The sequence below is a fragment of the Cenococcum geophilum genome (assembly GCF_001692895.1).
Source record: "Cenococcum geophilum 1.58 unplaced genomic scaffold K441scaffold_26, whole genome shotgun sequence".
Lineage (NCBI taxonomy): Eukaryota > Fungi > Ascomycota > Dothideomycetes > Gloniales > Gloniaceae > Cenococcum > Cenococcum geophilum.
In genome coordinates, this window is record NW_027137584.1 from 1,016,198 (window position 1) to 1,155,987 (window position 139,790).

Genomic DNA, 139,790 nt, shown 5'->3' on the forward strand with positions numbered 1-139,790 from the left:
GAAGAAAAGAACTATCTAGGTAGGGACTGTAGTCCTTTAAATATATAATACTATGCCTAAGAAATATACTAAGTATATTAGTACGCTAGTATGTTAGCATGTCGCGTCCCTACGTTCTAAACTTATAACGTAACTAGCTATGTAACTCGGCTACCCCTTATCCTATAGCTTAATCGGCTCCAGCGCCTCCTATATTATCTTAAATAACCCATTTATATATCTTTTTAGTAGTGCTACTACTGCTAATATAAGGTCCGTAATAACTAGTAGTAATAGGTAACGGTTTTTAATTATAATCTTATTAAGATCGTAATAGTCTATATATAGCCTTACAGTTCTATTTGGTTTTAAAATAAAAAGGATTAGCATACCTATTAGCGATTTATTAGGCTAGATTTACTACTTTTCTAATAACCTATTAAAGTACTCTTATAGAATCTTAAGCTCTTTATAGGAGAGGTTATAAATAAAAAGGTTTAGCGGTTATTATCTTCTTTTAGATTAATTATATAATTGTATTCCAAGTTCTTTAGTAAGACTTTAGCTTATCTACCTAACAATACCCTTAATAAGCCCCGTAGGCCTAATAGAATATTTAATAAATTAGGGTTGCGTTTATTTTCTATATTATTATTAAGTAGGTCCTAAAGCTCCCTTAAAATACTTATAGGCAACGTCGTGCGCTATAGTGGTTACTTATATATAGTAGCTAATAAAGGGTAGAGAATTCTTTAACGCATTATTTAAGGTGCTATAGTATACTCTCTACGTATTACTTAAGCTAGAGTAACCCATAATAGTTAAAGTATCTTATAAGATTCTTAAAATCGCTGCCTCCTTATAATATCTCCGTAACCTATCTAGTAGTTCCCTATAGGGTATCCGTTATAAAAGGGTTATTACCTATATTAGGCTCTATACCTATCTTACTATAAAATAGGAGTTAGATTTAATACTCCTTTAGGTATAAAGTGTATACAATTTTACTTAGACCTATATCTTTTAGAATATCTTTTAAGCTTATTAGTAATATAAAAAGTCTCTCCTTCTATATCTTACCCTAGTTATAGCTAAAAAGAGGTCTATAACTAGGGCTTTTCTTTTTTTAGATTATTAGTATAGTTATTACCCTACTTATTTTTCTAATAGGATTTACCTCTAAAGTTTTCTAATAGGATTTACCTCTAAAGTTTTCTTTTAACTTTTTAGAGTATTTCTATAAAGGTGCTAGATAGGTATTAGGTTGGCCCTAAAAGTCTTTCCTATTACTTAAGGCCTTTAACTTTAACCCTTTTAATATTCTTTTTAAAAACGGCTTCTTTAAAGATTAAGTCTGCCTTATATTACTATTAGAGTACCCACGCTTTTAGTAACCCCTTAGTTTCCTACTAAAAGAGGTCTAGTTCCCTACTATATCCTTAGCGTTTAAAACTGCTCGTTTAAAATCTATATATATAGTAATCCGCAATAGGGCTCCTACGCGCTTTATTTTATTATAAATTACTAGCTTAAGTATAGCCTGGATAAATCTAATTTTCTCCTTTTTATAGATGCTACTGTTTTTATTTTTAAAGGGGTTTAAATCTATCTATTAAGTATAAGTTTCTATAAAGTTTATAACTAGCGGAAGTTATAATAGTTAAGCTATATCCTATTCTAAAATAGCTTTATGTTATTATATTATATAATATATAAATCTTAAGTCCATTTCTTTAGAAAGGTTTACAGCTATAACTATATAGTAATTTACTCTTTATTAAGTTAATTAAGTGCAATCTAGTTTAGCAATCGGTTCTTAATCTTACTAATAATCTAGCATATATATTCTTTAGTATTATCTTATATTATTAGTATCTTAAAGAAGTTGTCTACCTTATAAACCTAATTATCTAACTATTAAGCGTTAGGTCTATAACAGAGTTCTAAACTACTAAAGGCCTTAGCTAATTAGTTTATATCTGTTGGTTATATAAGGGGATATTACGTAGCTACGGTTCGTAGATAGTATAATGGTTGTTGTTCTTAATTTGACTTTATTGTTAAAGAAAGGGGTAAGGAACTTAAGGTTCCTCACCACGCTAGTGCCACGGCAGCACGTGACGGCAATATGCCTTATATGCCTTTATTCCCAATACTAGCAACTCTTCTTTTATGGTTGCCATCTATATATATATATACCGCTTAACTAGCGGAACAAAAATTAATCCTTCTTACTTACTATTGCTATTATAATATAAGTCTTACTGTCTTAAAATTTGCCTCTTAGCATATGGTGCTTTCTTAATTATAAGTTATAGGTAGGTATCTTGTTAGTAGGGCTACTAAGGCGCTAGCGGTAAGCGAGCTAATAGCGATTTTCTATCCCAGGGATAGAAAATCCTAATTAGCTAGTTTAAGTTAGGGTCTATAGAATCTAACTAATTAGATAACTTTAACCGCCGGTTAAAGTTCCTAAATATCTTAAGACCTTATATAACTAAGAAATTTCTAGGGACTCCCTTTTAACCTAACCTTTAACTTATACACGTAGAGTATTTATATTAATAAACGTCTCTAGTGCCTTATTTAGGTTTGCCTTTATTATTACATCTACTAGGTTATCTTAGCCATTAATCTATTAAATCTTAAAGAGTTTTTAACGCTTATAGGATTACTAAAGTACTATAATATCGATTATAAGGCGCTTCTCCTTTATAGTACTAAGCTTAACTAAATACTTATAGAGGGAATATAAGTTAGTGCACACGATTATAGGGATAATAGGAAATTCGAGTTAATCTATAATTATCTTTAGGGTAGTTTTAATTGCAATTGCTATGTTAACTCCGCTAACTATTCTATATATCTCTAACACTAGAACGCTTTAAGTAACGCGCTTACTCTTAGTTAAGCTTTAATAGATAAGATTGCCGTAAATTATAAAGTTATTCTCTCTAGTAGATTCGTTCGCGATAATAATCTTATATCCTAGCTAGGAGCTAAAATCTTTATTATTTACGAATAATCTATTAATAAATACAAAGAGCTTAGCGGTAGGAAGGTTAATAGGCACGTAGAGTAGTCCCCAATTAAGATGGTTTATTTACTAAAAAAGACGCTTATTTAGGGTAAGGATATCATCCTTAGTTGGTTCCTAGTATTAAGCCGTAATAGAGAGATTAAATAAAGCCTTAGGTTAATAGATAGAAGCAATATAAGCTCCGCAAGCACGTTGCTCCACATATCCTTACTTTAGAGAATTAACGTTAATAACATTAATTTTCTTGCCTTGGCCCTTCTGGCGTAAAGCAATAAAATCCTTATTTAGGGAGAGGATATATCCATTAAAGAGTAATAGTGTTATTAAGTTAAGCTTTTCCTTTAGCTTTACTATAAGTTACCTTTACTAGCTTATCCTTTTTAAGAGCTAAGAATTAGTTGTCTCCTAAGATAATTATATTATTAGTTTATATACTAATAATTCTGAATAGAGTTCCTGTGGTTATAATAAGGAAGCAAGGATCAAATGTAGAAGTAGTTATTAAAAGCTTCTCTTTATAGTGCTTGCTATAGGTAGCCTATTAGTAAGTTCTTACCTCTGCGATTCTATATAATGGCTTAAGTATAACCATAATTATATCTTTAGGATACTAGTAACGAATTTACTCTGGAAGGTATGCTAATATTAAGCGCTAAAGGTGCGTCTCTAATTAGGTGTAGGCTTAAGTAATATCTTATAAATAAACCGCTATTCTATTCTTTATTAAGGAGGGAGCTAATATAATAATAACTCGCTAACTAGCTCGTTAAATTATAGGAGATTATATAAGAATTATCTCTTTGCTATTATCGTTATAACCTTAAATAATAAGCCTTAATTTCTTAAATGGGGCTTAATAGCCTTACCCTTAATCTCATTAACTATCCTTAACTTAAAGATACGAACTTTATTAAACTTAATAGGGTTATACTTCTCGAATTTAAAGACTCCTTTTATAATAAGACTGTCGATCTTCTACTTATTGGATACTTAGAAAGGAGCTCCTAGGGTTATAATATAACCTTTCTTTTAGAGCTATTTTGCGAGCTTAAAGTTAGCCTTCTCTTTAGCTGTTATAAAGGCTATTAATAACTTAACTCTATTCTTAATAGCGGCAACAAATTGTTCTTTAAAATTAATAAGATATTAGTAATTTTGTAATCCCTTTAGGTGACCTTTACCATGTTATGGTTATAGCGTATCTACTACAATTATATTAGGATTGTAGTTGCCTTCTAGAGTATATTAATTATAGTTCTCTTTTAAGGCATCTTCTAGGGCATCCTATAAAGGCTTAGAATTATTATCTTTATAGTAAGGCTTAATAACAGTTAAATAGAATTAAGTAGGTCTGTAAGGCATCTAAATAGTATAAGTTTAACTATTAATTATAATAAGTTGGTATAGGCCTAACTATTCTCCCTTTTTACGCTATATACGTACTTTAGACTAGAGTGGCAGATTAAGCGTAGTTAAGGTATTTAGGCTATTTATTATTCCTAGTGCGTTATTAACCTAGCGTGTAGCGTAAAGACATTATACCTTCTTTGTTGCCTTATAAATAGCCTTAGCTCGTTATATAATGGAGGGAGATAGTAGAGAATTGTTAGTTATTTAAGGGTAGGCGCTAAAGACTAGTAATATAGGTACGAGTCTATCCGGGCCAGCGGAATTGTTAACAGCTTTAACAGCTATTTATAAGGTAAGTTCTTTGCTAGTGTTCTTTAGTTCTAAAGAGATAATCTTATATACGCGGCGTAATAGTATATAGTATCGCTCTACTTTTCTAATACTATTATATGCCTTAATAGGGACTTCCTTAACCTTAATTGCTATTACCTTTGTCTGTTATCGGAACTCTATAGATAAGAAGTTCTTTNCTNCNTTATAGANNATTTAATTAGGGGGTCCTAAATAGATATTAATCTAGTATAACTAAAGGGTATCCTATGCATTTCTGGCTGATATATCTTTTAAGAAACGCGCAGCTTAAAAGGAGGTTAAGAAGTTGATAACTTAGAGCACTGGTTTGCCGCTAAGATATATAACGTTAATAATAATACAGAAGTTAAAGTTGTAGTTATTCTTAAGGGTAAACTTAAATCGGCCAGGGGACTTCTAGTTTATTTAGTAGTAATAGCAATACTTTATAAGATGCTTAATTGCCTTAACCTTAACTTTATAGCCCGCTTACTAAAGAACCCTAAGTAATTAATAAACGGATGGGTGGCTAAAATAATGGTATAGTTAACGTAACTCCAACTTAGTTAAATGGCTCTAAGTAATACTCTTTTCTGGTTATTAAAGGAGTAGCTAAGGGTAACTCTATTTGCGTATAATAGGCACCTAATTATCTCCCTATACGAGTATATTCTTAAGGTGGTTAAGCTTAACGCCTAATTTGTTTATATCCCTAATGCAGAATAGAAACGGAGTGTTTGCGGAAATAATGTGGAAGGTGATATATCCTAAGGGGGTTTAGACCCTAATTATGCCGAGAAAGATTGCGGTACCCTTGCTAAAATATATTGTATATTAGCCTACCGTTAATTAGTTAATTTAAATAGAAGTATTAAGTTATTAAAGAGCTTAAACTTAAGGTTCTCCTACTATAGATACTCCTACGGCTCTAGTATCTGGCATAATACTATAGAAGATATTCGCCGAGTATTTGTCGTTAAAGAAGAACGCAAAGCTCTCCTTTAGCTCGTTAAAGATATCTAACTTTATAATAGAATGGAGCGTAGATTAGTTATTAAAAATAGCGACGGTTTATATACCATCTACCTTACTATACTTAGTAAAGTATTGGTTAGGTAAGTAGTTCTTAATTTCTATATCTATAAGGAGCTATTTAGTCTTATTAACCTTACCCTTAAGATCTTTTACGCCTTTATATTAAACTAGGAAGCTTTAGAAGTAGGCTATAGTAACCTTATAATTTCTAATGTTTCTTATACTCTAACGAAACTTATTATATGCCTCCTTTCACTTATTAAGGGAGTGTTTAGTTAACTAGTAATTTAGCTTCTTATAAACGTAGCACTTCTTTTAGTAATTACTTCGAAATAAACCTCCACGAGAACCTCTATAATTACCTTATAGTTAATATTAATTATACCCTCTTCCGTATTCCCTACTACGGCCACTATATATTTAATTAGTCTAGTTATAATCGTGTTAGTTAGGAATACTTAGTTGGGTAGGGTTTTCGGTATAGAACTATTAAGATTCTTATATTCGCATTGCAGTACCTATAGCGGAGCGTAGCTTAGTATATACTCCTTTAAACGTATCTATAGGTTTATATAGCGCTAAGTTACACTTAGAAATACTATAGCATGCTAAAATAACCTAGTCCCTTAGGCTGTTCTTATTTTAGTAAATTTTAGTAAGTCCGCGTTAGATTCTCTAGAGTTTATTAAAGAGTAGTTAAAGGCACTCTAAACGAGTCTTTATTAGGTTAGAAGTAATAACTCTTTAAAATATAGTCTCTCGCTATTCGGATATATAGAGTTGGCAATTCTTATTAGTCTTAAAGTGGGCTCTAGTAAGCTAAAGCATCGTATTAAAGCTATAGTTTTTACCCGCGATATAGTTATAATAGAATATTACTACTTATCCCTTTAATATAATGGAGAAAGCGTAGTAGTACTGGTGTTATTAAATTCTAACCTTATTATAATAGTTATAAAAGACCTATAGTTTTACTCCGAGTATATTATACAGTTCTTTTCTAAACTTCTTTTCTTCGTCCAAATATACCTTTATTAGATTCGTGACTTCTTATAGTAGAGGCTTACCGGTTAGCTAGAGTAGAGGAGTTAAAGACGGCGGAGGTAGAGGAAGAGTACCTCTAGGTAGGAGAGCACCTCTAGGTGGGAGAGCACCTCTAGGTAGAAGAGTAGCGTTCTAGGGTTTTTATTCTAAATTAAAGTTACCTTCTAAAGAATATAGGTTAGTTCTAGGTTTCCGTAGTTAACGTATAATCTTAGCTTTTATCTATACTGGTTCTTCTATATTAGTAATAACAGCCTAAATATTACTAGCAATTAGGTTACCGTTCTTAGTAATATATACCCCATTTCTACGGAGGAAGTCTTAAAAATCCCAAATAATATTAATATTACTAAGTGCCTAGGTATTGGCGGTCTATCTTATAAAATCCTCCCTAAAATATTCCCATAGCTATAAATCGGCATAGTATCTACTTTGGTAGAATATAATACGGTATAGAAGAAAGCTATTAACTTATTTTGCCGTATAAGTTATTATATTAATAGTAAATTTATCCTAATCTTTATTAATAAGTTTCGCGTATAAAGCTACCCCTAGTAGTAAAGAGTCTTCCCAGTCGTTTAAGGTAGGCGTAGCTATATTTTTAGAGGGAGGGAAGTGTTATTAGTATAGGGATTGTTATTTAGTACGCGTTTATTATTTAGTACACATTCGTGACGTATATTTGCAATTATAGGGCTTAGGACCAGTTCTAGCCTTAAATCGCGAAGACTTATAACGCGTGTTATTCTGCGTAATAGACGTAAGAATCCATAATCTTAGAAAGGCTTAGGACCAGTTCTGGCCTTTAGATCCTTAAATTTATAAAAGAGTTCTATTTAAGGTTTAGGACCAGTTCTAATCTTAAAAGACAGCTCCCTTTAGTATAAGTAGCACTAGTATAGTAGCTCATCTCTTCTTAGTGGAATACCTAGCTGCTCTATGGTATAACAGTGAAGTTAACCACTAATTAGTGTTGGTTATATAAGGGGATATCACGTAGCTACGGTTCGTAGATAGTATAATGGTTGTTGTTCTTAATTCAACTTTGTTGTTAAAGAAAGGGGTAAGGAACTTAAGGTTCCTCACCACGCTAGTGCCGCGGCGGCACGTGACGGCAATATGCCTTATATGCCTTTATTCCCAATAATATCCTTTTTCTATTTATTATATAAATACCTCTCTAAGTCTTTTATACTTTTTTAGATAAGTATTAGGTAGTATAATAGCTTTCTAATATTTATTTTAAAAAAAATATTAATATAAAGCTCCTAATTTTCTAAACTTAGGCCTAGAGAAGCTCCAGCTATAAAGATAGTATTAGTACTAATAGCTAGTATAGGCTTTCTAACAAGGCTTAGGTTCTAAGTTAATAGTTAGGTTAAATTACTTAAAAGGGTAGGCCTGTTTAGCTTATAGGTAGTTTATATACTGCTACTATACTAATTATAGGCTGGTAGTTATCTAGGAGGGTTCTAGTTAGATCCCTAGTTAAATATATAAATATATTTCTTTAGCATTTCTAGCTTAAGGGAAGATTTTAAAGTTACCTCTAGCGCTTAATCTCTTAATTAGCCTAGGTAGAGCTAAAAGGGTTTTAGTTACTTTTTAATAGCATTATAACTATTATAGAGGGTATCTACGTTTTTTAGATAGTAACTATAGGTATATAAGAGTCTTTAAGCTCCTAGTATATCTAGGTATTAGGGCTTGTTTAGCTATCTTACCTAAAAGTTTATATTATCGCAATCTCTTGCTATTAAAGGGACCTTTCTATTTTAGCGCGACGGCTTTTTATAAGGTGTCCGTAGAGTTTCCATTTAAGTTATTATAGGATTTTTAAGGAAAAATAGTAGATATAAATAAAAGATATAAATTAATAATTTAGTTTTTAAAGCCGACTACCCTTTTAAAAAGGAGTAAAAATAATTTAAATATAAGGGGACTTTATAGATAGGGGGCTATAAGGCACGATTATAGAATAGGATAGATTATAGGGAGATAAATCCTTAAGGAGGTAAGGCCTTTAAGATTGTAAAGACTATATACTATGGGTACGTGCCTTTAATACGTAACTGGCGACTATCTAAGGGGCGTCTGGGGGTTGTCCTAAGGGTAACCTAAGGTAACTGCAATAATATCCCTTATAGGAATTGCCTATATACTTATATATTGGTATTCCTTTTTTTTAAGCCGCTATTTTATCTATTTTAAGGTATATAAAGGAGCGTTATCTTACTAAAAGGAGAAGGGAATAATATTGTACTTAAACTCGTTAGGTTTATATATCTGTAAAGAGAGCCAGCCTCTATAAGTTAAATCCTATGTGACGGCTCGAACCATCGAACAAATGTCTCGACAGAGACTTGAACGAATGCTTGCAAGATCAAGCGAACGAATGCTGTATTACGAAGATATTAAGCTAAGGAGCAAGAGAAGGTGGTGAGGCGACGTCTATATACACATGCCAAGTCTTACGCGAACCCCTGACTAGGTGACGCGCTCCAGCGCCGTCACATCCTAGTCTCTACGGCCTAGCCCTTAATATTTATAGCTGTTTTTTAATAGATTCTAAACTTATGCGCAGCGTTAGCTATATATACGTATTATAAATAAGTTAAAAAGATAGCATAATTAAGATCACTGGTTTGTGGAGCCATTTAGGCAAGGGATACATTTTTTATTATTGCTAAAGAGAGGAGTTTTTAGTGGGGTTTGCTAAGAAAATTCCTTACTTCGGCAATAAATAAAAATGGACCATTTTCAATGCCGCGTGCCTTCGTAGGCAAGTCATAAGATGCAGCCTTATTGATGGTGTCCAATGAAAATTTACTAGATTTAGAAATTCGATAGCCTTGAAACATTAAGAAATAGGGTTGCCAATATTTTAAGAAATTCATTAGCACCACTTGGAGTAATATTTAATGTTTAATACTAAAAGATATTGAATATTGAATATTTTTAAAGTTAAGGTGGTAAAAATAAGGTAGATATATCGGTAAATAACTCTCGGGCCTCCTTATAATACGTACGCATTTTAAATTTATTAGGTAAACCTATAGAAAGCAAATATTAAATTAGATCTTATAACGTAATCGGTAAGTATATTGGCCACGCAAGTAAGCTGGCCACCTTAAAAATTAGAAAATTTATCTTTAATATCTTAATAACCACTTAATAATAAATTCTAATAATTTAAATTTGGACTTTTATATACGCTTTGCAGCTTCTATTAAAGTTGCATAGTAATTAGTTTAGTGGTTTTTAAGATATAGCAATTTGGCTTTATTTTGGCCCCCAAATTATAATATTTTAAACCTCACTGAACCAATTACTATGTAACTTTAATAGGAGCTATAAAGCGTATATAAAAGTCCAAATCTAAATTATTAGAATTTATTATTAAGTAGTTGTTAAGATATTAAAGTGTGAATTTTCTAATTTTTGGTAAGTTTTAAGGTGGCTAGCTTACTTACGTGGCCAACATACTTACCAATTACGTTAAGTCATTTATTATTTATAAAATGCATTAGAATCCTTAGCACGCGGATCCTAAAAATTTACACCTAAACTTATGTGTAAAACTGTAAGATACCCTATTTTAACGTTAAACGCGCCTTATTATTAATATAACTCCCTACTATTAGTTAGTAAGTTAAAGCTGACGTCTCCCTACTATTTGCCCTATCTTAACGCATTTTCTAGTATTATAGTGCCTCCTATTAACCCTGCTCGTTGCGCGGATATAGTCTATCTACTTAAATTAGGCTAGCGGCTAGATACTATTACAGAATAGCTACACGTTAGTTAAGCTATAATATATAATACTAAACGTTACCTTATATAATATAGCTAGCCTATTAGGCCTTATATACAGAAGGCTAGCTAGCTAGCGGCGTTAATAAGAGCTAATAAAGAGGCTCTTCTTAAACTCCTACTTTATAATAGTTGGAAATATCTAAATAAAATTTAGTACTGGCTTTATTACGAACGTAATCTTAATATTACTTATACTACAATTCACCGTATCTTAAAAAAGGAAGAGTAGTTAAGGAAGGTAATTAGGTATATAGTATAGGGCTATAACTTATAGTTAAGGGAGCTCTATTATAATAATATAAGATAGTTTCTAGTAGATATTATAGTATTCCTTAATAAAACTATTTTTAATAAAAAGACTAGCTAGTGGACTAGAGGGCGAGCTCTAGTTAGTAAGAAGGCGTGCTATTAGGGTAATCTTTAAAGGGGCGATACTTGGAGTATCTGCGCGGCTATAATAATTAACAGCTAGGTTTGCTATTAAGCCTATAAGGGCTACTTTAAGATTAATAACTTTATTAAGTAGCTATACGGCTATCTATTTCCTACGCTTTATAAATAATATCTAAATTAGACTATAGTAATTGTAATAGATAACCTAAAGGTTTACGTTAACGCGTAGATTCTAGCTGCTATTAAAAAGGAGAGCTATATTATTCGCTATCTACCGCTATACGTACTAGACTTTAATCTAATTAAGCTTATATAGGCTGTCTTAAAGGTATAGATCTATCGCTAGTACCTATATATTTAAGAACTCCACTATAATTATAGTAAGTTTCTTAAGCGAGCTATCTATAAGAGTAGGTATAACTTCTTTACCTAATAGTAGTTTTAATACGCTATAGGAGGAATATATATAGAATAGGCTAAGCTAGAGCGTTTACGGCGTTAATTAGAGTAATTTAAGCATAGTATTAAAGTTTAAGGGCTAGAGGAATTAACTGCCGCCTTTAATATCGCTATAGGCACTTAGGAAGTCGTCTAATATTAAATTACTATTAAAAACACCCCCTTCTACCTAGTTTATATATCCTTTACCTATATATAAAGCCTCCTACTAAGTCCATAAGGGCGTTTACCGCTATAGCGGCCTTTTACTACCTATAGTATACTTTAAATTTATGGAGCTAGCTAGCTATATTACTAACAAAGCTATTAGCGGCACTTAACTCTAAAGCCCTATAAAATTTGCGTAAATTTTTGTTTTTTATAACACGTAGATTATTTAAACTCTACTACTATTCTAATATAATATCCCTAAACTACTTTAGTTTCTTTTATATTATAGCGTTATATATCCTCTTTAGCTTCTATATAAATAAACGCTAAATAGTATCCGTATCCTCTTTATTAACTAATATAGGACTTAAGCGTGTGTGATTGTTAACATTATATATAGGGGTAGGAGGAGGCGGCAGTAGTAGAGGGTTAACGGCAGGAGTAGTAGCTTAGATTTAAGGTTAAATAGGCAGTTAAGTAGGCGGCGGTATAGGTAGTTAAAGCTACTACCGTAGCAGATAATAAGGCGCTTAATTCTATAAATACTATATATAGGAAGAGCTAGCGTGGTATTAAAAATATATACGTAGCTGCTGATTAAAGCTATATGGAAACATTGTTATCTACTACTACTACTTCTGCATGGCAATTAGACGGCGATGTTCCTCTTATTCCTTACATTATTCTTTATAGCATTCTTTCCTTTCTTCCTCTCTATTCTCTAATTAACGTCTATAGGCCTCTATCTACAATTTCTAAAGCTTAGCTATATGGTTAGTTGCTATATAAAGCTTAGCTATAGCCAAAGGTTTATAAAATTATTAACCTAGGTAGTTAACTAGACTATCTACTATAAGAGCACAGAAAACCTTTATAGGGGGCTCCTTATACTAGGTGTCGCTAGAGGCAATAGTATTTACCTAGGCCTTATACTAAGCAGCGTTAGTAGTATAGTGTTAACTATTAAATATATAGCAAAAGTTCTAATAGTTACCACAGTTTATATTTATATACTTAATCTATTTCCCTAGGCGAGCTTAGAAGTTAGTAATATCCTTATATACTACTTAACGGCTTAGATTCTGCTATAATAATAGCTCTAGGCGTAATTTTATAGGCGCGCCTTTACTTAGTATAAGAGTAGGACTTTTAGACTATAAGGCAACTAGTAAAAAAATAGGATCTTAACGGACTCCTTAATAACCTTCCTCTTCCTTCCTAATTTTATTAACGCCTTATAGTTAATTTTAACTTTAAAAGTTAATTAAATATCGCTATTAAGGTTATGCGCCCACTAGATATTAATAACTTTAAGTATATAATCGCTCTGTTTAATAGAGAAGTTATTAATAGAGCAGTTAGCTCGTCTGCCGTGGCTAGAAATATACTATATAACTATAAGATATTTAACCTAGGTATAGATCTTACCACTAAGTTAACGGTTAATCTTACTTATAATAGCGTCCTTAATAAGGCTTAGGTTATATAACTGCTGTTTTTACTTAACTAGGTAGTCTATAGTAATCTTAGAACTATTAATATAGAGCCTAAACTAACTGTAGATAGAATAGTTAACGGTTACCTATTTAGTCTAACGCTTAAGACGGACACCTTAATCTTAAATTTAACGCCTTTAATATAGATCTTCCGCTTGCCCTTCTAATGCGTCTTTAATATTAAAGTCCTTATTATCCTAATTAACAAGATCTAAGCTAAAAGGGCTTAAATTAAGCCTCTTTAGATCTAACGAAACCTTTAAATTTAGGCCTTTAAGTCTCTTAATATCGTGCTCCTATCTAGCATAAAGCTTATCCCTTCTACGCTCCTTCCTCGCCTTAACCTCCTTAGTTTTATTAAAATAGTGCCTACGATAACTATAGCCCTCTAACGCCTGATTTGGTGTAGCCTCCTTAACTTTATTAATACCCTTATTCTAAAACCGTATACGCTAACTATAGTCTATAGGCGGCTCTATGCGAGTTATCCGGGTTACCTTTATCGGCTTAGCGCGCTGGCTAGACTTAGGTGGCCCTAAAGGAGGAGCAGATGGCTTCCTACGTTTATTTACAGTAGGAGCCTTAGGAGCCTTAGGAGCGACACTAGCAGTACGTAAATAAGCGCAGGCATTGCTAATAGAGCGAGTACTGCCAGCTAGAGGAGCTGCTAATAGCGTTAACGTTACTAGCGTTAACTTTAAGGCCTGCTTTGCGGGCTTCTTTGCGGGCTTCTTTGCGGGTACTACAACACCAGGAAACGCGTTAAGATAGGGCAAATAGCAGGGAGACGTCGGCTTCAACTTACTGACTAACGGTAGGGAGTTATATCGACAATAAGGCGCGTTTAACGTTGAAATGGGGTATCTCACGGTTTTATACGTAAGTTCGGGTGCAAATTTTTGGGATCCGCGTGCCAAGGATTCTAATGCATTTCGTAAACGACTAATCGCGCTCAACATTGTCAAATTTGCACCCCCCGACACTCTACATTTGGTCAACGCCATACCTCCCAGGGAGGACCAATATTAAATATACGGAGTGCTTGAAGAGCTGGCTATTAAGTGATATCACCGCCAGAAGGAGGCTTATGGCGATGGATGAGGTACAAGAGGCTTCGGAGGCCTTGGCAGAATCTGGAGAGCAGCCGACATCTAACTACACCACGCCAAGGATCACGAAGGTGACGGTAGTGGTGAGAGAGCAGTCGCAAGAGAGCAGCTATTTTAAAGCTCTACTAGACCCCGGGAGAGGAGCCTACTTTCAATTAAAACATCATGCTTACTATGTACTATATTCAATATGAATATTAATACGGCCTCACACTGATATTGAATATTGATAAGAACACTGTCAATATCAGCACAAGGCCGTACTAATACTGGGATGGCACAGGCATTCTATATTAATTGCATATTGAATGCTTCTCAGTTTTGTCAAGCCTCCGTATATGTATTAGGTTGCAATCGTGCGCGATTGGCAGTAGAATAAGTGACTTTTATGTTGTCGTGGCTGAGACAAGCCAAGGACTCCCTAAATCATCTAGGGAAACGATTCCTCTTAATAAAAGATTGAATATAGACTAAAGTACAGTTCATCAACATTAGCGCAGCTCTGCATAACTGCATAATCTTCACTCATGAATTTTTCAAGTAATGAAGTATAGTACAAACTCCTCCCCTCCCTTTCCTTACTCACAAAAGAATAAAAGGTCTCCCCGCCTCCCAAGAAAAATAGCCCACTAGACACAACACTGATATAAAGCGAGGTTTTGAGACACAAGCGTAAAGGAAACCCACCACGCTCCCTTCAGCACAACCTACAGTACCAGAAATTTGCCGTACCTTACCCCCAAAACAAGAATCCTTGCTTCGCTACCCCCGCCTCCGCTTTCCCTTCCACCCTTTCAACACAAAACTCATACTACCTCCATATCTATGCCCTCGATACTCCGACCCTAGACCACCGGCGTCTATTTCGCAAAGTGCAAATCATAGTTCAGCCACTTCCTCGCATTGACCTGGTCAACGTCCAACCCAGGTTTGCCATACGTGAGCGGGGTAAAGAACAAAAAGGACCAGAAAACCGCCGCCAAAATCACCACCGTAGCCGCCCAGCTGGCCATTAAACTCTGCTGTCCAAGCCTCTCTCTGACAGGGCGGCTCCTCTGGCCCGAAGCGCCCTTCTTCTTGCCATCGGTCGTCAGCACACCCTCGTCCAGGTTCGCGGGCTCGATATTGAAGATAAACTCGACGAGCGCGCCGGTGACGAGCGCGGACGCAAGGTGCGCGGGAAGGTAGTGGTGCAAGAAGAGCTGGCGTCCCATGATGAAGAAGGGGACGTAGTGGGCGGCCCAGGTGAGGAAGAAGAAGCCGGTCGAGTTGTAGAGGCGAGAGCGGGTGCCTGGGCCCCAGACTGGGGTTAGATTATACTGTCAAAATAGAGAGAACGGAGGAAATGTGGAAGGGATGACTCACGATCGTCTAGGGCGTCCATGCCCCTTCGTAGAGCGAGCTGGTCGGCGCCAACGATGCCCGCGAATACGGCGAGCAAACTGCTGGCGAGCCACCAGCCGACGGGGTTGCCAAGGAAATAAATTTGCTGGCGAGTGTCATTCTCCGTCCAGAAACTGACGCCGCGGAGAAGGAAGGGCCATGAGATAGGGAAACTGGAATAAGGATGGCTGCTTGTCAAAGCGTTGTTATGGAAGAACATTGCTCGCTGGAGCTCGAAATATTTCTTCAAGAATGGGACGTGCTTCGTTTTGCGCGGTTCATGCTTGAGGCGCTCGCTGTCGGCAGGAAGAGACGGAATCTCATCAACGTACCAAATGTTGCTGGATTGCTGCACGTTCTTGTTACCATTAATTTCGGCTTGTTTGTACGCCCAGTCCGGAAGAGGGGTTGTGTGGGTCCACATAGCGACTTTTGTGGGATAATGAATTAGTTTGAAGTGGGACGACATAGTCTTGAAGTCCTGCCCGGTCTTGCCATTTTCGATCTTTACTTCGAACAAAGTGTCGTTGTAACGATCCGCGTTACCCTCCTCCTGGCCAACAGTGGTGAATTCTTGGTTCGTGGGGTAGTAAGGAGAAGCAACATCGTGGGTCATTAGAAGGGTATCCGTAACCAAGTGTCGTAACCTGATAATGTCTCCATTCTTTACGCGCTGACCAACGGTACCTTGTAATGGCTTGGAGGGAAGAATCTGCCAATGGTTGTTGGTATCGTTGTGAGGGTAACCGGTGACTTGTTGACCTTGGCTTGAGATTCTGCCATCCTCATATCGGAGAGGATACCTGTCGGGATGGCTATGAAGATAAACCTTGGTTTCCTTGTGGCGCATCGTAATGGAATCAAAATAGTCAATGCTGACAGATTGCATGGTCATAATATTATCACTTAATGTTTCCTGGAACTCGGGGCTCATGAAATCATCTCCGGGTCCGGACCTTGAAAGAATGGAGAAATGCACTTGGAACCAGAACAGGTAAAGGAAAAATGGAATGATGATGAGACCAACGGCACGAGCAGCAAAATGCTTGCCAAACTCAGGAAGAGACAAGGCTCCTTGTCGGCGATTGATATCCATGAGATCCCAAAGGTCGAAGAGAACCGGAACCCCGATGGAGAAGAAGGTGAAGACACCGACGTATTTTGTTGAGATGACACAGCTTAGACAGACTCCGGTCAGAAGTAGCCATTTCCACCACTTCCTGCTGAATGGTGCGTGTCTTAGTTTGTAGAAACGAATGTAGCAAAGTACGCTCAAAGCCATGAAAAAGATAAGCGTTGCGTCCAGAAGGATAAGTCGGGTCTGTCCAATATGGCCGTTGTCGAAGAGGAGCAATCCAGCCGCAGTTACACAAGCCGGCAACGAGTATCCGGATTCCCACATAATTAAAAAAACTGTCGGGACCGTGAGTGCACCCATCATGGCAGGCATGGACCGGTATGCAACATAAGGAACCCTATTTGAGATGTAGGAGTCGCCAATGTTATCGAACATGAAATCACCCTTGTATCCCACCAGCCAGCCGGCGAACGCGAAGAGAAGCTTTCCAAAGGGAGGGTGGACATCGAAAAAGTAGGTTCGTTGAAGATAGTAAGAAGCGAACTGTTCAAGAACTTGTTAGCCAGAGCAATGAGTACCATTCGTCGAGCAGTAAGCAGTGCCGAAGTGAAAGAAGATTCAATCATCTAGGACTGAGGATATCCTCATACCTTTCCAAAATGCACCTCATCGAAGACGACCTGATTCGGGTGACTTATCCCGTAAAATCTTGTAGCAAAAGCCAAAATCGTGATTATTGTAATTGCAATCTTGTAGTCCCACTCAAAGCCTTGTGAAGGTCGGAGCTCTTTCTTCACCTTTGCAACCGCATCTATATCCTTGTCTGATGAGACCTCTGGATTCGGGGTTATGGGACGCTTCTTGGCATTCTGGCCGCCTCGATGCCGTACTGTAGAAGGAGAAGACATGGCGTGCGAATAGCTCCAGAGAAGCTGACTAGAAGAATCAATTACGTTAGTTTTACAGTGTAGAGGATAGACGTTATGGCTCCAAGGTGATCACTTACCAACACAGAAATGGAAATTATGATAGAAGGTGGAAGAAGGAGAGCGGGAATTATTAAAAGGGTACGATATCGGTTTAGGTGGTCAATTCGACGACTGGGGCGATGCGCGCCCCCCCTTGAGCCACCAGCCGAATTTTAGCGTGCCTATGGCGACAACCCCTGATTGCTCGTTGTTGCCCCTCCAAACTCTCCCCGGGCAGGCTCTACATACTAAACCGGTAGTACAAGTATTGGAACGGACCTGCAAATTCCGTTTATATTGGTTGAAAAACCGTTTTATATAAACTTAAGGCCACACTAGTGTAGCCGGCTCCAGAAAATTCGGTAGGAATGNCATGCGCTGTGGATTTTTCACAGCCTGATTGTTTCACTTTATCACTTCTGGGAAAGACACGTCTCTGGTGAAGTGTCCACGTTGAAAAGACTTAGTTGTTCTACGAGGCATACAAATAGACACCTTTGACATTCATTCAGAGACTCATACACCACATACCAGCTCGATACCGCTGTTCCGTTGTCGTTGATACGCCTTCTATTTCTCTTTCTCACTCTGCAGCTTTCCATTCATCTGTTGCTCCTGGGCCTTGCGTCTATTGGGAATCCTACTGGTAGTTTCCCACCCATATAAAGCACCAGCCCCAAACACGATAGCTGCCCCAAGCTTCATCAACCCGCCCATAGGATTTCCGAACAACCAAACGCTAATTAAGAAACTCACCAGCTTCCGGATGTTCAGTACAATTGTCACCGTGACTGCTGAAGTGTTCGCACTAAGCATGTTCACCCCAGTAATACACAATAACTGCGTGACTGCGTTTGCTGTGAGGTAAACGACTGCCTCAGAAGTTGATGCGAGGGCGTTTGACACAGTCGAGGGGAATGCGGTGGCGACAGCCGGTGGAACGGAGAATGGATGTGAAGCACTTAGGCGTAAAAACTGGGAGTGAAGAGTGGGATAAAGTTGCAGAAAGAGCGGCAGGCTGAAGAAGTGCGAGTAAAAGAGATTCGCTTTCCAATGGTTGCCGTACTCGGCGTAAATATCCTGCACATAGATACCCATGTATGCCGAAAGCATTTGGGCAACAAGGAGAACTACCAGGCCGGTTTCGAGTGAGGCATCAGTAAAGTCAATGCTAGCTGTATTCATGGATTTGCCCTGTCCGCCAGTCTTAGGCATCAGCTATTGTTCGCAAAATGATTTGCCAAGACCCAAAGAAACTATCATACCTTGGAAGCAGCGTCTGCCCAGGCTGATATTACTACCCCAATTGAAAGCAACGCTACGGAAATGACTTGTATCTGAGAATACTTTTTCCCTCGAAGCCACCCCGCGCTCATGGTCGTAACACTCCCAAAGCTACGGAGGATGATATGCACTGGGACAGATATATTGAATGCAAAAGCCCAATTATTTAGCATATTGACGGTGAAAAACATCGCAGCGCTTAGAGCCCATTTGCGCAATGGGACCGGAGTGTCTTTGAGAAGAAATCGACCGTTGAGATCAACCTGAGAGGGCCAAGCAAAGATGCACGTGAAAGCGAATTGGAAAAGGGTGATGAGAAGACCACTGTCGGGTTCATGTCTGAAAACATTGAATTAGTGGTTGTAGTGAAGTGACTCTTTAGACTCACTTAACGATAGCCTCTAGACAGTAGACCTGTGGTTGGTTAGATTCTTTGCAGCAAATATTCTGTACGATATTCTTACGTTTGAACAGCAGCCTCCAAAAATCAGCGCAAAGCTGCCAGCTAGAGGTGCAAGAGCGGAAATCATATCGATAATTATTTAACAAAACAAACTTAATAAACCAGTGATGGAAACGAATGGAGGGTTTGAGCCGTGCAATGGAATCCGGGAGAAGAAGCTACTAAGGAAAAATACTGTCAGCCCGAATTGGGAGTGTAGAGGGATCTCTATCCCCAGCTTATTTAACTAAAGGGGTTCCCGAAGCATAGACAAAGGTATCAAAAGGACTCCAACGCTCCGAGTATAGATATCGCAACTAGGGTCGAGAATGATAGCTGTGATAGGACTGCAGCGATAGGATTAGAAAACGTGAGACTTACCACAAGACGCCTTTTTATGAGATTCGAGTATAATTGCTCAGTATCATAATCTATAAAGAAGAGGAAAATCTGATACAATGCACTTATGGGACAAAGTTGACGTGGAACAATCCAGGACGTGTCATTTTGGGGCTGCGCTCATCGTAGATGGGAACGAGCCATGTCACCAAGGAACAAAGAGCCAACCCTTCGACAGTGATTCGGTGCGTCAGCAACCAGGACCCGAAACAATACATTTTATCATGAATTTCGTTTTTGCATTCTATATAATTTGCTATTCGTTCCCGTCAGGCCATCCAGTGCTCCGAGTACAAGGTCATCACCTTTACTCATAATACTACGATATGATTGACATTCGCCCCATTGAACCTCCATCTGCATTCGATATGCATTGCTTAAACGGATCGAATTGAATCGTCATAACAGTCTTTGCGCATGCTCGCCATGAGAAGATCCATCTACCAGAGCTAGTGCCGCCGAACGGACTACCGGAAATACAAACGGAATGGATTCAGTGAAGAGGAGGAAGAGCGTATGGATTAAAAAATTAGCACGCGGGAGGGCATCTCAGATCGCGAAAGCCCTTCCAGATATGACCCCTCCAAGACCCTGCTCCCCCTACAATGCCGAGAAGACAAAAAGCTAGATAAAACAATCAGCGCTCACATTCTTCCTCAGGGCCTTGTAGAGTGAGAATACTCACGTTATTTGTCGCTGCGATTGCAATGCTGTCCTCGAATGGATGCCAACTCATATGCAAAATCTTCTTGTTGAAGTCAATCTGGTCCGCGTCTGTCTCCTTCCTCATGCGCTGGCCCTGGCCAACGGCACCTGCTGCAGGGCTACCTGCTCTTGATCCTCCCTTCTTGTTCCCTGCGGCTGTTGGGCTCGTTGAAGAGTTCATAGGTGTCGGTATGCCAACTTTCTTTGCCTTAAATGCTGACTTGTCCGCCTGTAATACCACTTCTGTATCCTTCTCTGGGTCTGATGGGTAAATCATGAAGTTGTTGTTGTAACTGCCCGTCATCACATTCTTCGCGTCGCCTGAAAATACCACCTCGAACTTATCGAATATGCTGTCGTTCTCATAAGTGTCGCAGAGGCGGGGTCGGAGATGTTCGTGGATAGGAATAGTCTTGATAGGTGTTCGCTCCATGTTCACGTCCCATATTTTCACCGTAAGGTAGTCTCGGGATAGTATGTAGCGGCCATCGTGTGAGAAACGAACATCTGATATTGATGAGATGATCTCGGAGAAAAAAGATCGGGAAGATGGGTCTTCTTCTTGTTCGAATTCTGTGAGATAGGTTAGCGTTTGCTTATTTCTCCATTTCAGCCTAGGAATGGGTTGAATTTAAAGAACGTACGCTTAGCATGCTGATCGCACAGCGCGCTTTCCCTCATATCCGCCAACTTGATAGTTCCTTTCGAGCTAGCATACATGAACCAATTACAACTCATCGGATGGAATTCCGCAGCTGTGATAACCTCCGTCAGCTCCTCCATGTTTGCCGGCTTGATATCGACGATGTTGAAACTCTGGTCCTGGATATTGAGGTTCCATAGGTTGATCCGGAGATCATCGCTGCTAATGAATGTTTCGCCATCGCTGTTGACTGATATGCTGTTGATGTGGTAGGCATGAGCATTTGCGTAGGTCTTCCGTGGTACAGCTGCTACGACGTTATCGTGATGGGTGAGACGGGGAAGTTTCAGATCGGCAGCGGTGCGGAAGTGTGCATTTGGGTTCCGAACAGGTCCACCAGCTCCAGCAACGCCACCACCAGGTGTCAGCTCATGTGATAGATTATTCTCCGCTACAACCTTCAGCGATTTCTCAAACACCTTCCAAAGCTTTATCGTCTTGTCGTTTGTGGAGAGGAGGTAGTGTGAGGCATTTTGTCGTCGGCACCACTTGATTTTGTTTATCTTCTCCTCTATTTCTAATGATTTGAGGTAGTCAAACTCGGGCTCATGGGACTGGAATTCGGTATGGAACTTGTATTCACAAGTTTTTTTCTAGTAGAGTTAGATTTATCCCACAAAGCCATACTTTGGCAACAGGATGATACAGCAGGGAAACTGGGCTGAAGCAAGGGATACGTACTGTTTCGTTTCGTTCGAACAACACTACCCGCCCTCCCTTGTCACCAGTAGCTAGGTAGTTGCCGGTCTGGTCAAATTCAACAGTGGATATGATATCCGCTGTTTATAAGCGTTAGTATAAACATGTACAAATTTTATTCGGAATGAGAGAAGGATCAATAGGTAGAAGAGCCGGGATCCTATTAAAACATATTAAAACATACCTTCCGTGATATCTTCTACATCGCCTTTGTCGCCGAAGCATCTAAGATCGAGATCAGTGTACGCTGTCACCGCTTAAGTAATTTGCAAGAAAGCCGGCGCCAGAGCCCGCTGCATGAAAGACATTATTGTTGACAGTGCGTGATTTCGGTCAAGTATCAAAGTCTGTGCACACAGGGAGTACTGACTGTGTGAACTTCCACGTCGTCGGATTGCCTTCTCCTTCTACCATGATTCTCGCAGCGGGGCCAGCACAAGCTTAAGCCAGAATCCAGCAATAACGGTCACGGTACTGGTAGAGAAATGACGAGGGTATTTCGTCGAGTAGCCTGGTAGAGAGGTATGTGTTGGAGAACGTCTTCCCGGTTTTGGCGCCGCCGACGTCGAGGCTGCGTGGATACGACGGATGGCAGGAGGGTCTGAAAGGGCTGGCGAGAGCTATACAGGGCAGTGAAGTGTGTGGTCGCTGGGGCCAGCTCGGCGACAAGATATGGGTACGAGAAAAAGTCAGGAAGAGAGATATAAATTTATCAAGACAAAGCCGTGGTTGTGATCGGTACCTACGAATATGCCCTTGCGGCTGGGCTTGAAGTGAATCGGTGGGGTTTCCGGTGCATTTCTGGAATGAGTGGACAGCCGTAGCGCGCAACCCGGCCGCCGTAGCTCGCTTCCCACACAAACGAAATTCAGAAATTCCATCCCACCTCGAAACGACGTCGTCGACAAAGCAACAACTAACCCAACAGCATCTCGAACTGTCGCATCAACATGTCGCACCGAAAGTTCGAGGCTCCCCGCCATGGGTCATTGGCCTTCCTTCCCCGGAAGAGAGCTGCCAGACACCGAGGCAAGGTCAAGAGGTTCGCCGCAGAGCATCTTCATATAAATTTCTCTAGCTAACTTCAATCGCGACAGCTTCCCCAAAGATGACCCAAAGAAGCCCGTCCACCTAACTGCTGCTATGGGCTACAAGGCCGGTATGACCACCATTGTGCGTGACTTGGACCGACCTGGTGCCAAGCTCCACAAGAAGGAAATCGTCGAGGCCGTCAGCGTCATTGAGACTCCTCCTGTATGCATATAACTTATAATTGGTGCTTGCAGACCCAATTACTTACAATATTCCGCAGATGATCGTTGTTGGTATCGTTGGCTACATTGAGACCCCCCGTGGCCTGCGTTCTCTCACCACCGTCTGGGCTGAGCATTTGAGCGATGAGGTCAAACGGAGGTTTTACAAGAACTGGTATAAGAGCAAGAAGAAGGCCTTCACCAAGTACGCCAAGAAGCACTCGGAGAACAGCGGCCAGTCTATCACTCGTGAACTCGAGAGGATCAAGAAGTACTGCACCGTCGTTCGCGTCCTCGCCCACACTCAGATTAGCAAGACTCCCCTCAAGCAGAAGAAGGCACACTTGATGGAGGTCCAGGTCAACGGAGGAAGCATCCCCGACAAGGTTGCTTTCGCGCACGGTCTCTTTGAGAAGCCAGTCGAGATTAGCTCCATCTTCGAGCAAGACGAGATGATCGACTGTATCGCGGTCACCAAGGGTCACGGTTTCAACGGCGTCACTGCTAGATGGGGTACAAAGAAGCTGCCGCGTAAGACTCACAAGGGTCTGCGGAAGGTTGCTTGTATTGGTGCGTGGCATCCGTCCCACGTGCAGTGGACTGTTGCCCGCGCTGGTCAAATGGGTTACCACCATCGTACCTCTGTCAACCACAAAATCTACCGCATTGGCAAGGGCACTGATGAAGGCAATGCTTCAACCGAGTTCGACGTCTCCAAGAAGACCATCACCCCGTAAGTCCATTGATCATTGCATAAGTATGATGAAAGCTAATTAAATGCAGCATGGGTGGTTTCGTTAGATATGGTGAGGTCAAGAATGACTTTGTCCTACTTAAGGGCGCAGTTCCTGGTGTGAAGAAGCGAGTTATGACTCTCCGCAAATCCATGTTCACGCACACAAGCAGGAGAGCATTGGAGAAGGTCGACCTCAAATGGATCGACACCTCGTCCAAGTTCGGTCATGGTGCTTATCAGACACCAGCAGAGAAGAGGCAGTACTTGGGTACGCTCAAGAAGGATCTTGCCCCTGCTTCGTAAATTGGTGGTGTGAGTTCTTGCATGCATTTCATGGCTCGGTGAGGACCGGTAATCCAGGCGTTCTCCTGTTAGTCTAGCTTTTCGATGGAGAGGATAGCTCAATGAAAAATTAGTCAACTTTTTTTTTTGCGGGAGGTGTTAGTGAATTGATAACGAAACGTGACCTTGGTGGGTATGTCAAAACCATAGCCTTGCACCGATACTATGTGTTCAGAGCTGTGGCCCGTGCGCATCCAGCCAGGAACACCAACTTGAAAGCCGTGAACTCTGGTAGATTTTGGTGTTGCTATGCACGGGCCACAACTCCGAACACATAATTATCGGTGCAAGGGATAAGTAAGGCCACCCAAATAAAAGTCATGCCATGGCACTTTCTCTGCTCCAGAGTCCATGACGATGTGATTTAGGAACCGAATAATGGCATGAAAAAGTTGATGATCAGGACAACGACAAAGCGTCTTCGCAATTGCCACCCCAAGATATCCCCTTCTATCTCTCTTTGAGCATCTTTGTTGCGGTATTTTGGAGTAGAAACTAGCGTTCACATTCCGCTGATCCTTTCGGTAGGCGGATTTCTTCCGAGGTCAAATCGTGAGTGAATCACTAGCGAATCACATCTGCCGCAGTTCGCTCTTGGCGTTGCCGACGTTCAAGTTGATGGGATCATCAGACACGCATCCTTGGAGTTCTGCCCTCAATTCTACTCCCCATCGCCGACATCATGAGTTGCCTCAGGATGCGGCGTCTCCAGTTCGCAAGCCAGGTGAGACACTTCTACCCTCGAGCATTAGCTTTGCCAATCGAGCCACCCACATTTCTCCGCAGACCCCGCGAAGAAGGCTGCTGGGGGCAATTGACTATGCCATGATTCGACCCATTTTATGGTCTGTTCCGCAGGCACGGGTTATTATACACGTAATTGCTCTTGAAGTTTGTAATACTATGCATGGCTGACATATGACGTTCTTCAGCAGTTCTCCAAATGTCTCAAGACACCCTCACGAGCCTTCTCGTCGACAAAACCAGCATCTCGTATCTTCACAACTGAACCGTTGAGAGCAAAGGAGGCTTCTGGCTATATTAACCGTAAATACCCCGTAATAGACCACGAATATGATGCCATTGTTGTTGGTGCTGGTGGCTCTGGCCTGCGCGCCGCCTTTGGTCTCGCTGAAGCTGGCTTCAACACCGCATGCATATCTAAGCTCTTCCCCACAAGATCACATACGGTAGCTGCGCAAGGAGGTATCAATGCTGCGCTGGGGAAGTAAGTTTTTCAAGCTTATTCATATGCGGGAGAGCTCCTCCAAAGCTTACGCGTGCCTCTATAGTATGCACGAGGACGACTGGCGATGGCATATGTATGACACTGTAAAAGGTTCAGATTGGCTCGGTGACCAAGATGCTATCCACTACATGACGCGAGAGGCGCCGCAGAGTGTCATTGAGCTCGAGAACTATGGTTGCCCATTTTCAAGAACAGACGATGGCAAAATGTAAGTTTTCTTGCCGGCAGACCGAATACATAAGTTAAGTGAGAATTACTGCAGATATCAACGAGCCTTCGGTGGCCAATCCCAGAAGTATGGCAAGGGAGGTCAAGCATATAGGTGCTGCGCTGCTGCTGACCGAACTGGTCATGCTCTTCTTCACACTCTCTACGGCCAGTCGCTACGGCACAACACTAAGTATTTCATTGAGTTCTTCGCCACTGATCTGATCATGGAAGATGGCATTTGCAAGGGTGTTGTTGCTTACAATCAAGAAGATGGCACTCTACACAGGTTCATGGCTAAGAACACTGTCTTGGCCACCGGAGGTTATGGCCGAGCATACTTCAGCTGCACATCCGCACACACATGTACTGGCGATGGTATGGCTATGGTTGCCCGTGCTGGCCTTCCTAACCAGGATCCGGAATTCGTGCAGTTCCATCCCACTGGTATCTACGGTGCTGGTTGCCTGATCACTGAAGGTTCGCGAGGTGAGGGCGGTTATCTCCTCAACTCTGAGGGCGAACGGTTTATGGAGAGATACGCACCTACTGCGAAGGATTTGGCCTCTCGAGACGTTGTCTCACGGTCCATGACTCTGGAGATCCGTGAAGGCCGTGGTGTCGGCCCCGAGAAGGATCACATCTACCTACAGCTCAGCCATCTTCCCGCGGACGTCCTCCACGACCGTCTTCCAGGTATCTCTGAGACAGCTGCTATTTTCGCCGGTGTCGATGTCACCAAGCAACCCATCCCCGTGCTCCCCACCGTTCACTACAACATGGGCGGCATTCCTACCAAGTACACCGGCGAGGTATTAACAGTAGACGAGAGTGGCAACGACAAGGTTGTCCCTGGTCTTTTCGCATGCGGTGAAGCTGCCTGCGTCTCTGTCCACGGTGCCAACCGTCTTGGCGCGAACTCCCTCCTCGACCTGATCGTTTTCGGCCGCGCCGTCAGCCACACAATCCGCGACAACTTCACACCAGGCCAAAAGCACGAGCCCATCTCCGCCGATGCGGGCGCTGACTCCATTTCAGTCGTGGACCAGATTCGCACAGCCGACGGGCCGAAAAGCACGGCCGAGATCCGTAACGCGATGCAAAAAGTTATGCAAACCGACGTGTCCGTCTTCCGCACGCAGGAGTCGCTCGACGAGGGCGTGCGCAAGATCCACAACGTCGACGCCATGTTCTCCGACGTTGGCACCAAGGACCGCAGCATGATTTGGAACTCGGACCTCGTCGAGACGTTCGAGCTGCGTAACCTGCTCACCTGCGCCGTGCAGACGGCTGAGGCCGCCGCCAACCGTAAGGAGTCCCGTGGTGCCCATGCCCGTGAGGACTACCCTGACCGTGACGATGAGAACTGGATGAAGCACACGCTGTCATGGCAGAAGAAGCCGCATGGTGAGGTTAAGTTGGGGTATAGGGCTGTTACGGGCACGACGCTCGATGAGAATGAGTGCAAGGCTGTACCGCCATTCAAACGGACGTATTAAACTTCATGGATTGAGGGATTGGTATATGTATAAAGAATCTGTTGTGCAGAGCGGAGCTTGTACACGTAACTAGGGAAAGAGGCAAGGAGATCGATCGTTTTAGCTGCATGTTGTGGAATGGGAACGTTCTTGATTTATCAAATCGTTCCCTGCGGTTGCTCGTGGTCAAACTACTAGATACGTAAATGATTCAAGTGGAGTAGGGGTTTGTGAAGTCTCAAGATCGTGAAAGTTGGGATAGTGATGTCTAAGTCGACTGCATTGGCTATACTGTGCCTGGATAAGACCTTCTAAGATGCCTCGAATGCAGCCACAGCCTTTTTATCGTACAGAATGCCAAGAAGCTGACTCTCATGCCTCAAAAATACAATTCACTTCCCCTCTCCTCTCCCTTCCAGCTCCCATTCTAATTGTATTGCATGTACGTTGCCGTCGAATTAAACTTCAGATTACCCTTGATGACCTTATCTACGGCCGCCAAGAAGTCCTTCTCCGTCGCAACCTTCCTCCGAGCCCTGATCGCGAACATCCCCGCCTCAGTCGCCACGCTCCTCAACTCGGCACCAGTACTGTTCGGGCACAACCGACTAATCAACTCCCAACGAATGTCGCGCTCAACGCTCATACTCTTAGCGTGGATGCGCAGGATATTAGCACGGCCCTCCATATCCGGCAGAGAGAACTCGATCTTACGGTCGATACGACCGGGTCGCATAAGCGCGGGATCGAGGGTTGAGGGCCGGTTGGTTGCGAACATAACCTTGATGTTGCCGCGCGAGTCGAAGCCGTCGAGCTGTGTGATCAGCTCCAACATGGTCCGTTGCACCTCATTGTCACCGCCGGCGCCGTCATCGAACCGCGCACCGCCGATGGCGTCGACTTCGTCGAAGAAGATGATGCAGGCTTTCTTTGTCCGTGCCATCTCGAAGAGCTCGCGCACCATGCGGGCGCCTTCGCCGACGTATTTCTGCACCAGCTCAGAACCGATAACGCGGATGAAGGTGGCGTCGGTTCGGTTGGCGACTGCTCGCGCGCAGAGTGTCTTGCCAGTTCCTGGGGGGCCGTAGAGAAGAGCACCTTTTGGTGGGTCGATACCGAGGTTGACGAAGCGTTCGGGAGACAGGAGGGGCATTTCGACGACTTCTCGGAGCTTTTCTATCTGCTCCTTGCAACCGCCAACATCGCCGTATGTTACATCAGGCTTGTCTTCTACGGTCATCATCGTAACGCTGGGGTCGATTTTGGGGGGTAGAGGCAGGAGGATTTGATACTTATTCCGATCGACGCTATTGACAGGATTCCATTAGTTATGTTCTCCCATAGAGTGAAATACAGAGGTTGCAGAGAGACTGATACGTACCCAACTCGCATGCCCTCCTCGATATCAGTCGGGCTGACCCGGTCTCCCAGGTTAACGACGAACTTGGCAATCTGTTTGACGTTGATGACATATTTGCTCTTCTCCGGGTCCTTCTCGTCCTGTATGATCTTCGTACACCTGGCTACCTGGAGAGGCTGGTCTTCCTGCATCCGCTGCCGATCCGCTGCAATATCCCATAGGTGTGGTGGTGCAAGGCCGGTATCTGACTCCTGCGGAATTATTAGAATTATAAATGCTGAAGCTATTGGCTATTTGGGCTGAAAGCTACCTTCACACCTATTTGATGGATTAGTACGGACTTTCATGGAATGCGAAGATGCGGAAACTTACCTATCTTCTCATTTACACTTTGCTGCTTGTCCTTGATCTCCTTCTCAAGCTTCTTCAGTTCCGCAGCATAGGGAGCGGCCCCGTATGTCTTCAGCACCTGAATATCCCTGCGTGCTAGCTTAGCCCGGCTGTAACAAAATATCCACGAGGTTCATCAGAGCCGTACTCATCTGTTAGAGGTGTTATCTTCTTCTCTTCTACCTCATCATCTGCGAAGGTCTTCTGGTACTTTTCCCAGTTCTGGCCGGTGGCACTGGGCATGGTGGCTACGGCGACTGCGTGTCGCGTGAACGAATGAGTCTCGGGATGATCTAAAGCTTTCTGGAGATACTAGAGAAGTCCAAGGATTTGGAGTGGATAAGGTAAATAGAATCAGAGGTAGCGAAGAGAGAGAGCAATGATGTGGTGGATGCGAATAGCTCGGTGCTCCAGTCCTCTGTAATCAACATGGCAAGCTGAGGCTCTGCGGAGAATCGGCGCTTAACCTCCGATGCGCGACCTCGAATTTCATCGCGTCGCCAAAAGTTGAGGGCAGCGAAGGAGGGGACATACACACCACACCCATACTCAAATACCTTTAATAACTCTTCCTTGACACCATGGCGACTCAAATCGCAAGTGGAAATGCATTCAATACAGCGTTTCGGGTACAGCCTTAATTAAGAATCTTCAGTAAACATGCAAACTAACAAGCTTGAAGGATAAGGAAAAGCCTAGGGCAGTGCGGACGGCAAACATAGTAGCAGCAAGAGGTATTTAGTTTCTAAGATTTCTAACGATTCCCCAGCTAACAGAGAATAATAGCTGTTGCTGATGCTATACGAACCGTAAGCTCCGCGAAAAATAACTAAGGTGGGGAAGCTAATGTTTAGGTAGTCACTTGGGCCAAAGGGAATGGACAAAATGGCGAGATATTTAACTCTGGGTATGCTTTTTCGTCTTATTAACCCATTGTTAGATTCAAACTGGCAAAGGCGAAACTATAATCGTAAGACTCCTGTCAACCTTCGCGCTAAAAATTCAGAATGCTCAAATCCAATCAGACAAATGACGGTAGCACCATGCTCAGCCAGATGAGTGTCATGCATCCAGCAGCGAAAATGCTTGTAGACCTTGCTCACGCTCAGGATATCGAAGCTGGAGACGGAACAACGTCAGTAGTAGTGATCGCTGGTAGCCTACTAGGTGCCGCGGAGCGGCTATTGATGAAAGGAATCCACCCAACGGTCATTTCAGAGTCCTTCCAGCGCGCTGCTGCCGCATCTATACAGATTCTCAGTGACATGTCCATTCCCATCTCTCTATCCGATCGATCAACCCTCCTCAAAGCTGCTTCCACGTCGCTGTCTTCCAAAATTGTTGCGCAGGAGCCAAAACTAGCACCGATGGCGGTAGACTCTGTCCTCAAGGTCATTGATCCAAAGACGGCGGATAACGTAGATTTGAAGAACATAAGAATATTGAAAAAACCTGGAGGGACGATAGAAGACAGTGAGATGGTGGATGGATTGGTGCTAAATCAGCAGGTAGTCAAGAGTGGCGGTGGGCCCACACGCATGGAAAAGGCCAGGATAGGTCTGATACAGTTCCAGCTCAGTCCACCGAAGCCGGACATGGAGAACCAGATCGTCGTGAATGACTATCGCCAAATGGACAAGATTCTAAAGGAGGAGCGAACATACCTCCTCAACATGGTCAAGAAAATCAAGAAGGCGAAATGCAATGTTCTTTTTATCCAAAAATCAATTCTCAGAGACGCCGTCAACGATCTAAGTCTACACTTCCTCGCAAAACTCAATATCCTAGCCGTCAAGGATATCGAGCGCGATGAGATTGAGTTCATCTGCAAGGCAAGGATCGTAATGCTATCCTCCAATTCATTATAACTAACCCAAAACAGAGCACTGGTTGCAAACCTATTGCCGACATCGACTCTTTCACCGAAGACAAACTCGGTTCAGCAGATCTCATCGAAGAAGTTCAGGCTTCGGGGGCACGGATAGTCAAAGTCACAGGTGTGAAGGCTTCAGCACAGACCGTATCGATTGTGTGCAGAGGCGCCAACTCACTTATTTTGGACGAAACGGAACGAAGTCTGCACGACGCACACTGCGCTATTCGATCCTTAGTGAAGAAGAAGGCTCTCTTGGCAGGAGGTGGTGCTCCAGAAATTGAAATCGCACATTCACTCTCTGCCCAGGCCCGTGAACTCACGGGTACTGAATCCATCTGCTGGAAAGCTTTCGCAGAGGCAATGGAGGTCATCCCGACAACCCTGGCAGAGAACGCCGGTCTTAACTCGATCAGGGTCGTCACTGACCTCAGGCATCGACATGCTCAAGGTCAGCGAAACGCCGGTGTAAGCATTAAGAGCGGAGGCGTCAAGAACGACATCGCGGAGGAGAACGTGCTGCAGCCACTTTTAGTCAGCACTAGCGCTATTGAATTGGCGGCAGAGACAGTGAAAATGATTCTACGTATCGACGATATCGCTCTATCGCGGTAGTTGGACTGCGCTTGTAGGGTATGGGCATGCAAAGTCTTGTGTATCTGTGCGTAGGTAGAATAACATATCTGTCCAGCAAGAACATGAATGACGAAAACTTGACTAACCTCTTGTTTTCCGTTTGGACGGATATTAGATATACCAGCCTACCCGAGTAAGCTAGTCTTTCAAAAGCAACCCTATGATATTGACATGAAATCCTCTACCCTCTCCCCCCCCGATACAATGTTAATCTATACGGCAGGGACTACAGAAATTATATACTGACTAAAGACACAACTTGGGAGCCAATACCCCACGTTAGAACTTATATTTTAAAGAAAATGCCTATCTCCTCAACCAGTAGATCAAGTTCTAGCTTAACTGCCTTTACACGATTGTTATTCTGGTCGAGTTTCTATTCAAACCCTCATCACAGAGCCATGCCGCTACAATGACACATTGTGTTTTTGTAAACACTGCTCACACTACACATGGGGAGGCGACTTGTCTACATATTTCTAGCTCAGCAATTTTAACGGTTGCTGAAACCAGCACTATATCTAGTTCTAAGCTCTGTACTTGTTCTATAATTAGCGTTGCATTTAGGGCATTCTTCTGCATTCTGATATTAATTGCTCTAACAAGGCTGAAATTGAGGCTGGGAGCAAGCCAATCCACGAACTTCACGTACGTGACGAATCTAGATACTTAATACCTATTCGTCTTGATGGCGATGAATGAATAATCTTCGCATAGACTAAAAGGTCTATTAGAGTCACCACTATAAAATTAGCTGTAGAGAGCCAATATTAACCCTCTAATTATGGCTCTAATATCCCTTTTTAAGCAAAAAGGGCTGTAAGAGCCCTAATCGTGGGCTACTGTGGCCGATCCGTGCTCGTAGGGTCTCCCTCCGTAGAATCGTAGAGCGAACGTCCAGGCCCGATGTAATAGTCTGAGATTCTGGAACATATAGAAGCAATAGGTTAAAGATGCCGAAATATACCCTAATGGTAACAGTTTTGATAAAAGTAGTTTGCATTTGTCAGTCGTTGAAAAATCTGTAGAAGTTGCAACGGCTTCCCCGTGTCTGCTTGTTTTGTGGAAGTGAAACGCGCTAAATAAACTCGCTCAGCACAACCATCATAAAAACTGAGGAGATATACTTCTGCTGTATTGAGTTCCTGCATGAGATGCAGGCTCGTCTCGTGGAATTACTTGGCCACCTTAGTAGTGCTTTCATTTGAGAGGTGCACGCGATCTTCATTGCAAACGTAGGCATCATCAGGACTTTCACCGCCTACTCTTGTGTGGCTGAGTGTGGTCTCGAGCGTGTGATAGACTATTGGCAGTGACGAATAAGCGTCTTACAGTAGATGAACATCAAGGGTGCAGAAGAGTGCATAAAAATGGGCCCGACCCAAGAGCCGAGCCGCTGTTCTGCGCCTAGGCTGGCTAACCCGTTTTCGGGGAAAGCCGTTCTAACAAATACTATGTTTCTACGAGGACCGTCCGAACGGGAACTTGATGCTAGACATTAGGTTGTGCTGCGGGGGTGTTTAATTGGTTGGACGATCGCCGATGCACCGTAACGTGCCCCGGTGGCGAACGCCGTTCTGTAGGCTAGATGCGGACGCGGGATTCTTGAATTATTGAATGCTCAAGGTGGTTAGATGTTTCTCTTGTTAGAAGTTTGGATAATCGTGCACATATTTTGTATTTTAATTATATCGTCTAGCTAACCGGGTGGTCTTTGGCCATAACATACAGTCCTGGCTTTAAGGTTAGCAATTGTCATATGAGAGTTCTTCAGTTTCCCGGGCTCAAACTGAAACTTGCATTTCTTGATAACCGTGAATAGTACTATCACGGAGTTCCTTTCTGATGCCAGCAATCAAAACCTGGATTTCCTCGGTACGCCACTATTGTCGGATTTAGCCGCATGCATTGACAGACAACGGGAAAAAGAAATGTCAGAATCAGGCCACCACCCCACTTACCCCAAGATACTTCGTGAACAAATACATGGCCCAGCCTTCAATGCCATCCTCCCAGCCCAGGCGATTGAATGAGCCAATCTCCTTCAGCTTCGGATCCTTCGGCCACGGACCAATCGGCCATTTAAACCTCCGATAGGTAACATTGACAAACCCAGCCTGTTCTATCAGAGCCTTCGAGTCCTCGGCGATCCGGAAGCTCTTCCCGAATTTCTCACCCGCCTCTAGCGCCAGGGGGCCCCATTGCTCCATGTGAGTCCCCGCGATAGAGCCGTCCTCCGACTTTGGGACGACGCTGATCTCAGCCTGTTGGAAATACGCACCGGGCTTAAGCGCATTGTAAACCTCAGCGTACAGGGCGGGGTAATCGGCCACGCAGCCGTAGATGGAGCGTGCGTGGATGAAGTCGAAACTTTCCGGCTCAAACGTCCATGGCGCGGTGAAATCGTCGATCTGGATCTCAAGGTTTGACGGGACGAAGTCGGGTTGGATTGGGGAGAGGTCGGTCGCGATGACCGAGGCGGAGGGGTGGTCGTCGGCGAAGTCCATGGCCCAGATGCCAGTGCCCGTGCCTGCCTGCATATTGAGCTTTGCACGCCAGATGAAGTCTGCATCGCGCGGAGTCTGTGTCATACCTAGGTCGAGCACCCGTTGCGGCTTCGGACTGATGGGAGCCAGGAAGAGCTTCCCGTCTAGAGAAAGGGTGAAGATGTGGTGGAAGAGGTCGAGATTATCCTCTATATGGAGCTCATCAGTAGGTATATTGAGGAATTACAGCCTCAACCTACGGGCTTTTTCATCGTTGGGGCCCCTGTGATGAAACTGTCAGGACCTTAAATTGGCTAGAGAAGGAGGTGCATCACTACCAGTATGTCCCGGCTCGAAAGCTGTGATATCTCCTCCCGTTCTCGTATACGAATTTGAAAATACTCGAGCGTAGGGAAGAGGTTTCCGATGCTGCATCGCTGTCATTGTAAGAAGAGTCACGGTCGGAATCGTCGATCTGTATGGGACTGTCTGCTTCAGTCATTGCAACTGATGGAGTAGCAGGACGGCTACATACGTTGGACAAGAAATGCTGAGAGTAGCCTAGAGATAAAGCTTGACGAGCGGCTAGAGTATCTCTGGAGGTCGCACTAACAAGGTATCTCTGCCGCGTGGAAGAAGCTCATTATACCCTGGCTTCTTCCTTGGCTGTGCGTCTGAGCGGGATCCAAACGCAGCATGGAGCTGCAACTCGTTGTTCTCTCGGGACGGTTAGCGTAAGCGGTTTAATACACGGACGCAAGGATTCTTTCTTTATTTTTAGCTGCGGCTTCAATCCCGAGAACCTGCTGCTTTTACCTGAGCTGTCGGTGGGCAGCTTCGGGTGTCTTTTACAGCTCCCTTAAAATTACTGAAGATTCTGCCAATCAAAAGATTGAAATATATACCGCGCAGGGCTCATTCGAAACTTGCAACGGAAATATGTATGCTATAGGTAAAAGAATAGACATGCGTGGTTGATGCGCGTGAAGATCCTTACATACTCACCTTGAGTGTGCACGTAGGGCCAGGGGCTTACTGCAATGAGCAGAACTAAAGCAGAAAGGGAACGCAACAACTGACCGCAATAAATTTCTATAACACTGTGGTTTCTTATCGTCTCCCACATCAAAATATCGTCTTTGTATCCCTTCCCCTGGTGCATTTCGTCCTACTGTTATCGATAAGGGCTGGCCAATAGAATCAATAGGGTCAAGGCTCTGTGACCATACGCGTGCTTTTGATTTTGGTGTTCGCGCACGGTCCAACTCTCGTGATACGAATTCGAATATCCCTTAACCCGTTGCTTCTGGCACTGCGTTATCGATAGGGATCCAGCCAATAAGAGGCTCTCGTTCGAGCCTTTGTGATGAGAACTGTACATCTCATACCAGTGTTCATGCACGAGCCAGCTTGGCGCTGCGCCTCAACGGTTAGGGATAAATCGAATATATCGTATGCGCAACTTTCTTAAGTCTATTTCTTTGCTATGCCCAAGGCTTTCTCTTACCGTGTTTGGCAGATCTGCGTCGCCTTACACTACGGCCAGGCAAGGTGTGGTTGGTAAGGGGTGTAGGGGGAAGTTCGTCGGATGATTGAGCACCCTTTGCCTGTCGCGCCCTGATCGCGCCGTCCTTTTGGCTCAATAAGATCACAATTCGAGCAGGTGATACCTGCCGAGACTTGGTGATAGAGAAGCTAGTAAGGAATGGAGCTTTATATATCTTTGAGTAAAAAAAAGTACTGCGCATACAATTATATTCGATTTGCATGAGAATTTATATACAAGACAATATTTGATGTGGGAGGCTCTTATCTAGAAGCGAGTTACAGTCGATAAGAAAACCATAATATTCCAGTGAGGTACAGGGTCAGGGAGGTTCGGTGTCGCCCCCCCCGTGCGCGCAGCAGCGGTGGCATCCAATTTCGCTTGAGCTTCGCCTAAATTAGTATGTAGAGCTAGCAGAATTAGATGTAGTGGCCGCCCCATTTAAAGCTATTCGCAATATCTCTTCCTTACTAATATCGTGATCTTTATTCTAGATTATAGTATAACTCTCGTCGCCTCCGTCGAATATGGCGTTAAGATAGGTAGTTAAGGAGTAGATAAGGACAGTATTGGCGAAAGTCGAGGCCTTTGAAGGGGTGGACGAGAAGAACCTCCAACGGCGGCAGCGGCAGTACGTTTGGAGGTCATATTGACGAGAGGAAGGCTCTATTACACTAAGATCTAGAGCAAATATCATGATATTAGTAAGGAAGAGATATTGCGAATAGCTTCAAATGGGGCGGCCACTACATCTAATTCTGCTAGCTCTACATACTAATTTAGGCGAAGCTCAAGCGAAATTGGATGCCACCGCTGCTGCGCGCACGGGGGGGGCGACACCGAACCTCCCTGACCCTGTACTTGTTGTTTGATGCGGTTTAATTGCATAGCCTCCCCGCTTTGTATAACTTAACCTGCCAGCAACTTTGACCTCATTTCTAGACGCTGAAGACTACCCAGCACTGCATTCTTACCGCCATGCAAGTTAACGAACATTTTCCCCTTCGTGGGATAGACTATAGCGCACTGGCTGCGACGGCAGATAGAGTGGTGTACATACGGGAGAAGGACACACCCATATTTCCACCACCGTGTGAATGCGCCGATTGCCAGGATCAATTCTATTTCAGCAGTGAACAGAATATGCCCCAGTTTGCCTATACGAGAAAAATCTCCGACGCTGAGGCCAAGAAAATATTGGGAGGTTTCGTTGCCGGAATCTGCAGCGACCGCCAAATTTTGCAGAAGCAGTGTCACTTGCATGGAGATATCATCATGAATCGCTGGAAGAAGAAAAGTAGGGATAAACGAGCGGCATTGCTGATCCAGGTGCAACCAGACTTATATCCGCATCAATGGTTCCTTCCACGGTACATAAACACAAGACCTCCTTGGAAGGATGCTCGGAAGCTTCGAAATGCCTTTCTTCTTCCCAACTTAAATATCCCGGTTCTGAAAAGCAATCCATCAATATTTCTCTCTCTGCTACATAATAGAACCTTCTACTCCCCACAGGACTGGGCTCCATACGATAACAGACAGTTGATATTCGGCTGGGCATGCGGTTGTTTTGACTCGGAGTACTGTGGGAGTAGCGTCGTCATGTATGGCCCACGAATATGGCCAACTGTCGCCATGGGTAGCAGATTTGGCGCATCGGTCAGACACCATAGGATTCCCACGGGCCAGACTTATCCTTGAGGCACAGGCTCGCCTAATGCAATTCCTACGCAGGGTGGTAGAACAGATCCTGCAAGGAATCGTGTAAGCTTTGCAGTGCGAAGAATTGAATGAACGACTTGATTGTAAATGTAGCTCTAAAGCGTCTATATATACACGAAGTGGATGATGCACAATTGCCGAGGTAGACAGCGCTTACAGTCGGCAATAGGTAATGGAAATAGGTAGTGAGACATAGGTAGTGAGACATACGATGTCAAGAAACGGGTGGTGAGTCATAAGGTAATGCGAGCCTCGGTAGTCGGTTACAAATCGACTTGGAGGCCAGGGTCTTCTACGAAGGGCTCGAGACGACAAGACTGGGCTTTAGAAAAACCGGCGACGTTGCGTTCTGGTCGCCGTATCCCTTGCATTGATAGTGTACTTAGAGATGTGGCCCGTGCACGCGATCAAAGAACATCAACATCCTCGCGTCGCGTAGAGAATAGATAACTTCATCAATTAATTACACCACCACAATGGTTCGTAACTACACTTCTAATGATATAGATCTTGTACAGCCTACTCAATATCCTACTTCCAAAAGTCGGGCCGCGAAAAAGCCACCGCCAGCCCCCAGACCACTACCTTCCTTCGAACCTCTCCCCATGTTCAACGATTGCGAGTATGGCAAGCCAAATCTTCCAGAATATATCGACAATAAGGATCCTTGGCAGCTTTTTAAGCTATTTTGGAATGACGAATTAGTTGATCGACTTGTGGAGTATACAAATGAGAATACAAAGCTACACCCACCTCCGGAGGATAAGGACTTCCCACGCGGGTGGAAGCCTACATCTAGGCAGGAGCTGCATGCATATTTGGCAGTACTCATTCATATAGGGTTACACATAGAAAATACCATCACGGACTATTGGCACAAGGACTTCTCGTATGGTACAATGCATAATATTCGGAATTACATTGGAGCAAATCGATGGCAGCAAATTGATCGCTACTTCTACTGTACTAAGCCAAGACGCGAGGAGGACGAAGGCTTCCAGAATACTTTTGAAAGAATTGAGGAGCTTAGTGAGGAGCTTCGCCTTGCTTCAATGAAGTTATATACGCCCGGAATACACCTCACCGTTAATGAAACTATTGAGCGCTTTACTGGCCGTGCATCTGAAATTGTCAATATACCAACCAAGCCTACGCCCGAAGGCTTTAAGATCTGGCTACTGGGTAATCAGGGTTATGTTCTTGATTGGATGTTTCATGCAAAAGGCGACAACAAAGGCCCGGTAGATTTGGATAAGTACTGGGTGGAGGAGGAAGGCTTTTTAAAGACGCAGGCAGTAGTACTAGATTTCTTAACCCAGGAAGATCCTACTACTGGCCGCCGTCTCTACCAGCCAAATAAGCACACCGTTTGGCTAGATAACCTCTTCACATCTGTTAAACTACTTCGTCGACTCCGGCAGCTTGGAATTGGGGGTGCAGGAACAGTCCGTACAACAAAGACAAGGCGTGAGGAACTTAATGGCAAAAAAGGGCAGAGGGAAGGGCAGGAAAACAGCCAAACTACATCACCAATTGAGCAGATTGATCAAACGCTTGCAGACCTCAAACTCCTCCACCAAAGCCAAATTGAATGGGGTACACTATATGGGAAGCTTTCAGAAGACGGAACAGTGATGGAGTTCGCTTGGAAGGACGCCAATATGGTCCTATTTATGAGTACTATTAGCAACGGTTTGTGACTTAGTTCAACACCAAAGGCTCTGCAGCTAATGACGTCATCTATCGCAGGTTTAAACTTTGTCGAACGCGAGCGACGACGGCCTGCTACTACCTCCTCAAGCTCTCGGCAAACTCGTAAGGTGTTTGGCAACGCCGCTAGGAAGTGGCTACCTATACCAGAGTTTATTGATATGTATAATCGCTTTATGAAAGGCGTCGACACCGCCGACCAAATGAGATCCTATTACACCTCCCTTAAGATCCATCGCCGCACTTAGAAGCCTCTCTTTCACTTCCTTCTTGATACTACAGTCACCAACGCCTATAAGTTATCGTCCTACGCAACTCGCGGCTGGCTTAATCACGCTGGCCACAAGGCCTTTCGCGAAGATCTTGTCAACGCCTTATTTAAGCACTCCGCCCGAGTTCCTCAGCAGTACAAATCAAGGGTCTCTATGGACAAGATAATATGGTGCCCGGTAGTAGAGCACGGGTACAAGCCCGAAAAGATCAACGAGACGGCAGTTGCTTGTGCAGCTTGCCTACAAGCAGGAAGGAAGACTCAAGTTCAAAGAATTGGTCGCCGAAAGCCTCTTTGTGAGCTATCACCAAATACTATAAAGAAGCCTCGAAACAGTGAAGCCTGGAAGAGGCCTCAAAGGTTTCCACGAACCAAATTTGGGTGTAGATTATGTCGCATACCCCTCTGCAAGAAGGGACCGTGCTGGCAAGAGCACATAGATCAACTCAACACTAAAGAATGAAGCTCTATATATAATATATATACGAAATTTGACATATTTATAGCCTCATCTACGAGGCCTTGGTTTTCTGGCAGAACGATTGACCGCCTGCGTATGCAGCTTCCTGATTGGTGCGCACGGAGCACAGCTCTAAGGACGCGTTTATCAATGCAAGGGATACATACCAGCCCTTTTCTGCGCCTCCAATTTTTAACGTCGATGCTATGCTATCCCTTGCTAAGGCGAGAATGGACGCAACAGGAGATCATCTTCTGCTCTTGCAGACTGATATCCCTTACATGCGACGTCAGATTAAACTAGTTAATGAGTGCCAGGTCATCAAGGGAGCCCCACGCGAGATGGCACACATTTTGATTATGCAAGATTTCCTTAGGGATATCGAAGTCCATTTGTATTGGAAAAGGGTATTTGATGAATTTGAGCACTTGAAGCGATGCTATATCCGTTTCAGGGATCATATTCACCCTGGCGAACGGCTGCCTAAGAAGTACGACAAAGCCTTGGGCGCCCTAGAGCTTCTCCTGGTTAATGCAATGCATTCATTTTCAGCACACCCACAAGCCATCATCCCTCAGCGTCCAGGCTTTCGTCGTCATTGGAATTTCAAAGAGGATCCGGAAAATGAACAAATGAAAATATCACGTAAAGGCGATACTCTTACCGATCTGTTCCAAAAAGACCTCCTCGAGTGGTGCCTTATGCAACTGCAGGGTCCGCCGGATGATCAAAAGCGGTTCGACCACGCCCTGCTGTTTGCCTTTCTAGACGAGCACATCTCGACATGCAAGGCCTCTGATCGCGCCCGTCTCGACGAGACGCTCTACGAGAAACTGTCCGACTACGCTGCCATTCATGAGCTTCTTGTAGCAGCTCGCTTACATCGGCCGCAAAATACAAACCGCGACACTGATGATGTATATCAAAATGACGATCGAAAGGCTTGGAGGTATGAGCAGAAAAACAATTAGCTTACAGAACAGGACCAGTTGGAATTAGCCACAGCTCTTAAGGCGTTTTGCGAAGTGCCACTGCCCGCTGGCAGAAAGGACCATGCCTGGCTTCAGCGCTCGGACGGGGTTAGAAAAGCGCTGGAGGCGTTCTGGACCAATATGAGCCGGTGTTGGCACAGGTCCTTGGAGGAAGCTGGATACAGCGCGGACGAGATTCGATCCGAGCTGGACTTCTTCTCTGTGTATGACAGCTCTGGCTATCTACAAGATGTTCAAGCCGCACGAGCAGAAATCCTAGCCAGCATCGGAAGTGTAATGGGTACAGAGATCAAAATGTCCAGGCTGCAGTCGTGGCAGGCTGAAGAATTGGCAAAGACCTACACTCAAGAAGTCAAAGCTAAGGTGAAAACTCGGCCAGATCAAGCCGTCACCGCGTTACAGCTTGAAGGAGACGTGGATGCTATGACAGCAGAGGAGCCAGAGCCCAAGATAGCAGTGAGTCGACGCGCGTTTGATGTTTTCTCTCACACGTTTCCTGCTTCTGGCGCGGAGGCCGCCGCGGGCGTCGAATGGGATTTGTTTGTGCACGCCATGGCAGATGTAGGATTCTCTGCTAGAAATAGTGGCGGGTCAGCCGTGGTTTTTGAAAAGAAGAATGACGCAGATGTCAGCCAAACCGGCAAGATCGTATTCCATCGGCCTCACCCAGTGTCGAAAACTGATCCGGTAATGTTGCATTCAATGGGAAAGAGGATGAGGAAGTGGTTTGGATGGCATAGAGGCCTTTTCGCTCTCTAGTAACGGGAAAGCAACCCATTCATGTAAGTTCGGCCCGTATGGAATTTGGAAAATAATTGCGGCTTCAAAATTGGGAATGTTGTAAGTCGCAACCAGAATTAATAAAGAAGGCAAGAACACAGAAGTTCAATACAGAACTAGCAGAATTGATTTAGATATCAGCAAGGATCGGCTAATGGAAATTACATAATATAATATTGATACTATTCTTTCAATCATCCAATGCTTTCCTTTAACCCTCATATTTAGTACGTAGTCGCGGGCAAGTGGGCCATGGCATGTGGGCCACCCCATTAAAATATCGTGAAAAACGCGACGCGTTACTTAACTATTACCTCAATGGCTACACCACAACAACAAAATCCTCTTTTTTAAGAGGGTAGACTTATTCTAGCTATTAATGCCTATAAGCAAGGCCAATTTCAAAGCTTCCGAGCTGCTACTAGCACGTACAATATGCCCCGAACTATAGCCCAGCGACGCGATAAAGGCATTAAAGCAAAACGCAGTTCTATTGCCTTAAATCGCCGTCTTATACCAGCACAAGAAGAGAGCCTTAAGCAGTGGATCCTATTAATGGATTAACGCGGTATGCCACCTAGGGCTACTACCGTGCGAGAGATGGCTAGCCTTTTAGCTACCTAGCACGTCGGATCACAACTAGTTGGCGAGCAATGGGATATAAATTTATCAAGCGCCACAACGACCTTTAATCTAAATAGAATCGCAAGTATGACTACCAGCGTGCTAAATGTAAGGATCCTATACTTATTTGGGGCTGGTTTAAACGCGTTTAAGATATAAAAATATAATATAGGATTCTTAATAAAGATACCTGGAATTTTAATAAGACTAGCTTCTAAATGGGTGTTATTGCAACTGCGAAAGTTATTACTGGAACTAATAGGGCTGGCCGGCCTAGATTAGTACAGCCAGGCAATTAAGAATGGGTTACAATTATTAAAGCTATTAATGCCCTAGGGGTTGTAATTCCACCGCTTGTTATCTTTAAGGTAGTAATACACCAGGCAGCCTAGTATAAGGACAATATTATACCACATAACTAGTTAATCAGTGTTAGTAATAATGACTGGATAATAAATAAGATTGGCCTAGCCTGGCTAAATCTATTCCACGAGTATATAAAGGATCGTACTATTAGCACGCATCGGCTGCTAGTACTAGATGGCTATAATAGCCACGTATCACCTAAATTTGATCGGTTCTGTCTGGATCATCAGATAGTCGTCCTTTGTATACTAGCGCATTCGTTATATTTACTGCAGCCACTAGATATAGGCTGTTTCTCGGTCCTTAAGTAATTATACGGAAACCTTATTAAACAGATTATATAACCCTTAGCACGTCAGGGTCCAACGAGTAAGTGGTCCGTGCGGGAACACCGTTTTCAAAAACGCACATCTATATGATTTTAGCAATCAAATACCTACCGCAATGCCTTCTAATCGTGCTAGAATTTCTGCAGAAAGGATAAGTGCTAGTAACCTCATATTGAGCGACTCAACTTCAAAGAATAAGCTTATATATTAAAATACTATGGAGTTTGGCCTCTATCAAAAGCTTCGTATTCCTGAGTACGGGCGTTAAATGCAGCTCAACTGATTGGCTGGATCTTATCGATAACAATTGGACCCGAATTGACGTGCTAAGGGATAGCCCGCGGTATTAACCATATTGATAAATACAAATTCCTACTACTATATAGGCAGGCTAGACAGGTAGCACTGCATCGGAATAATATACAGGCAGGATTCGCAGCTACTGGCTTGGTCCCATACGATCCAGATTGCGTGCTATCGCTACTACATGCCGAATATTAGACACCACCACCGCAACGTCGGCCATTAAATGCCTCTTGGGCAGCTAAAACGCCTCATAATATCACTGGCCTACAACAGCAGACAGCCCTAATTAGGCGTTATCTTAAACGGCGTACATATAGCCCACTAAGTCCAATAGAATAAGCTCTTAGCCAGCTTGTTAAGGGATGTGAAATGGCAATGTTAAGCGCTGTGCTACTTATAAGCGAAAATAAGAAGCTACGCATGGAAAATCAGCGCCAGAAAAGGAAGAGGGTAAAGAAGTGCACGTATATAGCTAGGGGGGGTATTTTATTAGGAGCAGAAGGGGCCTCTCGTGCACAAGCTGTCCAGGAAGGTGCAGCGGGGGGGGGGGGAGCAGAGGCAGCGGCTGAGCGACCGCAACGAGCACCACGCAAGTGCAGCATGTGCAAATCATTAGAACACACGGCACGTACATGTCCTAGACGTCAGACAACTAGCCAGTAGATAGCTATACCGAATACAATTGTTCGTGGTTGATTAATTCGCTATATTGCCCTCGGTAGCTTGGTGGGGTGGCCCACATGCCCGCATGGCCCACTTGCCCGCAGACTACGTTAACAGAAAGGGTCAATTATTTACTCTTTGAAAAGTAGAAGTCGTTCAATAGGCTTGATTTTATTAAGTTAAAAAGTATCATTCCGCTTGAAGCGGAAAGGATACGCAGCTCGGGAACTACATGATTGGCCTATGAGCGAACGTCGAAGACCGGGTGAAGGCGACTAGGGTGCCTCGGATATTTAGCTACTAACGTGGTTAACGGGGTTTTGACCTCTCCCGTAGTTTTGACCGAAAGGAACATCAAAACTTTACCTACGTTACATCTATCACGCCTAGGTAAGCCTTAGCACGACAACATATATTTTGGCAGAACAACAAAACTTTACTTGAAGTAGTAGGCGGTACGCTAGCGCGGTCAAAACTAAGGGAGCGGTCAAAACCCCGTTAACCACGTTACGCGGGAGCACTTCGTTAGATCCTGGCTCCTCAAACGGCTGCGTAATGTGGCTGCAATCCGTCCCTCGGCACAGCTAGCGTTGATAAAGCTCACATGGAATGGAGCAAATTGCCGTGCTGCAGATGCAGCTGCTTGCCGAAACCGAGGGTCTCGACCCCCCGTCGACCAGGCTGCCACGCTGCCAAAGAACTGTTATCTCCTCACGTTACTGAACTTGCGTTTGCCTTTAAAATCCTATTCTGCCTCTTCTCCATCTTCCACTAATCGTATTTAGTTCCGCATTATGGATGCTAGAGTCTCCCTACTGTGGCTGTGGTTTCCAGCCAACCTTGCACTCATCGTTTATCTGGCTAGCCTGTACCTGTACCGTCTCTTTTTCCATCCTTTGGCAAAATTTCCCGGGCCCAAGCTCGCTGCTTTAAGTAACTGGTACGAGTTCTACTACGATGTGCTCCTGCAAGGCAAATTCACGACCCACCTTCAGGAGCTGCATAAGCAATATGGTCTGCATGCCTCTAATTTTCCCATTCCTACAAGTTCCTACCTCAGTAACGTAGCTACTGGGCTGGCTGTACTAAAATGGATTTGCTTTTGCCCCAATGGCTGACACAGCGACCTGAGCCGTTTGCAGGACCGATCATCCGAATAACACCAACTGAACTTCATATAAACGATCCAGAGTTCTATGATCAAATCTATTCCCGCAATGGCCGCCGTGATAAGTATTCTTATTTCTCAGGGAGATTTGGCTACGCGAGTGATAGTTTCTCAACCATCGACCATGATGTCCACCGGTTGAGGCGGAAGCCGCTAAATCCCATGTTTTCTGCTAAACGAATTGGAGAATTCCAGCCTGTTATTCGTGAAAACTTGGAGAAACTCTGCCAGAAGATTGCCCAATATCAAAAGGATGGGCAGGTTGTGCCATTGAATCGTGCTTGGATGGCCGTGACGACCGACATTATCACCGAATACGCCTTCGCAAAATCGTACAACCAGGTTGACTCACCAAATTTCCAGGATACACTTCATGAAGCATTGGTAGCCGTTTATACCACGGGACAGTTTGCACTGCATTTCCCAATCGTGTTCCCGATCCTGGATAGATTGCCTGACTGGTTCGTTTTATTAGCTCAGCCAGCGCTCCAACCGGTTGTGGGCCTTCGCAAGGTAAGCCATTTCGGTTCTTGCTCCCTCAATCTATCAGAATCTAAGAAGATGGTGGTAATCATGAATCCCATTTTCAGGACTTGGGCCGTAAAGTCGGAGACATTAGAAAGGGGATTAACGAGGGCCACAAGATGGTCTCTCACCCAACCATCTTCCACGAACTCCTCAACAGTGACCTACCAGCCTCGGAGAAAACTGACGCTCGTTTGGGTGATGAGGCTCAGCTGATCGTCGCGGCCGGGCTCATCACCACCTCGTGGGCACTCACTGTCGGTAGCTTCCACATCACAGCTAATAAGACTATCTACGCGAAGATGCACGAGGAACTCCGGACTGCGGGTGTCAAGGCTGGTGCTGTGCCGGACTGGCACAAGCTCGAAGTGCTCCCGTATCTGAACGGCTGTGTTCACGAAGCCGTACGCCTGGCCCATGGCGTCTCTACACGGAACCCGAGATTGGCACCAGAAACGGAACTTCGGTACGGGCAGTGGGCCATCCCCAAGAATACACCTGTGTCCATGACGACTGTCGACGTTTTGATGAACGAGACGATTTTCCCGAGTCCGAGGGAGTTTAGACCAGAGAGGTGGATTAAGAACCCAGGACTGGAGAGGTCCTTTGTTCCGTTCAGCAGGGGTAGTAGGCAATGTTTAGGAATCAAGTAAGTTCTCGTTGTATCGACCCCGAGAAACCCTCCCTGAGCCTCTTCACACACGCTCTCTCTATACAACTCAGTTCGCATGGAAAAGAATTCAACTGACCCTTACTTCCCTTTTTTTTTCTTCAATAGTCTCGCACTAGCAGAGCTTTATATCGCTTTTGCCACCGTTTTCAGCCGATTCGAATTCGAGCTCTTCGAGACGGATGTGTCCGATGTCGAGATGGCACATGCGTACCTTGTCCCCTACTCAAAGTGGGATACGAAAGGTGTCAGGGTTAAGGTAAAGCAGACATAAGAATTAAATGTAGTAGTACGGTCCTTTCGTCGGTCGAAGATACAGCGGTCTTAAGAATGAGAAGCAGGGGCCGGCCGCAGATTTCCTCCTAGGTACCAGTATCGTTTAACTGCACCAAGTTTTTTTCCCTAATCACAGACTCGATTGAGAAAAGAGTGTAGAGTGAATAGAGAATGTGATCTCTGAGAGCCTTGTTGTGATGATATGGAAATGCGAAACTAATTTCAACACTTTCGAAAACGTCATCGCGAATAATTCAGATATACGTCCTTAGACTGAAACTCGGTAGCATATTACCGGACAATAATACGGAGCACCCTGTCGAACGACGCGCTAATTGCGATCGTCGTCCTGTTTCCTATGTGGGTATAGATTAGGGGTGTCTCGGCTACTTCACTTGACTGACTTAACAGCCTACATCAATTCGACAGAGTTCTCCTTCTTGACGTGTCCGTTCGACAGTAACTTATAGGTAGTGATACATCCTACGTGCGACGAGAACCCAATAACGCATACTATATTTAATTTCAGAATGAACACAAGATGTAGAATAATTGTCAGCCGCACGAAGGAGTGCGCTTGCCACGCTGCCTCAGTGGTCCACGACCTAGAAGGCTGACTTTCAGCCTTGCGTCATTTTCGAAACCGGAGACCCGGTGAGATACACATTTGGATCAAAGCGGCACAACAAATCACTAATTATACCCTTCTCTCCGCATCCGGCAGCTCTGCTTCAGCCCAGCTGAACGATGGTACACCCATCAGTCGACTGCGGAGCCTCATGGGCTGGCTTATAAGGCTTCTGAGCGCCTTAAAGTTTGCCTGGATCCAACCCCTCGCAACTTGGTACTTGAGCTGTCTCGTTACCTTTGAGCCTCGCTATGGTATCGGCAAGTTCCCTCTGGTCGGTCCGGGTCAACAACCTCCCACCTGGGACGACGTCTGATAACGTTAGAACCTGGTTCAACAACCGGGCAAAGCAAAACCCGAACTACCGCGTCGAGAATCCCGGCAATCCTTGCACATATGCTGGCCGACAAAGCAAGACGACCGTGGTCAGTTTCGCCTCTGAGGATGGCGCTAAGCAGGCTTTGTCTCTGTCTGGTCAAGAGTTCCTTGTCAATAGATTCGAGAAAAGTATCCTGAATATCGATACCAACTTTCTGGGTCTTACCACCGTCTATTCTTCGCCTAAAGGGCCGAACATTGAGTGAGTTCAAACCTCTACTTTCCTCAAATGCCCCTCTAATAAGTGCAGCATCGTTGCCGTTCACGGCCTCGGCGGACATGCATGGGCCTCATTCACTCGCATTGCTGATGGAAAGCGTGAAGTCCAGTGGCTCCGCGACTTTCTACCAGATATCCTGGAGCAGCAAGGCATACATCCACGTATCATGGTCTATGGATACAATTCCAACCTCTTTGTGAAAAGGGCCATGGTCGATGTAACTGATCCAGCTGGGAACCTGCTGGTTGATTTGAAATCAGAGCGTGGTGATGTAGGTAGAGGTTTGCCCTAATACAAGACGTCGTTCTAATCTATACACATAGTGCCCCGACCGACCTCTCGCGTTCATCGCCCACAGTCTTGGCGGCATAGTGGTCAAACAGGTACATTAAATCCTGGAACTTTGATGGAATTATGTCTCATGTGTGCTAGATGATATGCGAACTGATTGATGAGAGGCTCAGAGCCATTAAAGGGAACACAAAAGCAAAGATTGAAGGCGACACCTCATTCATCAACCCAATCAGAGGCTGCTTATTCTTTGGTGTTCCTCACGAAGGCTCAGCAAGTGCGGCTTCCTTTTATCCCCTGCTTAAACTTCTTGATGGAATTATCCCCTTTGGAGGTGGTCCATCTACGAGGATTGTCAAAGACCTTCGCCCGCAGAGCGATAAACTACCAGAAATTCAAGATCGGTTTGGAGGATACCGTGGCGAGTTTGCCATAGAGGTAATGAGTTGCTGGGAGACACAACAGCTTTCTGGACGTACAGTAGGTCAAACAAAATTGCAATGCATTGCCAAAGCTCACCACCTTGCAGATTGTCACGAAACAGTCGGCGATCTTGGAATATCCCTATCGGCCCCAAGATTATGCCGTCAACGCGACCCATACGGATATGGTTCGTGTCGCTAATGAAATGCAGCCGGGATTCATGCCAATCATGAATGCGTTTGCGGATATCATCAAGAGGGCTATGTCTTCTTCGGTCGCCCTGGATTTGGGCGTCTCCGATCTTGCTGAACTTGCTTCCAATCTTACAGTAGCTAACGATGAAGCTCAAGTTCAGTCCATCTTGGATGCGGACTTGCTAACCCCTTGGGAACCACCACAGCCCTCATCGGGAGATGAGGATGTGTATGCTCTTCTTAGAGACTATGACACTGTTATACTTGTTGATGACTCTGGGTCCATGGCTGGTGGTCTATGGAATATGGCATCCAAAGCACTGGCTCAATTGGCCCGACGTGCGGTTTATTACGACAAAGACGGCATTGATATTCACTTCTTTAATGCCACCGAGAAAAATAGAGAAAATGTCCAGTCTGCCAGAGAAGTCGTGCAGCTATTCCAACAAGTACGACCTAATGGGACCACGCCAACATACAGCCGTCTTCATGCTCATCTGATGTCATACTTGCGACGTTTTCAAAAAGACCCTAATATAAAGAAGTATAACATCATCATCCTCACAGATGGTCCCCCGGACGATAATGTAGGACACATCCAGAAACTCATCGTCCAGGTCGCGAAGAAATTGGAGAATGAACTCGCAGAGGTCCACCAGGTCGGGATCCAATTTGTACAGCTTGGTAATGACCCCGAAGCCGAGCAGTTTTTCTCGTACATCGACGACCACATCATGAAGGATAACAAACTAGATCGTGACGTAAGATGACTTTCGCATTCCTCACTCATTTCATATGCATGCTGACCTAAATCTTGCCATACAGATGGTTGATACCACTCGATTTAACCCGAATCTTGCTGGAGAGGACATGTTCAAGAAGATCTTATTGGGAGCTATACGGGAGAAGTATGATAATATGCCCTTCGATACATTAACAGAATCAACTACCCAACCTTTGCCCTTGGCGGAACTAAGATCGAGGTCGACTTTTACGAGTTGATGTTGGTTCCTACCCTTTTCGAATTATGGTTTTTCTCTTAATGATTTTATCTTGCAAATGTATTGATAATTATATTATTTTTGACAACCGTTGCTTTATGTATTAAATGAATGCTAGTCGTGCCAATAACCGCAGTACCAATACTATTCATTCTCGGTGATCTCGTTGATGTCATCCAAAGCGTTACTCTCTGTTTCAAATATCTGTAGTCTTATAGTTATACCGAAGATGGCAGATATGTAGAAGAGGCGAGGACAGAGGGGTGGCAGTATCTTAGGGGATATACATCCTTGTTTGGGGGTTTGGGTATTGATTCAATTGGAAACAGCGGGCGAACAATGAGAAGTGGAGTTGAAATAAGGACACGAGATACTCGTGTCCTTTTGAAGTAAAGGGTTCTGTAGATTGAGTTTAGAACCATTGGAGCTAACTTAATGCTGATTCATATTATAAATCTGCGGTGAATGTGTGGGGAGATAAATCCCCACTACACCTCATATACATATCCATACTGGTCTACTCTTAGTAATACCGCTAACTGCATGTAAATCCAGCTGTATTGTAGATACGATCACAGTGATAGCTCACTGCAATCGCATTTATCGCGGAACTAGTCACGTTCATATTCTCAATGGAAACCCTTTGGCAACCTCCAGATGCAGCACAGCAGTCCATATATGTCGACCAAGATTGGATTTGCCTACCACCCTGTTTCTATTACCCATCACCCTGTCTCTGTTGCCTACCACCCTCCTTTGTTGCCTGCGCCTATCTCATGTATATATAATCTCTTTTTCCTTCATAGATTAATCGACACACGAGTTCCTGACCTATTATTTTCCGGCCAACAATATACGCTGCATAGCTCGATGCGCCAGTTCCGTGGAAATTCTCAAGGATTACATCCAATATTTCGAAAAGACTATTGTCGCAGTCTCCGGCTACACCACTGAAGGTTATACATTGCGTAATGTGGAATGGATAACCGACGATATTTACGAGGTTGAAGTCTTTCCACACTAGACGAAGCGTCAGCTACAGCAAAGACGTGATAGCATTTATGAAATCATACCGATGTTTTCAATGCCTAATAATATTTAGAACATATCAACCAACAACCATATGGAATTGGAAATGTGATAGACTTATGTTCTAGGCCGCTACCTCCCCCATTTGGAGGATAACCAACCTGCTGACCGGTCCATGTCTTAATATATGCGGCTTATCTCGTTAAAAGATCAGGGTTGCAAATCAATTAACTCAACTCGATTGAGGCCTTGAATCTGTTAGATTGAAAGCTTTATAAGCAGAGAGTCCAATTAATTAAATTGATTGAATTAATATTAAAGTTTTGGCACCTGTCGCAACTAAATTTAACTAGTGTAGTAGTTAGTAACTATCACGAGTCTTGGTAGAGAGTTAATATAGGAAAACCTACCTAACGACGCCTAAATTATTCCCTACTGTTCTTCCTATTGCCCTGCCCTTAATATAGGTCTATTGTAAGTCTTAGCGTGGTATTAACTTACCTTCATACTATATTAATACCGTTTATTTCTTTACCGGCCGCTTTGACTACCTATCTATTATATTAATAATACCTTTTCTATCTTATAATCCACTGCTATTAAAGCTCTAGTTATATTAGACTAGGTGGTACAGATTTGCTTCGCAAATCCTATACCTCTATCGTGCCGCGCGGCTCCCTGCTCCGCAGAAGATACAAACAAATCTACTGCTTTGAAGTCTTCCTAAATATAAAGGTTTATGTAGAGCCTCATGCAGAGCTTTAAGTAGGCCTCGTGTAGAGCCTGATGTAGAGCTTCGAGCAGAGCCTCGTGCGGAGCCTCGAGCAGAGCTTCAAGGGGGAAACCTCCTTAGACCCTACATACTCTATTCACTGCGTAGGCAGAGCTCTCGCAGAGCCTTTGGTAGAGCCTTCAGTAGAGCTTTTGGTAGAGCTTTTGCAAAAATTTGTGTAGAGCTTCGTGTAGAGCTTCGTGTAGAGCTTCTATAGAGCTTCTATAGAGCCACGTGCAGGCGTGCAGGCGTGCAGGCGTGCAGACGTTCGTACGGGCGAGGGATAGGGTAAGTTTTTTCCATCCATTATACTCAATGCAAGTATGCCTCAATCCAGAAATAGCTGACAGTGAATGATGGACTAGTATAAAGTTCCGCTGTCTGGCTTGTGCATTACAGATTCTTTCTTGTCGTGCTGCGCATATATCTAATGTGGGAAAATGGATATCGAGACCGGACAGCGAGCCTTTTCGATTAAAACGGCGGAGTTGATGAGTAGAAGATGTTGGCGGAAATGCTAGCAATGTCACTGACTGGAAGAAATCTAGGTCTCATTATATCTACTGAAAAAATATTGTAATAACCTTGTGCAATCATAACCGTCTTTTCTGGGAAGACGTGCTGTTGTGGTGTTAATTGATTCATTGTGCGGGAAAAGAAGGTCTTGTCCGGACCAACGAAGGTGCGGTTCTGTTTAGGAATCCACATTAAACACGGTTATTTCGGATAAGTTTCTCTGTAAAAACACGACTTTTTGTACGATGTGTTGATTTCATACGCTTTGGAAGCTGGTGTGGCTTTTTTAAGTTCAGATTGTCTTATTGGGTCTTTACTCCTACGCCTAGAAGTAGGTCCATAATATAGACCAGAGTAAATTCGTAACTAAGACCAAAAGTTCGAAAATGGCTAGGTTATAAATCTCAAAATCCAAATAAAGAAGTATGATGGCAGAGCATATATGAATCTCAAGTGGAATATGCACCCATTGAATTCGCGGTGATGTGTAACAAAAGCGGTAATTCGCGCGATGTTGGAGCAGAGTCGTACCATTACTCCAGTCCACCAGGCCAAAGCTAGATCCACATGCGAGTCCTCGGCTTAGGGCAACGATCAGAGCTGAGATGAACTCCCCTCGTGTTTCACCCGAAAAAGATATGCCATGATATGCCGAGACGGATGTCAGTGACGGAGCTGTCTAGAAATGGACACGATGGCCGCATTGTCGTCTGTGCTCCGTTAACCGATAAGAGGTAGCTCGCGCTTCAGACTTTGCCTAGGCATCTCATGAACCGCGGGCAGCTGCTGCTAGGTNCATGTGAAGTCCACAGTCTGGGGAACCTGCAATTGCCTGAATAGGCCCTCCTGCACACTACTTAACCGTCTCATCTGCAGCCTTGCTTACCTGCCCCGCGTACTCTGCCTACTATCAGAGCTTACCCCACCTCAATTGACCCTACACTCACCTTAACAAAACCTAATAGCAAACTCAATATAGCAAACATGGCTGCCCCCGAATCCGTAAAGATTGGAGATCTCACTGGCAACTGGGTCATGGTGCCTCTCCCTTCCCCCCGTCACCCCCTCCGCCACACCCCACTAACCCTCCTCCAGAATAAGTCCCTCTCAGGCGATACCGACTCCGTCCTCGCTCTACAAGGCGTCAGCTGGTTCCTCCGCAAAGCGATCGGTCTCGCCACCGTGACGCAGCACCTGAAACAGTACTTCGACGAAAAGGACCCCTCCATCACCCACATCGACTTTACGCAGACCATCACCGGCGGCATCAAAGGCACCACCGAGCTGCGCACCCTCGACTACCAGTGGCGCCCACACTCGGACTACCTCTTCGGCGACCTCAAGGGCCGTAGCCGCTGGATTAAGCTAGCGGACCTCAACGGGGCGGACGAGGATCAGAAGTTCCTGCGCCAGGACTGGTTGCCAGAGTCTGCGGAGGGCGAGATGGTTGAGAGCTATGTCGAGAATGATGATAAGGGTTGGACGGGGCACCAGGTTTGGGGTTTCCAGGAAATCGAGGTCGCAGAGAAGAAGGAGAGGCGGCATGTCAGGAATGTGGTTGTGAGGAAGGGAGACGACGTTCAAAGGGTCAAGTTGGTGTTTGATTGGGCGGGGAAGGATGAGTAAATGGGTATGCATCTTATGGAAAGGGTTGATGAATTATTGACTGGGAGGGAAAGGCATAAGGGTATGAATGTGAAGGGTCGATAGACTTACCGTATGACTGGTAGTGGTGGAATTTCTTAAATACCCTCAGGCTGGGATATCGGGAGGGTATGGCTATACAACACAGTACTGCTTATCGGGATACAATTCTCTGAACTTATCATTTGTTTTTATACTCTTTAATTGCACGGTAACAGGCTTTTATTGGGCTAAGTTCATCAACTACATCCCCTCCACTTTAGACAATAAAGGCCTATAAAAGTAGTTTTCAGAATACTAAGTTCAGATATACTGGTCAAACGTGTGTATAGCTGTATGTCTTTTACTTGCCTATATGCCAAGAAGTCAATTGGCAAGAATATGCGTTAGAATAGGCCTAGGCATTTCTCGTCTTAGTCAAGTACTGTTAACAGTTTGAAATTGCGTAGACTATTTGGTGAATGTTTATCTTCATATGGATGAGGTGTTGATAAGTTTCGTAGCTGCTGACAACTCTCTATACTTAAGATCAAGGCGTGAGCTGCTTCTAGGTAGTTCTCTGTATGCATGGAACCTGCTGCGGCGTCTTCTCAATGACTATTGTCATTTCCATGAATCCATTTACTCCTTACGCCGTATACTCCATAGAGCCAATTCTCAAATCAAAACTGTTCAGCGATCCCCAGCAAAGCTCCCGCTCACCCGTCTGCCAACACACCTGCAATCCTCAACGCCAAATCAAGGATCGCCAAATGCTCATCCGCACCATCCACAAGCCTCTTATCCACCTCCGAAAATGCCATTGCAATCTTGCTCTTCTGCAGATCTCCAACCCTTTCATCGTAAAGGACTCGATCATACAGCTGCGCAACAGTTTGCGCCGCGCTCCACCCATCCGCAACCATATCCTCAACCACCTCCGATATTTTATCATACTGCACTTTCCCTGGAATCCGAGGATGTATGGCGTCAAGCAGCCCTTCTAGGACATCGATCGGAATTACGCCAGCGATTTCCTGAATACTTCTTACAGACACTGCGCGTGTGTCATCATCATCTACGTCCATCTCATCCTCATTAGCCCCCTTCTTAGTCTCCATCGACCCGACTAGCCTCGCCGCCGATTGCAGAAACGTAATCGCCTTCCTCAGATCACCCTCCGCCACCTGGACCAACGCATCACTAACCCCCTTTTGCAATCTGACGCCCTCGACCTGCGCAATATGCTCCAACCTCGAAACCGCACTCCCCGCATCGAGACTCTTAAACCGAAACTTGCTGCACCGACTAGCGAGCGGATCGATAATCCTAGTGACATAATTACAGACCAAGCAAAACCTTGTCATCCTCGAATACGTCTCCATGGTGCGCCGCAGCGCCGCCTGCGCATCCTGCGTCATGCTGTCCGCCTCGTCCAGAATCACAATCTTGAACGGCGGGCACGGGTACTTGTCGCGATACCGCACCTGCTTGCCGCCCTCCCCGTCCGGCCCGTCCACCATGACGCTCACGTTCGGCGCATTGCTGAGCTGCTGCCGCGCGAAGTCCTTGACTTTGGCGCGCACTATCGAAATCCCGCGCTCGTCCGAGGCGTTGAGTTCGAGCACGCGCGAGCGGATGAGGTCGGGCCCGTACAGCTGCTTGGCGAGCGCGAGGATCGTCGAGGTCTTGCCGGTGCCGGGCGGCCCGTAGAAGAGCATGTGTGGGAGGTTGGTCGACTGCAGCGTGCGGCTGAGGATCTGGATGGTGTTGTCTTGCGCTGTGACTTCGGTGAGGGTTTTGGGCCGGCTGTTGAGGGCGGACGGATGGGCCAGTTAGCATGCGTGCCTTGAGTAACTGAGTAAACTTGAATGGAAGCGGCGAAGGGAGGTTCCGGGAATGCTTGAGGTATTCTGCGCGGGTTTTTCTAGACTCCTAGTATTTGAAGAAAACTCACTATTTCTCAACCCATGGCTGCAATCGGTTCGTCTCTTGTTTTACAGTAGGTGCTTTAGATGAGCTTGCTGCTGCAGCTGCAGCTTGTCGTGCCTTGATATCAAAAAAATTGGCCATTGTGTTTTTCGAATTGTTGCGGGTTGATGATGCGGTCGTGGTATTGAAAGAAGACGCGACGCGAAATTTAAGCTTTCGAAGTCCAATTATCTTTCTAATTATGGATTAGCGTGGATTAAGCATTAATTCACGGAATATCACTACCAAAGAATTCAATCGAGGAAACCGGCACCATTATTGCGCTATTCTAAGGCTGACCGGAATCTATTTAGACATTTTTCGTCCCATCAAGCCTCGCGCATCCAACGCAGGATGACAAACCAGCTATTGAGCGCCCCTTTCCCTAATATGCAGCTTGAGACCCAACCATCCCCTTCCATCCCAGCCTTCCTACACAAATGCCCCGCTAGAAAGGTGAATAGAGATATACCGTGAGATGAGCGCGCGTCGCGTAGCCTATTTGATCGAACCTGCAAGAAAAATAAGAGTATAGCGACGAGAAGACGGTGGATATCAGAGCTCAAAGGCACCCGGCACCCATTATCACCTCAGGCTAACCCCCTTGACTCTCTTAGCAAGCTGTTCGGTGTCGGAACCGTATGAAGCGTCGCGAGATGAAAGTAATGACGAGATAGAACGCTTAGGGGGTCGCTCACCACTTTCTTTTAGGATCGCAAGTAACGTCGCCCAACCAGAACTGTGCTGCAATTGGTAACCGTCTGATAGATCGTGTTGACTTGCAACGCGGCAGAGAAGAGATTCTTCTTCCTATTAAGAAGTACATTATTTAGTTATAACATTTATATGCAATAGCGTAAAATATGGGAGTAATACCTTGCTTAGGATTCCCAGTCCGTGTAGGAAGCAGAGCAGATGGAAATCAGACACAGCGTTGAGGCCACTGGTAGTATTGAGTGCCAAACCGTTTGCTCTCGCATTAAGTTGTTTAGAGAGCATGGTAAGCTCCTGGCTCTGTCCCAGTACCTCTCGGTTTTCTATCGGGAATTTGGGTCCCACAAACTGCGGATTTGCTTCATTCGGGAAGCCATGGGTAAGAGTAACAAGAAGATAATCCACGGGGAAGGTCGGTTTTGCGTTTTCTTGAACGTTGGCACCATACTCGTTTACTTTCCTATAAAAAACCTCTGGAATGTATTGTGCTTTGTTAAGGGCCTCATTGTCGTCTTCACTCTGAACGAGCATCACAGAAGGATCCGCAGAAGGCTCTATAATGTCTGCTTTGACCATCTCCACTGCAGCATTTGAGACCTGGTACGAAGATATTGCAATACCACCATCCTCATCCCCGCTTATGACACAGGTGACAAAATTGGAACCAAATTTGCCGGTATCGCTCCATTTCGTTGGCCTTGGGTATTTCGATTGATATCTGGCAGAGAATACGATCTCCAATGATGATAGGAAATACGAGTCGATGTGACGCTTGCAGATCACAGAGCCGTCCCCTGCTTCAGCATCTAAGAGGTCAGTAAAGATAACACCAACCTTCTGCATGCCGCATAACCTCGCAATTTCGTCCACTTCTTTCTCGTTCTCCCAATCCCCGAGCGATATACCGTCAACTTCATCAACTTGAGGAGGCTCGTAAATGGCTTCCACAACAGCTTTCGTTCCCAATGGCACTTCAGCATACTCTTCGTACCGCCCATACAAAAAACCTAATCTCTGGCAGCCCGAGTTCCTCCAGAAATCTAGCAATGAATTGATAAGATCCGGTGACGCGAATTCCACGTGGTCTACCATCCTAAACTCCTGCGGCTGGAGTGAAATCGCACTAGGCTGGCATTTTGTGCAGATTCCCTCTGGGAATGGTTTATGCCCGGATGGACAATCTGGGCGTACTCGATAGTACGGCTCACTTAACGGTGGCATATATGAGCTTCCCGACTCCGGTTTGTTCTTCGACGAATTGATCTTCCGTAAATACGAATGGAAGGAAAGATGTTTGATCTTTTTATCCAAAAGATATTCCGGTGAGTACGGTTCCAGTGGCATGCAGTAATCACACATACCCTTGGGCCCATGCCTGCACATCTTCTGGTCGCGCGACCTGGGTATCTTGCCATCGAGCTTGTCTAATTTATCATCTAGTGGAGACTGCTTCACAACCTCCCACGGATTTTTTATATGCTGTGTAGGTGATCCTAGTGGAACGCGTACCACTGGCTCTTCTGAAGGCGACACCGCTCTGCCGTTCAACCGGTTGGACGTAGTTGTGGATATCGGAGAATTGTTGGAATGGCCATTCGATAGTAATTCTTGTTCTTGGAAGTCAAGGAATAGCTGCGCTCCATTTCTGCGTGGCGCAAAGTGATTAGCTACACTTTGACTGTAGGGGACTCATCCTACCTCAGGCCGACCTGATCAAATGTAACGCCTTTGAGAATGCTAAGTTTTCGAGAGTCGCCGCCTTGCCGCTTGTTGCTGACAGTTATAGAATCTATGTCGATATTTTTAGGGAGCTTCTCAGCTACCTGTGGAATAATATCTGTGAAGGTGGTGTTGGGCTCGACTGTGAGACGAAACTGGCCGTCCCGGCTCACAAATCTGAGGATCATAATGCGAGCTTCGGGTCGGATAGGAAATTAAAAGGTTCAGAGTAAAAAGAGTACAAATATGAAGGAAAATAGAGCGAGAAGGAACTAGGCAGAGCAAAACGCGTGGCCCTCCAGGTAGAGGGTGTGTAAGTCGTGGAAGGTTGTCGAATTAGGGTGGTAGGTGCTCGCAGACGTCAATCCGAGGCTTGGCCCAAATTCTGCCACCGCCGGAGCTCGACCTTCTCCGCGATTGAAACTCTGGCCTTTAATATTTCGACAAAGGCCAACATCAGCCCCAGCGCACTTTATATTTTAGAATCCCTATTCGCAGGCGCAAACAACTCTTCCATGCAAGCGCGCTTCGCCGCAAATGCTTCAGCCGGTTGCATAAATCTCGTCGTGCATTCTCCCCTCCTCTGCCAGTGCATCCTCTAAAATCAAGCAACACACGCCGCGAGGTACTAACCACACAAAATGGTGGACTGGCTCGCCCTCAGCATTCCCTTCGCCTACCTTGGTATCCTTGTTGGCTCTCTCGCTGTCTTCAGCAATCTCTACCGTAAAAACAAAGCCGCAAGAACTGCCTCGCTTGCTCCATGGTTCCCGCCTAACCTTCAACGTAACATCTACCTTACCCTATTACATCTCGAGCCCGAAGCTGGGTCCCCGAAAGTTCCCGACAGTGTTTTGAAAGCGGCGCTATTAAGAAGGGCGACTGAAGATATCCACAGGCTTGTTCAAATTCGAAATGCGAAGCAGGCGCTGAGTACGCTTTTACAAAGGGGTAGCGTGGGAGACGATTTATGGCAGAGATTCCAGAGAGCTGAGAAGGAGATTGAGGAAGAATTAAGGGATGTTGTTAATGAGGTACGCTGCTCCTCCTGCTCCCCGTTCCTTATACCCTACTACACTCCCTTCATAGTGCAACAAATCAGAGTACTGATTCTCCCAGGCTAACGCATTCTCTCCCAACTGGGGTGCCACCATCTTTCAATCTGCCTCCGAAATGGCCCAAAACGCCCACATGCGCACCCGAATTGACGAAATCCAAGCGCAAGCAGCACCGGAGAAAGAATGGTGGGAACGCAGGAAAGCTGATATCCAATCTTCCTTCATGAAAGAGCTCGACGATGATGAAGCAGCAAAGCCAGCTCTCACTGGAAGTAGCAGCACCAACAATGTTAAGCAAGTCCCAGCAAAGGGCGGTAGTGACGATGATGCAGTGCTGGTTGAGGCAGGTGGACCAGCAGCACCAACCCAGGGTGGAGGAAAGGGGAAAAAGAAGAAGGGAAAGAACTGAGCGGTGAGACCTTAAGTAGTCTCTAACTGAGTGCGTTGATCCTGGCGAGCGGGTATAGTGGGGTTGCATTGCTGGTGTTTGGGCGTTCAGAGGGGTATCCCAAGCTTTTTCACTTTTACGTTTGACGGCACATTGGAGCGAATGATGAATAGCTTGCTCCAGGAGTCCTGTATATAAAACTCATGATCGGCTTGTGTTGTATTACTTGTTGCTTCAGCCGCAATATATCCAAACTGAATCATTGCCATTGGTAATGTGGACAGTTTTATTATTGAAAATGCCATTTCCGTCTTTGATCGGAATACGAGCAATATACGCCATCAAACCGAGTAACGAGGAACAAACAAGTCGTGATGATACAGGCATGGCGCTCACACAGATCCTGAAGCAAGTGTCCAAATATACAACTCAACCCACATCCTAGGCTTACTTTCGTGTTGGTCCACTCACTCCCGCACCGATTACACTCGGTAGTTCTTCGCTTCCCATGCTATACAACATCCCAATCCCGCTGCTGACAAGAAAGACCAGCACGACTGTTGACCCCGCGAACAACCAAAACGGCGCCACAACATCCTTCTTCTGACACGCTGGCCCGCCATAATGCGTCGTTTTAACCGTGCCGTCACCATTATTGACGACGGTAGGTTTACAGGCGCAGCTGTAGCAATCGTTGTACTTACCTTTACCGCCAGCTCTCTGTTCACCTTTGCGTGCAAGTTGGCATTGGCCATGACTGCTGCAGTTATGGGTACTGATTTGGCAGGCCGATAGAGAGTCAAAACAGGAAGGAAGAATACCAAGGACAGGTTTGGCGTAGACATGAGGAGAATTAGTGTCTAAGCTAGTGGAGAAGTTCACGTTGGAGGAAGCTTCTGGTGCAGCTGGTGACGAGAGAATTGCTTCGGGATTCTGGCGGCGGGGCTGATTTTGTGCACGACTAGGGAGAGGGTAGACGTCATAGGAGTTTGCGGAGCGCTTTGTGTTGATGGAAGTAGAAGGAGGCATGATCACTATAGTGAGGGAGAAGCCGACACGTTCGGCCTGCTGGAGGAGTGCTTGAAAAGTCGTTTGGAGGACAGAAGTCGCTTGTCCATACGTCTTAGCAACAGTCTGAATATGTTGTTAATAGTCGTATAAGTAAAGCATAAGGGTAATACAAACCTCTAAGGACTCAATATGTAGGAACGTTATATGATTGTGAGTACTGATCGAACTAGGCTGTCCTGCTACCCTCAACTCCTCTCCAATAACAAGATCAGAGTTATAGTTTGTTAACAGCGGATCTGGGACTTCGGGAAGACTATCTGCCTGAAGCATGAAGTCCTCGAGCAAGCGGGCGTTGGAGGAAGCCGGAGGCGGGTTGGTAATAGAAAACTCAGAATAGCCGCTGGACACGGGTATGATCTCTTTGGGATGCCTTTTTAGCAAGGACATTATGGCAGGCCTAAGTAGTGCTCACCTTCAGCGTTCTCTACTCCTTCGACTATTATTATAGCATGCGCATTGTTGCTCTCCCGAGCTCCACCAAAAAGCTGCTGTGGCGCTCCTCCATATTGATTTAGTTGGTGAATAACCTCTTCATTCGCATTTTTTAAATTATGAAACTGCGATAACCCCAGCCTCTGGGCAAATATTAATCGAGCTGTCTCCGGATTGACTGATGAAGGTAGCTGTTTGCCCGCGGCTTTCGTTGTAGAATCCCAGACATAAACGCGACCGATATCTGAAGATGATGCCGCCGAAGCTGCACAGTATAGCAATGAGAGAATGAAGCCCCAGGACGGCTTCATCTTGACGAATGGTGGTGGTGATGCAGATAGAGCTGGGGGCTTCAGATAACGAACGTCAGTCAAAGGAAGCCTCGATCTGCGCAACCACGGGACTTTCCGCTCCGCAACGCCGCCGCTGCTTTCACTGCCTTTCGAGATTCTCTGCTATTTCGTAGTTTCATTTCACCACCACATCCACCCACTTGGTTCTATTCTTTTAATTTCAAGATATATCTTTTTTTTCCAGCGTCTCATTCTCATTAGCCTCAATTCCATGTCCTTACTCTCTCTTTATACCCTTGCATAGAGCCATAGTCTCATTGTGGAGCAATCCTTCACATGTTCAGGCCATCAACAGTACGGACCGCCTTCTCGCTTGCTAGCCGGACGCCTGTTATAGTTTTGAGGCAGGCAGCCCGACATCAAAGCAATGTAGTAAAAGTCCAACGCGTGCGCTTCCAGCAGCGCATTTTCACAAGAAGGTCCGTAAATGCCGCCTGTGCATTGTCCCGAAAACTAACTTGATAATCTCGATAGACGAGTAACTTCTGCAATGATTTATAGCGGTGCCTTCCTCGCATACTGGCATTTTGTATTACCACCAGTGGATGACGAGGATGATCAAGTGGCAAATAATGGGCGCAGCGACGCTGAGGATTATGATGTTGAAGATGAAGAGGAACTTGAACCCATATTTATACCCCTAGGCTGGACGAAAGCAAGGCCAAGGACTTATTACAAAGGTTCTGACCCTGAGTGGCAGGAATTTAGGAGAATTGCACCAGACCATAAACGCCATGCGAGAATGAGAGGTACGGCATGCTATCACCCCGCAGATAAATTCTCATATTAACAAGCTTCTTCAGATCAACTCGTCTCTATAGTCCGCACAACAATAGCAAATGATCCGCGCTTCACCAGACGTATGGGTGACATAAATATCACCATTGGCGCTCACTGGCTCGACATAACCTTTCCCGATGGTCCCCCAATAGAGTACGAGCGGTCTGGTATTGAAATCGGCGATGATCACATAGCATGGACTACCCGTCCGGTCACCCAATTAAACTACCACCGCCTCAATCGCGCTCTCTACCCCACGGCTGTCTTCTCTTCTATCTACGCCAGCACCAGCTACCTTTTTACACAACACACGCGCCAGATTAAGCAATATCTTGGCTTATCAACAGCAGAGAGTGCCCAACATCCACGCATCCACTCAGGCAAAGCTAGAACAGCAAAATCGCCTACAAGCTCAACGGATGCAGATGCGGACGCGGCCCAGCGCACGGCAACGCCCTCAAACGTGCCACCTGTTCCGCCCCCTCAGAAAGAAACTTCCGCCACACCAGCACCTGGCTCTAATCCGAAAGAAAAGAAGGTCTCTCTTCCAGAGTTCACAACAGCACCTACACAATCAGCCGCGCTCCACATATTTGCCCACACTTTATCTCGAAATTGGAAGCCTCCACCACTAGAGGCACCACGGGGCACGATCGTCGTTTCAGGGCTGGTTGAAGTAAAAGGAACCAAGGCACGCATGACCATGGATGTTTCCGGCGCGTATGATCCAAAACAGGATAAGTACGTGCTACTTAGAGGGGCCGTCAGAAGGATTCAAGATATGAGTCAGGCGCCTAGGGGAGGCCACTGAGTTGGCTGTGGTGTAATAAAATGAACTTTCAAGGTTTTCAGGAATTAAGGAGGCCTTTTGAAATGCATGGCTGGCGCGATTTGAAAAATTTAGCTCTGTTCACTGGGACTAGGTGGCATTTTTGACTTTTCACATTTCCGAATCTTCTGTGTTGGAGGTAAATGGGTTCTTCAAGGGTGCATAGTTATTGGCGCTGGCATTTTTAATGATTAAAGAATACCCTACTCTCGTAGGTGTTAATGGAGTAAAGCAAGGCCTGTTGCAGCATCACCTTAAACTACTCTTTCGGGTTTTGTGTTTATTGAAGATAGAAGAAGAAACGAAAACTGCGGGCCTGAAGCTTTTGCTTAAGAAGCAATGATATTATTTGTGTTTACTTAGAGCCAGTCGAGCGTTTTGATTTTATCAATAGAGTGAACCCTCTAGGTTTTCATCGAAAAACAAGCAGGATGATACTGGCAACCAATTGGAAGAGAAGACTCAATTCCTGTAGCCTTTTGCCACTGAGCGGTGAAGTGAAGGTCTTGGATGGAGGTGAAAGCAGAGTTTAGGTTCGCCAAATCCCGCCGTTCCGGGTAACAAATCGCGTAATTTTCGTCTGCGGCTACCCGCCGATCCTAAGCAACCCAAGGTTGTTTCTCTTGCTTACAGTCACTACCTTTTGCTCCAACAGAGAATTTGTATGTGAATCCTCATTGGCATTTCTTTGTTATTGCCTCGATATTTCGTTTTTGCATCTACTCTACTTGCAACCTCTTCAACAGACTCGCTCTCCTGCTACCGCGCCGGCCGAAGTTGCCCCTCCATCAACAAATCGCCCAAACCCCACAATAGTAGCACACGAGCATTCACAACATTCTCCCAATATGACCTCCATGGACATCGACTTCACAAGACGCAACAAAAAACCCCGACCGCTTTCTGAAGGGGAGAAAGAAAAGTTGGACGAGTTTGTTGACGCGATCCACTACTCAGCACGGTACGTTGTTTACAATGGTCCTAGTTCAGTAACTAACTCCTCTTTTCGCGTTAGATATTCTGACAATGAATACGAATACCGCCATGNGCAACTTCCAAAGCAGATGTTGAAAGCCATACCAAAAGAATACTTTGACGGATCGCGAGGTACACTGAAATTGCTGTGGGAGGAGGAGTGGAGAGCGCTAGGCATCACTCAGGTATAGCATAAGAACACCCGAACAGGTTATCATACGGACATTAGAGAGACTGACCGCTCCTTAACAGAGTCTAGGCTGGGAACACTATGAGGTTCATGAACCGGAACCCCACATCCTTCTGTTTAAGTATGTTAGCCCTTTGACCAAACGATCAACCACCACTTCCTTCCACAAACAGGGCCTAAAGATGGACGGTGTCTAATAAGTCTCAGGAGGCCTATCAACTACCAACCACCCATGCAACATTAGATTCGCCGTTCCATCAACTTTTCCACTGCTCACCAGGGAAGGCGTTCCCTTTACATACCAGCGCGGACAGTGCGTACCTCCGCTGGCTACATGTGCCTCTGAAACACGATATCAGCATAATGCATTTGATACACGTGTATTGCGGGTAACGTTTTTGGTAGACTATCTCCATTCTCTGTCCATCTTGAGCAAACCATGCGGCTAGATTTTTCTCACGACGGTATGTTCGGACGAAGGTTATGGCGGGGCGAATATTGATTTTTACCGGCCTTTGGGGCTTTCCGGATGGAGTTCTCTCCCCTTGACGAGGGGTACCCACCTGTACATATCTGGAGTGAATCTAATGGGAAGAAGAGTGACGTGAGTGGACCTGTAAGCTCCAGTGAAAAGTTTTGTTTTTCTAAGTGGGTGGTATGTGTAAATTGGCGAACGAGAATGGACATTCACCAAGTCAGTAAGTCGTCACTCTAATAGCACAGGTTGGGGTGGAAAATGCGATTCACAGCGCTTAAATTCACCCCGTGGCCACTACAAATAGCTTACCAACATTTCTATTTCCTTTGACAAGTCTCCATCCTGCCACCGTTTACCAAGATGACTTACCAAAGTCCACCACAGCAATAGTCGGCCTCACTGAAATAGCACGGAACCAGGTTTTGCGCATGTCCGAACTTCCGAAGCATATTCTTCTAAGTCTACCAGTGCTGGATGTTCTCTATTCAGCGAATATGCTAGTAGAAAACGGAAGACTGCTATTGATGGCTCCATTTCTCTCCAGCAGCCCCCGCCGCTAGCGGACCCATTCGCGATCCACCGGACCCCAACGCCCCAAATCTACTGGTGCGCAACCACCATAACGCCGCTGTTGCAGTAATAATGCAAGGCAGCCACTTTAGAATATCTGCACTCCACGAACATCGAATTCTGCCCTACAATTAATTCGACACTTGAGGTCGTACATGCTGGACTTCCTTTGTCAAAGTTTGCTAAGAATGAGCCATTTCTAGATATGTATCTTACGCAGCCTCCCGTTACCACAATTGCGATGATATCTAACAGCGGGGATTCTTCTGGGTATTATGGGTACACCGCACACATCATATGCAATCACGATGGTGTGACTTTTGGTGATATCGCTTCGGCGTTGGGGAGACACAGTCTTCATGCATCTCGCAGCGATTCTGTGGGAAGCTTTTGGTATCACAAATTCCCTTTGACCTAGATGATGTAACCCTTTGATTCAGCCTCACCGTTTTCTTTAATCTGGAGCTGACTTTCATTAGTATATTGGTAGTATAAAAAGCCACCTGCATTCCTGAAACGCACGTGCTTTCGAGAACTATTCTCTGAGTTTCCAATTGGTCTAAGTCGCATGGTTATAAAGATGGTTATGAACGTGTCCAATGTCATATTTAAGGTTTCTCAGCAAAAAGCTGGTAATGGATCGAGATTGATGCCAAGCAACTTAGCAGACGTCCTTAATTGGGATGTAATGCGATGGATTATATACCCGGGCCAGTAATGGAATAATGGTGTGCACATGGTCTTATATCTCTTTTCCTATCAATTTCACTGTCTGCATGTCAATCTTTAGGTCACTTTATTCCATCCTTCCTGACTTCCTTCAATCTCAACGCATTGTCTTACACTTCACATCTAGCTCGGACTCTGCTGTCAGGTACTTCTCCGAACGGTTCGTCCTTTTTAATTTGAGATTTGTAATTAATTGAAACCCCGCATCTCATAATCATGATTTGATTATCTGTGATCTTTGTTTCGTATTAGCCCATCAGCTTATTTTAGAGCGAAAATACGAAAATACAGTCACGAGGAATAATTCTACTCATGTCCCTCTCAAGACTTTCACGTTCTTTCATATGCTAATTAGAAGCATCCTAATCAAGATCTTACCCTAGTTCTAGTTTCGGAACGTACACAAATGAAACATGTGCCATTCGTGGGAATCTGCACATAAAAAAGACAGGTGTAATGGAAATGTATCATGAATATACAACGTAAGGGCTTGTTACATTGACCACAATCAAACAATCCAAAAGGAGACCATGATCCTGTTTAGTTCTACCCCGTTCGTATTGACAATACCTTCTACCAGGAATATCGGGTCTTATGGTGCTGAGATGTGGGATAAAGTTATTAAATACGGTTGTGTCCTGATAAGTTTGTAAGAGCTNCATGCCATCCAAAGTGGCTAATTAGATGGTGCCTCCGCGAGATTCCTGAAACCTATACATAGCTTGACGAGCCGGTCCCAGAATAGATAGCGGTACTACTACCCACACCATTGAGATAACGCATTTAGGGCTGCTAATAGGTTTTACTGCGGAACAAGATAGCGAATTATAATTGATAAAATCTTTTCAGTGTTAATCTGAAGAAATAATTCTTATCGAACTTAATTTAGAAGGCCTAATGGAATATACCTGACTTTTTGTTAAAATAGAGTGCTTCTCGCTATATAAACCAAGGAAGGGTCTATTCAATTTATTTGGAAATGTGAAATTCATTGCTTTTGAAAGTGAAGAAGGTTGTGGCGCAATCTGCCAGGGGCGAGAGCGAGGCTAAGGATCACGAGACCAAAAAGGCTAGTTCAGTCTTGGCAGCGACTTCTTCTCACCGTCGCCTCCCCTCCAGCCCATCAACCTCACACCTGTGAATCCACATGCGTTGATCGCACATCTTGTCAGTTCCAATCTGACTGCACGCCTTGCCACAGCTAAAAGCTTTCATTGACTTCGTTCAACAATGTCTGACGGTATGTTCCTAAGTCCTTCGCGTCTTGATTCTCCGCTAACAATCCCTACCTCAGCCGACTTCGACACTATCCGGCGCCTCCAGCAAGAGCGCAACGCAGCAAACGCAGGGAAGAAAGGTTCTAAAACTTTCGACCCAGCTAACCAGCGCACTGACAATTCCACCAAGGCTTCCCTGACTGAGACGTTCGATACCGAACTCTACGAGCGCAATGGCGTCGACAAGTATGCCGGCTACAACATGTCCATCGCTGTCAACGATGAAGACGAGGACATGGATGATTCAGATGAGCTAAATGGGAGGCGCTTGGTTGGACAATATACCGCCACCAAGGCGCAAGTGAATGAGTTTGCGAACGGTAGCACTGAGGAGGATGACATCTTGATGAGTCGAGAGAAGCAAGCACAGATAGCTTCGAGGGAAACCGACTACCAGAAGCGACGATTTGAACGAGGCGCACTCACTCCAACTCGGGCTGACCCTTTCGCAGAGAACAGACAAGCTGGCGCGCAGGAAGATGGGCTGAGCTATCGCGAGGTCATGGCTGCTAGGGATCTGGAGCGCGAGGAAGAGCGCGTTAAGAGATTAATCGCGGAGAAGGAAGCTAAAGGAGAAAATGGCGTGGTCGAACATCATCCAACTCTGAAGGACTCGAGTGACAAAGAGAACAGCGAGGCTGGTTCAACAGTTGCTGTAACCGCTGGGAGGAAGAGGAAGCAACGATGGGATGTATCTTCAGAAACTGCTTCAGCCAACGAAGCGAAGGAAGAAGAGGCAAAGCCGAAGCGTTCTAGATGGGACCAAACACCAGCACCAGGAGAAGAACTACCCAAGCGACAATCGAGATGGGATCAAGCTCCCGCTATTGGAGGTGCTACCCCCATGGTATCTGCAGGCTTGGCAACTCCCATACATCCTTCACAAGTTGGGGGTGTTATGTCATTTGGCACAGACATCTCGTCACGGAATGCGCCGCTATCTGATGAAGAACTAGATTTGATGCTACCATCCGAGGGTTATAAGATTCTTGATCCGCCTCCCGGCTACGAACCAATTCGAGCAGCCGCTCGTAAACTCATGGCTACTCCGGCCCCAGCTGCAAGTGCCAACGGGTACGGAGGATTCATGATGCAAGAACCCGAGAATGCTCGAGTAATGGGCAAGCAACTACCAACTGAGATTCCTGGCGTCGGTGACCTTCAATTTTTTAAGGCTGAGGATATGGCGTACTTCGGGAAGCTAGTGGATGGCGCAGACGAGAATCAAATGAGCGTGGAGGAACTCAAGGAGCGCAAGATTATGCGGTTACTTTTGAAGGTCAAGAATGGAACCCCCCCAATGAGGAAGACTGCTCTTCGACAGCTCACTGACAACGCTCGGCAATTCGGAGCCGGACCGCTCTTCAATCAGATTCTCCCTTTGCTGATGGAGAAGACGTTGGAAGACCAAGAGCGCCATCTGCTTGTGAAGGTCATCGACCGAGTGCTTTATAAAGTAAGCGTCAAATCCTTAGTTGATTCGGGTATATATATGCTAACTTTAACTAGCTAGATGATCTCGTTCGTCCATACGTCCACAAGATTCTAGTTGTCATTGAACCGCTCCTAATCGACCAAGATTACTATGCACGAGTTGAGGGCCGTGAAATCATCTCCAATCTTAGTAAAGCCGCTGGTCTCGCCCACATGATCAGCACGATGAGACCAGATATCGATCACGTTGATGAGTATGTCCGAAACACAACCGCTCGAGCTTTTGCGGTGGTTGCTTCAGCTCTTGGCATACCCGCATTGCTTCCTTTCTTGCGGGCTGTGTGTAGGAGTAAGAAGTCTTGGCAAGCTCGACACACTGGAGTGAAGATTGTTCAGCAAATTCCCATCCTCATGGGGTGCGCTGTCCTGCCTCACCTTAAGGGGCTTGTTGACTGCATCGGAGACAATCTTAATGATGAGCAGACAAAAGTTCGAATGGTTACTAGTTTGGCTATTGCGGCCCTTGCTGAAGCTGCCAATCCATATGGTATTGAAAGTTTTGACGACATCCTCAACCCATTATGGACCGGTGCCCGAAGACAGCGTGGCAAGAGCTTGGCTTCATTCCTAAAAGCTGTGGGCTACATTATTCCGCTGATGGACGAAGAATACGCCAACTATTATACCAGCCAGATTATGGAGATTCTGCTTCGGGAATTCTCTTCACCAGATGAAGAGATGAAGAAAGTAGTCTTGAAAGTGGTTTCGCAGTGTGCCAATACCGATGGTGTCACTGCTGCCTATTTGAAAGAGAATGTTTTGAGCGAGTTCTTCAAAAGCTTCTGGGTCCGGCGTATGGCCCTCGACAAGAGGAACTACCGCCAAGTCGTGGAAACAACGGTCGATCTCGGTCAAAAGGTTGGAGTTAGCGAGATTGTGGAACGGATTGTCAACAATCTCAAAGATGAGAGCGAGGCCTACCGAAAGATGACCGTAGAGACAGTCGAAAAAGTCGTTGCTAGCTTGGGTGCTGCTGATATTGGGGAAAGACTTGAAGAACGTCTCGTCGATGGCATCCTCCACGCGTTCCAAGAGCAGAGTGTCGAAGACGTTGTCATGCTCAATGGCTTTGGCACTGTTGTCAATGCTTTAGGAACAAGATGCAAACCGTATCTGCCACAAATCGTCAGTACCATTCTCTGGAGGTTGAACAACAAGTCCGCTACTGTCCGACAACAAGCTGCTGATCTTGTTTCTCGCATTACCATGGTCATGAGTCACTGTGGCGAAGACGCTCTCATGGGTAAACTGGGCACGGTACTCTACGAATACCTCGGTGAAGAATATCCCGAGGTTCTTGGCTCTATTCTCGGTGCTCTCCGGTCTATTGTTACTGTCGTTGGCATTAATCAAATGCAACCACCCATCAGGGATCTCCTTCCACGACTTACGCCTATTCTTCGAAATCGCCATGAGAAAGTACAAGAGAACACTATCGACCTTGTCGGTCGTATTGCTGATCGAGGCCCTGAGAGCGTCAATGCACGCGAGTGGATGAGAATCTGCTTCGAATTATTAGACATGCTCAAAGCACATAAGAAGGGTATTCGTCGTGCTGCAAACAACACATTTGGTTTTATTGCTAAAGCCATTGGACCGCAAGATGTTCTCGCCACCCTACTTAACAATCTCAGAGTACAGGAACGTCAATCGCGTGTATGCACAGCTGTTGCCATCGGTATCGTTGCCGAAACCTGCGCACCGTTTACTGTACTTCCAGCCCTCATGAATGAGTATCGTGTTCCTGAACTCAATGTCCAGAACGGTGTTCTGAAATCACTATCCTTCCTTTTCGAATACATTGGCGAGATGGCCAAAGACTACGTATATGCGATTACACCGCTTCTTGAAGATGCTCTCATCGATCGAGATCAAGTGCATCGCCAAACGGCTGCTTCGGTGGTTAAGCATGTCGCTCTTGGTGTTGTCGGTCTTGGGTGTGAAGATGCCATGCTGCATCTGCTAAACTTACTCTGGCCAAATCTTTTCGAGACTAGTCCCCACGTCATTGACCGAATCATTGAGGCAATTGATGCCATTCGTGTGGCGGTTGGCACTGGCACTGTCATGAACTACGTCTGGGCTGGTTTATTTCATTCTGCGCGTAAAGTCCGACAGCCCTACTGGCGGCTCTACAACGATGCGTATGTCCAAAACGCTGATTCTATGGTTCCTTACTATCCGTCCTTGGACGAGGAGAACTTAGTGAGGCACGAGCTAGAGATTTTTATTTGAGCTTCTTGCTCTGGGGTGCGGCACTTGACTTTCTTGTAAACCCGGTTAAATAGGATTCAAATGATGCATTAATGGTTAGGTTGTAGCATAGCAAATAGGAAATAGTCCAAATAGGAATAAGTCTCTCTTACGATCCTGGATTCTATGGTATGTTATGAACTGTCATGAACATGCATCACAGGTAACAGTGCTGACATAAGCTTAATGACAGTTGTCAGTTACTCACCAATCATTTAAGATAATGTAGCCGACCCGATAGCACATACTTACATCTGCAACTAAGAACTGTATTTTCTGGCTGGATGCTGATGGAGAAAATCTTGAATAGAATGCGATCTCCACAGCAGCACCACCAAATATCTCCTCATCATGGAATCTGCAGTGCCTATTTCCGACCCTAAGATGATTGTACAAAGTTTTCTGGGTGATTCTTTTTATAGCCGCCACGCTCGTCAGAGTACCTTTTTGGTGTATCTATTTTCTATTCAAATCTACTCGCCAACATCCAAAATGGACCTGGAGGCAATCACTTTGCACCCTTATTTTTAGGGCTTTCATCCAAATTATCAGCCTCGTTCGGTTACGCACACCATGTGATCTTAAACCGGGGAAAGAGAAGGAACGCTTCATTGTCATGCCACCTGCACAAGAAACACTTTATACAGGCATTATCACCGCGGACCCCGAAATTAGGCCGACAAAGATTGGAGGGACATGGTATCCATCACGCATCGACCATTCGAATCCACTCAAAGATGTAGTTCTCCACTTCCATGGCGGAGGCTACACCCTTGGAGATGGGCGGACTGTGGACTGTGGCTTCGGTGCCTCAATCACTCTCAAGCATACATCTGTTGGCCATGTATTTTGCCCCCAGTATCGACTCTCTGCAAATACAGGCGGACGATTTCCAGCCGCACTTCAAGATGCTCTTACCTCTTACGCGTACCTCATCTTCGACCTCGCTATCCTGCCTTCCAACATCATCCTTTCGGGTGACAGTGTTGGCGGTCACATGGCGCTCCAGCTCCTCCGCTACATATCTGACCACGGCGCCGAATTGGATCTCCCGCCCCCACAATGCGCATGGCTCTGGTCGCCCCAGTGTGATGCAAGCCCGCCCTTGCTTGATCCTACGGTCGTGTACAAGGTGCCACAATATGCCACAGACTTCCTCCCAGACCACCACCTCATAGCATAGAGTGCAGAGACCTACACGCCGCGTCCAGAAACAGGCATCTCAGTGCATAATCCGTATATAACGATACTAAGCAGTCCATTTGCGATCCCAACCCCGATTTTCATGATGGTTGGCGGGGCAGAGCTGAACTTTACGGAAGTGACTGGCTTCTTTAAAGAGATGTCTGCGATAAAGAGGAAGCGGTGTGAGATTTGGATTGAGGAAGCGGCGCCGCATGATATTTTCAAGTGTGGTAATCCACTTGGATTCGAGCAGGAAGCGGTACGAGCAGTAAAAAAGGCGGATGAATTTTTGAGACATTTAAATGGGTCATAGAACGGTTGCTGGTGTTTGTTGTATCTTGTGGTGAGCCATGGCTCGAATAAAAGTACATGGAAGAATGGTTATTTAAAGATGTAGGTTCGATTATTGCATAGCTCCAACAAAGACCTCTGACCAAATGAAGAGCGTTTCGGACACTACTCTATATTAGTGGAGATGTCTTTGAGACTCAAAATATGCCTTCTCCTTGTCGAGGCACTGTAACCGACTACGGGTGCTGCCGAGACAGCCTCAACGCCACCCTATATATTGATTGCAGATCAATATTGCTTGCAGATCACTGTTCCCATTTCAGCTACCATTTCATGTATATATACCTCTTGATTTCCACAGATTTACAATCAAGTCGCTTGTTCAATTCCCACACACTGCAAAGCTTACAGGCACCCTCATCCATAGTTTGTTCCAACCATAACGCTTGGTTCAGCTGCAGCTCGACCCCTTTTCATGGTCGAACCACCAGTGAAACATTGCGGCCTTGACTTAGTGTATTCTTTGACTCTAGTAGATATGTTTCGGTGAAGCTAAACAGTACGTGGGTCTTGAAGAGAGCCTAATGGCCTGACTTGCTTGCTGGAGCAGTTTACGGTCCAGTCCACGACCTCGGGTACACCAGCCAAGCCATGCGCCTTACTTGAACCGACAGTTCATTGAATCATAAACTTTCATGAACCTCCTTGCTTGCGGAAACCCTAGGCTTCTAGAAGAAGGTAAATAGATGGTGCTGAGCACAGCCGTTTCATGGGTTTGCTTGTGACCTTAGTTATCAGCCAGAGGTGCTATGTTTGTGGCTGTGTTGGCCCGTGCTTGTGCAAGGCATACACGACCTTTATCCACTCGACCAACTATTTTTAACACGGCTCCAAAGAACTTAAAGTCTTATTTTCACCAACCTATCGGAACAGATTTTTCTCTGTCAACTGTAGCCTACCTTTGTAAGAAAGGATTTCGCCGTCGCCACTAAATATGCTGGGCAACAGCTGAACAGACCGGCCCTGCGGGGATCCATAAGAAAATCCTACGCTTCGTATAGCCCATTGTCACCGGCTTGTGCGCTTAGGCACAACCTTACAGCCCCTCTAAAAGCCTGAAACACAGCAGGAGTCGCTGATCGTGATATGTCTGCCTTGCTGCGTTGGCTTCGTATTAACCTCTCTCTTAATCCTCATAATCACTATGTTGGTTTGTATAACATTTTCCTTGTCATCTGCAGTTTCTCATACTTGAGGTATACTCTTAAATGGCTTTTGTTGCCACAAGAGATTCTATGGGTTCTTTATCAGTTCCTGGCTCTGTATTAGAAGGAAATATCAACCAGCTAGGCGGTCCCTTCTTCCCCCCGGCGCGACCTCCTCCGCTGCATACGTCGAGAGCAAGATATCCGGGCCCAATAGACATATCTAGGGCTCTCCAAAATTTGAGACTGAATAATTCTCCAGCCGTATCTGAGCTAATTAGATCTCTGGATAATGTTCCTTTTATTCAGCCAACGACTCGTAGAAATGCTGAAGAAAAATTACTATCGGCAGCCGCCTCCTCAAGCTCATCAGAAACACCTACAACTCTACCGATCACTCGGGTACGATATAAAAATTCTCGTTTAGCGTCCTCTCGGGGTTTCAATTCCGGAAGAAAGAAAGAACCTCGTCGGGTTTCCCCAAACGTACTACGGCCTATCCCTGGAGAGTTTCTAGAGAGCGAGTCAGAGTTTCGCCAGAGCAATGCTTCTTCCTCACCAGCTGTCTCTCCTTCTCCTATTTTTTCAGAGCCAGTTCGTAGAGAGGAAGCTACATCGGTCACATTATCAAGAAATATTGCAAACGACCCTTTGACAGGCCAGACATGCCATACACCAGAGTTAGTATCGCGACAGCCCAGTCGCCCAAAACGGCTATATTTCGAAAACGCACCTTCTGAAATCGCGGTATCACCTCTATCAGAAAATTCTGAAGAGGCCAATCCGGGGATCACGCCCCCGCTTTTCGACAACTCACCACTGCCAGCAATTTCCCCAATAGCAGCTTCTCCAATAAAAAGGCCGCGGGCACCTTCTCCCAGAATCCCAGCAAAATCATCTCCGACAGAAACATGGTCTCGCCCAGGAGTACCCTCTAAAACAAAGTCTTGTATCGTCTGCAACGATTCAAAATCCGTAATCGACTTCCCCATTAGCATAACTGTCCGCTGCACTCATCCACCACAGACATGTCTGGAATGTCTGCAGAGCTGGATCGCCTCGAGCATGGAAAGCAAAGGCTGGGACAAAGTGACGTGCTCAGAATGCGACGAAAAGCTAGATTATGAGAACATGAAGACGTTTGCAGCGCCGGACATGTTTGCCAGGTAAGCCCCCCTCCCACACCCTACGCTTCACATTTGGGACGTACGACTACGAGACGAAAGGTTAACATGAGTTTTCTGAACGCAGATTCGACGCGCTCTCCACCCGCGCCGTCCTCTCCACCCTCCCCGACTTCCGCTGGTGTCGCGCTCCCGACTGCACCTCGGGCCAGATCCACACCGGCAGTCCCAGCAAAAACCCCATCTTCCGCTGCACCTCCTGCAAGTTCGCCTACTGCGTTAACCACGAGCGCGAGTGGCACAAAGGCGAGACGTGCGAGCAGTACGACGCCCGCATGGCGTTGAGCAAGCGGTCGGCGAAGCTGATCGAGGAGGAGCAGGCGAGCGAGCGCACGATTAAAGAGACGACGAAAAAGTGTCCTGGGGAGGGGTGCGGGGCGAGTATTGAGAAGAATGAGGGCTGCGATCACATGACTTGTAAAGCGTGTTCGTGGGAGTTTTGCTGGCTGTGCTTGGCGCCCTTTGAGCCGATAAGGAAGAAGGGGAATAAGGAGCATAAGAGTGATTGCAAGTATTATGCGTGAGAATGAGGAGCTAGGGTGCGGTGTTGTAAATAAAAAATTTTGAGCTATTGTAATTGCTGAAATCGGGTTACTTTGATCACTTGTGATGCTTTATGAAATGACACTTCCGATCAGATTAAAAGGTTTGCTTAAGCATCTAACCCATTCTTTGAGATCTGAGCCTGCTCTACTGATGTTTGTATTACTCTATTCTTTACCCTCTTTATGTCTCTACAAATCTACCCCGAACCAAATGTTTGACGGATTAGCGATAAGGTACTGTGTATTCTTGCTTCGCCCTCTTTTTCCTAGTCTTGTTATGTTCTTTGCTCCGAAACATACGCATTTTTTATGTACATGCTGATTTCTCACCCTTTCATGTATGTTGGTTCCAATCCGCCTCTACACATCTAAACCCCTTCCCATCCGTATGCCCAACAGGGAAACTGCTCAAGTGCTACTAGTAGCAGTCGCACCTAACGAGCTCACAGCCGCCGAGAGGCTGCTAAGAGCCAATGAAAGCGAGAGCGTTGCAGAGGTAGCAGCAGCTAATGCGGAAGCCGCGCCGCTGGTGGATGGGCTAGATCCTCCCGACACGGCAAGCGTGCTTGGGTACAAAGAGGCAGGTACTGTTGAAGAAGGTGCCGGCATGGGCTTGTACCAGGATGTTGTCCGTGCACCTAGCAGTTAAACTAGTCAGTATATATGCGTCTGTGGAGCTGAGATCCGGTTGTATGTTTGGGCAGGAACGGGAGATTTGTTGAGGGGAAATTGTAAGTACCCATAAAGCGCGGGGTCGTAGTAGGCACCTCCGCATGCTCCCTGTCTTCGGCCGTTGATGACGGGGCAGAGCTGGCCATCGTAGCAGGTGTAGTTCAAGGGGGCGTAGGGTGCACCGTTGCAGGTGTATAGTTCGGTCAGGTTGATGGATGGGTTGCTTTGCCGGTTTTGGAGTGGGGGGTAGCTATGGCGGCGATGGCGAAGGTGAGGATAGTGAAGGCGCGCATTGTCGCGGATTTGTTGAGAAATGGGAATGATTAGAAAATTACTGTCACTTAGAGTGGTTGGATTGTTAAAGCGAGAGTGGAGAGACAATATTGAGTTTGACTCTATTTTATTGAAATTATAGAAAGTGATGATATGGGTAATATTAATAAGAATTCTGTGGGAAGGGAAATGGGTTTAAATAATTACATTGCCACCCTCTGCTATACTAGTTCCTGACGCAAACGTCATGAGGGTCGAAAAACACCAAGAATCTATTCACTCGCTCGCAGAGATATATTCCAAATATGTATTTGTATTGTATTGGGGGGTGTAGGCCCGAGGAGAGGGTAATCTCGCCTCAGCCTGCTTGCATAGTAGGTTCCCTACTGTCAAGCAGTGGTAGATAATTACGCACTCATTGCCCCAAACAACGCGTACTGCTAGAACCTAACAGTACGAGGCCTGCGCCCAACAACNAATATGAATGTAGGAATATATATCGTCTCTTTGCGCCCGTAGGGTATCGTTAACAGACCNTTCGAGCAACGTAGAATCTCTAGGTAGTATTGAAGGCTATTAACGACGACGACGTNGTAGGAAGGAGAAGGAGAGGAAGCTGGAAAGCGTCAATTTAAAACCTGTTAAAAACCCTGTGGGAAAAATTGTCAGGAAAGACTACTTATCAACAGCTGTGGAAAGACGCGACGCGAAACTTCGCGATCCTCCAAGGGGTAAGACGTTTTATCGCGACGACGACGCAGCGCCATACGGCACAGTATTATCGAGGCTATAAAACGAATGAACAACAAATTCTCTATCAAATAAGCCTTATTTCAAAGCGAAAAGCCAAAAGGCTGATTGTGATAGATATTGATGTTGCTGTTCAGAGGAGGCGTGACTTCGCTTTGAATAGACATCTTTATATACTTGTGATATATTGCATAATGAGAAAAGACAGGAGACCGCTTTGGAAGCAAGTCGAGGCCAAAATTCGGCATTCGGGTACTAAACTGCCCGTCAACATAGTCTAGTTAACCAAGGAAGACCCACGGGTTGTGGGGATCTCAAGGTATTAGATGTTTATCCGCATTTTGATAGTTTAGTACGTGTCTGAGGCGTGCTCGTAGTGAGAGAATTCAGAAGAAATACGAGAGTTGGGAAAGAGGAATCGATGATGCTTTCAATATGGAATAATTGTCTTGCAATTATTGTAATAGTTCACCATCAATATCGTCGCATGATTAAAATGCACCTGCCAGCGCTGAAAACGACTGGTGTTTCGAAGTACAATAGTGGTTGATGGTCGTCATCCAGATCCAAAATAGGATTAGCGCAATTAAATTCTCAATCGGCAAAAACACTCATGATCATAGCCCAAGATATTCTATAATTAGTCATATTTTTGGGCTCGCTCTGGCTACCTCCTATGTACATTCAATATGCCCTTTACAAAATATGTTCAAAAAGTGTTGATTGTATTATTGGCCCGTTTACACTAGTCCGTCCGCCAAGACAATACCCGGAATTAGCGTGTCTCGTTTCCAAGACGTTCAACGCCACCCTCTATCTTGTGTACTCGAACCGTCAACATTTCACTCACCTAAACTTCCCCTGGCACCATCTACCTACCCGTGGTAGTCTTCTCTTGCGAGAAAGTTCGTTGGAGTGGCTCACGGGGTTGGATTCTCCTTCATCAAGGAACTTGATTCTGCGTTTCTCGCCAGGGCAGCGCCAGTCCCTCCCTGCATCACACATTGCCAAGACGTGTCTCGAATAGGGCTGAGCTATGTTTGTTACAGACTGAAGCTTGCAGCATTTACCAGGAAGTTGCTGGAGACGGTGCCGGTAGGCCTAAAGACAGTGAAAGGAATGACTATACAGTGTTCTCGGTAATTGTGCACTTGTGCACAATTGCTACGCGAAGCCACAATGCGGAGAATAACTAGACGCACTTCTAAAATAATATTTCCCTTGACAATTCTTCGTGAGTCTTCACAGCACAAGCCCCAGATCATCCTAGCCTAATAATTGCGTTTTGTAATATATTCTAATCCAGAATATATACAGTCATTACCGTCATATTCCTCTTCACAATTTCGTTCCAAGGGAAACCCAGATCTCCGATTTCAATGAGTTCATCGTCTTCAGAAGACCTTTCTTGCGATAGTCCGATATGTTACAACTATGTATTTTCCACATTCGGCGGCGAAACTAGCAAGAATGAAAGACAGCTCGATATCTACGTCTCCGACGATGCAGTACATTGGGAAGCACTTGCGATGGGTACATATAAGCCAGCAAACAGTCTTTTGCGCGATCCAAGCATCATACTGCACTCAGACGGCTTTTATTACATCTGCCATACGACTGACTGGGACGGTGATGACTTTGCTATCATCCGCAGTAAAAACCTCATCGATTGGGATCCGGTAGTGACCGTGAAATCCTCCCATAATGGGTTCAAAGTTGCGCAGACATGGGCACCGGTAAACTCCCCCCACTCCCCCACTCTTTTCTTTTCTCTCCCACGCGCAGCACCAGGTTTCAGAAGCGGTGTCATCTCTATTCCTGTAATGTATGATGGGAATCTTACTCCATTGTGCAGGAATTCTTTCAAGATCCTCAAACCAATAAAATCCACATCATCGTCTCCCTTCGCCAACCCGACCTGACTCTCATTAACCCTGATCACGTGGTTCGCGAATCCATCTTCAAGCCCTACATCTTCACAGCTACTTCCTCTGATCTCAAGTCTTGGAGCCGAGCCCAACAGCTTAACGTCAATGAGAGCAATGGAGGATTACTACAGAGCCATATCGATATGTTCGTAATATACAAAGAGGACGATAAAAGTACGCCCTACCATGCGTTTATGAAAAACGAAGTCGAGAAGTATGTTGAGCATCTAACGGCGACGAGCGTGATGGGGCCGTGGGAGTATAAACAAACCAACGATTTTGCGAACTGGGGAATTAAGGAAGGCCCAGTAGTGGTGCAATTACCGAGCGGAAAATATAGGATGTGAGTGCTACTTTTCATAACCATTGACACTTGAATAGCTAACTCCATGCTTAGATGGGCCGATGATTATCATGGGCACTACCAGTACGCCGATAGCGATGATTTATGGACATGGGATGAGATGGTGGATATCCCAGATGGTATCTCGAGTAAGGTCAGACATGGTAGTGTACTCAGACAAGTGAAATAGCGGTGCATTAAGATCTTCGGATGAGGTCAGTATAGAAATAGACGAGACTTGGAGAAATCCAAATTCTTTCAAAGAAGATAGTGTTGTAAGGCGTTGATAACCCGTCGCCGAGAGAAGCTTGATCCGATTTGGCTAGCGCCTCCGCAGCCTGCCCTGCAAGCCTCCCTACGCCACCACCTCTAATCGAAGACGATATCTTTGCGTCCGTCATTTATACAGGAACATTGCTTCCATTACCCCCAAATTCGCTCCCTTTCCTGCAAAATGAATATCACAATTTTACGTCCTTCCTCACCATTTACCCTGATTCCCACCCCGGTGAATACTCCACTTTTTGAGGTTTCTCCGCACTGAATGCGGGGAAGATTCCGCTTCTCTGCTTTTACGAAACCAAAGTTGCCCGCAAGGACCCCACAAGTCGAATTTTTAAAACTGACCAATTACTGGAACCAGCATCGGAAAAATATGACCTCAAGCTGGAGATCAGGAACAGTATGCTATTAGACGACAGTCTCATAATGTACCGATACTCGGTTTCCTTGATTCCTTGGCTTCCTTCAAATAAAAACCAGAGATGGGTTGGTTCAGGCTCCTGCGTTTCTTAGTTATTTGTTGTGCCTTTGGTCTCGTCTGAATATTCTATTTCAATCTCAAAGGGCTCTCCATTTTCTCTCTTAGTTAAGGATGGAAAGGACATTATTGTGACCGCAATCTTGGCTGGCGCCACTAACTCTACTGTGAAAACCGTGAGCGCTTCGTCTCCTAGAAGGATGCCTAACAGTGGTGGACAGATCACTGCTCGAATGATCAGTCCAGCCATAGCCAAAATCCAAGTTGGCTCTTCGTATCCCTTTCTTGGCGCGCAGTTTACTACAGACCCAGAAGATTTTATTTATGAAGTTTGGGAATATCCATTCTTCGAAAGTATCTCCAATGCTAATGTATCTTTCGATCTGAAAGGGGTTGGAAACGCTGACGGTATTAATTGTAACAATGCTCGAGCTCCATTTTTGCTTAACAGTGCTAGCTGAGATGGGTTTATATGATTTCACGAAAGAAGGGCAAGCACAATTCATCTTAAATACTAGCGCCTAACATACTACATCATCTTACCGGAATGCAAAGGCGACTTTAAGTCTATTCTGGAGGGATATACCGGTCTTTCTTCGCGTATAGAAATGCCTCCTACCTCAGGGTTCGGACCAACGTTTTGGTCAGGCAATTTCGAACAGGACTTCCACGCTAGGGTTACCAATGCACAAGAAAATTATTAACCTCCCCCCTGTGTGGCGGAGCACCCGGTGTTCCGGAACAATTTAACTTCTGAGCATCTCAGCATTCGCACGCTTGTCGATGTCATCATGCTGCTATAATCAGTGTGTTCTCAAGCAAGTTCTTTATATTCTGGACGCTTCTCATCTTAATATTACGAAAGTATGGTCGACTTGTGGCTCGATTTTCACAGAGCATATGTTGATGTTACAGCTAAAACTCCTCGCTACAACACTACCACCGTTGACATATTACTTTTAAATCTATAAAGGGGGCTAATCGGAACTATATAATCGTATATGATTGTCCGAAACTATGATCAATAATGTGCGAGGTACAGGAGGCAATTCCTCTATGTCGGTAGGCCCGCCGCACCGCTTTCGGCAACTAGCCATCACAATCGAGTAATATTATGTAAGTACTATTTTGTGCAATCTTATAGCTAATCATGCTGTGTTTTACGTCAGACTCTCATGTCTATGATACTCTAACCGCTTTCTGGGCGACACAGTTCCTCCCTATTGTAAAGTGACAAAACGCGAAAGACTGCGCAAATTCATCAACCGACCCAGATAAGAGTTGGAAAACAGAGTAGTAAGTTAGCCTTTTGTTTTCGATTGCTGCTATGGTTGCAGAAAGCCAGGCTTAGTACTCAATCACCCAGGTTTCAATATTGAATTGAATTAAATGCCAAGACTCAATCAATTCAATCAACTGAGAGCTCGCTGGCTTGGCAATTCAATCAATATAAAAGTCCTAGTTAAATTAAATTGATTAATAAATATTAAAACTTTTAATATTATATAGAAATATGCTGAATATAACATACAATAATGCTCTAGATTTTATTTTTCTTAGTCCTCCTTACCAAAAAAGGTTTACCCAAGCATCACCCGTTGTTTACAGTGTTATATTATCGCCAGAGTCTTAGCAGGTAAGAAGAGTTTTACTACTAGACTTGCCCACTAATAATATCAATTTTATTACCACCATGGCTTCTAATACGTTAGATAATGGCCAAATAAATACCTTAATACTCTCTATAGCTTGTTCTAATCCTACCGTCCCTACCAACCTCTAGTACGCTTACAGCTTAGATGGCAATACCAACGCGTCTACCACCAATCCTCAGCCAGAAGACTATACAGAAGTTAATTAAAAGCGTATTCTTAGCTACCATGTTCCTTATTTAACGGCAGGCAAACGTTATAGGCCTATATAGCAGTATAGATATAATATTAAGCATAGTAAAACTAGTAGGCGGTATTAGCTCTGCAAAATCTACTATAGGAAGAAGGCCTATATAGCAGTATAGATATAATATTAAGCATAGTAAAACTAGTAGGCGGTATTAGCTCTGCAAAATCTACTATAGGAAGAAGGCCTATATATAACATATATATTTGGATTCGGGCACTACTAATTATTCTAAGCACATGCTAGAAGAACACAATATTAGTAACGGTCCTAGAAAAAAAGTAAAGCTAGGATAATTAGTCTTTAAACAGCTATATCTTTAAGCTAATAAGCTAAAGGATTAAGCCTGAATAAACACTATTATCCAGAGCCTTAGTCCGGATTATTTTACTTAGCTTTTAATGCGATAGGTTATATGTGATAACATTCTATTTTATAAGCTTAAAAGTAGTATATTTTACGATCTTATAAGGTACGCTAATTAAGCTATATTAACTATAGGCCTTTTACCTACTTATTAAATAATAAGAAAGCTAATAATTACTAAGTTTAATTAATATAAGGAAGTAGTTACTGCTCTACTATATAGAGCTCCGGGCAAGATTTATCTATTATTTAATTTTTAGATGTCTCGTAATTATCTATTACTACTTAGTAAGCTTAGCTTTTAGGCCTTTATTATATTAATTACTAACTACTATATAGGAATTGTCGTTTATTTTATAGATAAAAAGAACTAGCACTATTCCTTCCTTCTAGCCCTCCCTCTTTAAGAAGAGCGATATTTAGGCGTTAATATTATAGCTAGCGTTAAGAAAATCCTTACTAAGTTTAGAATTGGTGAGTAGTAGGTAGGCTACTTTATAGCGGATAACATAAATAATAATAATACCTACATTAACGAACTCTCTATTAAGTTTGGATTTAATCCGCTATATTATTGCCTTTATTATATGGGCCATATTATTAATCTAGTTACTTACATACTGCTTTTTGGCGCAGATTTAAGGGCTCTAGATAAAAAAGAAGAGAATAAGGATAAGGTCCTCCGGCAGATATTAGCTTAAAGGAAGATTAGGCCTATTAGTAAGCTTTATAATATTATTTTTTAGATATTTAACTCTAAGTAACGTATTAAAAAGCTATTTAAGTTTTAAGATTTAGAGCTTAAAGATAACGCATCGCAAACCGCTACTAAGCTTCTTCTAATTAAGCCAGTAAAGACGCGCTGGAACTCTATAGAATTAGCAATTAAACGAGCTATTAAGCTTTAAAACCCTATTAATTGCCTTATTAGTAATAAAGTTATTAAATAGATGATATACTGGGCTAAGGTTACTAAGAACGGTATAAAGGATCCGCCTATAAGAGTCCGCAAAGAGCCTAATATTATTAAAAACTACCTAATAGAGGACGATTAGGCTATATTAACTAAATATTAAGCTATTTTAAAGCCTCTTTAAATTACTATAAAGCGACTAGAAGAACGCTTAAAGGAAGGTATATATAAATTAACGTTATTAATTTCTATTGTAAACTAATTAATATAGGTAAATTCGGATCCTTATAGGAGGTCCTTCCTATTTTTAAGTATTTACTTAATTAATTTAAGCGCTTTAAAATAGAGTACAAACACTACCCGGAGCCTTACTTCCGCCATAATATTAATGCAGCTTAGCTAAAGCTAACCGAATACTACTAACTTACTAATTATTCGCCTGCCTATATTACTACTATAGTCCTTAATTTATTAATTAAATAGACGTTCGCTAATAAATACTAGACGGGTAAAGGACGGGCTAGTTAGAAGAAAATAGCTAAGTAAGCTATTTGTAATCTATAGCTTAAATATAAATTCCTTCTGATTAAATTAGTTACTAATAGTAAGGTTCTTAAACAGCAGCGCGTCTTCTTATTTAAAATTAATAACTATTTTACTAGCAGCTTTACTTAGCCTATATCTATATAAGATTATAACAAGTATAATAATTAGCTAGTACGAGTAGGTTACCCTAAAGACGTTTAATGTACGGATCTAATTACCTATTAGCAAGCTAAAGTAAATAGGACTTAATATCCACAACTTACTCACATAGCTCTTAATTTAATAACTATTCTACTAATATTATTAGACCCTAAACAAATATTTAGCCTTATAGGCTTACTCCTTACTCTTAATCGCGCATGACTATAATCTAATATAATTAGAGCTTTAATAGCAGTAGGATCGTGGGACAGGGAAGGCGTAATTAAGATAGTAGATAGGCAGTTAAGGCGGCCGTAAAAGAAAGGAATAGAAGGTATATAGCAGAATAGTAACTTAATACCACGCTAAGACCCATAATAGGCCTATATTAACGGCAGGAGTAACAGAAACAACGGTAGAAAGCGATCCAGGCGTCGCTAGGTAGGTCCTCCTGCATCAACACCATGCTAAGACTCGTAATAATCACTAACTACTACATAGTTGCAATTAGTTGCAATCGTTTTAATATTGAATCAATTAATTTAATTAACTAAGCCTTCTGCTTACAAAGCTTTCAATTCAATCAATTCAAGGCCTCAATTGAATTGAATTGATTGAGTACCAAGCCTGCAGAAAGCGAAGGAGGCCGTAGCTGCACTGCCGCCGCCCGTGCTGAGATGAAACATTCAGCTTGTCGCTGCGGTGAGATGAGGTGGAGGAATCGAAACATGACGAGGTGCGACACTGCCACCACCCAAGCCCCTGTCCACAAGGCTATGCTTCTTTCCGAATCTCTTGTCTTTAGCCAACGCAAGCAAATATCTTCACTCATACTTGCAGAAGACCGACCGCATCCATTTTTCGCAACAGCACTTTGGTTGCTCAGCGCGACCTCGTTTTGCCTAAGGTGAACATCGCTGCCACCAGGCGACAGTCAGAAGCAGAGCCCTACATCATACATCCCATAGACCAGGATGCGGTGGACCTCCTCCTATTGTATCAGTGCCGGGCCAGATTACCTTTCAATGATCTCGAATGGGGCTGTTCACGACATACCAGCGCCCATTCGCCTCGCCCTCGTCTCATCGCTCTACGGTCCAGGAAACCTGGCTTGCTGGTTCTCCATCTTGCTATCAGTAATCGTCAACTGGACCATAAACCCAACATCAGCATCAAACGACTCCATCACCAACGACTTCATCGCAGCACTATCGCTTCCCATTATTGCGACAGCACATATCTGGTCTCAAGTGCACCAATTGGACGGATGGAATTTGCATCTGCTGCTCAGCACCCCGACTTCGACTGCTGTGCGAGCTGCAGCTGCAATCGAAGCCCCGCTGACAGTGTGTGAGGATTTCATCATGCTGGCCGGTGTTCTGTACGCTGTGGCAGCCTGGAAGCGTCAAAGGAAGAGGATGGCGATGGCCTTGGCTGGTGGATGGATGTGCTTCTCTGTGGAGTTCCTATTGATGAGAAACTGGGTTCCTTTTCGTTCAAGCCTCCTAGTTCGGCCATTTCTTTTCCACCTCATGCCCCTGCTGATAATATCACTCTGCTGGTATTCGCTGACGTCCGTCGTCTACCTCGTCGAAGTACTGTCAGTCATGCTGCGCATCTTCGCAACGGACAATGACACAGAACCCGAGTCTGGGAAGGCCTTCCAATGGCATCGGCTGTCTCCAGGTCGGATCAGCTGCTGGATGGCTGGATGCTCTACTCTAGTGATAGGCACGTGCTCATTTTGCATCAAGTATCTGTGGCAGTACAGCGCGAGCGGAAACTCGATGAGGTTTGCGGCGATGACGGGTGCTGCAATCACTGATTTGGACCAATTTGTGACGGCAATCGGCGGGCTTCTGACCCTGCTCTTCAGCTTGCACGATGCTTTCAAGGAAATAAGGAAAGCTGAAAAGGCATCGCACGGAGAAGCAAGGCAGCAAGTTCGCAGAGACTAAACTAGGGCCAATGCTGTTCTTAGCTATTAGCAACATGCCGAGAGATCTATGCTCGTCACAGGCTCAGAGCTCCCAAATAACTCTATCGATACCTTGATGCAATTCACATCACGTCGACGTCCCAGAGGTTGATGTCTCGTAGGGCGTCGCACATCGCTAAGAGGTCTTTCGCGGGCGCTTTGTCCCCTGCAAGCTTCTTGACGCCAGCCCAGAAGTATCTAGCGCCTGTTCGTACGATGCCGACTCGCCACTCAAAGTGGTGTCTAAAGGCGTCCCAGTCGTCTTATTGGCTACGCCTGCTATCCGCCCATAGTCCAACGAACTTGACCGGGCCGCTTGTCGCACTGCATCACGCAACTTCGAAGCAGGGTAGGCGTACGGTTCGGCTGCAGCGGGTATGTCCTGCCATCGATGTTAGTCTGCATGCTTCAGTCTTGTCAGCCATGGAAAACGCACGATGCCACTCCAGCCTATCCCCTCCGAGTCCAGCGCATTGTCCGTATCCAATCTAAATATCTGCACCATCCTCATCACCCACCGAGCAATCTGAAGAGGGAAGTCTTGACAGGCTAATATCGACGCCGAATTTGTCGAATCCAGGTGCTATCTTTCGTCAGCACTGCTTCGGGCTGATCCTGCTCTAACTCCCTAGCGTAGGGACTTATATTGCTGCCTACCTTTTGAAAGTATGTTGATTTCGTCATCGAGCCGCCTGGATGCTCTGTCCTTTCCCTCGCCATAGATTAAGGGCATCGTGACGCCAAATATGCCAAGTAATGAATAGATCTCATCTTCGTGCTCTGGTGTTCTGCCCACGACTTTCGCTCCTCGACGCTCAACTCGGTTAGCGGATGTCCTCGTAGAGCCGCCTTGTCGATACCAGTGATCTCCTGGACTATCGTTTCTAATGACGCCTTGTCGCCCAGTCGCTGGCCATCTTGCGTGAAGAACTCGACCACTCTGTGCAACCAACTCTTGCAGTGTCCGACCTCGCGTGAACCAACGACTTCTTCTGAACGCAGGTTGCCAGGTATGAGGTAATGATAGTTCGTCGCTACTTGGCGGAGAGGTCTGATAGATAAACGTAGCACCAAGTAGCCTTCTAGTACCAGCAGAACATAAAGTTGATAGCTTCTAAAAGCTCTGTCTCGCTTCTCTTATTTATGCAGCACGTGTCTATCCAGAGGTATCGCAGTCCCGTAGCAGCTACCTTGTCCTCACAGAAGAGAATCTTTCGGTAACCATGCTTATCCTTGCCCGCATCTGCATTCAGGTCGTCAAAGGTCACCTCCTGGCTATTTTCCGTATTCCAAGTATAGGAGAGAATCGCGCAGGCAGGGAGGTCATGATCGTCCGTTCGCACAGAACGAGCTTGCCATTATTGTCTCGCGTCAAGAGACGAATTATGGCGAATGCGCAGCAGCACGCTGGGAGAAGGGAACGTCACCGCGAGCGCCGGTAGTCTGGTTCATCATACGAGTACGAGGGAAGCGAATCGTTATGATGACGGCGAAGAGGCAGCTACGGAGGACGGAGCAGAAAGAGATTTCCCCTTCCTTTCTGGGACTAGCGGCTTTCTCCCCATAAGGTGCCTATCAGGTTGCTAAGGTTTAGGCCTCTTTAGGGGGTCTTTGGCGGGTCTAGGGGCATAGACCGCCTAAAATCCCGTTACTCAGGCGACAGAGCCCCCATAACTTTGGTGACCTTATGGGGGGCAGCCACTAGTCCCAAAAAGGAAGTGGAAATCTCTTTTTGCTCCGTCCTCCGTATAGCCTGGTCTTGGAAAAAGAAGGAAGGCGCGGCAATTGCGGGGCTAAGCCACAATTCGCACGTGCTTGACAGAAGTTGCGGGATGGATCATGTATACTTTAAGTCTATGTCGTGGGGATCAGAGGCTTGGAGCATCTGCTATTAGTGTGTAATAATGTGGGAGAAATTCACAGCCTAGTGTAGAGATTGCATTGTCTCATGTAAACGCGGCGCATAATATCTTCAATGTACCTCCGGCAGGGAGGTTACGACGTTGTTAATCATTTGTACCACCAAATTCGCGCCTCGGCGATGTTTGCTGACCGCCCGTACGAGAATAGCTTTACACGCATGCTTTCAACAAGACCTCCGTGAATGAGGGCGAGACTACGACGTCCGTCTGCCTCGATGCAATTCCGGTGTATGTCCGGCAAGGAGCGACAGTACCGAGAGCAGACGTGTACCAGGGCAATAACAAGTGGACGAAGGACTGGAGACCTTCGCTGACGATTGAGATTTTCCCGTCGTTGTCTGTGTCGGAGTCGCGGCTCGTCTATTTCAGTGGTGAGGGAGATGATGGGACAGAAGTAGAGATTGTGACGATGACGGATAAGCGAGCGGAGAGTGTGAAGGTTGTGTATGGGGACTTAGGGACTGAGGGAACGCTGATGGTTTATACAGCCGGTGGAAAGATGGAAAAGACCATTGTAGAAAGGGGTGGGGGGGTAATGTTTGAGGGAGTAGATTGTTTGTTCTAGGGGAGCGTGAGTTATAGATCGTGTGGAAATGACTAGAAGCTTTAAGAGGTGGAGGATGTAATAAGCTTAGTATATAGATTGAGAACCAAGGTCCACTAGATGTTCATTAAAACGCCATGGTTAGTAATAAAAGGAGAGCTCAACCCTCAGAAGCTGCGCTTTGAAGCAGTGATAGTATTCGCGAACTAGTTTCAAGATGATTCTAATGGTGCTTTCGAGATGAGTGGTAAGTGTAGAAGATACACCGAAGACCTCCAAACTCATCAAGCTTCTTCTATATCTCTTTAAACCAATCGGGGCATGTCCTTTTCCTAGTCCAAATAGACCCGTGTTCGCTTCGACGTGCTTTTACTTTAGTACATGGCATTTCCGCGTTAAGATCAGGACACAGTGGATATGGCCGATGCGTCCCCGGGCACATCTTCCTTCTCCTGCAACTTCAGCTCCGCAACCATCTGAGCCGCCTCATCTGGCCCATCGGTCAACTTTGTTAACCTTTCCCTTACCTCTGCTACCAGCTCCTCTCTTGACACGATTACACCCTGCTTCTCGGGGTTGTCCTCCGACAAGCCCATCTGCTTTAACTTCACCTTGCCCTCAGCAAGCTCGTCCTCGCCCAGAATAACGGCAAAAGGTACACCACCAGCTTCGGCAGCCTTGAATTGCTGCGGCAGCTTCGGCTTCACCTTCCATGAGAACTCGGTCTTGATTCCGGAATCCCAGAGCTGCTTGGCGACCTCCATACGCTCTTTTAACAAACCTGTGAAGCCCTTTCCGCCAAACGCTATGACAAAGACATCGACCTCGTTCGAGCGGACAGCCTTAGTGTCCTCTTTCTCCACCCGCGCTTCCGTGATGCTGAAGATCCTGTCTACACCGAACGAAATCCCAACGCACGGAATCTGGCTTTTGCCACTGAACATGCCGACGGGTTCGTCGTAGCGGCCGCCGGCTGCTAGGTTGCCTACGCCCACAGTTGGGTCCGAAGAACTGTCCTCATCCGCATCCGCGGAAGCGCTTTTTTCTTTCTTCGTGGCCCGCTACACCTTCTGTCCCTCTGTATTCCCTTTGCTGGTTGGCGCCGAGCCTCCCGTCACGACCTCGTAGATCCCGCCGGTGTAGTTCCAGCCCTCGCGCTAGGCTCATGTCCAGCACGCCGAATATATCTAGGTAGTCGAAGAGAAGCGTCATGTCGTTGAGGCCCTTCTTGGCTGAGAGGTTTGCGGAGAGAGTTTCGTCCGAGCTGAGCTTTGAAAGTTGGTCGCGGCCGCCTTTGAAGTTGACGTACGTGCCGATCTTATCGGCGACGGCGGGGTCGAGGCCTTTTTCTTCGGTCATTTCGCGGCGGACTTCTTCCCAGGGTGACTAGGTAGAGGGATCTTGGTCAGCAGAGGGCCCGAATGTGGTTTTCGGGGACATTTTGGGCGTGGAATACCTTGTCTAGCTTGTATACCGCGCTACTTATCGTCCTTAGCTTCTCCGTGGGCACGCCGCAGACCTCAAATATCCCATCCAGAATCTTCCTGTGATTGATCTTGATCGTGTACTTCCCCTGCCAACCTAGCGGCTCAAATATCTCGCTCGCGATCTTAGGATCTCTGCATCGGGCAACATAGGATCGTGTTCACCCGCGACATCAAAATCGCACTGGTAGAACTCGCGCATGNGACCTTTCGTCAGCAGGCTGGTCGCGCCTATAGACTTTAGCAATGCAGTATCATTTGATGTGTTTTATAGAGGAGTTCATGGCGAGCCAGCGCGCAAAGGGGACCGTGGGGTCGTAGCGGAGGGAGCAGAGCTCGCCGCCTTGGTCGGCGAGGTTGTAGATGAGTTTGCTATCTTCGCCATATTTTCCAGCGAGAATTTCTTTAGGCTCGAAGACGGGGCTGAAGGGGAGATTAGACAGGGTCTTGGTCGGGAAGACTAGTATAAGAACGCACGTGTCTATTGTGACTGCTCCATGACGTTTGAAGACTTCGGTGATGGTCGAAAATATTCTGTCCCGTACGACCATATCAGTTCCTTCCCTTTCAAATAAAACGTCAGCTTGGCTCAATTGCATATAATAATTGTGGTATTGACTTACAATCCTTCGTCCCCTCTGGCGTCCTGAGCTGAAAGCTCGTCTTCTCCTTCTTGCCCATATTGTCTATGCCGCAGTGTTGATGTCGTAATGGGGTGTTTGCGAAGTTTCGACAGGTTATTTTGGAAGCAGTCCAAGTAACGCCGTAGATGGAGCGTGCAGATCTGACGCAGGCGAGGGAGAAGGCCTGCATGCAACGGGACTGTGAGGGCGTAAAGGGAACTGGGGGGACAATAAAAGCTCTAGATTATTTTTGGGTTGAGTCATGTGATGCCCGAAATTCAACTGCGTCTTGGGTCTATCCGCCCCCCGTATTAGTACGGTAGCCCATAAGCGATCTTGTTAAATTCCAACTATCAACCTCCAACTTTCGAAACCGGAGTCTCATGACGCTCGTATATAGGCAGCAACATCCTTATTATCTTGTTGCCTCACATGATGCCTTCCCAATTCATAGCCACTATCTATATTCCGTGATTTGGATGCAAGGATGGCTCCCCATGCGGCGCTACACACGTCTGATATCAGTGAGAAAGCTCGCCGAGACCTCCTTCAACTCCTCGAAGGCGTAAGTAAGGCAATCAGGTCTCTTTGTACGGAAAGTCTACTAACTAAGTGGCTTCAAGGTTCGGGGGAAGAAGAATCTCGTGCTTGAAAAGGCGCTAGCTGGACCACTGAATCTGCTAGTCAAATTCTCAACGCTCCAGGAGTATGGCGTGGACAAGCCATTCTTCTTGGAGAATGATAATGTCGACTCCTCTCAGCGCAATATTGTATTCCTCGTTCGTGGGGAGAAGGCGAAAACGGTAATGGCTGTAGCTAGTATGTCTCTATTCTTCCAAAATCCACCTTTCCTCAACCGCAATATTACCTCAGTATACCCGTTGTGCTGAACGGCATAACGCCGGATTATTTGGGAATCTAAAGTAGATTATGTAGATTCTTCCTTACTCTACCTAATCAGTCTTGATCTCTACAGCAAAAGTTTTAATAACCTGCATTTTCATTGGATAACCCTTTTCTTCTCTATCTGGGGCAAGTCTATCATTAGTTGCTAACATCTTCTCCTAGATCAGATTAAGCGGCTTCGTAATAAAAGTCAGATGGATCATGAATTCTCTATCTTTTGGGTACCCCGGCGTACGATGGTCTCGGATCAGATTCTAGAGGAAGCTGGAGTACTTGGCGAAGCCAATGTCACCGAATGTCCTCTCTACTTCATTCCCCTTGCCGAAGATTTGTTGTCTCTAGAACTGGATGACTGCTTAAGCGACCTTTACTTGGTGTGAAATCCAAGTAATCAACTTTTATGAGCTTCTTTACTGACATCACATAGCGGAAAGACCCCACATCCATCTACCTGTCTGCAAAGGCCCTTATGCTCCTGCAACAGAAACATGGGCTCTTCCCTCGCATCATTGGGAAAGGAGACAACGCGAAGCGTCTAGCTGACCTACTCATCCGTATGCGAACCGAACTAACTGCCAGTGAAAGCTCGAATGGTAGTGGTACATCCTTCCTAGGCCTCACTCCGAGCTCATCAATAGATAGTTTGATCATCATAGATCGCGAAATCGATTTCCCAACGGTCCTTCTCACTCAGTTGACGTACGAAGGCCTGATTGATGAAGTATTCGGCATTCAAGCGAACCAAGCAGAAGTTGATTCATCCATTGTCGGTGGAGCCCCTCAACAATCATCACAGAACGCCGGTTCCGCGTCCGCAGGTCCACAAACGTTGAAGCGTAAAATCGCAATTGATTCCAAGGACACCCTTTATAACACTCTCGGTGACTCTAACTTTGCAATCGTCGGCAATCTTCTGAATAAAGTTGCAAGGCGGCTACAAAGTTCTTACGAAAGCCGGCAAATAGCATCCAAATCCACTGCTGAACTGAGGGAGTTCGTCGCAAAACTACCAGGATACCAAGCTGAACAAGCCAGTTTAAAGTTACACACATCCCTTGCTGAGGAAATTATCAAGCACACACGCTCAGAACTTTTCACCCGCCCACTGGAAGTCCAGCAAAACATTATGTCAGGGACCGATCCAACCACACAACACGACACCATCGAAGAACTCATAGACCGAGATATCCCCTTACCCACCATCCTGCGGCTGCTATGTCTTGAAAGTTGTACAAGCGCCGGCATGCGCGCCAAGGACCTCGAGAACTTCAAGCGCGCAGTCCTGCACGGCTACGGCCAGCAACACCTGCTGACCCTCTCCTCCCTCGAAAAAATGGGTCTCCTAACAACCCGCAGCGGCGGCCTAGGCGGCGCGGCCGCCAAACCCGGCTCCGTGACCAACTACACCCCCGTACGCCGGAGCCTCCGCCTCTGGGACGACGAAGTCAACGAGGCTGACCCCAACGACATCTCGTACGTCTTTAGCGGCTACGCGCCGCTCAGCGTGCGGCTAGTGCAGAGCATCGTGCAGAAGCACTATCTGGCCGCTCTGGTCAAGCCTGCCGGACAGCAGGCGGCTGCTGCGGCGCAGGGGTGGCGGCTGTTCGAGGATGCGGCGAAGAATATTCGTGGTGGGACGTTCGATGAGACGCAGATGGGCGAGGAGAAGGCGGCCAAGGCGCGGCAGATGCTGAATGGGGCTGGGCATGCGGATAGCGGCAAAACGGTTGTGGTGTTCTTCTTAGGGGGGGTCTGTCGTGCTGAGATTGCGGCTTTAAGATTTGTGGCGAAGAAGCTGGCGGAGGGGGGTGGGAAGCGTTTATTGATTTGTACGACGGCTATTGTGAAGGGGGATGGAGTCGTTGGCGCTGCGATTGAGACTGGTAGGCTTGGGACAGGTGTATGAACCTGAGCCATATGTATGGTTTGTCTGAATTATATGACATAGCAATAATCCTCCGATTACCTAGGTCAGAGGCGTCTTGTGTTTTCACGACATTCGGGTTTATAAGTGTTTTCGAGATTCCTCAACCTGTATTTGCTAAAAGGGCTTTCCCTGTAGGTCTACTTATCGTTGACCTAATCCTAATTAGCTTCAGGCCTTTTTTTTTCAGTAGTGTCTACCTGGCTTCTTATATTTATTGCTATTAGAACTAGCCCTTGGTCTTCCAAGTTATATACTTATATAAGCAATCTCGTCTTTTGCGCTAAAATTGCAGTGAGTTGAGCGTAGTGACCACAGCCAAAAAGCCCGTTCAACGGTTCTCAGCCTTGCTCGACGCACGCTCAGCCTCTTGCTAATGTTAAATCACGGTACGGCTACCCCTCTTCCAGTTAAACGGCACTATGGAAATAAGGTAAAAATGTCCTGGGTCGGCAAGTGTACCATGGCTTGTTATACCATGGCTGTCACCGCATTGATTTTGTCACGGACAAAACGTAATTCTGAAGTTACATTACTTTGAGAGTGCGCTACCAACAAGAGCGTCCGACCTTTGGAGCCCAATCAAGGTTCGTTCAGCTTCTGCTTTATTCTTGCCCTCCCGGTCCTCCTTCTCCTCAGCGTGCTAAAAGTGCAATCTTGGCATCAAGTGTAGGTGTTAAGAGGTTGCTACATTGTGCTGCGCCCGTACAACGCTCTCATTCACGCTAAATGGTCAGTACGCAGGCACAGCCAGTTTGCAGGTCCATTGACAAAGCCAGCTAGCCATACTTATGCCCAAGATGACGCTGTCACCGAAGGAAGTCTCTCCCAGCTGCGGCAGGTAACGAGTGTCAGAGGTTGTGAGGTTTACTCGATCAAGTCCGGTTAGAGATCCCCCTACGCCTAATCATCCATTCTCTCGTTTGCGCTAAAATTACAGTGCGCTAATAAAAATCGCCAATCTTAGAATTCTTGGGGCCCTCAACCTCCTTATCTCAGTTGACTCAGACCCACGGAGAGAAAATCCACCTCCTGCAAACTCCTGAGCCAATCAGCGACTGGCACCGCCACACCTCTGTAACCCCTGTGACTCCTATAAACTCCTGAGCCAATTAGTGACCGGCGCCGCAGCCTAATGTACGCCGCAGGCGTTAGTGCTTGCGCTAGCTTTAGTAGCCAATTATAGAGCGCTAAGGTGGATTCCTCTCCGAGGGTCTAAGGGATTATCCCTTACATTGTCGTTTACGTCCAATAAATGGTGGCCCGTGCGTACTAATCAATAAGCTGCATTCCTAGGCGGTTAATCGTTCTGCCGCATTACCAAAGGTCTTAACTAAAGCTACGAATATATTGAAATGTTGGTATATATTATATATAGACACTTATTCCTTATTGTTAAGCCGATCTATATGCTCCTGCCAATATGGGCCGCCTTTACATAGTGGTATTCGATAGAGTCTACACCCGTACGTTGTTCTTAGTGACCTTTAAGGTCTCTTAAACTCCTTACTATCGCGCGACCTCTTTGTTGTATTTACTAAAAGCTCGCAGAGAGGCTTCCTACTTAAAGGTTTCTTAATTTGGCTCTTCCTTCCTACCTCTAAGCATGTAGAGCAAGTCATCGGCTTTGTATTAATTTTAACTGCCTTATATCTATAATATATTACTAGGTACCACTGTATTTAATCTATAGAGATCCACGCATAATTGCTTTAAGGTATTTGGGTAGAAAGCTTAAATAGAGAGTTTATAAGTCGTTTAAGGAACTTCTTATAGCCACTTCGTCTCGGCCAGCCGTTGGTAAAGTAGGAAGATAGCTTATAGTAGTTAATAATAATTATATTAAGGAGGAAGTAGAATAGAGGCTTCTAAGTCTTGCGGTAACGTTAGAGGGAGCTATAATAAGATCTTATCTAATTAGTAGTATTAACGCCTTTTATATAGTAATTGTAGAGGTTAATAAATAGCGGAATTTATAATACCTTAACTATATTACTGCCAAAGATCTTCTAAGTTATTGCAGCACCGGTAGAGGTCTTTGTAGGGCATCGTCGTGGCCGTTTGATTAATTGAAATCCTACAATAGATAACGTTAGATACTATTTTTGGTAGTAGAGCCTTATCTTACTGTTAAGAACCATACTTATAAATAGTATTATATTTAAATCTTTCTAGGCAAATTAAGCAACTATAGAGTCTTTAGAAAGCTCTCTATATAAGGAACCCTATAGTATCTAGTTATTAAATACCAATTTAAGCTCTGCGAGGGAGGAGCTAATTTGCTTAATTGGAGCTCTATACTAGGCCCTAACTTCGCCTAAAGCCTCCTCCTACTCCTCCCGCTTTATTTTAGTAGTGCGTATAATCCCTAACGCGCCAATTCCAACCTTTTAAAGCCGAGAGAGTAGCTTAACGCTTATAAATAAGTTATTAAGCCACACTATATATTTATTCGGTGGATAAAGTAGCTTATTAGTAAGGTCGTCTCTCTATAATAGCAAGTTAAGCACTACTACTTACGTCTTAGAAAAGCCTTCCTCCTTTATATATACCTTATCTAGATTATATAGACCTTTATTATTGCCTTTAGTGTAGAACATCTAGTTAAGAACGTAGCCTTAGTTGCCTAAAACCTAGATTTTAAAGCCCTCTAGCGTTAGCTTAGTGGGAATATTAACGATTTTAGGAGCTTGGCTAGTAAACCATTTAATCGTCTTATTAATGGTAAGGTGTATACTAGGGGTGTAGAGCTTCTTATAGAGCACGCGTAGGTACTTACTAAGGTCCTAAATCCTTTTAAAAGTATTCTAGAAAGCTTCGTTATTATCTTCTCGTAGTTTGGTGCAGTAGAAGTAGCAGTTAATTTGGCGAAATTTATTAAGTTTAATAAAGTTCCGAATAATATATATTAAGCTATAACTAAAGTCTTTATGCTAATACTCCTTAATGCTGCTTTCTATATATAGCCCTATATAAATTAGCACTGCTAAGTATATATACAGCTCTGCCCTTAATGTTGGCTTCTACTTCCGTGGGCGTCCCTTTAGAGTCTTATCCTCTAGAGTCTAGTAGAGCTCCGCGTTCCTATTTATATACTCTATAAGTTAATCTAAAATTTCGTCTGTAAAGAACAGCTTAAATAGCTGTAGGGGGTTGCTATTATTAACGTTAGAAGGAAGATTCGGCTTACTATAGGTATTTTCGTTATTAATAGGAAGAGGTTTAAAATTAGGTAAGGGCTAGGGTTTAGGAGGAGGGTTTTAAGACTTCTAAGACGCGTGTTTTAGGTGTTTGGTATAAGGAATAAAGTCTATATTATTACTTTCACGATTACGCACTATAATTGTAGTGTATTTAATTAATGAAGCTATATATTTACAACTTTGACGCGAAGAAGTTTTAATGTTCTTGACCGCGCGCACGGGCCACATTTTATATCATATCGACAATGTAAGGGATAGTTATGTTTTATAAGAGTGTGCCACTCTTACTAGTAGACGACTGCTGTTTTACCTTTAACGCTGTATATCGCCCCCTAATATAGCCCTAGTTAGCTTACTAATACCTTTATTTAAAAGTTTATCTCTTACTTTATATATTATATCCCTAACGGGCCTCTATCTAAGTAGGACGCTTAAAGTCCTCTATCTAGCTTTTCTAACCCTTTATCCGGCCTTTTTAGCCCGCTAGTAAACCTTAGCGATACATTTAAGGATTTATTTAATAGCAATAATTAAATAGATAATAATAGCTAACTTAATACCGATACTAATAAGCCTAAACCTCCCTTACCCTATTAATGTAAGAGATAGTAGGGGCGTATATATAAGCTATAAGCCGTAGTTAATATACTAAAACAAATATAATAGAGCTTTAGGTAATTTTTATTTGCTTAGGTTAGAGCAGACAATAGAAGAAATAGGAAGATTATAATTAGCAGGCTTAGTACTTAATTAATTCAATTTAATTAAGGCCTTAAATTAATTGAATTGAAAGCTTTGTAAGCAAAAGGCTTAGTTAATTAAATTAATTAATTTAATATTAAAACGATTGCAACTAATTGCAACTATATAGTAGTTAGTGATTATTACGAGTCTTAGTATAGTGTTAATATAGGAGGACCTACCCAGCGACGCCCGGATCGCTTTCTACCGTTGTTTTTATCACTTTTGCCGTTAATATAGGCCTATTGTGGGTCTTGGCGTAGTGTTAAGTTACTATCCTACTATATACCTTCTATTCCTTCCTTTTACGGCCACCTTAACTACCTATCTACTATCTTAATTACGCCTTCCCTATCCCACGATCCTACTGCCATTAAAGCTCTAATTATATCAGATTATAGTCGTGCGTAATTAGGAGTAAGGAGTAAGCCTATAAGGCTAAATATTTATTTAGGGTCTGATAATATTAGTAGAATAGTTATTAAATTAAAAGCTATACGAGCGAGTTGTGGATATTAAGTCCTATTTACTCTAGCTCGCTAATAGGCAATTAAATCCGTATATTAAACGTCTTTAGGGTAACCTACTTATGCCAGCTAATTATTATACTTGTCGCGATCTTATATAGATATAGGCTAAGTAAAGCCGCTAGTAAAATAGTTATTAATTTTAGATGAGAAAACGCGCCGCTATTTAAGAACCTCGCCGTTAGTAACTAATTTAATTAGAAGGAATTTATATTTAAGCTATAGATCGCGAACAGCTTACTTAGCTACTTCCTTCTAACTAGCCCGTCCTTTACCTATCTAGTATTTATTAGCAAACGTCCATTTAATTAATAGATTAAGGACTATGGCAGCGATATAGGCAGGTAAATAATTAGTAAGTTGGTAGTATTCGGTTAGCTTTAGCCAAGCTGCATTAATATTATGGCGGAAGTAAGGCTCTGGGTGGTATTTGTACTCTATTTTAAAGCGCTTAAATTAATTAAGTAGATACTTAAAAATAGGAAGGACCTCCTATAAGGATCCGAATTTGCCTATATTAATTAGTTTATAATAAAAATTAATAACGTTAATTTATATATACCTTCCTTTAAGTATTCTTCTAGTTGCTTTATAGCAATCTAAAGAGGCTTTAGAATAGCTTAATATTTAGTTAATATAGCCTAATCGTCCTCTATTAGGTAGTTCTTAATAATATTAGGCTCTTTATAAACTCTTATAGGCGGATCCTTTATACTATTCTTAGTAACCTTAGCCTAGTATATTGTCTATTTAATAACTTCGTTACTAATAAGGCGATTAATAGGGTTTCGAAGCTTAATAGCTTATTTAATTACTAATTCTATAGAGTTCCAGCGCGTCTCTACTAGCTTAATTAGAAGAAGCTTAATAGCGGTTTGTAATATATTATCTTTAAGCTCTAGATCTTAAAGCTTAAGTAGCTTTTTAATGCGTTACTTAGAGTTAAATATCTAAAAAATAATATTATAAAGCTTACTAATAGGCCTAATCTTCCTCTAAGCTAATATCTGCCGGAGGACCTTATTCTTATTTTCTTCTTCCTTATCTAGAGCCCTTAAATCTGCGCCAAAAAGCAGTATATAAGCGACTAGATTAATAATATAGCCTATATAACAAAGGCGATAATATAGTAGATTAAATCCAAACTTAATAGAGAGTTCGTTAATGCAGGTGTTATTATTATTTACGTTATCCGCTATAAAGTAGCCTACCTACTACTTACCAATTCCGAACTTAGTAAGGATTTTCTTAATACTAGCTGCAATATTAACGCCTAAATGTCGCTCTTCTTAAGGAGGGAGGGTTAGAAGGAAGGAACGGTGCTAGTTCTTTTTATTTATAAAATAAATAATAATTCCTATATAGTAGTTAGTAATTAATATAATAAAGGCCTAAAAGCTAAGTTTACTAAGTAGTAATAGATAATTATGAGACGTCTAAAGATTAAATAATAGATAAATCTTACCTGGAGCTCTATATAGTAAAGCAGTAACTACTTCCTTATATTAATTAAACTTAGTAATTATTAGCTTTCTCATTATCTAATAAGTAGGTAGAAGGCCTGTGGTTAATATAGCTTAATTAGCGTACCCTATAAGATCGTAAAATATACTACTTTTAAGCTTATAAAATAGAATATTATTGCGTATAACCTATTGCATTAAAAGCTAAGTAAAACGATCCGGACTAAGGCTCTAAATAATAGTATTTATTCGGGCTTAATCCTCTAGCTTATTAGCTTAAAGATATAGCTATTTAAAGACTAATTATTTTAGCTTTGCTTTCTTTCTAAGACCGTTACTAATATTATATTCTTCTAGCATATGCTTAGAATAATTGGCAGTGCCCGAATCTAGATATATATATTATATATAGGCCTTCTTCCTATAGCAGATTTTGCAGAGCCAATACTACCTACTAGTTTTACTATGCTTAATATTGTATCCATACTGCTATATAGGCCTATAACGTCTACCTACCATTAAATAAGGAATATAGTAGCTAAGAATACGCTTTTAATTAACTTCTATATAATCTTCTAGCTAAGAATTGGTAGTAGACGCGTTAGTATTACTATCTAAGCTATAAGCGTGCTGGAGGTTAGTAGGGATAATAGGATCAGAACGAGCTATAGAGAGTATTAAGGTATTTATTTAGCTATTATCTAACGCATTAGAAGCCATAGTAGTAATAAAATTAATATTATTAGTGGGCAAGTCTAGTAGTAAAACTCTTCTTACCTGCTAAGACTCTGGCAATAATATAACACTATAAACAACGGGTAATACTTAGGTAAACCTTTTTTAGTAAGGAGGACTAAGAAAAATAAAATCTAGAGCATTATTATATATTATATTTAGCATATTTCTATATAATATTAAAAGTTTCAATATTTATTAATTAATTTAATTTAACTAGAACTTTTATATTAATTAAATTGCTAAGCCAGCGAGCTCTTAGTTAATTAAATTGATTAAGTCTTGGCATTCAATTTAATTTAATATTGAAACCTAGGTGATTGAGTACCAAGCCTGATAATTAGGCACCGCCGATACGCTTACGTTTAATATTAATAGTAAGCGTTATTAAAGGTAGTTAGGAATAATCCGTAACTTAGTTATATTTAAGGGGCGGTTATACTAGTAGAGTCTTTTATTATAAAGTTAGATTGCCTTATTTAAGAATCTTATTTTACTATATTTAATAAAACGTTAAATATAAAGGACCTAGACTTTAAAGTCGCCTTATATACTATATAAGATGTTACCCTAATATAGTATATAACTTTATTATAGCTATTTAGTAACTAGCGTATATATAAAGTAAGTTATCTAGTAGGAGATTAGAAGGCTATAGTTTAAGACGCTTTAGTTAAGCGGGTATATACTATTACTAGTATAATCTATACTTTTAGAGTAAAAATATTACGGACGCTTTAAGTACAATGTTATGACTACTTAAAGAAGAGTCGGAGGAAGCTAGTTAGTTAATGCAAGCACGGTCTAGGATGGAACCGATTAAACTATATAATGAGGAATAGTAACTAAAGTCACATAATATGCTACGTAAAGAACGTAAGGTATAAGAGAAATGTACGTATATTACGTATAACACGTACATTACGTACAAGAAGGATTTTATAGGAGTTTAGTTATATATTTAAGGACCCTTAATCCCTACCTAGATAGTTCTTTCCTTATAATAATTCTTAGAATACAATTAAAGTTAATCTATTAGGCAACCACTCCACCAGTTATTATTATTGTTTAACTATTCTATACCTACATACCTAGCCTATTAATAGAACCCACCGTAGTTCTTGCTACAGGATTCCGTTATATAATTACTACTACAGTTATAGTAGAAGAAGTTAAGACAATATACCACTAAAAGCAGCCACAATAACGCTATTAACGGCAGCAACAACCTTAGGGTTAGGTAACGACACCAGTATAGTAAATACTAACTCGCAACTAGTTACAGTCGGACAGTTATAGGTAATAGTTAATTAGTTAACAGATAACAATATAGTACTTAAAAATAGGCTAAACGGAATAGGAGTAGTTAAGGTTAAATTACCTTTAATCAAACGATTCTCGGGGGAGAGGTTAAAGCTTAAAGAATTCCTTACGCAAATACACTTTAAAGTTATACAAAAAGGGGTGAAGTTAGCGATATCTATGAATTAAGTAGCGTACGCAGGATTATTCTTAACAGGAAGGGCACTTAAATAGTTTAAACCTTACCTTACTAAGGTATAAGAAAGTGGAATAATAACCACTAATTAGGAAGTACGGTATATATTTACAAGTTAAACTAGATTTATAAAGCAATTAACACAGATATTTAGGGACCTAGAAGCAATAACTATAGTAGAAAGAAAGCTTTAAGACCTAACATAGTAAACTTTAGCAATTAAGTATACAACGTAGTTTTAGATATTAGCTATATAAGTTAAATAGAATAATAAGGCGCTTATAGCATAGTATAAACAAAAACTTAAGGCAAAAGTCTAGGATATAATTATTCTAATAGAAGATGCGGACACCCTAAGGGAACTAATAGATTAAGCAATAAAGATTAATAATAGGATCTACTAAAGGGAACAGGCTAAAAGAGGCTAAGATAGAGTTCTATAGTTATATAAGGCGTAAGACGTATAACAACTAAAGTAAACCTAAAAACTATAGTATAGCGGAGAGCTAATAGACCTAAGCGGTACTAAAGAAACCTATAAGAGATAAAGTAGACAACTATAGAAGCCTAGAGGGCAAGGACCTAGTAATTAAAGGTTAGAGAAATACAGGCTAAACTAAAAATCTTAGCAGCAGAAGACGTTTAAGCGCAACCTATAATAGAAAAAATGGTTTAAAGACAGAGCTTATATAAATTGCGGAAAACAAAGTCATTTCGCTAAAGACTATAAAAGTGGTTAGTATAACTATACAGTAAAGGGAACTAGACTAGTAGAGGATATATATATATAGAGGGATAATAGTATACTATAAGGAACAAAAGAATGTTTAATTAAAAGTTTTGCGTTTTATTATAATAACGCATACTAAATTTATAAAGACGCTAAGTATAGCGTAAGCTATTAGCTATAAAAGCTAAAACCTTTAAAGTATAGGGGAACTACGTTAGGAAAAATTTTAGCAGCATTTTGCCAGCATTTTTAGCATTTCGTAGCATTTTATAGCATTTAAAACAGACTATACGCATTAAGTAGCATTTAGGCAGCTATATATATAATATATATATATAGCTGCCTAAATGCTACTTAATGCGTATAATCTGTTTTAAATGCTATAAAATGCTACGAAATGCTAAAAATGCTGGCAAAATGCTACTAAATTTTTTCCTAACGTAGATTAATATAAAAAAGGTTTAAACTTAAAAATAAAGATAAGCTAAGAGTTAACCTAAGACACTAAGTATATTATATATTAGCATAGATCGCATATATAGATAATATATATAATATATATTACGCACCCAAAGATAAGAACCGGAAATACCTAGTAAGAATATATTAGGCACTAGATAAAGCAAAATATAGAAACGCTAAATATATATATAGTTGGCACCTATTAGCGACTTAGTTAATCGAGGCACGAGTATAGCAAGGAGGATATATATAAGCCTGTATAATTGGATTGTCTATAAACGAGGATCTAAAGCTAGAGAAAGGAAAGGAGAAGAAGAGCAGCGCCGGTTAAAGTAGGGTTCTTTTATACGGTCCTCTAGTCACGTAACCGCGAAGTTTTACCAAGTTCTGCCAAGTTCTGCCAGTGCCGTAATATTACCCCCCCTCCGCAAAAGCCTGCCCTCAGGCTTTGTATATCCGTATTATGCCTATAGGGCGTTCTTATCTTTATATTCTTCCGGTAGCTTATCGTCTTCGCTATACTAGCACTCTATTTACTCGTCTAGGTACTTTAGGGGTCCTAGTTTATTAGGGTAACGGCTATAGAATTCTTAAAGCTTATAGGGACTGCTAATAAAGTTCTATATAGGGTACTAGGTAGGGTCTAGGTTATAGCCTTTCCAACTAACGCGGTACTTTAGCGTTTTCCTTACTAGTTTATAGGCTAGTACTTCTTTAATTTCCTATTCGTTGTCGCCATTAACTTAAATTAGCAAGGGAGGTTCGTTCTTTTGTCCAGGCAATGGGTTATTTACAGCTTTCCGTAGCTTATCCGGCAAGAAAACGGGGTAAACCTTAATTAAATCCAGGAGCTTTACTTTATACGAGTTACCTATCTTCTTAAAGACCTTATATAGTCCCGCTATTTAATAGTCTAGCTTATAGCTAGGCCGTTCCGTCTTTTAGTTTTTTGTTATAACCTAAACTATATTACCTACGGTAAAGTCGGGCTCGCGCCTATGCTTATTTGCCTGCTGTTCTATTAATTTCTAAGCCTTTTCTAGATTTATACGGGCTACTGTCTAGGCTTCCTCTAAGCGCTTGGCGTACTGCTAGGCTTCCTTATAAGATAGTTTCTCGCGTATAGTCTATAGTCCTTCTAGTCTATCCCAATTAAAGCTTATTTAGGGTAAATACCCTATTTCTAGTTAGATAGGTACAAATCCCGTAAAGTTATAGGGTAGGGTTGCCTAGGCGTAGTTTATTAGGGGTAGCAGTTCACCCTAGTTATCCTAAAAGTAGTTAATAAAGGGCCGAAGTCTCTAGTCTAAGTATTAATTTATAATCTCCGTCTAACCGTCTATTTAGGGGTAGTATGCTATAGAAAGCTTTAACTTAATGCCTAAGATCTGGGTGAACTCGTTCCAGAAGGCTAATATAAACTGCGGCCCTTAATTAGATACAATAGTGTCTAGTAGTCTATAAATTTAGTAGACGTAGTAAATATACAGTTAGGCCGCCTCTTTAGCATCAATATTCTTATAATAGGGAATTAAGAACGGGCGCTTGCTAAAGCGGTTAACTAGAATTATAACCATATCGTATCTGTTACGGTCTAGAGGTAGCTTATAGAAGTCTATTAATATATACTGCTAGGGGCGTTCTGGTATCGGGAGTGGCTTTAATAGTTCTAGGGTCTTATCTTATGGGATTATAGACCTATAGCAGTCGTTACAGTTCCGTATATAGCGGTTAATATCTATAACTATTCCAGGCTAGTAGTAGCGGCCGCTAATAATCTTACGGGTTTTATTTTTTTCTAGGTAGGCCGTAGAGACCTAAGCATGNGCTTTGGTAATAAGTTAAGTCCATAAGTTCTATTCTTTAGCTACTATTAGCCGTTCGCGGTGCTTAAGTAGTCCATTTTTAAGGGACTATGGGCTCGTAGCGTCCTTTGTCTTTTTACGGTACTCCTATAGAGAAGAGGCCGTACGGTTTGCCTGCAGCAGTTTATTAATAAGGTTAAGTTCTATAGAGTTAATAGGGCATATCTCGGCGTCTAGAAAGTCTATATTTAGTTCTACCTATATCTGGGGGTTAAGGTGCTATAGTTATAGTAGTGTTTAGGTCCGTAATAAGATCTTCGCGGCTATCTAGTTGTCTAGGTCCTGTTTACACCTTATAAGGGCGTCCGCACGGTTTATAGCGCCTAGCCTATATATAATTAAGAAGTTAAACTAGGATAGGATATTCGCCTATCGCGCCTGCCAGGCCGTAAGGGCCTTTATTATTATAAAATATTCTAAGGCCTGGTGATCTAAAACTACCTAAATAGGTTTAGGGGTTCCTTCTAGCTATATACGCCAGTACTAAAAGCTAAAGATAATAGCTAGCATTTTTTTATCGTGGATAGGGTAGTTCAGCTTAGCGTCTACTATAGTTTTTAAATAGTATGCAGTAGGGTACTATTCTCCGTCCGGTTGCTTTTAGGAGAAAACACCAGCTATTACACTATCTAAGGCATTAGTTTCTAGCATTAAGGGCCGTTCTAGGTTAAAGTGGGTAAGTAAGGGAGCAGAGACCAGTCGTTCCTTAAGCTTATTAAAGGCCTGCCTATATATGGTGTTAAAGTAGAAGGGCTGGTCTTTTTAGGTAAGGCGGTTAAGAGGCCTAGTAATCTTGCTATAGTCCTTAATAAAGCGTCGGTAGAAGTTATAGAAACCTAAAAACGATTATACTCCCTTTACGGTCTATGGGGGTGCCCACTAGGTAATTATAGCCGTTTTCTTTGGGTCGGTCTTTATTCCATCCGTACTGATAATAAACCCTAGGTACTTTATACGCTTAACACTAAACTCTAACTTCTTAATATCGGCCTAGAGGCCAGCCTTACGGAGCTGTTGTAGGACTTTATAGACGTGCTCCTCGTATTCTAGCTTATTCTCAGAGTAGATTATAATATCGTCTAGGTATGCCGTATAGAAGTCGTTAAGGTAGTTAAAGAGTATATCGTTTATATACCGCTAGTACGTAGCTAGTCCGTTAGTTAGTCTAAAAGGAAGTACCTTATATTTATACGTTCCGTAATAAGTCTAAAATATAGTAAGATCCTTAGATCTAGGGTTTATCCTAATTTAGTAGAAGGCCTAACGGATATAGAGCTTTATAAAGACCTTAGCTCTACTTATTCGGGCTAGAGTCTTATTAAGTAGGGGTAGTGAATAGCGGTCCTTGCGGGTTATATTATTTAGTTTATAGTAGTTAATACAGAAACAGAGTCCTCTATTTAGCTTTTTTGTAAAGAAAATAGGCGAGTTAAAAGGGGCTTAGCTAGGCTTAATAAAGCCCTTATCTAGGTTATTAATAAGGTACTGCTTTATAGCCTATAATTTAGTAGTAAACTACTAGTAAAGGGGGCTAAAGCTAAGGGTGTTTTCTTTATCTGGCTTAATCTTAATTTTGTAGTTGTATAGTCGGTAGGGCGGGAGTATATTAGATACTGCCTTAGAGAATACGTCCTTGAATTTCTAGTATTAATGGGGTACATCAGGAAATTTTTTTTGGGGCTCGTTGTTGCGGTTTGCGGCAAATTGCCGCAAACCGTACGGTTGCGGCAGGTGGATATAGTCGATAGCAATTTGCGCAAAACGCACGTTTTGCAANAAGTTTGNAGCACCCTAANAGCAATTTNCGNGTTTTATAANAAATTTGCANCANCTAATAGNAAATTGCGGNAAAATGCTACCCTATAAATAAATAGTGCGCAAACTGTACGAATTATACGAATTATACGAATTGTACGAATTATACGAATTGTACGAATTGTACGAATTGTAAAAACTGTACAAATTGTAAAAACTGTACAAATTGTAACTATATAAATTATAATTATATTATATAATAACCAAATTATTACATATTTCCATAGATTTCTATAGTATACTTTTAAATATATTTATATTATAACTATATAAAATGTAGAGCTATCTACTTTAGGCGTTAAGGGGAAGCCTCTCGCGGAGGCTCTAAATCATCTGCCTACCTACCTGCCTGCCTGCCTGCCTACCTGCCTGCCTGCCTGCCTACCTGCCTGCCTGCCTGCCTACCTGCCTACCTGCCTGCCTGCCTGCCTGCCTGCCTGCCTGCCTGCTTGCCTACCTACCTACCTACCTGTCTGTCTGTCTATGCCTACCTATCTGTGCCTACCTGTCTATGTCACCTTAATTCGAATCGATCGATTAAATCGTTTATCGTCGTTCGCTGGCTGGTCGTTCAAACCGGCGTTGTCGTGTGGCTCTGGCGACGGTCGTGTGGCGATGACACACGGTCGTCTGGCTTCTGACGGTCGTCTAGCTCTGGCGACGCCGTCATCCGTGGCTCCGGCGACGGTCGTCTAGCTCTGACGGTCGTCTAGCTCTCGCACACGGTCATCCTGGCTCCGGCGACGGTCGTCTAGCCTCTGACGGGCTCGTCTAGCTCTGGCCGACGGTCCATCTGCCTCCGGGCGACGGTCGTTCTACAGCTACTAACGACGGTCGGCTAGCTCTGCACGACGGTCGTCTGGCTCTAACGGTCGTCTAGCTCTGGCGACGGTCATCTGGCTCCGGCGACGGTCGTCCAGCTCTGGCGACGGTCATCTGGCTCCGGCGACAGTCGTCTGGCTCTGACGGTCGTCTAGCTCTGGCGACGGTCGTCTGGCTCCGGCGACGGTCGTCTGCTGGCTGTCGTTCTGGTGTCTTCCTAGGTAGGAAGGATGTAAGGAAGGGTAAAAAATGAGGTGGCTACCTAGGTGGTATATAGGGGGGTATACTTGGCAGAGGCACGTGTAGAGGCTATCGGGAATATAGCGGGGACCCCGATAGTAGTGTGTCGCGCGCACACACACAAAGGCTTTGTGTAGAGCTTCGTGTAGAGCCTCCGTATGCAGAGCTTCGCGACACAGCCTCGTGTAAAGCTTCGCGCAGAGCCTCGTGCAGAGCCTCTATATGTAGAGCTTCAGTGTAGAGCTTCGTAAGAGCTTTATGCAGAGCTTCGTGTAGAGCTTTATATAGAGCTTTGTGCAGAGCTTCGTGTAGAGCTTCGTGCAGAGCCTCTGTACGTACTTCGTGTAGAGCTTCGTGTAGAGCTTCGTGTAGAGCTTCGTGTAGAGCTTCGTGTAGAGCTTTGTGTAAAGCTTCGTGCAGAGCTTCGTATAGAGCTTCGTGTAGAGCCTCGTGCAGAGCCTCTGTACCAGAGCTTTGTGTAGAGCCTCGTGTAAGCCTCGTATAAAGCTTCGTGTAAAGCTTCGTGCAGAGCTTAGACTTGTGTAGAGCCTCTGTACGCAGAGCTTCGTGTAGAGCATCGTGCAAAGCTTCGTGTAGAGCATCGTGTAGGAGCATCGTGTAGAGCTTCGTACAGAGCCTCGTGCAAAGCTTCGTGTAGAGCTTCGTGTAGAGCTTCGTGTAGAGCTTCGTGTAGAGCTTCGTGCAGAGCTTCGTGCACGAATTCGTGCAGAACTTCGTGTAGAGCCTCGTGCAGAGCCTCTGTACGCAGAGCTTTGTGTAGAGCCTCGTGGTAAAGCCTCGTACAAAGCTTCGTGTAGAGCTTCGTGTAGAGCTTCGTGTAGAGCTTCGTGTAGAGCTTCGTGCAGAGCTTCGTGCAGAGCTTCGTGCAGAGCTTTATGTAAAGCCTCATGCAGAGCTTTATATAGAGCCTCATGCAGAGCCTCTNNATNAGGANNTTTTTTTTTAGGCATATTGTTGCAAGCGAAAATTGGGGTCTGCAAAACCTGCGTAAGTCGCAATTTTGGTAATTTATAGCGATTTGTAGCAATTTGCTACAAACACATAGATAAGGCAGGCGCGTGCATAGGTAGCCTATATGTTTGTAGCAAATTGCTACAAATCGCCGCAAATTGCCAAATTTACGACTTACGCAGGTTTTGCAGACCCCGATTTTCGTTTGTAACAACGTGCCCAAAAAAAAATTTCCTGATGTAGTTTTTATTCTACTAGCTCTTCGTCTATAAGCTCGTTTTCCTATCCGCTAAGCTTGCTTTCCTTTTCCTTAATTATTTAATTAATTTCGTATAAGCTAGTTATAAAAGCAACGGTGTTAGGTTAGACCAAGTTCCGGTAAAATCCTATAGCACCAATATAGCAGATATTAACTAGTAGGAGGTCCGTAGGTTTCTTTACGGACTTTTATTAGGCCGTATTTTGTAGTATAGGGTTTATAATCTTCCTTAGCTTACATTCCATTTTCCGTAAGTTGTCCTTCCGGTTTATTAGTTTAGTATAGCGTCCGGTATTCTTAGCCTTCCTTTATGGCTGCGTAGGGCTTAAGTTCTCTATAGGGAACTTAGGGAGATTACTATTGACTTCCTAGGTCTCTAGTGCGGGTGGCGTAATATTAGTAGTCTGGGGTCGGCGTAGTATACGGATCTATTGCGGATTAAGCCGTATATCTTTCTCAAAGGCCTAATCTCTACATATAGTATCGGCTTGGTAAATAGTATTAATCTAGGGCCATATAAGGTTTTCTATTATAATACTGATTTCTTTTATAAAGGAAGGGGTTAGGAGTAGGGTTTTGGGCTAAAGTAGCTGTCTACCCCGTATATTAAGCTATAAGCCTAAATAGGCTAGCCATTTTCTCCTTAAGATTATATTATGGCTTTCTAGGTCCGTAATAAGAAAGGAGATATTATACTGCCTTCGTCTATTAACACGAAGGTAAATCCGCAAGATAGTTATAATAGGTGGCCCTATTTATCCGTTATACCCGCGAATAGGAATTGGTTTAGGTAGTTCTTTAAGGGGTACGTTTAAAAAGTTAGCCAGCTTTACGGCATACTAGGTATCTATTAAGGTAAAGGTATTTGCTCTAGAGTTAGCTAAAGCAGAGGTTAAAACTTAATATCTATTGCGAAATAAAGTATAAGGGATAGTGCAGCTTCTTCTATTAACTAGCCGACCTAGATTAACATATAACATATTAATCCCTTTTAACCCTAAAGAGGAGTCTTTTTCTAGGGTTCCTCTTTTTCCGACTCCGTATTATCCTCCTAAATTAATAGAACCTCGTTTGCTCTTGCCTTTATCGGGCAGTCTTTTATAAAATGGTCTTTCTAGCCATATAAGAAGCAAGCTCCCTAGTTACTAAGGGCCTATCTACAGGGGTCGCTGTAGGTAAGCCGAGTATATACTAGGCCTGTGGTATGGCTAGTTGCATAACTAGCTGCTAGATTAACAGCGGGCTGTATAACCGGTGCTATAGGGGTAGCCGATTGTGCCGGGGCACTACGTGTTGTTCTTGCAGTGCTTATAGTCTAGTTAGAAGGGTTTCTAGCTTTATACCTCTTAGTACGTGCCTTAATTCGCCAGAGGCCTTAGTTAATGGCTAAGCACTAGTCCGTAAGTTCCTTTAGCGTCTTTATAGTAGTAAAGACTAGTAGTACTGCTCGTTGTAGGTCTAGGGTGAGCTTATTAAATAGGTCTGGCAGCAGATCTTCTTAGGGAATTCGGGCCTAGCTAGCTAGGTGTAGAAAGCGGGTCTAGAAGGTTAAGAAGGTTTCGGTCGTTTTTATATTTAGACCCTTATAATTAAGGCGGGCGTTCTGTACCTTAAAGGGGTCCTTATAAATAGACGATAAGTAGTTAATTATCTCGTCTTTAGAGAGGAAGGGATCTGCCAAGTCCTAGGCGTATTGCGGACGTAGGTACGTCTATACGTCTCCGCCGGTACGGCCGAAGACATAAGCCATCTTAGCTTAAGTAGTAGGGAAGTAGTCCGTATTAACTTCGAGCTTATCCTACAGTTAAAGCTTCCAGTTGTCAAATATAGGGTTAGTTCCGTTTGTAAGCAACGGGGGGTCCGCAACCTTCGCTGACCGCAACAATACAGATGCTGTATGCTAGGCTAGGGCCTTAAGGACCGTAGCAAGTCTCTAGGTGTCCGATAACTCATTACTAGGCGTAGTGGTGTTAGTATCTCTGGTTTTAAGCAACTCTTAAAGCCGTTTAATTTCAGTATTAGCTGCCGCGAGCTCCGCCTAGGGGTTTAAGTTAGTTACTGTTTTACTATCGGAGGTATTTAAGGGTCCTACAGCTGCTTTGCCGGCTGCTATGTTTCTTGGCATAGTGGTAGGGGTATTAGGTAATTTCCGGTGTTTGTTTACTTTTAGGGGTCCTAGTCTATACGTGTCCTGTTCTTAGGGTTCGTGTTATATATATCCTTTTAGTTCTGTCCTGTCCTTATAGTCCTAGTAATGTCCTTAGGGTTCTGTCCTGTCCTTGTCCTATTTATAGTCTAGTAGATAGATATATTTAAGTTCCTTCTTAGAAAGAAGAGTAGATAAGCTTTAGATAATATTAGCGACTTAGTTAATCGAGGCATAAGCATAGCAAGGAGGATGCATGCAAGCCTATATGATTAGATTGTCTATAAACGAGGATCTAAAGCTAGAGAAAGGAAAGGAGAAGAAGAGCAGCGCCGGTCGAAGTAGGGTTCTTTTATACGGTCCTCTAGTCACGTAACCGCGAAGTTCTGCCAAGTTCTGCCAGTGCCGTAACAACACCCTATAGAAGTCTAAAGCTAAAAAAACTTAATACTTTAACTAGAAAGATTTCTTACAGAAGAATACCTAGATAAATAATAGTAGTAGAAATATCTAGAAAACACCTATCTATAGCATATTAAAGAAAAGAAGTAAACTAAGTATTAGCTAAAAGTAAACCAAGTATAAACAGGATTTAGCAGCTAATAGTTAAAAAAAAGTAGAGGCCTATAGGACTAAAGGGAACTAGTAGTAAAGCCTTAGACCCTTAAAGGAATTTAAGGACAATATCTAAATTTATAAATTAATTAGCAAGATCAGTAGTTTAAAGTATTAGTAGATAGTAGAGCAATAAGGAACTATATATTACTAATAGCACTTAAAAGGATAGGGCTACCACACAGACAAAAGGAGTACCCATATCTATTAGTAACAATTTTAAAAAATCCAATAGCCTATAAAAGAGGCATTATTAATCTTAAAACAGGACCTATTTAGATAACTATTAAGGGAAAACTAGTTAGAATGTCTTTTAATATCTTACCATTAGGACAAAATAAGGCAGTATTAGGTATACCTTAGTTATAGGAATACAATCTAAAGATTAATTAGGTTACAGGTTAGGTCAATATAAAAAGTACTTAATAATATAAGATGTAATAATAAACCAAGTTAGTATAGTCCTAAGTAGGAGCAACCTATTGTCACAGTACGTGCGGACTGTCAAGGTACAATGTACGAGGTGACTGTATATGATTGACAAACGATGTCGTGTGAGGATCTATGTAGGAGGTGAGGTGGTATATATACACGTCGCTCAGGGGTCAGGTCTGTGCTCGTGTCATGACAACACTGAGTCATAACAACGTGTCAGGTCAGTGCCGTGACACCTATAAAGAAATAGAAAAAGGACTAAGTCACGTACTAAAGAAATACCACAAGTATAGTAAGAGGCTATAGTTACCAAAAAGTGAAAAGCTATTAGAGTATATAGTATAGAATTATAAAATAAAATTAGAACTAGGAATAAGTCTAAGGTTCTTTCCAATCTATAAACTTATAAAAAAAGAGTTACAGGTACTTAAAGAGTTTATCTAAAAAAAACTTATAAAAGGGATATATTAGACCATTATAGTTATTAGCGGGTTATCTAGTACTATTTATACTAAAGAAGAATAGCAAACTAAGACTATATATTAACTACAGACAGTTAAATAGTATTACTGGAAAGGATAGGTATCCTTTACCCTTAATTAGTAAAATTTAAAATAGAATAAGCAATATGTAAATCTTTATAAAGATAAATCTAAGATAGGCGTACCATTAGATTAGAATTAAGGAAGGCAATAAATAAAAAGCAGCTTTTAGATTAAAGGAAGAACTATATAAACTATTAGTTATACAATTCGGGCTTATAAACGCACTAGTAATATTCTAGAAGCGTATTAACAACGTATTAGGAGAACACTTAGATAAATTTATTATAGTATACTTTAACGATATTATTATCTACTTAATAACTAAAGAAGAATATAGAGAACACATTAAATAGGTCTTAAAGAAACTACAAAAAGAATATATACTAGTAGCAATTAAGAAATATAAATTCTTTACTAGAAAGATAGATTTCGTCAGATTTATTATTAAACTAGGCCAACTTAGTATAGATCTAAAGAAGATTAAGGCTATAGTAAATTGGTAGGAACTAGAGAACGTTATATAGTTAAGATCGTTCCTAGGGTTTTGCAATTACTATAGAAGGTTTATAGCGCAATAGTTAGCGAATACTAAGCTATTTACAAGATTAATAAAGAAAGAGGAACTATAGGTATAGGAAAAGGAGTAAAGGAAGTTATTTATAGAACTTAAGGAGTTATTCACCCAGAAACTAATCCTTAAGATTTACTAACTAAAGCTAGAAACGGTTATGGAAACGGATATATTAAACTTTATACTAGGAGTATACTTTCTATAAAAAATATAAAGATAGATAGCACCTAGTAGCATACTATAGTTGGAAGATAACACTACTAGAGTTAAACTATAACATCTATAATAAGGAGTTATTAGGTATAGTTACAGCACTTAAGAAATAAAGAGCATTCTTACAAGGTATAGAAAAACTATTTATAGTTAAAGCGGATTATAAGAACTTAATAGGATTCCTAATAATAAAGAAGCTTAACTAAAGACAAGTTAAATAGGTAGAGATACTTATAGAATACCATTTTAAGATTTAGTATACTAAGGGTATAGAGAATATACAAGCAGACGCTCTAAGTAGGAAAGCTAAACTATAGAATGACAAGAAGCCATTAGGGGCTTTACTATAAAAAGACATAGATGGATTAATTAGGTATAATTATCTAAAAATTACAGCAACTTAAAAAGAAAAGTTAAAAAGAATCTATAAGACACTAAAAAGCTTTTAGGTATAAAGGATTCTAAAAGTATAACTAGAAGATCTATAAATGGACATATATAAAAACTAAGAAGCTATATATATCCCAAAAAGCATAGCAGAGCAGTTTATAGAAGATTTCCATAAGGAAATAACTTAAGGACACAACGGAGCTATAGGCTTAGTATTAAGACTTTAAAAGAAATATATTATTAATAGAATCTAGGGGATCGCTAGAAAGGTTATAAAAGAATATCTAAATTACTAAAGGAATAAACTAACAAGGTATAAGCTATATAGAGAGCTACAACCTATTAAGATACCAGAGAGACTATAGGAGGTCGTATTATAGGACTTTATTATTAAGTTACTAAAGTTAAGAGATCCTATTACCGGATAAAATTACAATGTAATCTTAGTAATAGTGGATAAGCTTATAAAGTAGGGATACTTTATAGCATATACGGAAGAAATCTCAGCAGAAGATATTACTAGAATCTATATTAAAGAAGTGTTTATAAGATATAGAGCACTAAATAAAATTATATTGGATAGAGATCTAAGATTTATAATAGCATTTTAGGAGGTATTTTTAGCGGAGTAAGGAGTTTAAGTAGTAACTTCTACTGTATATTATCCGCAGATAGACGGTTAAATAGAAAAACTAAATTAGACGCTAGAATAGTATCTAAGACATTATATTAATCACGCATAGAATAATTAGATATTATTATTACTAGTTATATAGTTTACATATAATATAACACCATAAGAAGAAATAGGCACATTACTATTTAAGGCGAATTATAGATATAAACCAAGAACATTATTATCGCCACATTAAGTAAAGAAAACGAGTAGTATAGCTAAGTAGAGAATAAAGATATTAATAAATCTTTATATAAACCTTATAGAAATAGTAAAGGGAGTATAGTAAAGAATAAAAAAGTACTACGATGCTAAAAGATCTAAGGGACCAGATCTTAAGGAGGGAAATAAAGTATAGCTACTATACAAAAATTTTAAGAGTTAACGACTAAGTAAGAAGTTAGACCACGTTAGACTAGGACCTTTTAAAATTATATAAAAAATTTCACCAGTTATATTTAAGTTAAACCTACTAGCTAGGATAAAGATCTACCCTATATAGTATATTATAATACTAGAGCCAGTATAAGGGAATATTAAGCTACTAGTTTATAAAGCAGATATATATAGAGGGCAGGAAAAAGACAAATAGCAAGTTTTAAAGATTGTTAGCTATAAGGATATTAACAATAAAATATAGTATAAGGTTAAGTAAATAGGCTATAATAAGACTACCTAAGAGCTACTATAGAATCTAAAGAACGCTATAGGAAAGGTACAGAAGTATTAAAAGAGATTAGGTTAGGCAATATTAATAAAAAAGGATTAATAAAAAATAAGTTACTTAAGGGGGACCTAAGAGGAGCAGCTACCGAGCTACTTAAAGTTATTCCCTACTTAGTTAAGGGAGAACTAGTCCTCTTATTACTAAGTTTCTATAGACCTTATTTTATAAGTTTCTACTCCTTAAAACAAACCTTTTTATAAACCTTCTTAAGACAAAGAAGACGGGTAGACGCCGTAATGCGAGTATCTAGGGCCTTCTGTTCTATATTACAAAAACATTCTAACTTAGCTAAGGCAGCGGAGAGCTTACTATTAAGCTTTACAGTAGTAGATTAAATATAAAACCCTATAATAAATTACTTAGGGAACTTAAAGACTATTAAGAGTTATAGAAGGCGTATACTTAGCGTTAAAAGTAGAACGAACATCGCAAAACAATTAAATTTTTGCTTTAGTGCACTCTAAATATAAAGAGGGTTACCGCGAGGAAGGGCTCGCCAACGCAATATAAACCAACCCCTCTTTTACACAATAAGAATATAAAGACGGTATAATATTACTAAGTAATAATATAGCAGTAATAGTATGGGCATAACGTTACGCGTATAAAGAAGAAGAAGCTTTAGGTATAATAAGTAACAATATTAACCAAATTAATTAGATGGATATTATACCTCTAATAAACGACTTAGAGATACTAGGAATCTTTAAGGACGAAGATAAAAAGGAGGGAGATAGTATTATAGACGCTTTAAGTATAATATTATAACTACTTAAAGAAAAGTTGAAGGAAGCTAGTTAGTTAATGCAAGCACGGTCTAGGATAGAACTGATTAAACTATATAATAAGGAATAGTAACTAAGGTTATATAATATGCTATATAAGGAACGTAAGGTATAAGAGGAACGTATGTATATTATATATAACACATATATTACGTATAAAAAGGATTTTATAGGAGTTTGGTTATATATTTAAGGACCCTTAGTCCCTACCTAAATAGTTCCTTCCTTATAGTAATTCTTAGAATATAATTAGAGTTAATCTATTAGGCAACCACTCCATCAGTTATTATTGTTATTTAACTATTTTATACCTATATACCTAGCCTATTAACAAAACCCACCGTAGTTCTTACTACAAGGTTCCGTTATAAAAAAAGTGGTTTAATTTCTTTATCTTACTTATAGATATCTATTTTATAGGCTGTAGTATTAAAAAAAGGGTGTTTAAAATATTATTAGGCTTTAGACTATATTATAGTTATTATTTAGTAAATTATATTATAGGCAGTATTACGGAAGAAGTAGAGGTATATTAACTATCTTGTCTTTATTTAAAAGTAACTCCTATAAACTTTGACAAACTCCTAGGCTAATTAGGGGCTAATGTTTATAGAGGTATCTTAAAACTCTAGCGTATAACCTATAAATAGTAGTTATATATAATAATATAAACTTTAAGGATATAAAACGCGATAAGTTGCTTAGTTATATATCTATTATACGTTTACTAATAACTGCTACTATTATATTATATCTAGAATTACCTTTATCTAGGCTATACTAGTTAATATATAATTTAATAAAACTGCTATAACTTAATAATATCTTCCGGTTACCTGGCTTTATTAGAGATAAGTTAATAGTAAAGATTAGCTATTACCTTATCGCTAATGTAATAAAGGGGGTTTATCTATATAGGGTAAAGTACATCTTTACTAAAAGTGATTTTTCCCCTTAAATACTAAGTATATACTATATTAATATTAGGAAGACTAAGTTCTAGTAGTTTAGTGCTATAATAGAAGATAAGGGTACTATCTGGGGTATATACGGCGTTTATAAAAATATCTTTCTTAACTAGCTTAAACTTTAGGCTCTAAATAACCCCTATAGCTCTATATATAACAACTTTACTAATTAGCTTTGGCTTGCCTATAGTAACTAGCTTACTATATATTATATTAGGCCGTCGAAAACGGATTCTACACCTATACGTGGTGACGGCTACGAACCTAGGTCTTCGAAGTTTAGACCTAGAGCCAACGCAGAGACGTTATATAGCGCGTATAAGTAGGACCTAGTAGTTATGTGCGTCGTGGGGCGTAGTGAAAAGTTTTTATATGGGATGGTGAGATCTCGAAAACCACTACTAACGGTACCCCTTTATAATACAGCCACTAGTTCTCCTACTAAGCACCTATGTAATCTAACGTGGATAAACAGCTTTTAAAAGTATCCCCTAGCCCCTAATGGAAAACATTAACGACCTCACATTAACGGACGAACGAGCGTATAAGTGAATGAACGAATGAGCAAATATACGGCCCCTCCTAACCCCTAGGGCAGTCGCTCGCGGAGTATACGGTCACTCGCCGTTTTTAACTACCAAATACTACCTAGCAGCTTGGATTGCGACCTACGGTTTTCCCTATCTCCTTTTAACGGAGTGGTAACCCTTAGAGAGGGCCTAGCTAGGGCCTAGGCATAAAAGATACCCAAATAACATAATATCCCGCTTGCTTATTAGTATTACGGTAGTTAGAACGGATGAATCCCCCTTACGCCTTTGATGGCTCTAGGGGGGGGGAGGCAAGGCGTATATGGCAGTGGTCTATATAAGAGATAGTATATAGGGGATGGGTAAGATATGGGACATAAAGAGACAATAAGACACAGCAATTGATTAGCAAGGCCTAGCTGGGACGTAGTAAACCCTAGCTTTAATAAGCTAGAGAAGGAAGCAGTGGTTCCTAAGGAGTTTAAAACATCTAAGGAGGAGGACGTGCAGTAGGCCCGTAGGGCCGCTGCTATGTGCAAACATAGCAAATCGGGGTTTTTTATCCTACTGAGGCTGCTTATAGGGTTTTTCCTCCCCCAACTGCAGGGTTTTCTTTATGTAAATTACAAGTTTTCCCCCCTGTGACGGAGTAGTCTGCGTGGGCCAAGATAGGATCCGTATTAGACGTTAATTAAAGAACTACTATATATTATATTAGGTTAGTAAAATAGGAATAGGCCTACGTGGGTTATCCTTTTAATTATTAGAACTAGCTCCTTAGTATACCTATATGGTTTTATATAAAGATAAATCTATATAATACTTTTATATATATATATTTAGCGCCTAAGGACTATTAAGAGGAGGTGCACTACTATCTAAGATCTAACGTTACTTTATAGAATTATACACTATTTATACGGGAGAATGCTAAGTACTATTAAGTGGTACTAATTATTAAGTAGGGCTTTGTAGCGCGCGTAATAGCCCTCTTTTATATAGCTATATAGCGCTAAGGTTTTCTTACTATAATACCTAAACTATCTAACCTATCTAATCCGTTATTGTTGGAACGTATAGAGAATATTACTTAGGTAATCGGTTGCCTTATACTAGAGTAGTTCCTAAAAATAGTTAAGGATATTTAGTTTACTACTTTTACTATTAAAGTATAGAGTGGCGTAAACTTAAGTGGGCGCGCGTATAGTAATATTAAGTTTTAGATAATGTGTTACTTGCTTTAAAAAGCTAAGCTACTTCTTATTATTTAGTATACCGTTAAATATACTAATATAGGCATACTATAACGGCTTATTAACCCCCTTATTGTCTGCTTCTTTAGCGCATTATAGCATAATTATAGCCGCGAGATACTATTTTATTAGTAGAATCTTACTTTAATAAATTCGCCTAAACTTTAGTATATAATACTAGCTTTAGGGGTTATAAACTAGCTTAGGTCTCCTAATATATATAAAGCTGTTAATCTTAGACTAGAGTACCTAAACAATAGCTATAAAATTAAGATAAAGTATTATAAGAACTCTACCTACGATACTAATATTATATTTAATTAAGTATATCTATTAAACGCGATAGTTAGGATAATATGTAGTAAGATAGAGTATATATTTAATAAGGAGATATTAAGTACTTATACGTGGGCTTTTATAGAACTTAATATATTCCTACTTACTTATATAATCTATTTAAGTGATTTAGCTATACTGTAAGGCCCTAGGCAGCTAGTAGGCTTATAGCTATTTAACTCTTATAATATTCTCTATACTAGTATAGATATTTTAGCGAAGAGGATTAAGTAATTTAACTAGCTCTATATACGGGACCTATATTTAGCTACTACCTTCTATTCTCTCTTAGATACTAATAACTTAACTAGCTTTATAGATATATAAGAGTTTACTAATATTATTGGCGATAGGTTAGATAAGGTAGATTTTACCTTTAATTAAAATATAGGCTAGGAGCTAGACGTCTCTTAAGCTTTTTACCTAAATATTACCTAAACTGCTATAAACTCCTAGGCTAATTAAAGCACGCGCTAAGCCCCTTACTACTATTATTTCCTAAGGTCTTCTAGCGAACTACTATAAACTCCTAGGCCAATTAAAACGCGTGCTAAGTTCCCTAATATTATTATTATTTCCTAAGGTCTTTTAGTAAACTGCTATAAACTTTTAGGCTAATTAGAGCGCGTACTAAGCCCCTTACTACTATTTTTTCCTAGGGTTTCTTAGTAAACTACTATAAACTTTTAGGCCAATTAGAACGTACGCTAAGTTCCCTACTATTATTATTGTTCCCTAAGGTCTTCTAGTAAACTACTATATACTTCTAAACTAATTAAAGCGCGCGCTAGGCTATAAGCTTATATACTTTAAGTAGGTAAGAATAGTTATAGTACGTTTAAGCGGTAGAATAAAGATAATCTCTATTTTAATACTACTACTCTAAAGTAGAGGCCCGCTATACTTACTCTCTCTACCTATTTATACTAGAGTAGGGGCTTACTATATTTACTTTCTCTATCTATCTACACTAGAGTAGAGGCCCGCTATGCTTACTTTCTCTATCTATCTATACTAGAGTAAAGGCCCGCTATATTTACTCTCTCTACTTATCCTACCCTAAGATAAAGGCTTACTATACTTATCCTAACCTATAACGCCTTGCAGTTAGGCCCTTTTAAAATACTAGCTTTTACTAAAACAAAGTTAAAGCTTACCTATAAAGGATGCCTTATAGTTAGGCCCGCCTAAAATACTAGCTTCTTTATCTATATAGGATCTAAATTAACTAGAATAAGGTTAAAGCTTACCCTATAAAGGATATGCTAAAGCTACTATATTTACCCCTTTAACTTAAACCTAAACAGGAAGTAGAATAAGGGCTTTTATAACGCCTTATAGTTGCCTATAAAGGATAACTTATAGTTAAGCCTATCTAAGATACCAGCTTCTTTACCTATATAAAATCTAAACCAACTAAAATAAGGTTAAAGCTTACCTATAAAGAGATACCAGTCTTTACTATAGCCGTTAATCCTACACTATACCTTCTTATACTGTTATACCTAAACCCCTAGCTCCCGGAGAAGGTGGCGGCGGCCCCTTTAGAAGAAAAAACTAAGGGGGAGAAGGTGGTAACTATAAGCCTCTCTAAGGCTTATACCGCTTTAATAGACTATACCTACTAAAGCGGGCCGCTATATAATAGCGAGTATAGGCGTTACTAGGCCTACTTACCTACTAGAAACCCTTTCTAAAGTAGGCCTAGTACTTCTTATCCCTTACTTAGCAAGCTAAGCACGAATCCTTTTCCGTAAGCTGCTTACCTAGCTTTATTTTTATAATCCTCCTAATATAAGAGGTATTTTTAGCGCCTACTAACGCCGGGAGGTCTAACTACTATTTGCCTGTAACCGTAGGTATATAGTTAATAGTGGCCTTTTTATAAGGGGCCTAGTTCCACAGGAGCCGCTATTAGTCCGCCTACTAGGCGGCCGCAAAGCTAGCCTAAGTAAGGGGTAGCGGCGGGGCCGCGAGCGGCAGTGGCGGCGGCGGCGGTGGTAGTAGTAGTAGTGGTAGTAGTAGGGGAGGAGGTAGTAGTAATGGTAATGGTAATCTATATATTATATTAGCTAACGTTTAAGATATAAGGTATTACAAAATATATGGTGGATTAGGCTACTAGCTAACACCATTATTATTATTGTTATTATCATTATCGTTATTGTCGTTACTAGACGGTAGTATAGGAGGGGGATAAAGAATGGGGATAGGGATAGGGGTAAGGGAAGTATAAGCGCGAGCGTAGTAAGGGCGAGGAGGAGGGCTATAGAATTAGTTAGTAAACGGCCTCTTTAAGTAGGGAAGTAGTTAAAAGCTTAGGTTAATTTACTAAAGCTTTAATTAACTACTTAGTGTAGAAAAATACTTATAAAGGACGCTGGACGTAACCTAAATATAGGGCTTCGTAATGAAGTATAGAGGCGGCGGCGAGAATAACCTCCTTATTAATTAGAAAGTTTACTAGATATAAAAGCACCTAGGCTATAGGGGGAGTTATTATAAATAATTCTTAAAAAAATTATTAGTATTAGTGTTAAAGAGAAATAAGGGGTGTAGATAACTGTAAGTACTAGCTTATTTACTTTACCTTTATAAATATTTACCGTAATCTAATACTTATTTACCTTATATTATTAATTAAGTTACTAATATAAAACTTCTAAAAACCCCTATAAACTTCTAGGCCAATTAGAATATATTATAATATTTTAAGTAAAGGTTGCGGGTTAATAGGTAAGATTCTATGTAAATCTACTACGTAAACTCCTACTAACTCCTATTAACTCTTAGACTAATTAAAATACGCTATTATATAAAACCCTAAGCTATCTCTATCTATAATTCTATAAGGAAATTTTCTTTACCTCTTAGTATCGCTTTCCTAACACACCTAGATTTAGTTTTTAGAGTAAATATAAGTATAGTATTTATATTTATATCTCTCTCCTATATAACTATCTAACGTTTAATAGGCGAGTCCCTTTAGTTACAAGCTTATCTTTTCCGGCTAGGTATTAGGACTACTTATAACTAGGATATAACTAAAACGGCAGGCTAAGAATTAAAAATAGCTACGACTTAAGAATTAAGACCGGCCGTATTTTAGAAGTTAAAAGCTATAGTATCCTAAGCATTAGAAGCAGCGATATCCTAAGAGCCTATAGTAGATATACTATATATTATAGGCGTAGAAATTAGTCTCTAAATATCCTTAAGTACCTACGCCGCGCGTTTAATACCCTTTAGTATAGCTAGAAGTGGAGTACTAGATAGAGAGCCTAGTGCGCTAATTCTATTAGTAACCTAACTTCTAAGTAGTAAAGCTAGCATATCTACTACGCTCTATACTACCTTTTATATAGTAACCTAAATAGTAAGGCTATTATCCTATTACCGAATATGCGTAGTATACTTCGCTAGTATAGATGGCTACTCTAGCAACTTATATACTACTAAGGCCTTACCTTAAGTCGCTTTTGCCCGTTTCTTCTACGCTAAATTACTCTTATAAGTAGTCCTAACCGTCTTAAATATGCTCCTTAATCGCTTAATTAACTAATTGCTATAGATATTATAATATCACTATAAGATAAATAGGGGAGCTATACTTTTTAGTAAACCCGCTATAAGTATCTCTTAAAAGGTATTAGGTATAGTCCTATTATATAAATATATAAGCTACTAGTAACATTTCTTGTTTATAAACGTAGATAATAGCATAGGGAAGCGTTAATATTTACTAGCGTATATTAACTCTGCCTACTTAACCGCCTACTTATTAATAAACCCTAATATAATATTAGGCTAGGTGCTAGCCCTTAGCTAATAAAGCGGTGTCTAAGTATTAGGGACTAATATAAACGCGGGAAATAATAAGGGATTGTATTAATTATAGCACTAATTAGTTAGGGCGCGAATAATATAGTTTAAGACTACTGGTAGTAACCTATTCTCTTCTAGGAAGGTAAGAAAGGCCTTTTAATAGTATTTACCATTTACTATTTTCTTTTATTTAGTTAATATCTTCTTACAACTAGCTATTTTAGCCTTTAACTAGAATAGAAGGTTGCTATTAGCTATAGAATCGCAACTTATAGCTAATTTCTCTAAGGCGACACTCTCTATATTACTAATATTGCTAGGCGTATAACTTTAGATAAGTTAACTCTGTCTATATTTAGTAGGTAGGCTATTACGTCCTCTCTAAGGCACTTAAGTAGGCCGTAGCTTTATATACGGCGGTAATAGCTTCTATTCTAGCCTATTTACTCACTCTATATTAAACACCTAGTATATTAAAAAGATAAAGCCTATACTAGTGTAATTCTTCTCTTATCTACCTTAACTAATTTGCTGCTATATATTGCCTAGGCTCTTTATAATTAGAAACCCCTAAATAATTATATACTTAATATTAGCGACATTTACGCCTATACTAAGGGAGGTTATAGCTATTATAATTTGGATAATAGAAGAAGGCTTCTTAAACTCTATATACTATTAGTTGTGATTATACTCTTATATAGTAGCGGTAAACTTTTAGATTACGCTACTAATATAAAAGGCCTCGCTATTATTATTAGCCCCTCTTATATACGCCTTAGACTTCTAAAGTAGTATATTTTACAGGTATTTTACTACGTCCTAAATAGAAATTTAACCATTAATAAAGATTATTGTCTTTAGTATATGTATAGGTGTAGGTATTCCGTTACCGTTTATATAGTTATTTAATAGAAAATATAGGTTCTCCTATAAGTTTACCTTTTACCTAAAAATTAGCTATATATATATAAATACGTCTAGATAATTAATAACTGTTTTTATAACCTTAGTCTAGTATAGATAAACGCTAATTACTTAGAACCTAGCGCGCGATAGGATTAATCTCTCTACCTTTTTATTAAGTATCATAGAATAGGCAAACTAGACAATACTTAAATAGAGAATTATCTATAGCTTGCTTAGTATTAAGTAGGCCGGTTAAAAGCTTTTCTAATTCTTTACTAGATAATATTTATTAATTATAACTAGCCTAATCTAAGACTGCAGCTTTAGCCCCTTTAAGGCGTCCCGGAATAACTTTATTAACGCCTACTTAGGTTGAAAAAGTATATATATATACACCCCTTTCTAAATCTTTATAATTAGATCCTTCTCCTAACTTCTTATTTTAGTATTAATAAGAACTAGATTAGACCTATTTATCTTCTTAATATTATCTAACTACTCGTTACTAAGCTTATTTAACAGTATTATTTAAATAGTAATCTTACTGGTAAGGATAGAATATATATAAAAGATAAGACTTTTACTAAAGCCTATACGGGTAATAAGAAGAGTATCGCCTTTTCTAAATATAAGCCAACGTAGAGTATGTACCTACTTATCGCGCGGCTTAAAGTCTTTAAGCTATAAATAGGTTTAAAGAAGAATTCGCTAAAGGTAAAGGTTAACAACTTTATACTAGAATGGTATATTCTCTATACGCCTTACCTACTAGATAACTAATAGTAACTCTTTTATACTTAGTCTCTAAATTAACTAAAAAGTCTTTAGAATAGAACTATAATTAGCTAATATTTATAATATAGGCGGCTCTACTACCCTACCCTAAGCTCTATGCCACTAACCCTAATAGTTTATATTCTAACTACCTATCTTTTTCTTCTTTAGTTTAGACCCGAACCTCGCTATTTAATTAGCTTAAGAGTTTATAAGAGTTTATAGAAGTTTATAGAAGTATTTAATAGAGCGTATTTAGCTAATAATATTACAGACACTTTAAGCACGATGTTATAACTACTTAGAGAGGAGTTAGAAGAAGCTAGTTAGTTAATATAGGCATAGTTTAGGATGGAACCGGTAGAACCATGTGACGAGGAATAGTAAGCAAGTCACATAATATTGTACGCAGTATACGCGGTATACGCAGTGTACGGTTACGTACAATACGTATAATACATATATTACGTATAAGAAGGATTTTATAGGAGTACGGTTATATATTTAAGAACCTTTAGTCCCTACCTAGATAGTTCCTTCCTTATAGTAATTCTTAGAATATAATTAGAGTTAATCTATTAGGCAACCACTCTACCAGTTATTATTACGTTATTAACTTACTTATAATACCTATATACCTAGCCTATTAACAGAATCCACCGTAGTACCTACTATAAGGTTCCGTTATATAATCACTACCTAGTTACGGTTTTAAGAAGTTAAGATAATATGCCACTAAAAGCAGCTACCATAACGCCATTAACGGCAGCAATGACCTTAAGGTTAGGTAATAACACTAGCATAGCAGATACTAACTTACAACAGCCTATAACAGTAGGGCAGTTATAAGAGATAGTTAACTAGTTAACGGAAAATAACGCGGTACTTAAAAATAGAATTAACGGGATAGGCGCAGTAAAGGTTAAGTTACTATTAATTAAAAGATTCTTAGAAGAGAAATTAAAGCTTAAAGGATTCCTTATGCAAATATATTTTAAAGTTGCGTAGGAAGGAGTAAAGCTAGTAATACTTATAGATTAAGTAGCATATACAGGATTATTCCTAATAGGAAGAGCACTTAAATAGTTTAAGCCTTACCTTATAAAAATATAAGTAAACGGAATAACGATTATAAACTAAGATATATAGTTTATGTTCTTAAGCTAGAGCGGATTCGCGGAATAACTTATATAAATATTTAGAGACCCAGAGGCAACAACTACGGCAGAAAAAAAACTCTAGGATATTACGTAATAAACCTTAGTAATTAAGTATATAATGCATTTTTAAACACTAGTAATATAGGTTAAGTGGAATAATAGGGCGCTTATAGTATAGTATAAACAGGGACTTAAGGCTAAAGTCTAGGATATAATTATTTTAATAGAAGATGCGGATACCTTAAGGGAGTTAATAGATTAAGCGATTAAGATTAATAATAGGATCTACTAAAGGGAATAGACTAAGAGAGGTTAGGATAGAGTTCTATATTTATATAAGATATAGAGTACGTAATAACTAAAGCTAAATTAGAGACTATAGTATAGCGTAGAGCTAATAAACCTAAGTGGTACTAAAGAAACCTATAAGAGATAAATTAAGAAACTATAGAAATCTAGAAGTTAAGGATTAAGTAATTATAGGAATAAGAAGTATAGGCTAAACTAAAGATCTTAGCAGTAGAAGACGTTTAAGCGGACTTTATAGTAGAAGTAATAGTTTAAAGATAGAGCTTATATAAATTGCGGAAAACAGGATTATTTTACTAGAGACTATAGAAGTAGTTAGAGTTACTATATAGTAAAGGGAACTAGACTAATAATATATAACACACACGTATAGAGGGATAATAGTATACTACAGGGAATAAAAAAATATTTAATTAGAAGTTTTGCGTTTTGTTATAATAATATATACTAAATTTATAAAGACGCTAAGTATGGTATAAGCTATTAGCTATAAGAGCTAGAGTTAAAAGGGCTTAAAGAAACTAGAGAGTTAGATAAAGAATAAGATTAACTTTATAAGCTAGATTAAGATATTATAGTAATATACGGGAAGCCCTTAACGCCGTTACTATTAAAAACTAATATCCGATCCCAAGGAGCTCTTGCTGCACCCGGCCCAAAAAGACCAAAACCAATTAAAAGAACCCTAAAAAACACCTAGAGAATCCCCCTAAGATGCATGCATCGCAGGGGAGGCACACATTAAATGACGGTGGCTCGCACTCGCGCGCGACCGCTAGAACTATGCCTAGCAATAGCCCTCCATAATAAAGACGGGCGAATACTACACCATAAAGCGGAAATACCTTTATTAAGAAGGCATCTAATAAAATATAAAGCCTATTAGACGCGTCTAGTATCTAGAATTATAGGGGAGTAACTATTAGCTATAACGAACTAATATAGCTAGTAGAATAGCTCCGCTAGTCCAGCGAACCTTAGGCGCCCCTCTAGCAAACCCTTAATTAAATCCTCTAACGGCTAAGCAAAATTAAAAATAAGCATAACCCCCCTTTACCGGCGAACCGTACCTAGGCCGCCATAGCTGCGCTTTTATAGCATAGGGAACCTACCCCCCTTAAGTTAATAACTAGGTATATAATTATAATATAACTAAATATAGAATAAGTAGAGGGGCTTAGGGGATAATTAGAAATAGAAGTCCTTATAAAGATACGCAAAGAGGTTTATAACGCTATTACAGTCCAATACCTTAAGAGCGGAGATATTAGAGTTACCCTAAAGAACTAATAGGTAAAGGAACGAGCCGTAAGGGTAGGGGATAGGCTAGGAGAACGTATTAGCATAAAAGTACTCCATAAGGATTACCTAGTTAAAGTCCTAGCGGTTTCTATAAGCCTTAGGGTAGAAAAGGGACGCTAGGCGGACAATATAGTAATTATATAGGAGATAGTAAGATAAACGGAACGCCTTATACTAGGACTCGAAATCACCTAAATCTAATAGCTTTAATAGGAAAATGCAAACTAAGTATATAATAAAAATAATAAGAGGACATAAGGGTCGCTAGAGACTCGCTAGGGAGACGCCGGATAAACGCATAGCTCCCTTATCGTTAGCATACATATACTAGGAATGCAAAAACTCCTTATCTAAAAAGGAATAATTATAAATGGCCTTATATACAACATAAGGCTCTATAACCATAGACTACGCCTAAAACAATGCTATTGCTGTATATAATAGGGATATACCTAATCTATATACGCAGCATAGGTATGCTACGGCCACTGTGCAGGCCCCTATAATACAAGACATTGCTTAAATTAAGACTAAATAAAATACGCGAACTGCTACCGAAGCACACATAAGGCGTAAGAGAGAGAAGACTGCATTAAATACAGGAGACGGAAGGCAAGGGCTTAACAGCTGCGGGAATAACTGCACGCTAGGTTATACAAATGGAAATAATAGGCGATAAGCTAGAGGGACGCAGGCGCCTTCCTAGCGTTTCCTACCTTTAACACTAGAGGGCTAGGCCAGCTATCCTAAGCCTTAACGGGCTAGAAGCGACGCCGCGCGATATCACTAGACCGATTAGGGATATAAGGGCCACAGGGGACACAAGGGAGAGGACGCCCCATAGGAAGACCCCTATAAACAGCGACAGTAGGCTTAAGACTAGGATAATTAAGAATTAGACTTAATACGGCAAATATAACATTTGTAGCCAACCCATAAAGGGTATATAGCCGACTAGTAAGAATAGGGGAAGAACCAGTAACAATAACAGATTTAGATATAAAAGCGCTAATAGGAACATAAGATACGGGAATAGAAAGCTCTATATAAAATAAGTAGTAACTAGGGTATAGACACAAGAGATAGAAGCTCTAAATATCCTAGAGAAAGTAGAAATAGAAGAAGCGAGGAATAAAGGAAAGTCAAAGGACCCTTGCTGGGGGTCCGCCACCTATCCATTATATAGTATAACTGCGGCAACACAAACCACCGCCTTGTAAGGCCCCTACTAGACAGTCTAGACCTAGAGAAATACTATATTCTTACTATATAAGAACCGTATTATAATACCTTTATATAATTAACATACTGCCCTTAAGGATTCCAGCTCCTATATAAACCAAAAGCAGCTATACGCATATGCTTTATAATTAGTAAGGCTATTAGCCTGTCCTTATAGTTATAGCAGGCAGTTAACCTAAATATTGCAGTTATAATAATCCAAATATATAGGGGACCGGTATAAATTATTAATGTGTATAACCCTAGGGTCGAAGGGGTCCTATAAATAGAGAATATTATATTAGTAATAAGCTTACTAGAAACCAAAGGTATAGAGTCTATCCTACTAGGAGATATAAACCTCCACTACCCGCGGTAGGGGGGTATCTATATTGCTGCAGATTAATAGTTAGAGTGCCTACTAAGAGCTATAGATATTTAGGGCCTTAAGCTAGCTACCCCCCTAGGAGTAATTATATAGCAACGAGGCACCGCCAAAAGTATAATTAACCTCACATTTATAGACAAAGGCCTATATTAGAGACTTGAAAGGTATAACCCCAAAGAAGAATAGGCACTTACCCTAGACTATATCCCTATTTAGATATAGCTAGACCTAAATACTAAAGCGCAACTAAATAGAAAAAGATACGTAATAAGGAAGCTTAAGATAGATAGTTTCCTTAATGCAGTTAAATAACAACTCTAAAACCTAGAAGAAATCCACCTAATACTAAATAAGCGAGGCTTATTGGCCACCCCTAAGGAAATTAACCGAAGACTAGAAAGGATCTAGGCAGCAATTAAAAATAGGCTGGAAGAGTACTGCCTAATCTTAAAACCGGGCCCCTACGCGCGATACGTATGGTCCATATAATGCGTAGTTTTAATTACCAGCTAATAATAAGCAAGAAGGAAATATATAAGCAGCCACGACCCTAAAAACAAGAGACGATATAAAGATATAAGAAACTAGCTAAAGAATACCCTAAAAAAAGAAGTAAGGAATAACTAGAGACGGTTTATAAACGAGCATACTTTTAACCCGAGCCTCCCCTATAATAAGGGCCTTTAGGCTATAGCAAAATAGGTAAAGAAAAAGGTAGGGCGCCTAGCAGAAGACCTATACCTACTACCCCTACAAAGAGCAGGAGAATTATAGGCTATAAACGACAACAATAAGAAGGCAAAGATCCTTATAGAAAGGTTCTTCCCCCAACTAGCTCTAGCAGACCTCAGTAATATTACGGGTAAAACACCAATGACTCGCCTGTGGGTCGACAGCGATATAATAATAGAGGAAATGGCTAGAACCATTAGCCGCCTTTTAAATAATATAGCACTAAGACCAAATGGGATTTTAAATAAGGCCCTAAAAACCTGTGGGCCACTTATAGCACTTTGGCTTATAGATATAGCTAGAGCATGCTTTGCTATAGGCTACTACCCGCGACTCGGAAGATCTATAACGACGGTTATCCTATAAAAAGAAGGTAAAGTAGATTACTTAATCCCAGGAAGCTACCGCCCTATTGCCTTAGAAAATACCCTTAGTAAGATCTTAGAAAGGGTAATAGCGGAACGCATAGCAAATATAATAGAGGAACACGCCCTACTACTATAAAGCTAAATAGGGGCAAGAAAGAACCGCTTAACACTATNAGTACTTACGCTACTCGCTNCCACCATTAAATCTACATGGGCGATATAAAAGGACTTTATAGTATTAATGCTTAGCCTAAACATTAGTGGTGCCTACAATAATATACCCCACAAGCGTCTCCTATATATCCTTAGGGTAAAGGGCTTCTTAGAATAGATTATATAATTTATCTAAGGGTTTATAGGCCAGAAAGAAACATTACTAGTCTTTAGCAGATACCAGAGCCCCCCTATTATAGTTACAACAGGAATACTATAAGGATTACCCCTCTCGCCTATACTCTTCCTTTTCTTTATAAGCAACCTACTTAACTCCTTTAAGGAAGGGGCGACCTAAGGGATAGGCTTCGTTAATAATATAAACCTAATTATATACGGGCCAACAGCCGTAAAGAATTGCAGAATACTAGAGAAAGCCTATAACACTTATATAGAATAGGCAAAACGTTATAGAGTCTAATTCTTACTAGAGAAATACCAGCTAATCCATTTCATAAGAAAACGCAACTAATCTGCAGATCTTTAGCATATAATTTACATCTAAGGCTTTAGGGGTTAACTAGTTTAGGGCCTAAAGGTATTAGGAGTATAGGTAGATAGTAAGCTTTAGTGGAGTATATATGCGGCGCAAGTAGCCCGTAAAGGCTAAGCACAGTTTACCGCTTTATCTAGGATTATCAATTCTATATAGGGTCTATGCTTTTAGAGGTTACGCCTACTATATATAGCAGTCATCCGGCCAACCATAACATATAGATCTAGTATTTGGGCCATTGGAGAAATTAAGAAGGGCCCCCCTAAATCACTCCTTAAACCACTTTAAAAGGTCTAAACAGCCTACCTCTAGAGTATTATAGGCGGGTATAAGCAAACGGCCACAGCACTGCTTAAGAAGGAATCTAATATTCCCCCCCTATAGTTATATATTAAAGCCGCTATAATATAAAGGACGTAAAATAAACGCAACTCTAATGTTATAAAGTACATTAAGACACGCCTAAGTAAACTATGGAGGGACCCTAGGGTGCCCTATAAGAGAACAAACCAACAACCCTAAAGTAGGGAAGAGATATTAGAGAAACAGGTAAAGAAAGCAGAAGAAGAATAGTGCCGCTTTAGGGCCTAGGCCTATATAGAGGAGGAAGGGAGATATATAAGAGGTTAGTAAAGACAACAGCAAGATAGAGAAAGGAGCCAAAGTAGAATATATAAGAACGCTGGGAAACTATCTACCGCAATGTAATACTGGTTAGACTAACGCTGGAGAGGCGAATAGGAGTTGAAGGTATAGAGGCTAACTTAGGTAAGACAAACCTAAGCTATAGCATAGTTAACGCCATAGGGGGTAAATACCTAAGGGCTCCAAGAAGGCCTAATAAAGGCAGAAAACATAATAGCAACACTCTTAAGAATAGGAATAATAGGACTAAAAGATTGGCTTTACTGGGTAGGTGTTCTAGTAGGTAGCCTAAGATGCGAATATGGCTAGCTAAGATAGACACCAAAACACGTAATACTGCTATGCCCCTTACGCACTAATTAAGAAATAATGCTCTTAGTAGCTAGTATAGAGAACTATAATACACTGCTCTTAATATAAAAAGGCCTCAAGGCGGTCACCCAGTGGCTTATTAGTTAAAATGTGCTAAATCAGTTCCGGGCTGCAAGGGAAATAGTAATAAAAGGCAAGGGGGCGAGCAGCAGGTGCCCCCTAGTAACTCTACAGTAGTAGAGTAATAGTTTATAATACTAGCGCGTCCGTAGGCTTGTTACGGCAGCAGTGATTCCTAAGGAGGTTAAATAGTAAGGTAGTAGAGCACTATAGGCGACTTGTAGGCGTTAAGTAGGCGAGTCCTAAAAGGCGGGGAGATGGATTACGGGGTTTTCTCATTTTTCTTAAATAGAGTTTTCTCCCCATATGTAAATAAGGAGTAGTCCGCGTGGGCCCAATAGGGATCCGAATCGGACGTTAAGCAATGAATTATTATTAGTAATATACGGACAAAGATTAGTAATAATAATAATAGAGTTAGAGTACTTATTAACTAATAGCGATAAGGATAGTAAAGGAACTAACTAGGGGTATCTAAACCTTAATAATATAATAAAAGTAGAGACTAAGACCGCTACAGAGTAAGGTTTAGTAATAGGTATTATAACACTATTAAATACGGCATCTATTACTTTATAAGACGGAAGGAGTAATATCTAAAGACGATTAAGTAAGTAGATAACTGCTAGTGCTAGCTTACTACTTAATAAAGGTAAAAGGCCAAAGGCTTAAGATTCTTAAGATAAGATAAGGTATACTTAGGGACCTATAATGGATGAAAACCGATAGAGCAGAGCAACGGCTTAGTTTAGTAATATATAAATAGGCTTAGGACGAAGTTTCCTAAAGGTATAAGATTCTTAAAGTAAGATAAGTAAGATTTAAGACTTTTAAGATAAGATAAGAACACTAGTAAAGCCTAATTAAACTAAGGCTAGAGCTAAGCTTAAGAGAGAAGTAAGCTTAGGATTAAAGAATCTAAGGGATTAAGAATTTGGGGTATAAATAAGGACACCTATAAGTAAGAAGTAAGAGGCTTTGCTATAAATTAAGGAATCTATAGTATAAATAGTAGTTAGATTAGGAGACAGATATATAGACCTAGAAGACTTACTAGGTAAATAAAGTATTTAGCCTAAAGATTAAAAAGTTAATACTACAATTAAGGAGTAAGAAGACTTTAAGGATTTAGTTATAAGACGCAAACGATAAGAAACTATAGATGAATTTAGAGTAAGAATCCTTATATAGTAAGAATAAAAACTAGATATAAGATCTAATATATTAGGTTATATATAAAATAGAGCACTGGTATAAAGAATTACTAATAGACTAAAAGTAGGCACGCTAAAAGCTAAGTGGCTTACTAAACTAGAAAATAAAGAGGATTTAGGGATTCTAACTAGGTTTGAGGAACGGCATATAAAGGGCTATTACAATATAGTAATAAGAAGATACTTCCTTATAGACAAGCTGTATATACTTTAGTAGCTATACTAAAAGTGGTATAGATAAAGACACAGTAATAACTGGGAAGATTTCTATATATGGTTAGATAAATAAGTTATCTAAGACTACCTAATTATAGAAAAAGTAATAAATTATATTAAGGGAGCCTTAATTATAATATTAAAGGATCTAAAGGAATAATTAGAGAACTAAAGAAGTAAAAGATATATTTTAGTACCTATAAATAAAGTTATAACGTTTAGATTAATATAATAGAGGTTTAAACTTAAAGATAAAAATGAATTAAGAGTTAACCTAAAGCACTTAGCACACTATACGCTATTATGGATTGTATGCATAGACGATATATATAAAATGCATAAAAATCCGAAAAAGAAAAACTGGAAATACCCTATAAGGATATATTAGGCGCTAGATAAGCAATAGTATAGGAATACTAAGTATATATATAGCTAGTATCTAGTAGAAGTTTAGGAGTTAGGGGACTTAATACTTTAACTAAGAAGATTCCTTACGGAAGAATGCCTAGATAGATAATGGTGGGAATATTTAAAGAATACCTATTTATAGTATATTAAAGATAAAAAGCGAATAAAGTATTAGCTAAAGAATAAGTTAAGTAAATAAGGATTTAGCAGCTAATAGTTAGGAAAAGTAGAGGCCTATAGGACTAGAGGAAGCTAGTAGTAGAGCCTTAAACCCTTAAAGGTATTTAAGGACAATACCTAAATTTATAAGTAGATTGGCAAGATTAATAGTTTAAAGCGTTAGTAGATAGTAGAGTAATAAGGAACCATATATTACTAGTAGCAGTTAAAAGAATAGGGCTACTATATAGGTAAAAAGAGCACCCTTATCTATTAGTTATAATTTTAGGAGATCCGATAGCCTATAGAGGAGGTATTATTAACCTTAAAATAGGACCTATTTAGATAACTATTAAAGGAAGATAAATTAAGATGTTTTTTAATATATTACCGTTAGGGAATAATAAGGCAGTATTAGAAATGCCTTAGTTATAGAAATATAATCTAAAAATCAATTAGGTTATAGGTTAAGTTAATATTAAAGATATATAACGCTATAAAATATAATAATAAACTAAGATAGTATGGTATTAAGTTAGAGCGATATATAAAGAGACTAATTAGGGATTAAGTTATATACTAAAGAGATACTATAAGTATAGTAAGAAGCTATAGTTACTAAAAAGTAAGAAGCTGTTAGATTATGCAGTATAGGACTATAATATAGAGTTAGAACTAGAAATAAGTTTAAGGTTTTACCTAACTTATAAGTTAATAGAGAAAGAGTTATAAGCACTTAAGGAGTTTGTTTAAAAAAATCTTTAAAAGGAATATATTAGACTATTATAGTTATTAGCAGGATATCTAGTACTGTTCGTACTAAAGAAGAATGGAAAACTTAGACTATGTATTAACTATAGATAGTTAAATAGCATTACTAGAAAGGATAGGTATTTTTTATCCTTAATTAGCGAAATCTAAGATAGGATTAGTAATGCGTAAATCTTTATAAAGATAGATCTAAGATAGGCGTACTATTAGATTAGAATTAAGGAAGGTAATAAATAGAAGGCAGCTTTTAGATTAAAAGAAGGACTATATAAGCTATTAGTTATGCAATTTGGGCTTCTAAATGTACTAGTAACGTTTTAGAAGCGTATTAATATATTAAAAGAACACTTGGATAAATTTATTATAGTATACTTTAACGATATTATTATCTACTTAATAAATAAGAAAGAATATGGAGAATATATTAAATAGGTTTTAAAGAGACTATAGGAAGAATAAATACTAGTAGTAATTAAGAAATATAAGTTCTTTACCAAAAAGACTAATTTTATTAGATTTATTATTAAACTAGGCTAACTTAGTATAGATTTAAAGAAGATTAGGGCTATAGTAAATTAGCAAAAACTAGAGAACGTTACGTAGTTAAGATTATTTTTAGGGTTTTGTAATTACTATAGAAGGTTTATAGCTTAATAGTTAAAGGATATTAAGCTATTTATAAGATTAATAAAGAAAGAAGAACTATAGATATAGGGAGACGAATAAAGGAGACTGTTTAGGAAGGTTAAGTAGCTATTTACCTAAGAACTAGTTCTTAAAATCTACTAACTAAAGTTAGAGACGGTTATAGAAATAGATGCATTAGACTATATACTAAGAGCGTACTTCTTATAGAAATATAAAGACGGGTAGCACTTAGTAGCATACTATAGTTGGAAGATAATATTACTAGAGTTAAACTATAACATCTATAATAAGGAGTTATTAGGTATAGTTATAGTATTAAAGAAATAGAGAGCATTCTTATAAAGTATAAAAAAACTATTTATAGTTAAGATGGATTATAAGAACCTAACGGGGTTTCTAATAATAAAAGAACTTAATTATAGATAAGTTAGATAGGTAAAGATGCTTATAGAATACTATTTTAAGATTTAGTATACTAAGGGTATAGAAAATATACGAGTAGATGCTTTAAGTAAAAGGGCTAAACTATAAAATAATAAGAAGCTATTAGGGGTTTTATTATAAAAAGATATAGATAGATTAATTAGATATAATTATTTAAAAATTACGGTAATATAAGAAGAATAGATCTATAAATTACTAGAGAGTAATTAGATATAAAAGATCTAAGATATATAAGTAGAGGATCTAGACTTAGAGTAGTATAAAAATTAAGAAGCGATATATATGCTAAGGTCTATCGCAAAGGAGTTTATTAAATTATTTTATAAAGGATTAACTTAAGGACATAATGGAGCTATAGGCTTAGTGTTAAGACTTTAAAAGGAGTATATTATTAATGGAATTTAGGGTATAGTATAAAAGATTATAAAGGAGTGTTTAGATTACTAAAGGAATAAACTAATAAGGTATAAGCTATATAGAGGGCTATGACCTATTAAAACACCAGAGAAACTATAGGAGGTTATATTATAGGACTTTATTATTAAGTTACTAAAGTTAAGAGACCCTATTACCGGATAAGATTATAATATAATTTTAGTAATAGTAAATAAGCTTATAAAGTAGGCATACTTTATAGTATATTTAGAAGAAATATTAGTAAAAGATATTACTAGAATCTATATTAAAGAAGTATTTATAAGATATAGAGCACTAGGTAAGATTATATTAGATAGAGATCTAAGATTTATAGTAGTATTTTAGAAAGTGTTCTTAGCAAAATAAGGAGTTTAAGTAGCAACTTTTACTATATATTATCTATAGACAAACAGTTAAATAAAAAGATTAAATTAGACGCTAAAATAGTATTTAAGGCATTATGTTAATTATATATAGAATAATTGGGTATTATTATTACTAGTTATATAGTTTATATATAATATAACACTATAAGAAGGAATAGGTATATTACTATTTAAGGCGAATTACGGATATAAACTAAGAATATTATTATTACTATATTAAGTAAAGAAGATAAGTAATAGAGCTAAGTAAAAAATAAAGGATTTAATAAATCTTTATATAGACCTTATAGAAATAGCTAAGGGAGTATAATAAAGAATAAAAAAGTACTATAATGCTAAGAGATCTGGGGGACCAGATCTTAAGAAGGGGGATAAAGTATAGCTACTATATAAAAATTTTAAAAGTTAATAACTAAGTAAGAAGTTAAACTACGTTAGGCTAGGACCTTTTAAAATTACATAGAGGATTTTATTGGTTATATTTAAGTTAAACCTACTAGCTAAAATAAAGATCTACCCTATATAATATATTATAATACTAGAGCTAGTATATAGGAATATTAAGCTACTGGTTTATAAAGTAAATATATATAGAGGATAAGAAGAAGATAAATAGTAAGTTTTAAAGATTATTAGTTATAAGGATATTAACGATAAAACATAGTATAAAGTAAAGTAGATAGGCTATAATAAGATTACCTAGAAGCTACTAGAGAACCTAAAGAACGCTATAGGAAAGGTATAGGAGTATTAAATAAGAAAGGGTTAGGCAATATTAATAAAGAAGAATTATTAAAGAATAAGTTACCTAAGGGGGACCTAAGAAAAGCGACTACTAAACTATTTAGAGTTATTTCCCTCTTTATTAGAAGAGAATCCGTTTTTTTATTACTAAGTTTCTATAAACCTTATTCTATAAGTTTCCACTCCTTAGAGTAAACCTTCTTATATACCTTTTTAAGACGGGTTAACTGAGTAAATATAACTTATTAAGTCTTAAAGGAACAATACTAGGCCTTAAGGGTACAAGCGGTCTCCTTAGTAGAATAATAGAGTTTGGTATAAGTAGCGGCCAACTTAAACTTAAGCTTTATAGTAGTAGATTAAATATAAAACCCTATAATAAATTACTTAGGAAACTTAAAGACTATTAAGAATAATAGGATATATATACTTAGCGTTAGAAACAAAGCAAACATTATAAGACGATTAAATATTCGCTTTAGTACACTTTAAATATAAAGAGGGTTATTAAGAGGATGGGTTCGCTATTATAATATATATTAACCCCGCCTTAAAGTAATAAGAATATAGAGACGGTATAATCTCACTAAGTAATAATATAGCAGTAATAGTGCGTATATAATATTGCGCTTATAAGGAAGAAGATGCTTTAGGTATAATAAGTAATAATATTAACTAAATTAATTAAACGGATATTATACCTCTAGTAAACGACTTAGAGATACTAGAAATCTTTAAGGATAAAGATAAAGAGGAGGGAAATAGTGTTATAGACGCTTTAAGTATAGTGTTATAACTATTTAGAGAGGAATTAGAAGAAGCTAGTTAGTTAATATAGGTATAGTCTAGGATAAAACCGGTAGAACTATATAACGAGGAATAGTAAGCGAGTTATATAATATTATACGTAGTATACGCGGTATACGCAGTATATGGTTACGTATAATACGTATAATACGTATATTATATATAAGAAGGATTTTATAGGAGTACGGTTGTATATTTAAGGACCCTTAATCCCTACCTAGATAGGTCCTTCCTTATAATAATTCTTAGAATATAATTAGAGTTAATCTATTAGGTAACCACTCTACTAGTTATTATTACGTTGTTAACTTGCTTATAATACCTATACACCTAACTTATTAATAGAATTCACCGTAGTACTTACTATAAGGTTCCGTTATAAATAACGCGTTACTAATATTATATTAGTATAGTAAAGTTAAATAAGCTATTTATAATAGGGTATAAGAGGTACCTTAGAAAGTTTAAGGGTAAATAGAGGTATAGTAGTGGAGTATAGTCGCTATATTAATAGGGGTAGTTAGGTAAATATAGGTTTAAATATATATCTTTAAACTTTAAGGCTATACTTCGCCCCCTAATACGTTAGTTAGCTAGTTTAATTAATTAGAATATATTAGTAGGAGAGGTTATAATATAAATATATTATAAACTGTAGTAATAGCTGCTAAATTAGCCCTAGTATAGCTATTTAAATTTAATACGCGTTAGAGATGGTATATAAGTTACACTAAATACGCGCTTATAATCTCTTAAACGCTTTATAGAGGAATTTAGGGGGGTATAGGGGGGCTAGGGGTAGCGCGAGGTTCTATTAGCTTAGGAGTTTGCACGAGTTTATAGAGTGGGGCTGTGGCTTTGGAGTAGGGCTATATAGCGCTACAAATTCCTCAGAGAAGCGGCTAAGGCCACCTAAGATAACAACCTCCCCTCAAATCTGCCCTAAGTGGCTAGCTAAATACGTAATTTCCTAGCTAACTAACAATTAGCTAGGCCTCTCATACTATAGAATTAACTTTTTAACAAAAAAGGTTAGCGATATCCGCTAATTAATTCTACGGTCTAAGCTTGCTGAGTTAAAGCATACTGGGATAATTAGGGCTTAGTAATAGGGTCAAGTCAGGTGACCCGGATTTTAGCTTAATATATTCTATTAGTAGGCTGCGCATATTAGTAAACTACGCACCAAAAATCATACCAAAAACTAGAAAATTCGAACTTTAATATCTTAATAATAACTAGGTAATAAATTTTAAAAATTTAATAAGTAATATATAGCACTTAGAAATAGATGCCATTAAATTTCTAAGAGTAAAACTTTTAAAATTCTTAAGATATTAAGGAAAAAGGTAAAAAAAATTTAAATTTAAGGCCAAAAAACTACTATTTTAAAAACTATAAGTTTTTAGTATTTAAAATTTTTTAATAACCTTTAGATTTAGGCACTGCATATAATATATTAAAATTTTAGAATTTATTACCTAGTTATTATTAAGATATTAAGGTTCGAATTTTCCAATTTTTGGTGTGATTTTTGGTGCGCAGCTTACTGATATGGCCCACCCCACTCAGTGGCCCACTCTATTTCTCACCAAAAATCGTAAAAATCACAGTATAATATCTTAATAACCACTTAATAATAATTTCTAAAAATTTATATTTAAGCTTATATATATATATATTATTTCTCCTCTTTTAATTTTAAAGTTATTTATTTAGTAGTTATAGATATATATAAATTAAAGTAGAATTTGCTGTTTAAAACTATATATCTCTAATATCTCTATAACTACTTTATAGATTTATTTAAAATTAAAAGGAAAGAAGTATAGTATATATGCAAGCTTAAATATAAAATTTTAGAAATTATTATTAAGTAGTTATTAAGATATTATACTGTGATTTTTACGATTTTTGGTGAGAAATAGAGTGGGCCACTGAGTGGTGAAACACGTTACTCTAGTTTGCTTACTACAGTTACCTATCACTTATAGCCCTAACGCTCTCGCGTCTTTCTTCCTTCCTTGTTGTACGTTTTGTAGCCTAGTTAGCTAATATGCCTTGACTAACCAGACCCCAGTTCCGCCTTGAGCCTGATAACGAGCTCTAATAAGCTATGTGGGGCCCTCCTCTGAACGATTACGAGATCCGGCTTTTGAAACTTCTGCCCGAAGAGAGTGCCGACTCCATCATATGCTGTACGCTATTCCGCTCTTCAGTTGATAATCATCTACCTTATAA

The 139,790-nt window shown here is 41.5% G+C and overlaps 25 protein-coding genes across 25 annotated transcripts; 15 read left to right on the top strand and 10 right to left on the bottom strand.

Annotated features, from left to right (window-relative positions):
• Positions 1 to 15,082: 15,082 nt before the first annotated feature.
• Positions 15,083 to 19,465, bottom strand: K441DRAFT_687710 (glycosyltransferase family 39 protein; the record flags this gene model as incomplete). Its single annotated transcript, XM_067652114.1, has 7 exons — positions 15,083 to 15,513; positions 15,588 to 17,226; positions 17,334 to 17,572; positions 18,239 to 18,845; positions 18,917 to 19,274; positions 19,324 to 19,349; positions 19,400 to 19,465. 7 exons carry the CDS (start codon positions 19,463 to 19,465, stop codon positions 15,083 to 15,085), a joined length of 3,366 nt encoding a protein of 1,121 aa, XP_067503003.1.
• A 515-nt stretch (positions 19,466 to 19,980) lies between these two features.
• Positions 19,981 to 22,657, bottom strand: K441DRAFT_638071 (protein phosphatase 2A regulatory subunit PR55). The gene is made up of 6 exons (XM_067646527.1): positions 22,254 to 22,657; positions 22,068 to 22,108; positions 21,866 to 21,963; positions 21,126 to 21,777; positions 20,462 to 21,054; positions 19,981 to 20,400 (listed from the first exon to the last, which is right to left on the bottom strand). The coding sequence occupies exons 1-6, from the start codon at positions 22,295 to 22,297 to the stop codon at positions 20,377 to 20,379; spliced, it is 1,452 nt and encodes a 483-aa protein (XP_067503004.1). The 5' UTR covers positions 22,298 to 22,657; the 3' UTR covers positions 19,981 to 20,376.
• Positions 22,658 to 22,833: 176 nt separating this feature from the next.
• On the top strand, positions 22,834 to 24,270 carry K441DRAFT_638075 (60S ribosomal protein uL3; the record flags this gene model as incomplete). The annotated part of the gene is made up of 4 exons (XM_067646528.1): positions 22,834 to 22,925; positions 22,981 to 23,137; positions 23,196 to 23,869; positions 23,920 to 24,270. 4 exons carry the CDS (start codon positions 22,834 to 22,836, stop codon positions 24,173 to 24,175), a joined length of 1,179 nt encoding a protein of 392 aa, XP_067503005.1. The 3' UTR covers positions 24,176 to 24,270.
• A 626-nt stretch (positions 24,271 to 24,896) lies between these two features.
• Positions 24,897 to 27,169, top strand: K441DRAFT_687713 (succinate dehydrogenase subunit A; the record flags this gene model as incomplete). The annotated part of the gene is made up of 4 exons (XM_067652115.1): positions 24,897 to 24,938; positions 25,150 to 25,442; positions 25,507 to 25,671; positions 25,726 to 27,169. The coding sequence occupies 4 exons, from the start codon at positions 24,897 to 24,899 to the stop codon at positions 27,167 to 27,169; spliced, it is 1,944 nt and encodes a 647-aa protein (XP_067503006.1).
• A 406-nt stretch (positions 27,170 to 27,575) lies between these two features.
• K441DRAFT_687714 (26S protease regulatory subunit 8) lies at positions 27,576 to 29,141 on the bottom strand (the record flags this gene model as incomplete). Its single annotated transcript, XM_067652116.1, has 4 exons — positions 27,576 to 28,455; positions 28,530 to 28,752; positions 28,881 to 28,987; positions 29,047 to 29,141. The coding sequence occupies 4 exons, from the start codon at positions 29,139 to 29,141 to the stop codon at positions 27,576 to 27,578; spliced, it is 1,305 nt and encodes a 434-aa protein (XP_067503007.1).
• Positions 29,142 to 29,591: 450 nt separating this feature from the next.
• K441DRAFT_661399 (T-complex protein 1) lies at positions 29,592 to 31,436 on the top strand. The gene is made up of 6 exons (XM_067648865.1): positions 29,592 to 29,632; positions 29,685 to 29,707; positions 29,757 to 29,786; positions 29,839 to 29,868; positions 29,924 to 30,730; positions 30,781 to 31,436. Exons 3-6 carry the CDS (start codon positions 29,784 to 29,786, stop codon positions 31,384 to 31,386), a joined length of 1,446 nt encoding a protein of 481 aa, XP_067503008.1. The 5' UTR covers positions 29,592 to 29,632; positions 29,685 to 29,707; positions 29,757 to 29,783; the 3' UTR covers positions 31,387 to 31,436.
• A 1,631-nt stretch (positions 31,437 to 33,067) lies between these two features.
• Positions 33,068 to 34,421, bottom strand: K441DRAFT_661401 (putative methyltransferase). Its single transcript, XM_067648866.1, has 6 exons — positions 34,232 to 34,421; positions 34,154 to 34,176; positions 34,001 to 34,102; positions 33,369 to 33,937; positions 33,208 to 33,290; positions 33,068 to 33,140 (listed from the first exon to the last, which is right to left on the bottom strand). Exons 1-6 carry the CDS (start codon positions 34,393 to 34,395, stop codon positions 33,107 to 33,109), a joined length of 975 nt encoding a protein of 324 aa, XP_067503009.1. The 5' UTR covers positions 34,396 to 34,421; the 3' UTR covers positions 33,068 to 33,106.
• Positions 34,422 to 44,456: 10,035 nt separating this feature from the next.
• K441DRAFT_612779 (cytochrome P450 family protein) lies at positions 44,457 to 46,513 on the top strand (the record flags this gene model as incomplete). The annotated part of the gene is made up of 4 exons (XM_067645627.1): positions 44,457 to 44,676; positions 44,805 to 45,343; positions 45,421 to 46,004; positions 46,134 to 46,513. The coding sequence occupies 4 exons, from the start codon at positions 44,457 to 44,459 to the stop codon at positions 46,297 to 46,299; spliced, it is 1,509 nt and encodes a 502-aa protein (XP_067503010.1). The 3' UTR covers positions 46,300 to 46,513.
• Positions 46,514 to 48,503: 1,990 nt separating this feature from the next.
• On the top strand, positions 48,504 to 49,437 carry K441DRAFT_565638 (uncharacterized protein; the record flags this gene model as incomplete). The annotated part of the gene is made up of 2 exons (XM_067643710.1): positions 48,504 to 49,196; positions 49,261 to 49,437. The coding sequence occupies 2 exons, from the start codon at positions 48,504 to 48,506 to the stop codon at positions 49,435 to 49,437; spliced, it is 870 nt and encodes a 289-aa protein (XP_067503011.1).
• A 482-nt stretch (positions 49,438 to 49,919) lies between these two features.
• Positions 49,920 to 50,659, bottom strand: K441DRAFT_722927 (glycoside hydrolase family 28 protein; the record flags this gene model as incomplete). The annotated part of the gene is made up of 3 exons (XM_067654078.1): positions 49,920 to 50,137; positions 50,294 to 50,447; positions 50,557 to 50,659. Coding segments are annotated over 3 exons (423 nt in total), but the record flags the coding sequence as incomplete, so codon positions are not given.
• Positions 50,660 to 52,520: 1,861 nt separating this feature from the next.
• On the top strand, positions 52,521 to 53,716 carry K441DRAFT_661407 (uncharacterized protein). Its single transcript, XM_067648867.1, has 2 exons — positions 52,521 to 52,791; positions 52,849 to 53,716. The coding sequence occupies exons 1-2, from the start codon at positions 52,738 to 52,740 to the stop codon at positions 53,377 to 53,379; spliced, it is 585 nt and encodes a 194-aa protein (XP_067503013.1). The 5' UTR covers positions 52,521 to 52,737; the 3' UTR covers positions 53,380 to 53,716.
• Positions 53,717 to 54,095: 379 nt separating this feature from the next.
• On the bottom strand, positions 54,096 to 57,968 carry K441DRAFT_564975 (NPL4-domain-containing protein; the record flags this gene model as incomplete). Its single annotated transcript, XM_067643677.1, has 5 exons — positions 54,096 to 55,185; positions 55,334 to 55,543; positions 56,018 to 56,157; positions 56,224 to 57,706; positions 57,760 to 57,968. The coding sequence occupies 5 exons, from the start codon at positions 57,966 to 57,968 to the stop codon at positions 54,096 to 54,098; spliced, it is 3,132 nt and encodes a 1,043-aa protein (XP_067503014.1).
• A 444-nt stretch (positions 57,969 to 58,412) lies between these two features.
• On the top strand, positions 58,413 to 59,247 carry K441DRAFT_565527 (uncharacterized protein; the record flags this gene model as incomplete). Its single annotated transcript, XM_067643708.1, has 2 exons — positions 58,413 to 58,814; positions 58,900 to 59,247. Coding segments are annotated over 2 exons (750 nt in total), but the record flags the coding sequence as incomplete, so codon positions are not given.
• A 426-nt stretch (positions 59,248 to 59,673) lies between these two features.
• On the bottom strand, positions 59,674 to 61,040 carry K441DRAFT_687724 (uncharacterized protein; the record flags this gene model as incomplete). Its single annotated transcript, XM_067652117.1, has 3 exons — positions 59,674 to 60,360; positions 60,412 to 60,656; positions 60,710 to 61,040. The coding sequence occupies 3 exons, from the start codon at positions 61,038 to 61,040 to the stop codon at positions 59,674 to 59,676; spliced, it is 1,263 nt and encodes a 420-aa protein (XP_067503016.1).
• Positions 61,041 to 61,572: 532 nt separating this feature from the next.
• Positions 61,573 to 62,673, top strand: K441DRAFT_565648 (uncharacterized protein; the record flags this gene model as incomplete). The annotated part of the gene is made up of 2 exons (XM_067643712.1): positions 61,573 to 61,831; positions 61,886 to 62,673. 2 exons carry the CDS (start codon positions 61,573 to 61,575, stop codon positions 62,671 to 62,673), a joined length of 1,047 nt encoding a protein of 348 aa, XP_067503017.1.
• Positions 62,674 to 63,311: 638 nt separating this feature from the next.
• Positions 63,312 to 64,579, top strand: K441DRAFT_661412 (CKS-domain-containing protein). The gene is made up of 4 exons (XM_067648868.1): positions 63,312 to 63,652; positions 63,707 to 63,851; positions 63,919 to 63,977; positions 64,064 to 64,579. Exons 1-4 carry the CDS (start codon positions 63,540 to 63,542, stop codon positions 64,098 to 64,100), a joined length of 354 nt encoding a protein of 117 aa, XP_067503018.1. The 5' UTR covers positions 63,312 to 63,539; the 3' UTR covers positions 64,101 to 64,579.
• A 2,284-nt stretch (positions 64,580 to 66,863) lies between these two features.
• Positions 66,864 to 70,639, top strand: K441DRAFT_687727 (putative splicing factor 3B subunit 1; the record flags this gene model as incomplete). Its single annotated transcript, XM_067652118.1, has 3 exons — positions 66,864 to 66,873; positions 66,928 to 68,366; positions 68,420 to 70,639. 3 exons carry the CDS (start codon positions 66,864 to 66,866, stop codon positions 70,637 to 70,639), a joined length of 3,669 nt encoding a protein of 1,222 aa, XP_067503019.1.
• Positions 70,640 to 70,803: 164 nt separating this feature from the next.
• Positions 70,804 to 72,155, top strand: K441DRAFT_687728 (alpha/beta-hydrolase; the record flags this gene model as incomplete). The annotated part of the gene is made up of 3 exons (XM_067652119.1): positions 70,804 to 70,820; positions 71,096 to 71,789; positions 71,850 to 72,155. 3 exons carry the CDS (start codon positions 70,804 to 70,806, stop codon positions 72,153 to 72,155), a joined length of 1,017 nt encoding a protein of 338 aa, XP_067503020.1.
• A 1,727-nt stretch (positions 72,156 to 73,882) lies between these two features.
• K441DRAFT_706110 (uncharacterized protein) lies at positions 73,883 to 75,113 on the top strand (the record flags this gene model as incomplete). The annotated part of the gene is made up of 3 exons (XM_067653636.1): positions 73,883 to 73,932; positions 74,334 to 74,504; positions 74,590 to 75,113. The coding sequence occupies 3 exons, from the start codon at positions 73,883 to 73,885 to the stop codon at positions 75,044 to 75,046; spliced, it is 678 nt and encodes a 225-aa protein (XP_067503021.1). The 3' UTR covers positions 75,047 to 75,113.
• A 2,412-nt stretch (positions 75,114 to 77,525) lies between these two features.
• On the top strand, positions 77,526 to 79,356 carry K441DRAFT_612807 (glycoside hydrolase family 43 protein). Its single transcript, XM_067645628.1, has 4 exons — positions 77,526 to 77,996; positions 78,080 to 78,498; positions 78,618 to 79,033; positions 79,088 to 79,356. The coding sequence occupies exons 1-4, from the start codon at positions 77,942 to 77,944 to the stop codon at positions 79,221 to 79,223; spliced, it is 1,026 nt and encodes a 341-aa protein (XP_067503022.1). The 5' UTR covers positions 77,526 to 77,941; the 3' UTR covers positions 79,224 to 79,356.
• A 5,276-nt stretch (positions 79,357 to 84,632) lies between these two features.
• K441DRAFT_678144 (uncharacterized protein) lies at positions 84,633 to 85,616 on the top strand (the record flags this gene model as incomplete). Its single annotated transcript, XM_067651135.1, has 1 exon — positions 84,633 to 85,616. One exon carries the CDS (start codon positions 84,633 to 84,635, stop codon positions 85,614 to 85,616), a length of 984 nt encoding a protein of 327 aa, XP_067503023.1.
• Positions 85,617 to 86,063: 447 nt separating this feature from the next.
• Positions 86,064 to 86,648, bottom strand: K441DRAFT_722951 (uncharacterized protein; the record flags this gene model as incomplete). Its single annotated transcript, XM_067654079.1, has 1 exon — positions 86,064 to 86,648. A coding segment is annotated over one exon (384 nt), but the record flags the coding sequence as incomplete, so codon positions are not given.
• A 70-nt stretch (positions 86,649 to 86,718) lies between these two features.
• On the bottom strand, positions 86,719 to 86,961 carry K441DRAFT_565233 (uncharacterized protein; the record flags this gene model as incomplete). The annotated part of the gene is made up of 1 exon (XM_067643691.1): positions 86,719 to 86,961. A coding segment is annotated over one exon (243 nt), but the record flags the coding sequence as incomplete, so codon positions are not given.
• A 1,542-nt stretch (positions 86,962 to 88,503) lies between these two features.
• On the bottom strand, positions 88,504 to 90,267 carry K441DRAFT_706112 (histidyl-tRNA synthetase; the record flags this gene model as incomplete). The annotated part of the gene is made up of 7 exons (XM_067653637.1): positions 88,504 to 89,163; positions 89,279 to 89,488; positions 89,559 to 89,719; positions 89,752 to 89,824; positions 89,895 to 90,009; positions 90,064 to 90,150; positions 90,206 to 90,267. The coding sequence occupies 7 exons, from the start codon at positions 90,265 to 90,267 to the stop codon at positions 88,504 to 88,506; spliced, it is 1,368 nt and encodes a 455-aa protein (XP_067503026.1).
• A 318-nt stretch (positions 90,268 to 90,585) lies between these two features.
• K441DRAFT_661420 (Sec1-like protein) lies at positions 90,586 to 93,274 on the top strand. Its single transcript, XM_067648869.1, has 4 exons — positions 90,586 to 90,774; positions 90,833 to 91,028; positions 91,278 to 91,489; positions 91,543 to 93,274. Exons 1-4 carry the CDS (start codon positions 90,697 to 90,699, stop codon positions 93,019 to 93,021), a joined length of 1,965 nt encoding a protein of 654 aa, XP_067503027.1. The 5' UTR covers positions 90,586 to 90,696; the 3' UTR covers positions 93,022 to 93,274.
• Positions 93,275 to 139,790: the final 46,516 nt, after the last annotated feature.

Coding starts and splice junctions, on each gene's coding strand:
- K441DRAFT_638071 (XM_067646527.1), bottom strand. CDS start 22,297: ATGGTAGAAGGAGAAGGCAATCCGACGACGTGGAAGTTCACACA. Junction 21,055..21,125: donor GTGCGATCAGCATGCTAAGC/GTACGTTCTTTA, acceptor CCTATCTCACAG/AATTCGAACAAGAAGAAGAC. Junction 20,401..20,461: donor CAATCGCAGCGACAAATAAC/GTGAGTATTCTC, acceptor TGTTTTATCTAG/CTTTTTGTCTTCTCGGCATT.
- K441DRAFT_661399 (XM_067648865.1), top strand. Junction 29,869..29,923: donor GCAAAGGCGAAACTATAATC/GTAAGACTCCTG, acceptor AAATCCAATCAG/ACAAATGACGGTAGCACCAT. Junction 30,731..30,780: donor AGATTGAGTTCATCTGCAAG/GCAAGGATCGTA, acceptor AACCCAAAACAG/AGCACTGGTTGCAAACCTAT.
- K441DRAFT_661401 (XM_067648866.1), bottom strand. CDS start 34,395: ATGACTGAAGCAGACAGTCCCATACAGATCGACGATTCCGACCGTGAC. Junction 34,177..34,231: donor TTTCGAGCCGGGACATACTG/GTAGTGATGCAC, acceptor GTTTCATCACAG/GGGCCCCAACGATGAAAAAG. Junction 33,291..33,368: donor TGTTCACGAAGTATCTTGGG/GTAAGTGGGGTG, acceptor ATCCGACAATAG/TGGCGTACCGAGGAAATCCA.
- K441DRAFT_661407 (XM_067648867.1), top strand. CDS start 52,738: ATGGCTGCCCCCGAATCCGTAAAGATTGGAGATCTCACTGGCAACTGG. Junction 52,792..52,848: donor TCACTGGCAACTGGGTCATG/GTGCCTCTCCCT, acceptor ACCCTCCTCCAG/AATAAGTCCCTCTCAGGCGA.
- K441DRAFT_612807 (XM_067645628.1), top strand. CDS start 77,942: ATGCGGAGAATAACTAGACGCACTTCTAAAATAATATTTCCCTTGACA. Junction 77,997..78,079: donor ATTTCCCTTGACAATTCTTC/GTGAGTCTTCAC, acceptor GAATATATACAG/TCATTACCGTCATATTCCTC. Junction 79,034..79,087: donor CCGAGCGGAAAATATAGGAT/GTGAGTGCTACT, acceptor CTCCATGCTTAG/ATGGGCCGATGATTATCATG.
- K441DRAFT_661420 (XM_067648869.1), top strand. CDS start 90,697: ATGGCTCCCCATGCGGCGCTACACACGTCTGATATCAGTGAGAAAGCT. Junction 90,775..90,832: donor TCCTTCAACTCCTCGAAGGC/GTAAGTAAGGCA, acceptor AGTGGCTTCAAG/GTTCGGGGGAAGAAGAATCT. Junction 91,029..91,277: donor AACGGTAATGGCTGTAGCTA/GTATGTCTCTAT, acceptor ATCTTCTCCTAG/ATCAGATTAAGCGGCTTCGT.